The sequence below is a fragment of the Alligator mississippiensis genome, chromosome 8, assembly GCF_030867095.1.
Source record: "Alligator mississippiensis isolate rAllMis1 chromosome 8, rAllMis1, whole genome shotgun sequence".
NCBI classification, from domain to species: Eukaryota; Metazoa; Chordata; order Crocodylia; family Alligatoridae; genus Alligator; species Alligator mississippiensis.
The window spans coordinates 40,106,254-40,248,983 of NC_081831.1; the positions used below are offsets into that span (position 1 = coordinate 40,106,254).

The following is a 142,730-nucleotide window of genomic DNA, read 5'->3' on the forward strand; positions in this document are numbered from 1 at the left end:
ATTGCATATGATCACTTAGGAAACATAACATTTACATCTCAGCATTAAGAATTCACTTTTCACAAATGCATAGTTAAGCCTCACACACTACAAATTTAAAATTTGCTTAACCCCACCCTCTACCTTTACATTCACAGGGGACTAATTCACACCCACTCAAACCCCTACACTCCCCACCCCTCCTCCTAAGTAAAAAGGTTTAACCCCTCTATATACTCACAGGGCCAATTTGCACCCATTCAAACCTCCCTCTCTAAGAAGCACACACACACAAAGTTTCAAAAGTTTATTTCAGAAAATGTACTTCTTACTATAGGATAAAGACATGGAGACATACGTTTGTTCTGTTTTTCTATTTTAGAAGGAGTTCTGTTTGAAAACAAAGTCACAGACAGTATATTATTCTAAAAAGACCAAGGGTTTAAACTTATAAAATGATAAAGCTTGTTTATTCAGAGAGCCGCCTTAGCCTACTGTTCTGCTGTTCCCTCCTGCAATCCCTGGGCCAATGTAACAATTTATACATAACACTCTTAAAAGGTATCCACCGATCTTCCCCCTTTATATGTAACATATCCACATATAATAGTTAATGCACATTTCAACGGGTCTCTATGGAGCTTTGTACACGCCACAAAATTGGCCTTTAAAGTGCCTTAAATGCCCTTTTGCACTGCTTAAATGGTGTTACTGTTCACACTGTCGGTGGTGCATTATACGTTAATGGTGCTGCTATTTACACTGTTGGTGGGTATTGCACGTTAAATGACTTTTGGACATGGCAAAATAAAACACCTCCAAGTGTTTTAGTTTGCTATGTTACAGCCATGGAGGGAAGCACCAGGCCCCATGCAGCTCAGGGGCTGTGCAAGCAGCCCATGCAGGGATCTCCACTGAAGAAAAAAAAAAAAAAGCAGCAGGCCTGCCTGCCTGAGTTGTGCAGGGGTCCAGTGCTTCCCCCTGCATCTGCAGTGGGGGGGCGGCAGTGGCTGGTGCTTCCCTCCATGGCTGCGGTGACCCCCCCTGGGACCACCCAGGCCAGGTGCCTTCGGGAGGGTTATGTCTGGGGGGCACCACGGCAGAGAGAAGCACCAGCCTCCTTGCAGCTCAGGGACCGCTCGGCCCGCCACAGTATCTGAATCTGACCATTTTTTTCAAGCAGTTCTCTTCGGCTTCCGCTTGCCTGCTTCATAGTGAGGTTCTCCTTTCTGTATTGTTTGTGTGTTGCCTTAGGTGTCTGCAGTCTTGCAATCCTGTCTAGTTCAGCTTGTTCTGTTTTTTCCTCCAGCTTCTGCAGCCTGGCATTTGTTATCTTAGCTGCTTGTTACATTCTAACTGCCTTTTCCAAATTAAGCTCAGGATCCTTTAACAGTCTTTTCCTGAGGCTTGTATCTCTTATACCTAATAATATTTGGTCTCTGATTATGGACTCTTTTAAGCCTTCAAAGTTGCATGTCTGGCTCATCAGTCTGAGGTCTCTGATAAACTCCTCTATTGTCTCACATTCTTTCTGTTGCCTCGTGGAAATTATACCATTCAAAGGTTTCATTTTGTTTGGATAGACAATATTCCTCAATTTTTTTATAACTGTGTCATATGTTTTCTGTTCTACTTCTGATAGTTGTAGGCTATTATAAAGAGACAGAGCTTCTGGGCCTGCTATATTTAAAAAAAGATAGCTACCTTGTGTGGATCTTCCTTCTCTGTAGTTCCACTGGCCGTCGTATATATGGTGAAACTCTGCTTACATTTCTTCCAGTTTTCTGCTGCATTGCTGTACAGCTTTAACTCCTCTGGAATTCTGAGATACTCTATTTTTCTGTCTTTCTTTCCACCCCACTCCTGGTATCATATGTTTTTCTCAAAAGACCAAGGACTTAAAGTTATAAAATGATAAAGCTTGTGTGATGGTGGGATGCCTCTCTGTATCCTTTTATAATCTCCCAAAGAACTATAAGTACCTTGACTTTCCCGCCTGCCACCTCTTGGATGTTCTTATAATATGTTCTAATTTATGATGTCACTTGTTGGGAGGGTTGTTATATATATTTGTTGTTTTATTTTTATTTGTTTTGTGTGTCTCTATTAGGAGTCCCAGTATTATAGAGGAAAACTTCTCACGTCTTCTCAACTATCCACACACACTTGCCAATATGTACATATATATTCACAGCTGGATGCAGATTAACACTTGTCTTTATTTTTATCCTTTATAACACTATACAAACTTTCTTTATCTTTAAACAGAAGTGGTCCATTTATCCTTCTTCTTTTTTTTTTTTTTACCTTATCAGTTACATCAACTTTGTAATTCTATCTATATACTGTTCTTACGTAACTGTTATCAGTTCGGTCATGCTGAACTTGGTATTAGGAAACGAAGTCCCTTTATCTCTGGCTCGTCCGTTTATTTCTTTTTGGGGCAGAATTTTCTCTTCAAACCACGTCGTATGCTTTCTCTTTATCTCTATTACTATAAGTATGTACCTTTTATCTTGCACGTGCCTGGAGCCTTGAATCCTCGTGGCCAACACTCAGATGCCCTCTCCAAGCCCGTGGGAGTGGGTCAATTCACTCTCTTTCTTTTTTTTTTTGGTTTACTTTTCAGCGCAACTGCCAGCTGCGTCTCGTGGTGTGCCTCTTCGGGGATCCTCCATTTCTCCTCTGAGCTCCGTCTAGAGAAATCCTGAGGTAAGCCTCTTATCTTCTGGGGATCTTTTTCCCCCTTTTTCTCTTTTGGCCACTCTCTCTTTTTTTTTCTTCTGAGACTCCTGTCTTCTCTTTCTTTTTTTCTCCCGGAGCCTCTATCCTTACATGGTAACAGTCCGGAAGCGGCGTTCCCGCCTCTTTTCGCCGGGTCGCTGTTTACTCTTTCGCAGCTTGTTTATTCAGGAAGCCGTGGTAGCCTTCCGATTTGCTGTTCCCTCCTGCAATCCCCCGGGCCAATGTAACAACTGGTACGTAACACTCTTAAAGGTTTCCACACAGGCAGTGTTATAACTTAATGTGCTTATATCAACACAGCCACAAATAACCCCTCCATTTTTAAATCAATTTTTACCTTGCTGTGGTAAAATATTGCATGACTTTCCCACTGGATAAGCCCCCTGTAATAAAAATCAAATAATACAGGAAGCCTGTGCGAATAGGGAACTATTCAATTCACACTTGGATTCAGCTGATTCAGATGCCAGTGATTCAATTAAGAGATTCAAATTGCTTTTCTGATTTGATTCGGCTGAACTGGCTTCAGAAGATTCGGAGCCGATTCGGAGAGATTATCGAGTATTATAGAGTATAATGGGGAATCAATAAAATATCTATAACTTTGTTGTTTTTTGGCTGATTTGGACGAAACTTGTAGGGATGGTAGGCTCTGTGGAGAGCATGAAGCCTGCCAGGCTTCAAGGTGATAGGTACAGGGGTTTCTGGGAAACTGCACCTCAAAATCCTGAAAGCAAAACTCATGTCACGTGTGTGTGTTAAGCCACAGCAGGGTGAAAACAGCAGGGATGGTACCCCCTGCTGAGGCCACAGAGCCTGCCAAGTTTCAAGGAGATAGGTGCAAGGGTTTCTGGGAAACTGCACCTCAAATTGGTGACAAAAAAAACTCGTGACATAGGTGACACTGTGTGTGTTAAGGCACAGGGGGGTGAAAACTGCACTGATGCAGCTACGAAGCCTGCCAGTTGTTAAGAAGATAGATGCAGGGGGGGTCCTGGGGCCCTGCACCTCTGGCTGCTAACAGGCAAAACTCGTGACATGGGTGCTTGTGCAACTGTGTCTGTCTTGGGCACAGGGGAGTGAAAAACCTACTGCAGGCCTGCTAGGCCCTGCTGTGGCCACAAAGCCTGCCGCCTGTCAAGGGGATAGGTGCAGGGGGAGTTTGGGTTCTGGGGCCCTGCACCTCTGGCTGCAGGTAGGCAAAACTTGTGACATGGGTGGGTGACACTGTGTGTGTGTTTAGGTGTGCCCTTCCTGGCACTGGGGCCTCTGCACAACATGGCAGTGTGCCCCAGTGAGGTCTCCTCCTCCCCTACACCCTCGGTCCGGTCCACTACTGTAAACGGCAGCAGGTAAAAATAATGTCGGTGGCTCAGCACCAATAGCACCAGTAGCATCTAAGGTAGCCAAACTGAACTGTCACAGAGCCTTTCTTTATATAAAGGAATTGACAGCAAGAAGTAAAGATGTTGCATTACTCATGGTGTGTGATGGCTTACCTTATGTTTTTACGTTTATATGTTTATTATGAAAAAAAATGGAATAGTTAGAGAAATATATCTTAGGAAGCTTTTGGGTTGAAAACCCCTTTGTCAGGCTGAGGAAGTACCTGCAGTTGGTGTGTCTCCTGGTCCTGGATGGAAGGAATAGTAAAGAAGCCAGAGGCTGGCTTGGCATACAGTGCAGGCAAGAAAGCCAGTCAGTGAAAATGGAAATGGAGGCATCAGGGGCTGAGGGACAGGCTGGGGTAGGAGGTGGGGGAGAAAGGGGGATGTAGCAGTGCAGGTAAAAGTGCAGGGGTACTTGGGGACTCAGATGTCCGGCAGGTCGCAATGTGCCAGAACTCCACTGTGTATATTGAGTCCATGAGTTTGTGTAGCTACTACCTAGGAGGCTGATGAAGTGCAGTTCATAGGCCCAGCTCTGAAAAGCGATTTGTACATTCAAACAAGCGCCTAACGTCATCACCAGAACTGAAGTCAACTTCCTACAGCTCAAAACACAAAACCTGCCAACTATCTCCAGTAGCCCCACAAACTGCACACCAGAATCTATCAAAGACAACAAAACCCAACTACCTGTGGGGGCACATTCCTCACCAAAAAGACACTCTGCCTCCAGTCTCTCAGGCCTGATTCTGAAAGAGAAGAAATTACAAACCACTTTTCACAGCCGGGCCTATGAACTGCACTTCATCAGCCTCCTAGGTACAGAAACTCATGGACTCAATATAGATTAGACAGTGGATTTCTGACACACTGCAACCTGCAGGACATCTGATTCCCCAGGTACCTCTGCACTTTTACCTGTGCTGCTACATCTCCCTCACCCCCTGACACCTCCATTTCCATTTTCATTGACTGGCTTTCTTGCCTGCATTGTGCGCTAGTCTAGCCTCTGGCTCTTTACTATTCCTTCCATCCAGGACCAGGAGACACATCAACAGTAGGTACTTCCTCAGCCTGACAAAGGGTTTTTTAGTGGAAAAGCTGGCATCCCAGGCAGCTAAGCTTAGTTCATCGGAAGCCTCACAACTGCACTGCAACCAGCAAGCCTCAGGCCTGTCAAAGACATGACAAGTCTGGGTTTTCCATGTGTGCATGCATTAACTGGAGGTTATGGTGTGTCCTACCCACCTTTCACCAGGGGATCATTGGTCCTGGCTTTTACAGGGCTGCTGCACTGCCAGCAGTCCCACCAGGCCTCCCTACCCTGGCAGGGTGCAGTTTTAGTGGTCATGCCCAGGACCTGGAGCCTCCTCCTTCTCCATAGCCCCAGCAAGTTCATCCTCGCAGGGGAGTGAGCTCAGCAGGGACATGTTCTTCCCCTGCTGGCTGGTGATGCAGTGAATGTCCCCTCCAGCTGAGAGCATGCCATTAACTGTTTTTTAAAAAAGTGAAAAAAGGAAATTGGTGCAGATGGGGTGAGGAGGGTGGCACTCAGTCTGTCTTCAGGTGAGCTTGGGGAACCCCAGCAGTGGGAGGTTCACCTTCAAGAACACCAGCTGCTCCACCAAACCAGGATCCAAGCAGGTGCGGTGGGGTATCACAACATCCCCAGCAATGCTGAACACCCTGTCGCTTGGAATACTGGTTGGTGGACAGGACACGTGTTGTCAGGCAACCGTGACCAGATCCTGCCACATCTGTCTGTGGCTTGCTCAGTAGGACAAGGGGTCGCAGTCCAGTGGCTCCACATCCTCGGTGAGATAGGTAGCCACCAAAATCTCAGCACTACCTGCCTGAGGCTAGGTTCTGGTGCATTTGGACCCTGGCATTGAAGCCATGCCCTTGGCCCACATTGGCAGTGGCTGGTGTAGAGGACACTGGCTAGTGCTGGTGGCGGTGCTGATGCTGGGAGTGCTGACACGGGAAACTGGATCCCCCTCTTCCATATCACCTTGCCTCTGCCCTTTGGTCTCCCTGACTTTGTTGACCAGCACCTATGTCCAGTGCTTGAGGGTTTTGATGCTGCCAGTGCACGTGCTCCCCTTCACCCTCAGGTCGCACATGCCCGCCAGCATGCGGACTGTATTGGACCACAAGGGATCCAGCCATCTCCTGATGCCCTCCTTCAACCGCCTCACCAGTGCCTGTATGTCTGGTGACAGCGGCCTGCCCCAGCCAGGAACATTGATCCCCTGGAAGCTCTCCATTTGGTTCTCAAGTTCCCTCACTATGAGGATCACCTGACTGAGGAGGGCATTGCCAGCACTAAGGGTCTTGGTGGCCTTGAGGAAGGGCTTGAGGACCACCAAGATCTGGGAGATGGTACCCCACTCAGCTCTGTTCAGGGGGCCACTGATCCTGATCTCCCCAAGCAAGGCCATCTCATGGACGGCATTCTGTTGCTCCATCAACCTTTCGAGCATCAGGTATATGGAGTTCCACTGAGTCTCCACATCCTGCATGATTTTGTGCTGCAGGATGCTCAGCTCTGCCTGTTTCTCCCACAGCATCTTGCCTGCCCATGCGGTTCATGGCCACCATGATCTCCCTTGCTGTGTGGGACTCATCCAGCACCTTGGGTTGGAGGAGAGTCCACCAATGGCCTGAGTGATTGCACCAGTGCCCTGTGAGGGAGAGGTTGGTGTGATCACCATCCTGGCTGCTCCAGATGTCCAAGGTGAAGTGCAAGGTTACCTGCGGCCCTGCCTTGCGCAGCTCCTCCCTCAAGTACTCCCTGCATGCCTCATACAGGGAGGGCACCACCGTCCTGCTAAAGGTGGTACATCCAGGCATTTGGTAAGATGGGGCCACAAGCACCATGAGCCTCCTGAACCCTCGCCACTCAACTAGGGAGAAGGGCTGGCTATCCAGAGCAAACATCTTCCCAATGCTCTGGGTGATCTCACTCACCTTGGGAATGTGCCCCCCTCTGTCTGTAGCTTTCCCCCACTGCTCCAGGGTAGCCTGCCTCCTCTTTGGGGGGACAGGGGCTTTGGAGAGAGCAGGAGACTTCCCTTTGGGCATGCTTACACTGGTGCCAGGCTGAGCAGGAAGGGCAAGGGGGTGCTGCCTCCTGAGATGCAGGAGCATCACCATGGTGGTGAAGTGTTTCACCACCTTGCCCTGGCTGATCTGCCTTTGGCAGTGCTGGCAGATAGCAAACCTGGGATAATCTGCCACCTCAAAATCCTCCCACACTACACTACTCTCCCACTTCTGGGTTGAGGGTGGGGATGCTACTTTATCCCCTCCTCATCAGGCTGAAGCACAACAGCAGGAGGAGCTGTCTCAGCTGTGCCACTTGCCTGAGCCTCCACAACCTCAACCTACTTGGAGGTGCTGCTTTCCGAAGAAGGAGACCTGGGTCTAGGGGAACTTTGAGGGGTATGGAGCACAAACTCTGATTCCCGCTTGGTCCCCAGAATTGCTTGAGCCAGGGCGCTCAGGTCCCCTGGTTCCAGCAGTGGAAAGCTCATGCTGGGAGATGATATTGGGGTAGAGGAGACAGTGATTCTGCTGCTGGTGCCTATTTCTGGAGTTAGGGGAGGTGGTGCAGGTGCAGGGACCTCAGGTACCACACCCACCTCTTTGTTTCCCCTGCCAGCAGAAGCCTTATGGCTGCTTGGGAAGAGGATGCATCTATGTTTGGGTGGGGAGGGACTTGCAGCTCTAGGTCTCTCCCTATTCCCTTTAGCCCCTCTCCCTCCCCTGCCAGAAGACCTGGCACCTGCCTTTCCATCACGCTTCATATTAATGTTTCCTGTGCTGGAAAAGGTGTGTGTGTATTGTGTTCTTCTTTGATCTGGTCTTGTTCTAAATCCGAATGTGTGGTGGGCTGTCAGTGGCAAGTTCTTCTGTTTGTAAGTGCTGTGTGATTTGTTGAGTGGTCTGATTGATTATTGATTATTAATACCTATCAATATATATGTGGTGCATTTGTGTTACTGTTCTGTTCTTTGGCTGTCAGTGACAAGTTCTTCTGTTCGTGAGTGCTGTGTGATTTGTTGACTGTGGTCTGATTGATTATTGATCATTAATACCTATATATATATTTATTAATATAGGTATTAATATATATATATGGTGTGTTGTGTTCTTCTTTGATCTGCTCTGAATCTGAATATGTGGCTGGCTGACTAGTTCTTTTGTTCTTGTGTGTTGTCTCTAGTCTGTATGTAAACTATTAAAGCTAACTATAACTAATAATATTAATAACTAATTTAATAACTATACAATCTCTTCTGTGAATATGTGATTTTCCTTCTTCTATGTGTGTGTGAGTGTGTGTGTGCAATGTGTGTTTTCCTAACACAGTGATGGATCACACTGCCAGGGAAAACACTGAGCTTTCTTTTTAAAAGTATTGCAAACAAAAAAAAAAAAAGAGAGAACAAATATAAATTGAAAGAAGTGAATTGGATAAGTATTAAGTGAAGAGATTCTAAGCTGAGCTAAGCTAAGCTATACCCTATGCAATCCTTTCTAAGAACAAAAAGGAGCAGGCAACTGACTGACTAGGAAGCAAGCCAGGCAGTCCATTACCTTTCTGATGCTGTTGCTCACTGAGAACCAGCTCACAAAAGGCACAGCAAGCCTGCAGACAGAGGCTTTTATGCTGCTTCTATGTCCCTCCCCCAGACACTGTGATGGGAAGGGCAGTCAGAGACAAATCACACTCTCTGGGCAGCTAGAGATGTCAGTCCTTCCCCCTCTGTTCCCCCTCCCCGCTGTGCTCTCCGTCCTTCTTCTAAGTTTTTGTTTCCCCATAAAGACTGCCCTCCGAATTGCTGAATCTTTTCTGAATCGATTTGGAAAGTTTTGAGCTTCTAGTGATTCAATTTGGATTCGGAGATTTGGCCTCCAAATCAGGCCAAATCTTCTCTGAATCGAATTGTGAACCGAAGCTTCGCACAGCCCTATAATATAGTAAGTAAAATAGTATATATGTGTATATGTATGTGACGGGGGCCGTCTTGTGGCTGGCCTAATCATTGGCCTGCCCACCTTTCTAGGGCAGTCTGCCCACCTGCCTCACCTGTCACGCCTTTGATGTACTTAATAGTAGTTGTTTATAAGGTGGGAGGACGCCCATTTACTGCCTTATGCCAAGGGCACGATACATGGCTCTGTACCATCCCCACACTGTGTCCCATGCCTTGCAAATGGCATCACTATATGGTTCTAGCTCCACACTGGGCCCTGTTACATTCCAGTCTGATAAGGTGGACCCCGATCTGGATCCCTCCTAGTCAGATAGCCTAACCCCACCATCATGCAAGGCTGCAAACTCCCTAGACCCCTTTCCCTCTTGGCAGTGGCTGTCTCTGGGACCTTTGGCCACACAGGCCCTGGCTCTGGCTGTCCTTTGCGGTGGGCACTCTGGCCTTTTGACCATTCTGGTCCTGGCCCCAGCATTGACCAGTTGATGGTTTCCTGGCTAGGTTCCTGAGCAGCTAGCCCACTCCCTCTCATAAAGGTCTGCCTTCTCAGGCCCCTTCAAACACAGCTCACTCGATCTCTAGACTGGCTTATGCACAGTCCTTAAGGCTTGTCCATGTGAACCCTACTCTATGCAGCTTTCTCAGTTGAACCTACTGCTTTTTCACATGCCCTCTTACTGAGCCAACTACTCCACCCCCTCACTGGGGCTCTTGGCCGTACGCCCTTGGGTCTCAAGGCTGATGACATGCCTGGACCCCTCACCTGTCCCCTCTACAGGGTAACCCACCAGGTCATGGGGGCTGAGGCTATATAGTGCTACATGTTCGTCTTTCACTAGGGAGGCACTGGTATGGCATTTCCTGGGGACCACCACACCACAGGCAGCCCCACCATACCATCCAGCCTTAGCAGGGTGTAGTTTTAGGTCATTCCCCAGGACCAGAAAACTCCTCCATCCCCATAGTTCCTACCCTTAACCTCCAGGTATTCTGGGAGCAGCAGCTCTGGCTGGGTGATGTTGTCTGTCTGGCTCCCTGCAGCAACTACCTGCTCAGCTCTGAGGGCCTGGGTTTATACTGAGGCTGCCCAGCCCCATCCTGTAATCCAGGAACCCTCTTGTGGTCATGTGACTGCCTCATTAAGCCACATCTTAATGAGGCTGCTCCACAGCCTGTTCAAGTCTTTTAAAGTGGCAAGCACCAAATGTGCCCTGCCACAACTTATAAAGTAAAGATATATACCAAGCTCTGTTTTAAAATAAAGCCACAACTAAAAAAGTGTTTTGGTAAAGTTAATCTCTTTATCTCCAAATATGCAGATGCCAGCTGTTCAAAGCTCTGACTACTTCTGTAAGCTGCATCTGATCTAGACTAATTTTTTTTGCTGGTTTATCTTATTTTTACAATATATTTACAGGCTGGTTCACTACCCTATGACAGTCCAACCCAAAAAAATAGCACACAAACCCAGTGGGTGCATCTACACATGCACATTTAATGTGTAGTAACTGAAATTACTGCATACTACCTGCGCTTGTCTACACGTACACAACCGTACTGTGCAGTAAATATGGTGACTTATGCTGACTTGAGTGTAGATTTGATACCTGTATCAAATTTATGCCCAAATAGTTACTGCACAGTAATGCACATGTACATGTCTTACTGTGCAGTAACACTGTGTGTATGGACTGACTTGGGACTAATACACAGTGTTAATGCACTTTAATGTCTGCAGGTGTAGACACTGGCCTATTCCTGCTTACTGCGCAGTAAATTTAAGCCACCGTAGATACGCCCAGGGAAAAAATATTTTTAAATCAGTCTTTATTTCCATCAAAAACCTTTACAATATTTACTGGGTTTGGGTTTTTTTTTTTACTAACCCCTCCTTCTCCTAAGGGCTTTTATAATTTCTAGTGACAACTAAGTCTCATTGGCTTTATCTTTACAACATGCCCCATATGAATGTGCTTAGAGATCCAAGGATGTATTTGGTAGCCATGTTGGTCTGAGACAAAAGGAAATGCAAAACTCTACAACTCTTGGTTCAGAGAGGATACCTTTTGTTAGACCAACTAAGAAATTACAAATAAATTACCTTTCTTTGAAAGCTTTTGGTCACACGCGCTCTTCCTCAGGCTCAGGGAAAGTTAAAGAGGTAAAAGTCCCCATAGGTAGAAAATAAATATCATATTACACAGAGGAAGCTGGAGGCGGAAATTTGTTGGGCCTCTGAAACCCCCACTGATTGGTCGAGGGCAGTGGGGTGGGTTGTTAAAGGGGTCAGAACCCCTGCTACCTGGTAGGCCATGTCTGTGCCATGGGGTCTAGAGCAGTGGTTCTCAACATTTTTTGTACCAGGATCAATTTGTAAACATCGATAGCCAGTCATGACCCAGTAAACAGTTTAACGTTAACAGCAATATCAACATGTGGCCCTCCATTACTCCCAAGTGACATTCATCATGATGAATAAGGCATTGTGCAAATTGCTGGTGCCCCTTGCTCCTGACTCGCAGTTGCTTATCCCTACCAATGCCACCCACAGCCCTACCTGTGTCTCAGCCCGCAGCCTCCTGCCCCCCCAACCCTGCTGGTGTCCCTCACTCCCAACCCACAGCCCCCTAGCCCTGCTGGTGCCCCTCACTCCTGGCCCACTGCCCCCAGGCCCCACCCCTCCCATTGTGTGGGCAGGGGGTGAGTGTGTGGCATGGGGAGGGCACATGCACCACCAGATTTGTGCACCTACAGCAGGCACAGGGCTGCAGCATGGCAGGACCAGCATGGGCAGGAGTTGTCTGCACAGCCTAGTGGGTGGGAGCTGGTGTAGGAGGCTGGAGTGTGGCAGAAAGACTCACTGCTGCCAGGACCCCCACAACAGCTATCCCGCTAGCAGCGCAAGGAGTAATGGATGGGGGTGGGGGGGTGTGCCACAGTGCCCTCACCTCCTCCCACTGTTAGCCACTTCTGTCAAGCTGTGACTCTACCCTGCTGCCATGGCCTGGTTGCTGCTGTTGCTCCCCTCAGGCCACCCATGCTGCCTGCAACCTCCCCTCCCCTCCCCTGAGCCATGGCCTTAAGGGAAAGGCGGTGACAGCTGGACCATGGCGGCAGGGTAAAGCCATGGCCTCAGGGGAGTGGCAGGAGGAGGTGAAGGCAATGCAGCTGACCCCCTTCCCCTCCCCTCCCCTCCACTCCCCTCCATCTGTTACTCCTCATGCTGCTGGCGGCATGTCTAGCATGGGCATCCTGGCAGCAGCAATGAGTCTCACTGCTGGAATCCACCCTCCCATGTCAACTTTTGCCTGCTGGCTGTGGAGGAAGCTCCTGCCTATGCTGGTCTGGCCAGGTTGCAGCCCTGTGCCTGCTGTGGGCACACAAATCTGGGGGGCATGTTCTGCCCCATGACTCCCCAACATGTTGTCTGTGTCCCCCCTCCCCCTGTCTATGCTCCCCCCACCACATAGACTTACCTGTGGGGAGCTGCTCTCCAAGCTGCCTGGCTGCCATGTGCATGTGTGTGCATGCACATGCAAGTGGCACCCCCTTTCTGATTGCCCTCCTTCCACTCCCCCCAGCCCCAAACAGCCCTTCACAGGCTGGAACTGTGCCAGCCTGCAAAGGGAAACCTGTAGTTTCTCACATTTTTTGCCTTTAAAGGAGAAAATCCATGATTTTCTGCATCTTTCTGTGATCGTTTGCGACCCTTTCATACATTCTTGCAACCCACTCTTGGGTCATGACCCATAGGTTGAGAAACACTGGTTTAGGGCAGTGCCATCCAGTATGAGGGGGTGGGCTTTGGGCCCTGATGGGCGATCCTTCTGATGTCATGGGCCACGTGATGGGGGGGGGGGGGGGGGTGTCACAGCTGTGCATACTATTTCTTTGCTGCCTTCACTGGCGTTATTGCTGATTCTGGCAAAAACTTTCACCAAACAAAAGCCAGAAAAAGCCCCGATCCATGTGTGGATGGGGGGTTGTTTGGGGCAGTGGCACATCCTTGGGTTTTTGACTTGTAGTTTCCTTTGCTTCAGTGACCTGGTTCCATAACTGAGCTTAATTACCATAGCAGGGACCTGGCTGAGACTGACACTTACCGGGGCAATGACCCACAGGCGGTGAATACCTGGTTGTCCCCAAGGAAAAGTGGTGAGTCCATGGGCCAATAGTACAGTCCACCATGTCGCCGCTCCCTGGGTGGGAGAGGCAGCCAAGGGGCAGCACACTCCCCATGGGCCCATCCCCCAGGCTGGAGTGAGAGCCAGAAGCTGGGCTCCACAGGAGCCCAGCCTGAGAAGAGGGCAAGAAGCTGACACTGCTAGTATCACCTAGGGCCCAGAAGCCCTGATGAAGTCCTCTGGGGCTCTCAACACCTGGCAGTGACCACAAGACATGGCCACAGGGGGGTAAGCAGGGATCCGGGTTTCATAGTTTCATAGTATTTTTAGGGGTTGGAAGGGACCTTACAGATCATCAGGTCCAGCCCCCCTGCACTTGGGCAGGAAAGACTTCTGGGGTCAGATGATGACCCCAGCAAGATGGGCATCAAGCCGCTTTTTGAAGATCGCCAGGGTGGGTGACTGTACCACCTCTGGGGGAAATCTGTTCCAAACCCACGGTACTCGACTTGTAAAGAAGTTTTTTCATATGCCTAGTCTGAAGCTGTGAAGAAATCTCCTCTCTCTCTCTCTCTGCCTGTCACTTGGGTCAGCCCAGGTGACCCCTATCTCCCTCTTTGCTTTCTTCTTGGTTCAGGCTGATGAATCAGGTGACCTGGCCAGATAAAATTCCTAAGGGGAGTGGGGAGCACTCTTCCGTCCGGCGGGCATTTTGAAAGCTGCAAGCAAATGCCCCAGAATTCTGCCTGGTGATTTTCTCTAAGTGAAAACCTGGAAACTAGCCATGAGTTAAGAATTATGTCTAGGCCGGTCGCGTCTTAAAAGGTTCGTTATATCAAGGCTGTATAAGACTCTAGTTGCTTATGTTTCATAGATTTCATAGATTTCATAGACATTTGGGCTGGAAGGGACCCTGGAGGATCATCAAGTCCAGCCCCCTGCCCCAGGGGCAGGAAGTCAGCAGGGATCATAGGATCCCAGCAAGATAAGCATCCAAATGTGTCTTGAAGGTGTTCAAAGTGGGTGCTTGAACCGCCTCTGGCAGGAGGCTATTACAAACCTTGGGGGCTCGGACAGTGAAGAAGTTCTTTCTTATGTCCAGCCTGAATCGGTCACAGTGGAGTTTGTGACCGTTCGATCTTGTCATCCCTTGGGGCGCTCTGGTGAACAGATATTCCCCCAGATCCTGATGAGCACCCCTGATAAACTTATAGGTGGCCACCAGATCACCCCTGAGCCTGCGCTTTTCCAGGCTGAATAGCTCCATGGCTCTCAGCCTTTCATCATAAGGTCTGTTTTCCTGACCTCTGATCATGCGTGTGGCTCTCCTCTGCACCCTCTCAAGCTTCTCCACATCCTTTTTTAATTGTGCAGCCCAAAACTGGACGCAGTACTCCAGCTGCCGCCTCACCAAGGCTGAGTACAGTGGGAAAGTGACGTCCCAGGATTAGCATGAGAAGCATCTATGGATGCAAGGCAGTGTTTTGCTTGCTTTACTAGCTGCAGCATCACACTGAAGGCTCATGTTCATCTTGTGGTCAACCATGACCCCCAAGTCCCTTTCATCTGTAGTGCTAACCAGTGTAGCACTACCAAGCCTATAAGCATGCTGCAGGTTTTTTCTTCCAGGGTGGAGAACCTTGTATTTTTTGGTGCTGAACACCATCAGGTTCTCGTCTGCCTATTTCATGAGTCTGTCCAGATCCACTTGGATCACCCTCCTATCCTCAGGTGTGGATGCTTTACCCCAGAGTTTGGTGTCATCAGCAAACTTGGCCAGTTCACTTCTGACACCAATGTCCACATCATTGATGAAGATGTTAACTAGTATAGGCCCTAGGACAGAGCCTTGTGGGACCCCACTGGTCACAGCACACCAAGATGATTGGCTCCCGTCGACCACCGCCCTCTGGGTCCTACCACGGAACCAGTTCCCCAGCCAGCGGATCGTGGTGACGTCAAGGCCACAGTTAGCCAGTTTAGCCAAGAGGTGATCATGGGAACCCAGATCAAAGGCTTTTTTAAAGTCGAGGTATACAACGTCGATCTCTTCCCCCTTGTCCAGGTGATAAATCACCTAGTCATAAAAGGAAATGAGATTGGTTAAGCAAGACCTACCCACAACAAACCCATGCTGGGTATCCCTCAGGATATTGCCTTCAGCTAGTCTGTTAAGGATGGCCTCCTTGATAATCTTTTCCAAGACCTACCCCAGGATAGAGGTCAGGCTGATGGGCCTGTAGTTTGCTGGATCTACTTTCCTCCCTTTCTTGAAGATGGGCATGACATTGGCCCTCTTCCAATCATCGGGCACTTCACCAGAGCGCCAAGAACTCTCAAAGATCCATGCCAGGGGCTATGCTATGATACTCACCAGCTCCCTGAATACCCTTTGGTGTAACCCATCAGGGTCGGCTGACTTGAAGGTATCCAGCCTGTCAAGGTGTTCCTTCACAAGGTCAGCTTCAATGGAGGGCAAGGAATTTCCCTCACCTGGGTCTCCCTGACCCATAGTGGGCAAGGCCGTCCCATGGAACTGGTGAAAAACTGACGCAAAGTACCCATTTAGCAAGTTCGCTTTTTCCTGGGTGTCAGTTGTTAGTTGCCCCATCTGGTTTAGCAGGGGTCCAACGTTGCCCTTGCATTTCCTCCGGCTCCCCACATATCTAAAAAAGGACTTTTTATTTTCCTTGATATTTGTAGCTAGCCAGAGTTCCATCACAGCCTTGGCTTTCCTGATTTGCTCTCTGCAAGTCCAGACCAGAGCAGAATATTCCTCCTTGGTGGTGGTTCCAGTCCTCCATCCTTTGTAGGTCTTCCTTTTAAGATGCAGGAGGTCCTCCAGTTCCCTGGAGAGCCAAGGGGGCTGCTGTGCCCTTTTTCTGCCTTTCCTCCGAGATGGGATGGACTTCGCTTGCGCATCCAGGATTGCTCCCTTGAGGAGCAACCGCTCATCCTGAACTCCCCTCTCCATTGAGTTGTGGCCTTTTAGGGCCTCTCTGACAAGCCTCCTTAGCTTGTCAAAGTCAGCTTTCCTGAAGTCAAGGACTTCTGTATTACTGATTGACTTGCCAGCTTTACAGCAGATGGTGAAGGTGATCAGTTCACGATCACTGTCACCCAGCTTCCCTTCAATCGTTAGGTTGCTGATTAGGTCATCCCCAGTTGCCAGTATGAGGTCAAACAGCGCCTTACCTCTTGTTGGCCCATAGACTTCCTGCGTCAGATGGAGGTTGTCCACACATGAGAGAAAGCTTTGTGACCGCTCAGATTTGGCTGAGTGCTCCTCCCACAAATGTCTGGGTAGTTAAAGTCTCCCATGACAACCATACACTGGGATCATGCGGCCTCAGTCAATTCCCTGGTGAACTCCTGGTCAAGGTGTTGACTCTGAGTAGGGAGTCTGTAGTAGACTCCCACCATAGTATCCCCTGTGCCGTGTTCCCCATGGATTTTAACCCGGAGGGTCTCAAGTTGTCCACTGTGGGTGCCGATGTCGGCTTGCAGGGATGCATAGCTTTCCTTGACATAGAGAGCTACGCCCCTGCCCCTTTTGTCCACTCGATCCCTCCTGTACAGGGTATAGCCGTCTATACCCGTGGTCCAGTCATGGGTGAAGTCCCACCAGGTATCTGTTATCCCAATGACATCATAGTTATTTGCATTTAGCAGGAGAACAAGTTCCTCCTGTTTATTCCCCAGGCTTCTGGCATTTGTGTATAGACATGCAAATGTCCCCTTAGGGGCCCTTGCCTTGCCTACATTTTGTTCCAGGGCTGGGGCTCGGGTGGGATCCCTATGTATCTTGACCCGCTGGCTTTGCAAGGACCGCTTAATGGGTCAGTAGTGGTCCATCCCCCAGCGGGCTTAGTTTAAAGCCTGGTGGAGCAGGTCAGTCTAGCTGAGAAGAGCCTCCTCCCCAACTGAGAGAGGTGGAGGCCGTCCCTTCCCAACAGCTCGCTGCCTCTCTCTCCAAAGAGTGGACTGTGGTCATGGAAGCCAAAGCCTTCCCAATGACACCAGCACCGCAGTCTTTGGTTGACTACCTGGATCCTCCTCTCCCTCCTCAGCCCATAGCCCGAGACTGGGAGGATTGAAGAAAACACCACCTGTGCCCCCAGACCCTTTAGCCCTGCACCCAAATCCACGTAGCACCTTATGACCTGGCTGGGAGCACTCCAAGCCGTGTCATTGGTGCCCACATGGATGAGGAGCATGGGATCCAGTCTGTGGGCTGAAGGAACTTTGGGATCTTCTCCTCAATGTCTCGGATGCGGGCCCCCGGGAAGCAGCAAACTTCCTGGGTTAAGGGGTCGGGGTGGCAGATTACCCCCTCAGTCCCCCTCAGGATGGAGTTTCCCATGAGAAACACTTTGCGTTTGGTCTTGGGGAGAGTTGGGGCGGTAGCTACAGTGTCCTCTGTGTTGCCTGCGGGAGCTGGCAACTCAGCAGGTTCTGCTGGGGCTGCAAGAGGTTCATACCTGTTGCAAAGCTTCAGCGGGGCAGGGGCCTTGGTGCGGCGGGCCCTGGGGCCCTTGACCACCTTGGTCCAACCCTGTGCCTGAACAGAAGGGGAGGTCCCTGGGTCCTCCCTTGTCCTGGAGGGAGACCGTGGTCTACCCTCCGCCTCCTGGAGGAGAAGAGCCTGGCAGTAGGAGTCTATCTCCTGCTCGCAGTCCCTGATGGTGCACAGTCTCTGGACTGTGGCCTGGAGCTCCTCCAGCTGGCACGCCAGAGACCCTAGTAGGGAGCAGATCCCACAAGGGGAGGTGGCCATGCTCCCAGGCCCCAGAGCCTGAAAAAGGGACAGGCAGCCCCTGCAGCTGAGCCAGGGGCTCTGTCTGCATGAAGCCTGGAACCATGGGCTCCATGTGGGTAGCGGTCTCTGAGGTGCCAGAGGGGGGTGCCTCAGACCCCGAGGGGACCGGAGGGGTGTGGCGCGTACCCATCCATGTCATGATGCTGGTGGACTGGCTACGGTTGAGACTGTCTACTCTGCGGGGCTCAGGCAGGGCCTCAGGCCCTCCTGCTTGCCCTCATGCACAAACTCCCATGCTAACTCACGCGCCCGGCCCAGGAGTGTCTCCAAAGGACAGTGTGAGTTCGTGCCTGGTGCGCTATTGCTAATGAACACACAGGGGTGGAGGATCCAACTTAATCTTTATTGTTTCAAGTCTGTGCAGAGAGGGGTGCTTGGCAATCGTTTGCAAAGCAAGCACACCCGGTTTCCACCTTTGGGTACCTTTTATACATATGTTTGCAAGTGTATCGCTCAGTGATTGGTTACAAGCCACTGACATAAGACGTTCTCTACTGAGCATGTCTCTATACCTATGTTTTAGCCATGTATTTCATTTACATACATATATATTTCATTAACATACTTTTGCTCTGCCCAGGGGTGTGATTTTTAGCATTATAATGAGACCTTTTTCTGAACTTCTTGCTATCTTACAGGTGTCAGGGAGACATTATCCTGCTGGTGTTAGGGAGGCATTCCATGAATCGTCCGCATCCCACACACTGTGCTCTGCAAGCATCTCTTAACACACACATACCACACCCCTCCCAGCATCTGCAAGTTGCCTTAAGTATTCGGTCAGATATAGTTTGCAAAAGCTAGATATACCATAAAAAAAGATTACATAAAAAGATTACATCAAATCCCCCCTTCGAGGCTATGACCCTATGAAATGGGACCATAGTCCTCGATCATTCCTTTCAGCGTCAAGAACCGTTTTGCGTCTTCTCGGTTCTTCTGGATTGGATCCATGACCGAAGGTTTCATGAACATCACTCGGTTGACAGGGGTAGGTATCAACTTCTTGAGTGAGTCACAGCATATAGGTACACACTGCACCCCACAACAAATCATTAAGAAAATACGTATACCTGCTACAATTAAAAGGAACATCTGCTTCAACCATGAAAAATTAGGAAGCCAAGAAGTAAGCCACAAAAAATCAAACACATCATCTTGTTTGATATGTGACAGAATGTCCTGTAACTTTTGTACCTTTGACTCTATTAGCTTAGAATTATCTGTCAAATTGAAGCAACACATCCCATTGAACTCTTCGCACCCATGGTTATGTCTCAGTAACAGGTAGTCTATGGCTGCCCTATTCTGCAATGTAGCCCCCCGCAATTCTTTCATCTCGGTGCTGAGGGCAGCTAAGGCCTGTGAGGTCGTGTTCAGGCTCTTCGCTAAGGCGCAGGCCACTTTACTTATCTGACCATGGTTGCCTACCGCCAGGGCTGGTAAACCTACTATAGAAACTGCCAAAGACACTGCCTCAGCCTTACTGAGGAGGTTTATATTACTATCACAGGACTCATCTAGCTGACTAGAACTTCTTCGGTGGCGCCTGTCAGAGGCCTTAGACACCTTTGGTAACCAGACAGTTAACCTGCCAATAGTACAGGGTCCCCCCCATGGCATTAGCTGGGATGTACGAATAAGCGGTTTTCCCACAAAGGAGAAACCATCCTAAGGGTAGTATGACATTACCATTACCATAAGACACGTTGGTTTTGTCTGAGCAATTGAAAGCCCCTTCCTCTTGGGTTAGGTTTTCACATGCTTTGGTGCAATTTACAAATTGAGCACAACTGGTGTTACTAGGTGAGGCCATGGTCAGCAAATCTATCAAAAAGGTACTAACGTTTCTTTTCTGAGTAATAGGTCCCCACACATAGGCCGTATTCCAGAGATTAAGCCCGGAAAGGTCGAAGTTTTTTAGCCAAGTCTGACTTTTGAGCGTTTCTAATGGAGTGGGCACCCCTATGAGGCATGAGGTAAACACATCTTGAACTGACGTTCCACCAGCCAAACAGAAATGAGTTGTGTTCACCACTTCTTTTGCCAAGTAAATCCACACATTTTGGTTTTTCTCAAACTTTCGATGTAACAATCCCTCCGACCCTAGAAACACTAGACTTAGGTAAAGAACTACTTTCCACATGGCTGACGTTTAAACAAGAATCTAAGTCCTTCCACAGGTTCCGCTGTCCAACGATGTACGTTTGTGTCGGCTTCCAGTGCGACACTCTCAGCAACTGCTCCCTCAGAAGGAACTTCCGGTGCAGCCTTTACCCTGGTATAGTGGATCCACGGCTTTACCCCCTGGACCTTTACCGCTGCATGAGTGGTGAGGATCACGGGATACGGTCCCTTCCACTTGGGTTGAAGAGGCTCGTCCTTCCACGTTCGGACCAAAACTTCATCTCCAATTTGGAACTTGTAGACTGGAATATCTAAAGGCAGTGGAAGTCGCTCTTGGACGTACCTGTGGAGAGAAGACAACACAGCAGACAAAGAATACAAATAGTCTTTTACCCAACTTTCCCCTTTAACATGCATCTGGCTCCCATGCGTCACCACCGGATTCTTAGGATATGGCTTACCATACATTAATTCAAATGGACTAACTCCCAATTTAGCTCTAGGGGCTATGCGCACTCTAAGCAAGGCAAGAGGCAGAGCTTCGGGCCATTTCAGCTGAGTCTCTTGGCAGAGTTTAGCCAGCTGTCTTTTTACAGTCTGATTCATTCGTTCCACCTGTCCACTTGACTGTGGTCTCCATGCAGTGTGGAGGTCCCATTGTATCCCTAGAGCCCGTGAAACTGCCTGGGTCACTTCTGACACAAAGTGTGGCCCTCGGTCCGAGGCTAATCCCTCTGGGATTCCGAATCGTGGAATCATTTTTTTAGCATCACTCAGACCGCTTTTTTTGCTTTGTTTGTTCGGCACGGGAAGGCCTCGGTCCATCCAGTCAAGGTGTCCACGAGCACTAACAGGTATTTGTAGTGTCCCTTCCTGGGAACTTCAGAGAAATCTATCTGCCAACACTCTCCTGCTAATAGTCCTTGTCTTCCTGCTCCTGGCGAAGGTTTGGGGAAAATCTTAGGATTGTTGGCACAACAGACGGCATCTATTGCACTATTTGTTCTGCTGTTTTAAAACTTACGGTCAGCAGGTGGCACTCTTTCTTTGTTTTTGCTGTAATTAACAGCACTCAAGCATAATAAAAAACTGATGGGACACTTTTTTCCTCCCAATTTGCATTCCATGGGTGGCACAAAAGATCGATGCATCTGCTGGCCGGTGGCTCCAATTATGGGGATCTTGGTTTTGTTTTGTTTTTTGATAAGGGTCCTTTAAAATTAGTCACTACTGAATGAGTGGCTCCACTGTCCACTAAAAAAATCAATGAGTTCTCCCCCCACTTCCATTCTAACCAGGGGCTCATCAGGGGAGACGGGTATCACTTTGATGTTTGCCCCCGGTCCCCGTCACTCTTGGTCAGAATCCTCTAGCACCATTACTCTCTCTTCTCCATCACGTTTCTTCTCCCCCCTTTGGGGGCACTCATTCTTCCAATGCCCTTCCTGCTTGCACATAGCGCACTGATTAGGTCCCAGCCTGGGACCCTGGCTGTAGCCTCCCGGAGCATAGCTCACGCCTCCTCTACGCCCTCTACTCCCCTGCCCCATCCTCTACTCCTCTGATCTACAATTGCTGCTGCCAACAACGATGCTTGTAACGATGCCTGTGCCTTCATTCTCATCTTTTTTTTCCTCCTTAACCTGATCTCGGTTGGAGTATACCTTATAAGCAATCTCAATCATTTGGCTGATGCTCATTCCAGATGCTCCTTCAGCCTTCTGTAGTTTTTTCCTAATATCTGGGGCTGACTGTCCTATAAACAGTGTGTTAAACATCTTGGCATTTTCCTGCAGCTCCGGATCTAAATCCGTCCACTGTCTGGCTGCCTCGCACAACCTCCCATAAAAACTGGACGGATCCTCCCTCCGGACCCTGCCGCACTTCGTACAATTTAGACAAGTTTTTCTGCTTGGGGATAGCCTCCCGGAGAGCAGCCAGCACAAACTCCTGATACAGTTCTAACTCCTTCCGGCCCTCTCGGGTGTTGGGATCCCAGTCTTGATTTTTCTTAGGGCAAAGTTCATCTACAACAGCGGCTGGGTGATGCTGCTGTGCTATCGTGCGTGCTTTTTTTAAGACCAACCTCTTTTCTTCTGGAGTCAGAAGAGCGGCCAGTAAGGCCTGAATATCTATCCAGTTTGGTTGGTGGGTGAGGAAAATAGTAGAGAACAACTGGGCCATTGCCTCCAGATTCTGGCGATATTGGCCCACGGACTGTTTCCAATTTATCAAGTTTGACGTGCTGAATGGCACATGGACAAAAACTGGTCTACCCTTAGGACCCACCGCTTGTTGCAAAGGGGCCTGAACTACTGGTTGGGCCCCTGATCGTAAGCAACTCGCCACAGGGCTAAACGCCCCATCTCCTACAGTCCCTTCTACCGCCAGATTGCTACCGCCTGCATCCGCCGGACCCGGGGACGGCACCCCAGGGCTGTCGGGAGGTGGGGGACGACGGACTGGACGAGCCAGCCGGGAGTCCCTGACGAGCTGTTACAGGTGCAGTGGAAGTCCCCTGTGGTGACGCAGGGCTCACAGGATAAGACGGGGGAGCCGTGGGAGCAATTAGCAACTGCACGTCTCCCTCCTCCAGCTCCTCCAGACATACTGTGGTGACCCCCTGTAAAGCCATTACCCCGCTTCCCCTAAATATCCCACACGACTTCTGTGTAGCCCCATCCCCATACAAAGTCATATATGTCTCTACATAAAGCATCTCATCCCACTTCCCTTGGCGCCTACAAAAGAACTGTAACTGCAAGATTGTGTTATAATCCAAAGACCCATTCTCCAGCCAGGCTGCAGCATCCGCAAGTTGGTACTGTGGCCAACATGTATTGCAATACCGAATCATCTGTTGTTTTGTCATAGGGTCGCTTCCAAACTTTGGCCAATTTTTCAAAATGCATCCTAAGGGACTGCAGGGTGGAATCTTGGACTGGTTACTTCCCATTATCCAACTACCGGACGGCGATCGCCGTTCAGCCTCAGAACCAAACTGATTAAAGGGAGTTCACGGGACTGCCACCCGATCTCACTCTCCTAGGGCGTCTACGCGGTCGGAACTTTTAAAGCCGCCTCTTTTACCCAACCTATCCGTAAATCAAAAGAGACACTCACCAGTCTGTTGAGACCTCCCTCGTCCTGTCAGATTAAGTTGTTCCTCCGAGCGTTGCGCCGTTGTACCCCTCCACGGCTCCGTCAAACAACCAGGAGACGGTCAGACCTCCGACGAAAAAGGCCGGTGGCGCCTGGCCCTTGCGCCGTTTGCAGCTGTTGCCGGAGCCGAGGAGGTGGACCGGGCAAGGCGGTCAATAGGGTCCCATCTGGGTCGCCAAATTGTTGTCTCCAAAGGACAGTGTGAGTTTGTGCTCAGTGCGCTATTGCCAATGAACACACAGGGGTGGAGGATCCAACTTAATCTTTATTGTATCAAGTCTGCGCAGAGAGGGGTGCTTGGCAATCGTTTGCAAAGCAAGCACACCCGGTTTCCACCTTTGGGTACCTTTTATACATATGTTTGCAAGTGTATCGCTCAGTGATTGGTTACAAGCCACTGACATAAGACGTTCTCTACTGAGCATGTCTCTATACCTATGTTTTAGCCATGTATTTCATTTACATACATATATGTTTCATTAACATACTTCTGCTCTGCCCAGGGTTGTGATTTTTAGCATTATAATGAGACCTTTTTCTGAACTTCTTGCTATCTTACAGGTGTCAGGGAGACATTATCCTGCTGGTGTTAGGGAGGCATTCCATGAATCCTCCGCATCCCACACGCTGTGCTCTGCAAACATCTCTTAACACACACATACCACACCCCTCCCAGCATCTGCAAGTTGCCTTAAGTATTCGGTCAGATATAGTTTGCAAAAGCTAGATATACCATAAAAAAAATTACATAAAAAGATTACATCAGGAGTGCGCCTGTTTGCACGGCCTGTTCGCGAGGCTCCAGTTGTGTGGCTCCCTGGGGCGCTGGGCAAAGTAGGAGCTGGCGGGGGCATGACCCTCCTCGGCCCACTTAGCCCGCTCCCAGCTGTCTAGGTCTCTCCCTCCACGGGCCCCTGCTTATCTGCCGGCTGGCTGGGGCTCGTTAGGGGTCCTGGGATTGCTGCTGGGGTCCCTGGGCTCATGAGGGCACAGCGGGCTTACACCCGCGCATCTCGCACCAGAGTCAGGACTCTAGTGAGACTTATGTCGTTGCCGGGCCCTTTTTAAACTGCACGCATGTGCAGAAGGGCCAGCCAGTGCCTCAGCGCTTTTGGAGGCTAAGGGGGGTCCCTCCCCTCCACCGAGGGAAGGAACAGGTGGGCGACTTCCCACTAACCTGGTATGCATGCCCGCAGGGGGGTCGTGTGGCTCCCTGAGGGGCTGGGCCAAGTAGGAGCTGGGAGGGCGTGACCCTCCTCAGCCCACTTAGCCCACTCCCAGCTGTCTAGATCCCTCCCTCCATGGGCTGCTGCTTACCTGCCGGCTGGCCAGGGCTCGTTAGGGGTCCTGGGGTTGCTGCTGGGGTCCCTGGGCTCATGAGGGCACAGCGGGCTTACACCCACGCATCTCGCACCAGAGCTGGGATTCTAGTGAGGCTTATGCCATTGCCAGGCCCTTTTTAAACTGTATGCATGCACAGAAGGGCCGGCCGGTGCCTTGGTGCTTTTGGGGGGGTGGGGGGGGTCCCTCCCCCTCCCCTCCACCGAGGGAAGGAACAGGTGGGTGACTTCCCCCTAACCTGGCATGGGTGCTGCAGGGGGGTTGCATGGCTCTCTGGGGGGCTGGGCCAAGTAGGAGCTGGGGTGGGGGGTGTAACCCTCCTTGGCCCACTTAGCCCGCTCAAAGTGTTTCCTCAAAGTGTATTCTGACTTCCTCATTCTACACACCCCCTTCTTCCCCTGATCAATAAAGGTGTTGGGTTACAGCTTGCATTGCTGTGTTACATAGGAGGGGGGAAGTGAGGCTTTCTGCTTCCACCTTGGCCAGAGGAGTCTGTCTTTTCATTTTCTCTCAGTTCTACCTGATGCTATCTTGGGATGCTTCAGGCTGAAAGAAGCACTCAGAAATATTACTGTGGGCAAAGCACCCCCAAGGTTCTCAGGGCCTGTGTGCCCTGGGCTGCACAGAATCCTGCCAGAGACCAGTGCCTAGGTGGTGGCAGTGTTACTCCAAGCTTGTGGGTGTTCTCCAGGAAGTGGGACAATCAGCTGTAGGCTCCCCAAGGGAGAGTTCTGAAGCGAGGTTTTTGGGCCTGGCACAGTTGGGTGGGTGGCTCTGTGTAGTAGCACCCACTACTGTGCACACCACAGAAGTGATCTTCATTCAGCTTGTGCCCATTATTTCTAGACCTCCCCTGGCGTGCCTTGGTGAATAGTTGTTCCCCCAGGCCCTGATGTACTCCCTTGATATACTTATAGGTTGCCACCCAGTCTCCTCTGAGTCTTCTCTTCTCCAGGCTGAACAGTCACAAGTCCTTCAGGCTTTCCTCATATGACCTGATCTCTAGGCCTCTTATCATGTGCATGGCCCTCCTTTGGACTCTCTTGAGCTTCTCCACATACTTCCTGAACTGTGGTGCCCAGAACTGGATGTAGTACTCTAGCTGTGGTCTCACCAAGGCTGAGTAGTGGGAGGATGACATCTTTAGCCTTGCTTGAGATGCCTCAGTAGATGCATGCCAGTGTTTGATTAGCTCTGCCAGCTATGACATCACATTGGTAGCTCGTTCATTTTGTTACCTATCATGACACCCAGATCTTGTTCAGTTGTGGTGTTGACTAGTGTAGCACTGCTGAACCTTTAAGTGTGTTGTGGATTATTTCTCCCCAGATGGAGCACTTTGCATTTCTCTGTATTAAACGACATCAGGTTGAAGTCTGCCCACCTCGCAAGCCTGTCCAGGTCAGCGAGGAGCGTGACCACACTCTCCCAGTTTGGTATTGCCAGTGAATGTTGCCAGTTCACATTCGCAGTTTGCTCAGGCCAACCTGGAACTTGCTACATAAGGCAGCACTGGCCTCAGAATGGGGGGAACATTGGCATAGGTACTGGCCCATGCCATGTCCCTCCACCAGAGCCAAAGATTTGCGATTGAAGACCAGGTCAACACTGGCTTTCCCTGCAGAACCCCGACCATCACGCAGCCACTGGAGGTCAGGTACCTTTAGGAGCCTCATGGGGGTTCATAATACCTGTGGCCTTAGGCTACACCAAGGGTTTGTCCTGAGACAGGCCAACCCACATGGATTGGGCTTATAACAAGGGGCAAACCCTGAAGACTTCCGACCACCTGGAGAAAGGCAACCAAGGTATGCTGTTGGGCCAAGGCGAGGCCTGAAGCAGACATGGGCACCATTAAGTTGTATTAGTTTATTTGTTTTTTTACATGGGCTGGATGCCATTGACCACAGACATTTACCAAAATCCCCAGGTTCAGCCAATTTATGCTGATCCCATGTTGCTTAGTTCCCTTCCTTCACAAACCTTTCTGCCTAGCATACAAAGCCAGACACCTAGGAAGACCAGGTGTCTACTCTGATCACCAACAGAACACCTGAGTGGAAAGGAGGTGGAACTCTACAGAAGACTCTCGGACATTATGACCCACACCAATCTCAATGAATCCTATACGACCAGCTACCACCTCCTGATATCCTTTATAGTTACACCAAATCTTGGTGAAAATATATGAAAATAGGGGAATAAGACGCCTGTTGAATGTGGACCCACTTCAGTGTGGCTGCTTGGCTTGGGGCCCTCTACAATGACTTATTCCACATTTCTTCAGTTAGTGGTGGGGCAGGGAATTCTGAAGCCAACATGGCAGCCTGGGGACTGATAGGTTGTGCCACAGCTTGACAGACTGTGCCTGTACCATGTGGTCTAGAGTGGGCCTTGAAGCATAAGGGGTGGGTTTGGGGCCTGAATGGGTGGCCCTTCTGCTGCCATGGACCATGTGATGGTGGTTTCATGAACCATGGGACGGGGGCAGAGAATTTTGGGACTAACATGGCAGTCTTGATGTAGGGAGAGTTTCTGATCTCATATGCCATGTGACCAGGGGTAGGAGGCAGGGTTTCTGATGTCACACATCAAGTGATCAGGGCAGGGATGGGGCTTCTGATGTCATGCATCATGTGACCAAGGGTAGGGGCAGAGTTTCTGATGTCACATGGCATGTGACCAGGGACAGGGTTTCTGATGTCATGTGTTAGGCTGTGTGGAGTTGGGGTTTCTGACATCACACACCATATAAGAGGAACAGGAGCAGGTATTCTGAGGTCACACACCCACATAAGGGAGCAGAGGTGGGACTTCCATTCCAAGATAGCAGGGGGCAGGAGACCTGCCAAACTGGTGCTCCTTTACACAACTCCTTGTGACTCTTGACTGAGCCTACCCTACCCAGCAGGTCTGAAACTGCACCCAACTGTTTGGTAGATATTAAAGACCTTCTGCACAGCCTGAGGACCAAGCTCTGTAACACTGACTGCAGATAGAAATGCCTCTTGGACTGCCCAGGCTGCGTGAATGTCACCTAGTCCCAAAGGAGCGATGCATTTACAGTGAGAAGCAGCCACCAGCCTCTGTCTCCTGACAAGACCAAGGCAGGTGCATCTGGGCTGAAAGCAGGTACCTCTGCAGGCTCTGAGGACTCCAGGTGACATGCTGCAGAAATCTTCTTCAAGGAGGATGGAAGGGAAGGGCTGCATGCACAGCTGTGAGTGAACTCGTTTGTGCTGCTGAACCTCATGCCATAGAGCAGGTGGGACAAACAAACTCCTCATTCTGTGACCGTAACTATCAGCTCCACTGTGCAGATCTATGCAGGTAGTGACACTAGTAGGTTTGAGATACTTGGAAAGTTTTCATGCTGTTTCTTACAAGGTCTGTATAGCTTTAGCGTTCATGCATGCTGGCTGAACTACTGGGCAGCTTGCTTTGATGATGACAAGGAGCTGTGGCTTACACCCATGCTCAGGGTTTAGATGCAGAGCAATTGGCTCACACATCAGCAGGGAGGAGGCGTCATCTGCTGATGGGAAGAATTCACCACCACTCCCCATCTCAGTCAACTCTGTGACGTGTGAGGTTTACAGGCATTGTCTATGGTATGGGAAAGGTTGTCTCAGTAACACTCATACCAGACCTGAACGAGAGGCAGACAGTAGCTGCGGGCACTGGAAAGATGGTGTGGGGAGGCTTTGGCTTGTCTTGGCAGATGGAAGGCCATTGTAACGGAAGTGACGGAAGTAATCCAGACCATGATTCAGCCCAACGATTACTACGCCATGGTCCTAGTCCATGCGGGTACTAATGATGCGGCCAGGAGAACCCCCGATCACCTGATGACAGACTACAGTGCTCTGGGCGGCGTGCGGAGGGAGTTCGGTGCACAGGTGGTATTCTCTTCCATCCTACCAGTGAGCGGACGCGGAAGACGGCATGAGAACTGCATTAGGGAGACCAACTGGCAGCTTCGGCAATGGTGTCTCGAGGCAGGCTTCGGCTTCCTGGACAATGACCTGCACATCATGACAAGGGACATGCTCAGTTGGGATGGGCTTCACCTGTCCCCCAAAGGTAAGCGTGTTTTCTTCTAGGTTGGCGGATCTCCTCTGGCGGGCTTTAAACTAGGCTCGTTGGGGGGAGGGGAAGATAAAGGCGGGGGAAGCCGTGGACCACCAAACCATGTGGCACCCACAAGGACAGCCCAGCCTGAAGAAGAACACTGGGAACCTGCAAGTCATGGGGCGGCCAGCAGTACAGCACAGGTAAGCAATAAGCAGGTAAGAAATAAGGGGCCCCTTGGGATTTGGAGCTGGGGGGCAGCAAAGGCACCAGTCACAGGGCTCAAGTGCCTCTATACTAATGCTAGGAGCATGGGGAACAAGCAGGATGAACTAGCGCTCCTGCTTGCAGAAAACACCTATGACTTAGTAGGGCTAACAGAAACCTGGTGGGATTCATCCCACGACTGGGCAGTACACATTGAGGGTTATAGGCTGTACAGAAAGGACAGGGTGGGGAAGAAAGGGGGAGGGGTTGTGCTCTATGTCAATGAGCAATATACATCAACCCTCATCAAGATGGAATCGAAGGATGAGGAAGTAGAAGGATTGTGGGTTAGGTTACAAGGGGGGCAAGGAGAAAGGGATTTGGTGGTAGGGGTCTCCTACAGACCCCCACACCAAGGGGAAGAACTAGATTCGGAGCTCCTGAGGCAGCTCTTGGAGACCATAAAAGCTAAGGAGGCGGTAGTCATGGGGGACCTAAACTACTCAGACATCTGCTGGGAGACGCAGACAGCAAAGTCCCACCGTTCACGCAGGTTTCTAACCTGTGTACAGGACCTCCACCTGACACAGGAGGTACACGGTCCCACTAGGGGGATGCCTTACTGGATCTGGTACTGGCAACGGGGGATGATATGATAGGGGACCTACCGATCGGTGGCCATCTGGGGGACAGTGATCACCTAATAATAGAATTCTTCATAAGACGCTGAGTGGGTAAGGTAACTAGTAGGGTGAAAGTGCTAGACTTTAGGAAAGCTGATTTCAATGAACTCAGGTGATTAGTCAAGGACACACTGCAGAGTAGGACTTTTGAAATGATGGGAGCCCAAGAAGGGTGGCTGTGCCTTAAGGAAATGATCCTTCGGGCAAAAAGGGAGACGATCCCGATGTGAGGAAAAAGAGGGAAAGGGGCCAGGAGGCTTCCTTGGTTGACCAGAGAAACCCAGGGCAGCCTATGGGCCAAAAGGGAGGCACATAAAAAGTGGAAACAGGGAGAGATCACCAAAGAGGAGTATACCTCCTCTGCTCGTGCTTGTAGGGAGGCAGTTAGACGGGCCAAAGCTACCATGGAGCTGAGGATGGCATCCCAAGTAAAGGATAACAAGAAATTGTTTTTTAGATATATAGGGAGTAAAAGGAAGGCCCAGGGAGGAATAGGACCCCTGCTAAATGGGCAGAAGCAATTGGTGACGGACAGGGGGGACAAGGTTGAACTCCTCATTGAGTTCTTTGCCTCAGTGTTCCTGAGAGAGGGGCAAGACAAGGCTCTCACTGGGATTGTAGAGAGGCAGCAGCAAGGCACCAGACTACCATGCGTAGACCCTGAGATGGTAGAGAGTCACTTGGAGGAACTGGATGCCTTTAAGTCGGCAGGCTCCATCCGAGGGTGCTGAAGGCACTGGCCGACATCATTGCAGAGCCATTGAAAATGGCTAAAACTGATTTGAGATAAACCTGGTTGATTGTAGTATCAGACTTAACTGATTTGGCTCAAACTGGTTTATGCCAGTTCCAGACCCCTTGCTGGTTTAAGATAAACCAGACAAACCCAGCATCACGGGATGCTCTCTGGGCTGGGCAGGACTCTGTTCTACAGCAGGGCTAGTCTCTCCCCTCTGCTCCCTGGCTGGAGCTCAGGCAGAGACTAGCTGGTACAGAAATTGTTAAACAGGGATTATTCCCCCCACCACTCTGCCTTACACAGGATATGCTTGGCAATCTGGTGGTTGCACCAGAGAAAAAGGCAGACCTTTTTAACAATTTCTTTGCCTGCATGGACCTGGACTCCCCCACTGAGATTCGGGACGGACTCAGGAGTGACTTTGCCAGGCCTAGGGTCAGGGAGGACCGAGTTAGGGAACTTCTGGAGGAGCTGGACATGTTCAAATCAGCAGGTCCAGATGCTCCTCACCCTAGGGTTCTGAGGGAATTGGCAGAGGTTAGAAGGGGCCCCTGGCACGGCTTTACGAGCACTCATGGTGTTCTGGCTAGGTGCCAGAAGACTGGAAGAAGGCCAATGTGGTCCCCATCTTCAACAAAGGGAGGAGGGAGGACCTGGGCAACTATAGGCTCGTTAGTCTTACTTCCATCCTGGGGAAGCTCTTTGAGAAGATTATCCAGGAGCACAGATCGGAAGTACCAGCAGGGGGGATGATGCTCAGGGGCAACCACCATGGGTTCATTAGGGGCAGGTCCTGTCAGACCAACCTGATATCCTTCTATGATCAGGTCACAAAATCATTGGATACAGGTGTCACGATGGATGTAGTCTTTCTGGACTTCAGGAAGGCCTTTGACACGGTCTCCCACCCCATTCTCATTAAAAAGCTAGGCGACTGTGTGTGGCCTTGATACCTACATAGTCAGATGGGTCGCAAACTGGCTGAGGAGCCACACCCAGAAAGTGGTGGTGGACGGGTCATACTCAACCTGGAGGGATGTGGGCAGTGGAGTCCCACAGGGCTCAGTCCTCGGGCCTGCACTGTTCAATTTCTTTTAGTGACTTGGAAGAGGGGGTGGAAAGCACCCTGTTCCAATTCACAGACAACACCAAGATTTGGGGCGAGGTGGGCATGCTAGAAGGGAGGGACAGGATACAGCTGGAGTTGGACAGGTTACAGGGGTGGGCAAATGAGAATAGGATGGGATTCAATACTGACAAGTGCAGGGTACTGCACTTGGGCAGTAAGAACCAGCAGCATACCTATAGGCTGGGGAACTCCCTTCTCGAAAGCACAGTGTCAAAAAGAGATCTTGGAGTCACTATTGATTTAAAAAAATAACACGGGCCGCCAAGGTGAGAACGCGATCAGTAAGGCCAACTACACCTTGTCATAGATCCACAGATGCATCATGAGCAGGGCCAAGGAGGTGATCGTCCCCCTCTCTGCAACACTGGTCAGGCCACAGTTGGAGTACTGCATCAGTTCTGGGCACCGCACTTTGGAAGGGATGTGGCCAGCATCGAGAGGGTCCAGAGGAGGGCCACTCACATGATCCGGGGACAGCAGGGCAGATCCGATGAGGAGAGGCTACAGGACCTGAACCTGTTCAGCTTTCACAAGAGAAGGCTGAGAGGGGACCTGGTGGCTGTCTATAAACTCACCAGGGGAGACCAGTGGGGAATGGGAGAGACCCTGTTCACCCGAGCACCTCCCAGAGTAACAAGGAATAACGGCCATAAGTTGCTTGAGAGTAGGTTCAGGCTGGACTGAAGGCACTACTCCACAGTCAGGGCAGCTAGGACCTGGAACCAACTTCCAAGGGAAGTGGTTCTGGCTCCTACCTTGGAGGTCTTTAAGAGGAGGCTTGACAATTACCTAGCTGGGGTCGTATGAGCCCAGTATTCTCTCCTGCCCAGGGCAGGGGGTCAGACTTGAAGCTCTACTTAGGTCCCTTCTGACCTTACATCTATGAATCTATGAAATACATTCCTTGAGGACCTGCTCCATTTTTCTAGGGACAGAGATAAGGCTGACTGGTCTGCAGTTCCCTGGATCCTCCTTCCCTTTCTTAACTATGGACACTATATTTGCCCTTTTCCAATCGTCTGGGATCTCCTGATTGCCATGAGTTTTCAAAGATGATGGCCAGTGGCTCTGCAATCACATCAGCCAACTCTTTCAATATCCTTAAGTATATTGCATCCAGTCCCATGGACACATTCAGCTTTTCTAAATAGTCCCTAACCTGTTCTTTCACCAGTTGGATGCTTACTTTCTAAACCTGTGCTGCCAAGTGCAGTAGTCTTGGAGCTGACCTTGCTTGTGCAGACGGTGGTGAAAAAGGCATCGAGTACTTCAGCCTTTTCCACATCATCTGTCACTAGGTTGCCTTCCCCATTTAGTAAGGGACCCACACTTTCCTGGATCTTCCTCTTGCTGCTGACATACTTGTAGAAACCCTTCTTGTTACCCTTCACATTCCTTGCCAGCTGCAACCAATTGTACTTTGGTCTTCCTGATTTCATCCCTGCGTGGCCAACCAATAATCTTATACCCCTCCCTAGTCATTTGCCCAAGTTTTCACTTCTTGTAACTTCCTTTTTTGTGCTTTAGCTCACTGAAGAGTTCCCCATTAAGCCAAGCTGGTCTTCTGCTAATCTTGCTAATCTTCCTGTGCCTTGGGATGGTTCATTCCTGTGCCCTTAGTAAGGTTGCTATAAAATACAACCAGCTCTCCTAGACTCTTTCCCCCCTCAAACTGGCCTCCCGAGGGATCCTTCCCATCAGTTCCTAGAATAAGTCCAAGTCTGCTTTTCTGAAGTCCAGTGCACTTACTCTGCTGCTCTCCTTCCTTCCTTTCCTCAGGATTTTGAACTCAAGTCATCTTGTGGCTGCTTCTGCCCATGTTGCCATCCACTTCTACATCCCCCACAAAGTCTTCCCTACTTGTTAGCAGCAGACCAAGAAGACTGTGGCCTCCACTTGGCCTCTCTCACGCTTGCACTAGGAAGTTGTCCCTAACACTCTCTAAAAACTTCCTGGATTGCCTGTGCACCACTGTATTGCCCAGGGTGATTGAAGTCCCCCATGAGAAGGTGTCAGGGTGACTGAAGCCCTACCATGAGAACCATGGCCTGTGATTGGGAAACTTCTGCTAGCTGCTTGATGAAAGCCTCATCCACCTGGTCTGGTGGTGTATAGCAAACACCCACCAAGACATGATCTTCGTTGCCACCTTCTCTGACCTTAACCCAGAGACTTTCAACAGGCCTATCTCCAGTTTCATACTGGAACTCTGAGCCATAGACATTTGCTCATCAACTCCTTTTTCTTTAGGCTTTCATTAGTGTTGCCCCTCCTTGTTTTGCCCTTATAATGTCCCCTCAACCCTTAACGTTCAGCTTCTTCCATCCTTATCCTCTTCTCCCCCTCATGTACTCCTATCCCTGCTGCATCCAGTCTCAGTCTCTCACTCTATCTGGCTAGAGCTGGTCCCTTGCTGCTGACATTAACCATTTCCAGATGTTCCCACCTATTCCAATGAGGAGCAATCACCTAAAATGCACTATTTGCTACTGGTTTAGGATATAATTCTAATCTTCCCCGCCACTCAAAATGCCTTTTTATCCAAATCCAAGCTAACAGTAAAGCTCTTCCCAATGCAACAGACTGCAATTCTAGCTACAAATGGACTGACCTCTCCTCATACACCAACAACATTTGTAACAGTCAAATCAAAAGGGTTTCACTGGATGACCGTACACACAGAATCCCAGGCAGCAGCTCCAGAGGTCCATATACTACTTCACTGAGATAGCAAACCAAGACACTGCTGTCACCAGATTATTTGTTGTTAACAAACTGTGCACATCTCTTGGAAGAAGGCACTTAACTGAGAAGAACCTGGCTTTATTTACTGGTGCAAACATTAGAGTTCTAGATGATTGAAAATATTCACAAAGCACTTGGAATCCAAAGCAAGTGCTTGGAGGTGAGGAGAGCTCACACAGTTGGCACAACTTCCCTCTGTTATGCCAATGCCTTGCAGCTGGAGGGTCTTGGTCCTGGGGCTCAATCTTCATGGATATTGAAGAGCTTTGCTACTTCATTAAGGTCAGGATGCTCCTCACCGTCTTTAATAATCTGAAGAAGATAACAGGGGCTTTCAGTAATTAACAAGTTTTAAACACACCCCTAGCTCCAAGTTTGAACATGCTGTTCTAGTTAGCATCAGGTCTCCCAAATCACCCCTTACAGGTCCTGTACTAGAGACATCAAAACATTAGTCCATCTAAACTGGTTGGACAGAGCATGAAAATTCACCTGGCAGTTATCAAGCAAGTCAGAATGTCTCACTTAGGGAAAACACCGAATTATCACCCACTCTCTACCTATAAATATATTGCCTACCAACTTCCAAGCAGGTTTAAAGAAAAAAAAGAGATGATAGGTAAAGGAATAGTAGGCTAAGTTCCTGTACTTAGCCACAATTTCTTTCTGCCAGGATCAATTTATTCTGTGTTGATTAGCATGATTCTGCCAACATCTACCACAGACATTAAACACAATGAAATCAAATGCCCCCAGTCACTGCTGTCAATAAGCTAAAATTATACTGACCTTGCGAGCAATTGGCATCCTGTTGAAGATGTTCCATAACACAATTCCTACCACCACTTTATCCCTGAGGTAGAAAATAACCCCTTTGCCATAGTCTTCTCCTTGCTTTGGAACTTGAGGGATTGAGAGAGAACCAGGAGAGATGGTGATTTCAGAGGCTTCTGCTTCTGTTTCACTTTCAGAACGAATGCCAGTCCCTAGCACAAACACACACACAACACTTACATAGAAAATCAATACAAGACCGTAGCTTGCTTCTGCAAAACAGTCTACAACACAGCTTCTAGACTGCCTAACCCAGCCTGGCGCAGAAATTCACAATGCAAAATACAATCGGAGCATGACAAGAGGGATGTGCCCTTGCCCATCCCTTCTCTCCTCCCAGAAGTTTCAGCCCATTCACAAAAGCTCACTTGTTGCTTTGTATCACACACAAGCAGTGCCCAGCCAACCTGGTAGAAGCAGCCAACTACAGCTTATGTTAAAACACCTTTACAGTGAAGTGTCTGCAGCAGGAAACCTAACAGAATCATAAAGTCCTATCTAAGCTCCTTTTGCAGCTCACTCCCCTGTAAAGACATCAAAGTAAGAAGGAAATGATGGTATCTGACCATGAAAGCAATTTAGCCCCTATGATAAGCAGAACTACAACATTTGATCTGTGAGCATCAAGACAGCATCCCTCAAGTTATACAGAAAGCTTCCATGCAATTCTACTCAGCAGACCTCTATCTTAAGCCTTCAGCAATGCTACTCCCCCTACCTGACTGCTCTGTTGCAGACTTTGGTGTGTCTTTTGCAGTCGCTTTAGCAAACACTCCAACCGTAGGCAAACTGCTGTCAACAAGGCCAATAGCTTCATATCCAACATCAGGGCCCAGATCACTCCTAGGAACAAAAACAATCATACATCAGTTTGAGGATAGAACGGGGAGGAAAGGCGGAGGTGTGGTGCTCTACGTCAAAGAGTAATACACATCCTCAACAAACAGCACTGGGTCAGAGGAGAGGCAGACTGAAGTGCTCTGGGTTAGTATACATGGGAGTCACAGGGAAAGGGACTTAACGGTGGGTGTCTACTACAGACCACCCAACCAGGGGGCAGACCTGGACTGGGAACTCTCAGGTCAGCTCGTGGAAGCAGTTAAGTCAAGGGAAGTGGTGACCTAAATTACCCGGACATCTGCTGGGAGGAGCAGTCAGCCAGGTCTGACCATCCATGTAGGTTCCTAGCCGAGATACAGGACCTCCACCTAACCCAATAGATGCACAGTCCCACCAGGTGAAATGCCTTGTTGGACCTGGTCCTGGCCACAGGCAACGACCTGGTAAGGGGACTGCGGGTTATTGACCACCTGGGCGACAGCGATCACTGCCTACTGGAATTCACCATCCAGTGCAGGGTGTCAAAGGCCTGCAACAAGGCAGTAGCCCTTGACTTCAGGAGGGCCGATTTCAGTGAGTTAAGGAGGTTAGTTGGGAAGGCACTGAGGTCCCGAAGATTAGGGGAGTTGGGAGTCCAAGACGAGTGGTTGTTCCTTAAGGAGACGATCCTTAAGGAGACGATCCTCTGAGATCAAAGGGTGACAGTCTCAAAGCAAATCAAAGCAGGCAAGAGTGATCAAAAGCCCCCATGGCTCACCAAAGGCATTCAGGAACATCTGAAAGTTAAAAAGGAGGTGTACACCCAGTGGAAGGGAGGGGCCATCACTCAGGAGGATTATACCTCCATTGCTCAAGACTGTAGGGGGGCTGTTAGGAAGGCTAAGGCAGAGACAGAACTAGGACTAGTGACCAGGATCAAAGATAACAAGAAGTCCTATTTTAAATACATAGGGAGTAAAAGAAGGCACCAGGTAATGTGGGGTCCCTGCAGGACACGCGTGGCAATCTGGTGGTTGCACCAGATGATACAGCTGACCTCTTTAACAAATTCTTTGCCTCCATTTTTCTGAGCAGGGACTGGGACATCCCTGGGATTCTGGACAGACTCACGAGAGGCATCACCAGGCCTAGGGTCAGAGAGGACCTAGTTAGGGAACTTCTGGCGGGGCTGGACTTGTTTAAATCAGCAGGTCCAGATGACTCCACCCCAGGGTGCTGAGGGAATTGGCAGAGGTCATTGTGGGACCCCTGGCACGGCTTTATGAGCACTCATGGTGCTCTGGCCAGATGCCAGAGGACTGGAAAAGGACCAATGTGGTCCCCATTTTCAAAAAAGGGAGGAAGGAGGACCCAGGAAACTAAAGGCCCGTTAGTCTTACCTCGGTCCTGGGGATTCTCTTTGAAAAAATTATCCAGGAGCACATCTGCGAGGGACCAGCAGGGGAGATTATGCTTAGGGGCAACCAACATGAGTTTTTTAAAGGCAGGTCCTGTCAGACCAACCTGGTTGCCTTCTACGACCAGGTCACAAAACCCTTAGACACAGGTGTTGCGGTGGACGTAGTCTTTCTGGGCTTTAGGAAGGCCTTCAATACTGTCTCTCACCCCATCCTCATTAAAAAATTAGGCGACTATGGCGTTGATGCCTACACAGTCAGATGGGTCACAAATTGCCCAGAGGGCTGCACCCAGAGGGTGGTAGTGCACAGGTCATTTTCAACCTGGAGGGATGTGGGCAGTGGGGTCCCCCAGGGCTTGGTCCTTGGGCCCACACTGTTCAACATCTTCAGCAACTTGGATGAGGGGGTGAAAAGCACCCTGTTCAAATTTGCAGATGACATTAAGATGTGGGGAGAGGTGGGCACACTAGAGGAGAGGGACAGGCTGCAATTAGATCTGGACAGGTTACAGGGGTGGGTGGATGACAACAGAATGGGTTTCAATACTGACAAGTGCAAGGTGCTGCACCTGGGGAGGAAGAACCAGCAGCATACCTACAGGCTGGGGAACTCCCTTCTTGTCAGCACAGAGGCAGAAAAGGATCTTGGAGTCATTATTGCTTCCAAGATGAATGTGGGCCGCCAACGTGAGGATGCGGTCAGGAAGGCTAACCGCATGTTGTCATGCATCCACAGATGCATCACGAGCAGGTCCAAGGTAGTGATCCTCCCCCTCTATGTGACATTGGTCAGGCTGCAGTTGGAGTACTGCGTCCAGTTCTGGGCGCCGCACTTCAGAAGAGATGTGGACAGCATTGAGAGGGTCCAGAGGAGGGCCACTTGCATGGTCAGGAAGCAGCAGGGCAGGCCCTACAAAGAGAGGCTAAGGGACCTGAACCTGTTCAGCCTCCACAAGAGAAGGCTAAGAGGGGATCTGGTGTCCATCTATAAACTTACTAGGGGGGACCTGTGGGGAACAGAACAGTCCCTGTTACCCCAAGCACTACTAGGAGTAACTAGGAATAACAGCCACAAGTTGATTGAGAGTAGGTTCAGGCTAGACATCAGGAAGCACTACTTTACAGTCAGGGCAGCTAGGATCTGGAACCAACTTCTAAGGGAAGTGGTGCTCACTCCTACCCTGGGGGTCTTCAAAAGGAGGCTAGATAATCACCTAGCCAGGGTCATTTGACCCCAGCATTCTTTCCTGCCCATGGCAAGGGGTCAGACTTGCTGATCTAGTCAGGTCCCTTCCCACTCTATCAACCATGAAACTATGAATCCTGAAAGGGGATTAATAGTCCTCCTCTCCTCAAGAACTGCTCCCTGCCCCTTCCATGATCAGCTCTGTAGTATACTGGGTTACTTAGTAGAGGGAACACAAGGAATGCCAAGCCAGCACAGTGGGAGCTCTGGCTGGAGTGCTGAGCACACTGCATTTTCTTCCGCAGAGATATACACAGAAATATAAACCCAGGCAATGGTGAGGTAGAAGTCCCCTAGCAAAGTTGCATCGTAAGTCACAGACCAGTCTTATAATGAATCATATGCACTGGCACTTCTAGCCATCACCTGTACACACACATGCCCAGCTACACATGGTCTATGCAGCAACTGTCACATCTTGGCATGTTCATTATACCCACTCTGCACTGAAGCTTTTTAAAGCTACCACATTCCCTGCAAGATTATATAATTTTTTTTAGAGCAATAGTCTATTAAGCCCATGAAGAATGTTGAAGGCAATCAAGTAATGCCTGCAGAGACTCTGAATTGGGGAAGCATTGTAAAGCCAGGGGTGCTTGGGCTGAAGTACACACAATATACAACTTTGGAAAACACTGTTAAGGTTTCAAAGACAAGCAGCCTACTTGAGAGGCAGACAGGCTTTGGAAATGGTTTGGAAAATTGTGGTTAAACAGTTAATACTTGAGTCTGTCTCATTAGAGATTCAGCAGAGCACAGAAAAATTGTGCGTAGCTTGTAAAGTTTAGGAGCTACTGCCTCCTGCTTGCCTCAAATATCTGGGGTATGAGGCTTTGCTCAATGAGGGTGGTAAAGTGCACAGAACTAACATCAGGTAACAAAGAGGTGAGATTTCAACTCATGGTCCTCTGGGCTCCTTCCAGACTAGTGCTTCTTCCCAATAGCCAAAAGTGAAAAAGCAGCACGAGTCATCCCATCCATGCCCTCTGTATGACACTTCTGGTTTGCATGGTGGTTTAACAATGATGCAAGGACTCAGCCAGACAAGGGAGCATGTGCAATGCAGAGGGTCACTCAGATAAATTAAGGACAACTCTTGAGTAAATACCATCAGCTGTTTTCTAAGGGTTATAATCTGGATTTTCACAAGAACAATAAAAAGAACTTCTCAGACATTATTTTAAACTCCTAACAATTTCAGCTTTTTCTTCCAAACTTCATATGCTGGAGTCCTTTACAACAGTTTTTTCAAAAGATAACACTGCCAAAATTGCCTATGTCCCTTATGTACTGGACAACTGGGGAACGCTGGGATTCACAGGGCAGAGAACTGTCACAACCCAAAGTTGTGATTTTTGTTTTGTGTGCGCTTTGGCACTGCTAAATTATTTTCCCGCCAAATTTGTAGCTTTCTTTGCAGTGCGCATTTCTTTTTGCATCTGAGAAATGCTCATTGTAAAGAGTTCCCACCATTTGTATTAGAATTCGAGCCACATTATTGGCTAGTTCTAAATTATGCACACGTGGCGGCTAGTGATTGGCTTGATAGCCGTATAAAAAGCTTGAGTGGTTTCCGCCCAAGTTGGAGGACTCCACGAACACCAGGAGGAGAGATCTTCACGCTGTGTGAAGATCTCTAAGCGCTGCGGAGCCTATCGGACCCAGCGCATTTCGAGCAGGCAACAGAGGTCTGATCAGCCTCTAGCCTCTCCCTGTCGCCAATTGATTCCTTGACGTATCCCTTCCCCTGCGCGCAAAAGAGACGGACCCACGGAGCTTCAACAACTCCGTGGGAGAGAACCGAGCTTGTCGTAGTCCTCAAACGAGGATTTAATCGGAGCTGTGCCTGGAAAACTGTCCAGCCTACACCGCAACCATCTTCGGTGTAAGTAAACAATCTTGAATCAACCACTAAGCGTCCGTGACTAATTCTAGCTCGCCACCGGTTTTCTCCAACCCCGCGTGCCCAGGCTGCTGGCCACAGCCCGCATGCGCAAAAGGGCCCCGGATCGCTCCCGACCCGCACAAGAACAACATTTAAATCAAACAAGATCAGGGCAGAGAAGAGTAGTAAATATCAAACCTAAGAGAGCCCAGCAGTCTCTAAACCAGTGGTTCTCAACCTTTTTTTAGATTAGAAGCCCTTATTAACTTTTTTGGAATTCAGCAGTACCCTATTTAAAGACAAATATGTTTCTTACACTGCTTACCACCTTGCAGCTCACAACACCCTAAAAGGATCTTTGGGTGGTAGGGTGGGTAGGACACTCCTGAGAGCACTGGGGCGGGGGTCTGGTACTGCCTGGGGCTGCTTGGCAGGGCACACTGGGGAGCTTGAGGATGGGTCATTAGACCCCTGGAGGCAGCTGCCCCTGGAGGAGGTAGAAGGGGTTGACAGAGGCTACTGGTAGAGGCTGGTGACAGGTGAGGGCGCAGGGGCAGGACCCTTCCATATCCCTCTTTTTTTGTCATCAGCCCCACCTCTAACTGAGGAGGTGAGTGTGGCCCCTCACCAGCTCTTGGAGCTTGGGAAGAGAGGGGGAACAGCCTTGTACTGACCCACAGCAGATTGCACAAACCATGGGGCAAGGCAGTGGCCACAGGGTTGCTGGGGGATGGCTGTGCTTTTCTGCTCAGCGTGTTTCTCTGCTCCTCTTGTATTCCCTGAACCAGTGGGAGGGGCCATGGGGAGTGCTGGTACTGCACTGGAGCACCGGCAGGATGCCCAGCATGTAGAAGAGCCAGTGCTTACTTCCTCTCACAGGGGCTGCCACAACAGCAACCCTCCGAATAAGTTTGCAGCACCCTGGCTGAGAAAAACTGCTCTAAACACAACACTGGGACTTTGGTACAGTGCCTGGAATGAGGACGAAAATCTATATAAACATTATAAAACTGTTCTGTTATGGTCAGCAGTTAAGATCCACTTCCCACAACCTGTGGTAACTGTTAATGTCAATTCCAGATTCTCGGCCAATAAGAAGCAAAGAAAGGTTTACTGCAAGAGAATCAAACAAACCTACCAGAACATTGACTGATGCCAATATGGCTTAGCAGCTCCCGTCATGTTCTCTCCGGCTAATCTTCCACTCACAACAGCATGATCATGATGCTCCACACGCCTTCTGCCTAGCTTGATATCGTAGAAGCAGGCAGCATCCCCTGCCTTAGGGAGATATGCACAGTGAGAACTGGACAGGAAACAAGTAATGGAGCTATTGCCCAAATACAAATAGGAAAATAATTTGCAAAAAAAGACCCAGGTTTGATAGTCTCTGCAATTTCTGCATTTCTACCCATCTTGGAAAACTACAATAGCTTTTGCATGCCTCGTGGGAGCAATGATTAATACAATCATTGATTAGTACATATACTGTTAAAACACTGACAAATGTATATGCCTCTAGAGCCATGACTGATACTTGAACTGCTTGTATAAGCTTATGTTGGAATATGCATACACAAATTATGTTATAGAGATGTTTCAGCAAGGCTAACGGAGAAGACTGATTGATAAGACCAGTACCAGGTGGTCCAAGACACCAAAGTAAAGATAAAATGTACAAGGGTCCAATACACCCTAGTAAAAACATTTTATTATTTGCTAAGAATATGGTACAGGATACATAGGATATAAGCAGAAGTGCATATAAAAAGAGGGGCTGGGAACCCTTAATACCTTGTACTAAGCTTACAGGTTGCCCCTGCAAGCTGTGTTTATACCTTAGGAGAGTCCTGACTCCTTGACAAAGGGACTCTCATGCAACACTGCAGGATTTCTCTTTGTTGGGATGTGCCAACTCCTCTTGTGCGACACTACTGTTTGTAAGTTAGGACTGTGGGCAAACTTCTATAGCAAGAAGTGCCAGAGTGCACGCATTAATGATGAACTACCTCTGCCTGCTGGTGGGATCCTGCTGCTCACTTTACACCTTCTCTCCCTTCATTCAAACTGGGTTTAAAATCCCACTACTGCTGCACATGTTTATGTTGCAATAAACACATCACACAGAAAGCCTTCTCAACTTGCACACACTTACCACCCAGATATTAGAGCGTGCCTGCAGCTCTGCATTCACCCTGAACCCTCCAAAATCAGAGTCTACCTCCAGGCCAGCAGACTTTGCTAATTCCACATTGGGCTCCAGGCCCACTGCTGCCACAATATGATCGGTCTCTACCTGATTGAGACAGAATTAACTCTGGTTATGTCAATTCCCAGTGCACAGTTCCACATGTCAGGTTCACTACCTGCTTCTCCTGTTTACCTTTCTTCCATCCTTCAGTTTAATCAACAGCCGGTTGGCACAGACAGAGATGGACTTCACCACAGCATTGGACACAACATTAACACCCTCTGGAAAGGAAAAACAGGATGCACGTGACTAGACTGCCAACAAGGTATGCAGAAATGTCAGTGAAAGTCAGAGTCAGTGCTGCAGATCTCCTGACAGCAGAAGAGAGAACTGCGAATGGCTCAAGGACTAAAAGAGACTGGATTCTTTGTTGCATGGGTCCAGAGCAAAGCATCAACGGAAAGGAAGGCACCTGACAAAAGCTTGTTTTAACACTTGTGAACTACAGAGACAAGCACTTGTATAAGGAGGCTCAAGTTACATGGACAAAATCCTCCAGGGATTGCAATCTTGACTCTTCCAGTGCCCAAGCACTAGAAAATATCTAGACTACGTACTGCTCTCTCTCAGCTGGGTCTACAGGTCCTGCCCAAGTACAGGCCCAGTGTAACAGAAGTAGACCAGCCCTGCCACTCACTGACCCCTGAAGCAAGGTCTCAGCCCCAAGGACCCATCAGTTCTGTTCTGTCTCCATAGTTGTGGAGTGACTTCTCCCACACCCACAGCCTTACTCTCCACAGAATAAGAACTTATTCTGCAACTGATGAAGCCAAAGGGAAAAAACAAAACCACACAACACCATAGCTGCTTTACCTGCTAATAACTGCAAGGATTGGACTGACACAGGGCTGGTCACTGGTTTAGGTCCTGCCATAAATGTCGACACAGCCTCAGGGCCACTTCAACAGCAGGTATGGTCCTGCGCTTAGGCACCCTGGCCAAGGCCCCTGCAGAAGTAACTGGAAGAATGGGTGCCTCAGAAGCCACAACATTGGCCTTGTGCTACATGAAGATCTTTTGACTCAAGGTTATCACCAAGCAGCCAAGCCAGCTTTATGGCTGCTTTGTGCCATCTAAGCAGCCCAGAAGATTTAGCTCAAAACATGTCCTGCTCTGCTCAAGGACTGCCTAGTAGGAGACCTATGCTTGTTCTGCATGCAAATTTTTTTCATTTTCAAGGTCCCCTCTGGAGTAAGGGGACACTCCCCTAAGAAGTGCCAGGGAGTGAAGGAAGTACCGAGTTGTGTCTAACTACTGTCAATACCACAGATTACTTGTATGCCAATTGGATCTGGCCCATAGTGACAGAGCTCGGCTCACTCTTGCCTGCCTTCCTAATAATTTTCTCCAGAGCCCTCCCTGCTTCTTTCTAGCCCCCAAGGTGAGTGCTGCTTACCACCACCACCAAATTCACCCTTTCCCACTGCCACTAGGGATGGGAATCAACAAGCTTTATTTCGTCCTCACATCTTATGTAGACATCCATACTACCTTCACCAAGTAATAGGGAACACAACCAAAGGGATGAGCAGATAAAGAATGTGTCATATGGATGTATAAATAAAAAGAGAGGGAAAAACCCAATGAAGTGAAACCCAAGAAGTAACAGCTTTTCTCAGGATCAAATCTCCAGTTACATACCCATTTTTCTTCTGGTCTAGAGCTATGATCAGGTGCAAGTGAAAAGAATCTCAGCATGTTGGTGAAGTCAGAGATCCTAGGGAATGCCTGCATAACAGGTGGATCCCTTGAGACTGCCAAAAATCATTGGCAGAGACACCATTTCCCAGAGGAAGTTTTCTAGCTGAGACTACTGACAAACAGGTAGAACACTGGAGTCCCTGGGGAGATGCTAGGAAACGGGTACTAATACAGTGCAGGCTTCTGCAGCTTTCATATGCTTTGCTAGAATATGGAAGCTGGTGTAGATGACTGAGTCCCATGGCTTTACCTCTTTTGACTTTGTTTGTAGTCCAGTTACTCAGATACTCAGGGAGGACCTTGCCCATGTTGCCATTTTCTGGAAACATTTGAATCACCTCTGACCCTGTAGTTTGTGCTGCAAAAGGTAAGAAAAGAACAAGTTATTTATACTGCATGGATAATGAGAACGGCAAAGCTTTAGGACCGGGGTAGGCAACATGTTTTGGCTGGAGTGCTGAAAAAACCACAATGTCTACCATAGAAAGTACCAGAGTGCCGGCATGCCAGAAAAACAAAATGAGGGTGGGGTGTACAAGGCAGGATGCACTGCATATTAGTGCATTTAATAACCATAAATGTTGCCTTTGTTGGTCTGTATTCCCTTTTTGTTAAGCATGTTGCAATGAGAGAGAGAGAGAAAAAAGGAGACAAGAAAAAGAGGAGAGAGAGAAAGAGAAAGAAAAAGGAAAAGAAGAGCAGAGAGAAAGCCAGGCGCGCACGCGCGTGCGCACACACACACACACACACACACAACCACGTGCACAAACACAGAGAACCAGAACACACCCATAACAGACACATGCCCACAAACATCCGCAACCAGACACGTGTACGCACACAGACACACAGAACCAGACAGAGGCAGACAAACACACAGAACCAGATGCTGGGCTCAAAGCGGGAGCAGGCGGGCTTAGCTGCTGCCAGCCATGAAGCCCAGACTGCTCCCGGCAGGTGGTTGGGCGGCTCCAAGCCCTCCTGCAAGCAGACAGGGCTCCGTGGTTGGCAGCAGCTACCCAGAGCCTGGGCCAGTTGCAGCCAGGAGGCTGCAAACATCTGCTCCAAGCTCCGGCATCAGCTCTATACCGGCGGATGCGCGCATGCCTTGGAGTGGACGGTGAGGATAGGGCCTGAGGCAGCACATTCCTCCTGCTATCCGCTCTGAGGTCCACGTGCAGTCACTACCAGCATGGAGCTGATGCCGGGGCTGTGAAGCCCGGCACAGGTGTTTGTAGCCTGCTTGCTGCCTGCTGCAGCTGCCCAGACCCCAGACTGGCTACGAATGGCTGTGCTAGGCTCCAGAGCCCAGTCATCAGCTCTGTGTCAGCAGCAGGGGGAGAGTTCAGGGTTGTGCTGCCTCAGGGCCCCCACCCCTCCATGTGCTCCGAGGCACATGTTCACCCGCTGGTATGGAGCTAACGCTGGAGCCCGGAGTAGATGTTTGCAGCCTCCTGGGCTGCAACCGGCCCAGGCTCTGGGTAGCTGCTGCCAACCACGGAGCCCGGTCTGCTTCCAGCAGGGCTTGTAGCCATCCAGTCACCTGCTGGGAGCATCCCGGGCTTCGTGGCTGGCAGCAGCTGCCTAGAGCCCAGGCTGGTGGTGGTGTGCTGAGCAAAATGGCCTTGTGTGCTGTGCTCGGCACACGTGCTGGGGGTTGCTGACCCCTGCTTTAGGATATGCATAATTATAGCTGACCCTGCTCAAAGAATTCAGTCCTTTCTTATTTCAATTTCCTGAATGCAAACCTGTCAAGTCCTAAGTGCTGACTTACAGGGTTTGCTGTACAGGTAATTATCAACACAACCATCTTTGTTTTCAGGACAGAGACTCATATAAATTCGGAATTCCACACAAGTATGAGCACCTTGCAGCATCATATGCTGGACTTGCACAGAGACCTAATCTTGTAACTAAAATGTCAGCAGTCTGTATTTAATCATGCAGGTGGTTAAAAGGACAACTCTATCCAAATCAGAACAAGCCTTGTCCTGTAGAGACCCACAGAAGTCAGCTGAGGAAATATTAGAAAGCATGCATACATAATTGATAATGGCAATCTAACCAGTAGACAGTTCTTAGGTTCACAAGCCTTTACGAAAATTACTGTACACTGGCTTCATTAATAAGGTAAGCTTCGTCCTTTTCAGTGGGGCGAATGTCTACTATACTCTAGCCAATCTACTTTGCATAGACAAGGCAGTCACTTGGCATAAACAAGACAGTTTACATAAACTAGGAAATACCCCAGCTCACTACAGGGTTTTTCACTTTTTGCTAATTAGTGAAAAGGAAGCATGTGTGGCAGGTGTTCCCGAACAGTGGTAGTATAGCATGAACTGAATTAATGTAGCTAATGTTAACAGAGTGTAATAATAGTAAAATATAATCATGTTAGTCTTGTCCTGTAAGCAACTTGAAAACTCCATTTTGTATCCTTCTGCTTGACATAAGTGAATGAACTCTGCATAGCCTTTATGTACGAGTGTGTGTAAAAGGGTGAATGGTGAGAGAATGGCAGAGACAGGAGAAGAAGATTTAACTGCTTATGTAAGCAACAAGTCGCCAAATGTAAGTTACCAGCCAGTAACTAGCTAACAAATGGCTGAAGAATCCCTTTCAAGCTCAAGGGCACAAAGGAGATAACAGAAGAAGAAATTCTACCAGATGGGCAACAAGAACACTCCAAGGCTAAGGCACGCTGAAGAAAAAAGAACCGCAAAAACAGAAACTGGGTATGAAAACCCCCAAAGCACTGAAACAAAGGATGTCAATCCCTATAAAAGAACATTCTGAAAATGCCAAGTTGGGTGCGTCTCTTTCTCTACTGCTGTTTCATCACAGCACAGATACATCTGTTCACCCTGCTCCAGCTGTTATCTTCAAATCTGCTATCTTCAAATCAACATCTAGGTTAGGCCCTTCAAATCATCATCAGCCCAGGGTAGGCCACCCTGGGCTGATACTGAGCAACTATTGCTGGTAATTATATATGGTGTATGTGTGGATGAAATGGTGGTTTTGTGTATTTGTATGCCTGTGTGTAATGATCTGTATGATGATTTGTGTGTGTTTGTATGAGTGGTGTGCCAGAACCTCTATGTCTAAACACATGTAATCAATAAACGTGGCACCTTGCCTTATTCCCCTTTATAAAGTCTCGGTCGTGATTTGAGCAATTGGCAATTTGTGTAACAGTACGCATACCCCTGAGGGTATGCAAAACATCTCTTGGGGGGGTAATGCAGGAGAAATTGTGTAATGGCAGACTAATGTATGCTGGTAGGGGTACAGAAGCAGCAGGTAAATCTGGAAGGGGGTGTGCAATAAGAAAAAGTTTGGGAGCCTCCCATGTGTGGCAATGGAGAGCTCCAAAGCTCTATGCACCCAGCCAAGAAAGAGCTCAGCTGATACACTGAACCGCTGCAGGAAAACACATTCCACTAACAAATGCTACAGGTCTGCAGGGACTCCTGACCCTCTCGGCTTCACTGAGGGAAGAGAAGCTTGGGAGAAGGGATGGGGTACATAATACATAGTCTCAGCTTCTTTAAACTTTGGACTCTCAGTGTCTTCTTAATATATTCACATTTGCCTAGTCATGTCAGCCAGTGGGCTGGTGTGGTGTACTCACCCCTTCTTCCCAAAGAACAGGCCAGCTCACTTCCCAGAAAGCCACCACCAATAATGGTGATGGACTTGACTTCCCTTGAAATCTTTTCTAGAGCTCTGAAGTCCTCAATCTGTAAAAAGATTCATTTCCATTTCAGATACCTGTATGGTCAGCAACAATAGTAGAAAGCATTATTCTCCAGTTGTTCTCTCTACAGTGATTTGAAAACAACTCCCCTCACCACACACACGTTTAAAAGGGAAAGTTAGTCCCTCTCTTCCTTTACATGAAATAGTCATTGGATTAACAGGAATCTACTGTTTGAATTTCCCTTTGTTTACTTTCAGCACTAAGTTACCAACTTCATCTGTAGTCTAGCTTTCCACCCTTGCACTGGTGATCCAGGGCATGACTAGATTCTTGCATCTTTCCCAACCATCCTCTCATCAAAATTCCTGTTAGGCAAGAAGTTAGGAAACTCGTCTAATGATACTCCAAACAGCCTTGCACACAACTCTAATGAAGGTATCAGCAACCTTTTAGGAGTGGCAGGTTGAAATAATGCAGCTTGGTCCAGTGGGGGTCCATCACTTGTGACTCATTCACCACCACACTGCTGGGGCCTCCAATTATCCGTTGTCAAATTGTCAGTGACTCGCTTGCAACCTGCTACTGAATGCCCTGGCTATGAACTGTCTCCAATGTCTCAGTTCTGGAGGTTGGATGAAATTGCTTGGTAAGCTGAATCCAGCCCACAGGCAGTAGGCCGCTGATCCCTTCCCTCATGCGATCAAGATTTAGGTCATCCATCTCTCCTTACCACAAATGAGCGTATCATCTCTGTCAGGCCTCCAGGAGGAGTCAAACACTGAATGCTACAAAGCAGGAGACCAGGACACAACACTGTTTCTTACTACTAGATCAGTTACTGAACTAGAACAGAAGCCCAACTTCCTACATTTATCTAAAACTAGTTTTTCCAAAAATCAATATAAACTCTGGAGGAAAAGAAAATGCAAAGCACCTAAACAAGGAAGAATGGGAGACCATCATGTTCACCCTTTCACTCACAGCCAACCCAGCAAAAAGAACAAGGAAAGGAGTGGCCATGAAAACATGGTGATTAGTTGTATATTGTTAATTTTCCACCAAACTAGAACACAAATAATGTTCCAGCTTTGGAGGATAGGTACAATGTTGCTACATAGGATCAGGCCAACTGTCTAACATCTTGTCTTGAATACTGACCAGTACCAGCTGTTGGAAAGGGAAGTTCTTTTTTATCCCAGTTAGTTAGAGTATGTCTACATTAAAGGTATTTTGTTCCCATTTTTCACTAACAGTGCCACCACATGGTTAAGTTACATTGTAGGCAAAAAATCAGGCACTTTTACCCACCCTTTTATTACACCTGGAGGTTTTAGTTCATGTGTCTATCATATCGTTTTTCTTAATGCCTTCTATATTATACTAGACAGTCCAAATCTAACTCTGCTTGCAGAAGTCTCTCCATGGCTGTGATCATCTCCACTGCCTTTCTCTCGACCTTTTCCTTCTCTGCCACGTCCAACAAGCTGGGGTGGGACAGTATTCACTGTATGGGGAATAGGGGTGTCTGTCAGTTTAGAGAATTACATCACAACAGTTCTAGTTTTTATGGGGTGTCAAACTACAGTCAATGTCTGCTCTGTAAAACTGAAGCATTAACGATTCTTGTAAACTGCTGCTAATGGTTGGGAAAGAACTAAACTTGGGAGGAGAAATGGACTCCGCAAGCAGTCAATCATGCCTTCATCCCCCTGCTTTAACTCTCCATTATCTCTGCACTTCACGTTTAGTTACTATTGAAAGAAATTTCTGAGAGTCTGCAGCTATTGACAACAAGTAATTTATCCTAAAAATCAAACACACAGAAACAAAAACTTCCTAGGTTCCTCAGTGTAAGTTATCTACAACAGAAATGACAAATACTTGAGAAGCAGGAAAAATTATCCTACAGGAGCTCTGGGCTGCCATAACCAGACTGTTTCCAGGGCTGAGCTCATTTGTGTACTCTATGCTGCACTGCAGTTTGCAGCATCAATACAGCCCGTCTTATGGTCTGTAAACTGAAACCAATGCAATTCATCACCCACTTCAAAACGTGCTGTAAAGCTTACTTTCTTAGCACTTGCAAAGTGCTTGGGATATGCAGGAAGCCCTTAAAAAAAAAAAAAAAGGGGAAGGTGTAGTTACTTTCTATTAAAACTCCACATCCTGAGGCGGCTTTTGTTTACAGAAAGATCCTGCAGTGCTTTCTAATGCCTTAGGGGTTTGGGTTGTAGCCGTGTTGGTCTAAGGACATAGGCAGACAAGGTTCCTTGGGTGAATTTGATATCTTTTATTAGACCAACCCAAATGGTTGGAGAACAGTTATTAAGCAAGCTTTCGGGTTCAAATGCCTCAAATGTCTCTTCTAATAGGTTGTTGGCTTGCCCAAGGAAAGGAATGGGGAAAGCAAGGCTGGCATGAGTAACTGCTGTGTTATTGGAGGAGGTCAGTTCCTGCCAGACAAGAGCTGTTAGGAATCTCAGACACTGAAATGGCACACTCAAGGTAACAAACACCAAGGTGACAAACTTCTATGAGAACACATAAGGGAAAATGACCTTTTAGATTACCTTCCGGAATAGCGTCACCCTTTTCTGCACATCTTTTCCTGCCCTCTCGATTGCAAGAAGATTCCTTGGGGAACCACCTGAGAACAGAAAAGTCAGAGGCTGGTAACATAACCCATAAGCCAGAGTACTAGTTCTTTGGCCAACTCAGCACCTGTTCAGAATTCAGACCTGGGCTCCCTCCACTACAGAACTCCACCTCTTCTACTCCAGAGTTGCACATCACCAGCAGGTACCTCAACTGGGAAGGTGAACAGCTACTCAGATACAGTCAGTTATAAGTATCTAGGGTAGGGATGGGGAATGTCTGGCCTGTGGGCCAGATGCGGTTGGCTGGGGACTTCATTTCCCAGCCGCCACTGCCCACATGGCTTGTGCTGGTCTCCATGGAGACCCCAGCCTCAGCCACATAGGCAGCATGTGGGGCAGAACAGTGCAGGGGGCTGCTCTGGAGCTGCTGGGATCTTGCAGCAGGGACAGCTTACTCTGGAGCCAGGGCAGAGCCGCAATCCGTAGCCTGCACGCTCCAGGACAGGGCATGCACGCAGGGGATCCTGGCTCTGCCCCGGCTCCTTGTAGCAGTGACAGGCCCAGAGGTTCCCCATCCCTGATCTAGAGTCTGCTCAGATCAAATCAATATTGTCAAATGGGGAAAGGACAATTGCAGACATACTATAGAACAAATAAGAACATAACTGCAGTGTCAAACGTCTGGCTCAGAGGACAAATCCAATAAGGTTTGTGTCTTTGAGAAACCTGCAGGATGTTAACAATGTAAAAATCCTAAACTTTAAGACAGTGGTGGCCAATATTTTTGCCACAAGTTAGCCCTACACCCTCTACATGTGCTACTTTGATCCCCTTCCCTTGCCTGATCTGCTGCTGTACTTCCTGCCCCTTCCCCAATCTGCCACATGCCCCACACAGACTGTCTGTCTGTGCCACTTGTGGCACCCATGTAAGTAGACTGGTCACCTCTGCTTTAAGAGTTCCTGAATGTCTGTCACTCGTGTCTGTGAAGAAACTTTTCTAATGTAACCCAAGCGTAACTGATAGAGGGATGCCTGTCCAAGTCTTCAGAGCAAGAAGCAGTGACTGGCAGGCAAACTCCTCTGACATTAATCTTTTTGGGCTGCTAACTGTCCAACTCAGCACCAATTTCCACTGCCAGTCACACTACCAGTTAAAATGTGAATGGAAGTTGAAGTCAGTAGTTGTTTCACAAAGGAAACTGATGGGAGAGGAAAAAAAAGGGAAGAGAATGAAAGAAGAAAGAAATGCAGCTAATTTCCCTTCATGGGTAACAAATAAGGTAACAAGATATTCAATAAACAACAAACAAGTTAAAAATACCTAAAAATACCAAAATTATCCATGTTCTTTGTGCAAACATCTCAGTGACAGCAGTTGGTGTCCAGCTATGGACTGCAGGCATCATGGTTTAGCATTACACCTTGAACTACTGAACAGAGTTAAAAATGGAAATCAGCCAATCCAGCTACAAATGTGGTAGCAGACTAAGAACCACAAGCTACAGCAGCACTCTGACCCAGAGAGGAGCTCAATTGCTTTTCTTGCCCCTAAAACAGGCAGGACCTGGAGAGCTACAGCCAGGCTGACAGGGTTCAATTTAGACTTAAAATGAGAACATTTTGCCAGTTCATCTCCCTAGGGATTTTTCTACTTAGTTTGCTAAGCATGTCTCCCATCTCTGCTACTCCATGGCAGAGCCAGGGATGAACAACATCCCAGAGATTTTCATGTAACAGACCCAGACAGAACTCCCATCCAGCACCCTTTTGCCTATGAAAACATCCTTCTCAAGGCTGCAGTCAAGTCCCCTTCAGCAGAAGAGCTCTGGTGTTGCTCTTCCAGAGAATGAAGAACCTACTTGTCAGGTGTGATGCAGTGCTGGAGCTCAAGAATCAATGCAGCACAGAGAGAGACACTAGGAAAACATACCTGTGGCAATTAAACATTTATCATAGGATATCTGGGTGCCATCATCAAGTTTCACTGTGTTGCCTCTGACATCCATGTGAACCACCTGCAAGACGCAATGAACATGAACACTGAATTTTGCTTATTATTTAGGCAGCCTCATTAGTTAGCATAGACTTTCCAAGTAGAGAAGCCATCTTAAAGGATACCTTCAAGGAAGGACTAAGTCTTGCTGTAGAATCTCCTCTTTGGAAGAAAAAGAAGGGGCTCAGAATTAACAAAAGGCCTTAACTTGGTAGCTGGTGTAGAACCAAACTGATCCTTTCCAGTCTTTAAACCTCAGAGAATGCAGGTCAGGAACCTGTTTTAAATCTACAGCAGGGAAACTGCAGGCCAGGTTCAGCCCCATGGGGTAGGAGGGAAAAGGTCCTATATCCTAGGAAGAAGCCAGGCTCGTTATTTACAGGAGCTGCAAGATGTGTAAAAGGAAAACAACAGGGGGAAGCTAGGACAGCAGTACTCCCATGTCAAGCCTGGACAAAGAAAAATATTCCCACCACTTGATCAGGGAAAGCCATAGGTGGCAGCCTTAATAAAGAACTTCAGGAAGAGCAATTTCCCTCCATTTACTTCCACATTTTGTCAAAAAATTACAACTGTTATTTCAAGCACATTAAGAAAACCTATTAAATTTCTGGTGAGGTCTAATTTCACCTTGAATTGATGCACTTGGATAAACCAACCAGGCAAGTAAGCAAGCTGGTGCATCTCAGATGAACAGGGAAACTTGAAAGCAAGGTGTAGAACAATGTCCCTAAAACTTGCAAGAGAAGCATATCACAAGCCTTGCTGCAAACTCTTCTATACTTCCCTGCTGCCAGCTATGTGCTTGCTAAAAATCACAATCCTATGCGTTGAATATACTGCTGCATATATATTGAATTCCCTCCCTGAATATACTTCTCAGCTTCCATCTTGCCATATCATTCACATTCCTCCTCCATCTCTAGCCCCTCCATAGTCTTGCCCCATACCCACAACTCCATTTTCACTCCTCCCTATGTTCCTGTACTTCTTACCTACTCCTTTGGACTTCTTTCCCCACTTTTAACCTTCATTCACATTGTCCCTATGGTTTCAGGCAGCTTCTCCTTTTTTGACCATGAAGGGCTCTATCAAACTCTCTTCTCCAATTCCTTCTGCTTTCTCTTCCAACCATCCTAACACAGTTACTGCTTTTACCTAATCTGGTCTCAGGCTGTAGGCTCTGCTGATTTTACTGTGTAAAAAACTGCAAACATTTATGATGCTTTAATAATGATTAATACTGTATACCAACCTTCTTGCCAGTGAGGATGGCTACTCCACCATTCTCTATATAAGGCAAATCACGAGCAGGGACGTAGAAAGAAGGAGGCTGGAAATATATACTGTAAAGAAAGAAATGCTTCACTGTATAAAGTATTTCCATTTTCCAAGCATTATCAATTACTGAATGACTTGGATGGCACCCAGCCACTAAAATTCATAACAGTAGTTTACAAAAGAAAAAAAGACAGCCTCTGACAAGCTGATAACATTTTCACTGCAATTCCAGGAAAGTCTTGTGGTTTTTTTTTTTCTTACCAATCATTAGTAAACTAGTGTCCATATCCTGTTCAAACCAAGATTTCTACTAAAGCAATGTGTTGCGGTAGCAGGCACCATATAGGTTAAGTCAAAATTCTCTAGGGTTTCATAGTTGGTAGGGTCAGAAGGGACCTGAGCAGATCATCAAGTCCGACCCCCTGCCCTGGGCAGGAATGAGTGCTGGGATCAAATGACCCCAGCTAGGTGTCTATCTAGCCTCCTTTTGAAGACCCCCAGGGTAGGAGTGAGCACCACTTCCCTTAGAAGTTGGTTCCAGATCCTAGCCGCCCTGACTGTGAAGTAGTGCCTCCTGATATCTAGCCTGATATACTCTGTCAACTTACGGCTGTTATTCCTTGTTACTCAGGGGAACAGGGACTCTCCCATTGCCTGCTCGTCCCCCTTGGCCAGTTTATAGACAGCCACCAGATCCCCTCTCAACCTTCTCTTGTGGAGGCTGAACAGGTTTAGGTCCCGTAGCCTCCCCACATAGGGCCTGCCTTGTTGCCCCCTGATCACGTGAGTGGCTCTCCTCTGGACCCTCTCCATGTTGTCCACATCCCGCCTGAAGTGCGGTGCTCAGAACTGGAGGCAGTACTCCAAATGCGGCCTAATCAATATCATATAGAGGGGAAGGATCACTTCCTTGGAACTGCTCGTGATGCATCTGTGGATGCATGACAAGGTACGGTTAGCCTTCCTGACCGTGTCCTCACATTGGCAGCCCACGTCCATCTTGGAATCAATAATGACTCCAAGATCCTTTTCTGCCTCTGTGCTGACGAGAAGGGAGTTCCCCAGCCTGTAGGTATGCTGCTGGTTCTTCCTCCCCAGGTGCAGTACTTTGCACTTGTCAGTATTGAAACCCATCCTGTTTTCACCCGCTCACCCCTGTAACCTGTCCAGATCTAATTGCAGCCTGTCCCTCTCCTCTAATGTGCCCACCTCTCCCCACATCTTAGTGTCAACTGCAAATTTGAACAGGGTGCTTTTCACCCCCTTGTCCAAGTCACTGATGAAGAGGTTGAACAGTGCGGGCCCAAGGACCGAGCCCTGGGAAACCCCACTGCCCACATCCCTTTAGGCCGAAAATGACGTGTCCACCATCACTCTCTGGGTGTGGCCGTCCAACCAATTAGCGACCCATCTGGCTGTTCAGCTATGAATCATGGGTTTACATCATGATCTGTATCACAAGCTCTTTTCTGGAGATTACATGGGATTTGGACTAACGGTTGTATATTTTCACTAAAGACACAGTAAGACAGTGCGCAAGTAGCCTCATGCAAGAGGCTACTTCACTATACTAAATCACCAGCTTTGCAATCTCTGTTTTTCAAGCCAGTATTTCAGGGCAGGCATCTAGCTGCTCACATAGTGTAAGAGTGTCTTCTACAGCTGTTACCTTCACTGCAAAGCTATTTCCCAGAATGCAACAGTCCACCTCCATTTAAGCAGTCTAATTTCAATGCCAGTGGATGTACGTAATTTCCATGGGTTGTCCTTCCATGATGAAGGCAACAGCCTAATCTGCTGTGCTGCATACCCAATAAGTGCAGTAGTCCACAGACACCTAGGCATGTTGTCAGTGATTCCCAAGAAAGCTGCTTGATCATCGTGGGTGATGTTAAGTAATTAACTCGATTCCTATTTGCACACAGATAATACATACCTTCTCTCTTTGCCATTCCACTGCTTGAATTGAAGAGTTTCTGTGACATTTGGATCTTCTGAAAACCATAATTCTTTGGAAAGAGGGGGACGCATATAGGGTAGCTCAGGATCTTCAGACACAATCAGCACCTTTAGGATGGGAAACCATTAACAAGCTCAAGTGCATGAATGCGTGCCTAGCATCAGAATAAAAGCATGCTGACTTTGAAGCATGTCTGTCTCAGACATGTACTGTTTTTGCAGACATGCACATCCCTTACCCTTGCCCCAGGATCACGAGCCCGAATGGATCGAGCAGCAGCAAAAGCAGCAGTGCCTCCACCAATTAGCAAAAAAGGAGTATGAGACGGAACCTCAGGATGAGTACTTTCTGGAGCTGCAAGCAATAGAACAGATAACCTATTGTGAATATCCAACACAAGTTCCCCAGAAACAACACTGCCTGCCCCTGAACAGCAGAGAGAACCAATGTACACTTGAAGCAATCATGAGTTACTTCTGCCTTTCAGACGCAGATGACTCCCTCTGGCAGGCTACCTTCCCTTAGGGTCTGCAATACTCAACCAGGGTGCTGAGGCAGCTTGGGGTGCCCAGAGACCTTTGAAGGTTAACTGCCAAGTACATGGATATAAGCATATAGGCACAGGCTCAGGCTCGTCCCTGCCTAGCAGTGTCCCCCCCTGCCCCGGGAGGTAAGCACTATAATAAAGAAATTAGTTTTTTAAATGGGGGCAGTTCCATTCACAAAAGTTATGGAGGGGTGCCTTGAGTCTGAAAAAGCTGAAAACCACTGCCTTTTTATTCACTAGAAGACTAATCTTTCCCATAACTATGGGGAACCTACAACAACAATGGGTGTGGATGCACAGTGCATCAGAGAAGTAACTACAGGAAAATTAAGTTTCACTTCTCCAGACCTAGGTCTCTCTACATGGATCAGGTCTCAGCTGCTGAGTTAATGACCAAATCAAGATTGTTACCGTTTCCACTCTAGGTAGGCTACAGAGCCAACTCGAGGTGATCCTTCCCTTCTATGCGGCACTGGTCAGGCCACAGTTGGAGTACTGCGTCCAGTTCTGGGCACCACACTTCAAAAGGGATGTGGCTAGCACTGAGAAGGTCCAGAGGAGGACCACTCGAATTGTCAGGGGGCAGCAGGCCAGGCCCTACGAAGATAGACTAATGGGCCTGAATCTATTCAGCCTCCACAAGAGAAGACAGAGGGGATCTGGTGGTCATCTATAAACTCACCGGGGGGACCAGCGGAAAATAGGTGAGGCTCTGTGTTCCCCAGGGCACCACCTGGGATAACAAGGAATAATGGCCACAAACTGATTGAGAGCAGGTGCAGGCTTGATATCAGGAAGCATTACTTTACAGTTAGGGCTGCCAGGCTCTGGAATGGGCTCCCAAGGGAGGTGGTGCTCTCCCCTACCTTGGGAGTCTTCAAGAGGAGGTTGGATAGATATATGGCTGGGGTATTATGATCCCAGCACTCGTTCCTGCCCAGGGCAAGGGGTTGAACTTGATGATCAGTTCAGGTCCCTTCCAACCCTAGAAACTATGAAACTAAGGCAGCACAGAACTCCTGACAAAAAGAGCCCAGTAAGTAAGATTCCATTGCCAACCTTGTGTTCATTCATATTTGTGCTCAACTGGCACCCCCCCCCCCAATGTTTAAAAGGAAGAATGTGTTTAAATAATTCATACAGCTGGGTGCAATACCTGCAACCATCCATAAAATTTATTTCTGGCATTCAACAGGCAACTACGAAAGCTACACGCAGGTCTGAGAATCTGCACATAATACAAGATGGTAATTTATTCCCACCAAAGAAAGCACTAGTTTCAATACCCAGTCTTTTAGTTCCACAGACAAAAGTAGATGTTAAACGATGAGCAGGTGAAGTACTGCAATATCTTTATAAGTCACACAGCTAACAGATTTCGCAAACATGAGAAAGAAGAGTTTTCCTGATCACCAAATGGCCCTGGTAAACTTCTACTACTACAAACGGAGACAGCAGAAATTTTTGGAAAACACAAAATTGCAAGCATCTCTTTCAGTTAAAACCCTATCTATATCTTAATACTATCACCAAAGTCACAATTAAGGCCGGAATTAAATCTTAATCCAGCCATTTAGTGAACAGCATACAAGGAATATAAAATAAAAGATTCAACAGGGAAAAATCTTTTCCTCGTAGTCCTAGGTGACCAGCTTAAAAGTCACCACACCATTCTTCTCTCACACACACACACTAACTAACTATAGTAAATTAAAATTACCAGGGCAAGCACTTCTACTCACTCATGGGGTCTCACTCACCTGCTGGACTCTGGGAGGCAGCACCCCCTTCTGAAAGAGAGAACATACTATTTTACTTGAGCAAGGCGCAATATAACAAGACTACATTTAGGATCCTAGTTCAGTGTTAACCTCTGACAATGTTAGAATCAGCAGTCTGCCTTCATTGAAGGGGACAGAGACTCTGATGATTCATTAGGCTGCTGCTTCAACATTTAACTTATAGCTTAAGTTATAGCACCCCACTCCCTGCGCTCTGGGATTAGGTATGCTTTCTTAGCAAGTATGTTACTGGTCTCAATAGTAAGGTAACTGGGTGAAATCCTTTTGTGCATTACACAGGAAATGTGATTAGATTCGATAATTGTCACTTATCACAAAAAAAAAAAATTAATTCTCCTCTAGAATAGGTGTTTTAATATTTTCCTTCTGGTAGCTTTTGGGCCCAGTAGAAATCCATGGACCACATTCTGAAAAGTGATACTCTAATGATGATGCAGGGGTACCCTCTTGTCTAGAATCTAAGCTGCAATTTCAGCAGCAGTTTGAGACTCACTTCCCAGCATAAAAGTTAAATGAGGAAATGCAAGCGAGTTAAAAGTGGCTCTTACACCAAAAGGCGCTGCTGAAAAAAACCCACACTTGACCCTGCAGGTGATGGAACGAAAGTCTACAAATCCGAGAACTCTGAATTATGATTAATGGATTTAATGAAGAGTCCAGCAAAGGGTGACAAAAATGGTGATGGGGCTGGGAGACATGACTTATGAGGAAAGACTGGGGGAACTGGGCTTATTTAGTCTAGAGAAGAGGAGACTTAATAGCAGTCTTCAACTACCTGAAGGGGGGTTTGAAGGAGGATGGAGCTAGGCTATTCTCAGTGGTAGCAGATGACAGAACAAAAAGCAATGGTCTCAAGTTGCAGCAAGGGAATTTAAGGTTAGATATCAGGAAAAATTTTCTCACTAGGAGGGTAGTAAAACACTGGAAAAGGTTACCCAGAGAGGTGGTGGGAACTCCATCCTTGGGGGTTTTCAAAACCTGGCTAGACAAAGTCTTGGCTGGGATGATCTAGTTGGGGCTGGTCCTGCTTTGAGCAAGGGGTTGGACTAGATGACCTCTTGAGGTCCCTTCCAACCCTAACTTCCTAGGATTCTATGATTTTTTTTCAACAGATCTATCAAACAAACACCCGTGAAGATGAATTATGCAACTTTCTTGCTCCTTCCTCTTACTCTTTTACAAATAGACATTTAGACAGCTAGTACCACCTTGCATTCTTGAATGAACAAGGTTCAATGCATCAAACGGCTCGCATCAATAGGTTTATTATTAATTTATGATTTTGAGTGTTTTGGCCAGTCTAGTTTTTTTAGGTGTCTCAAGTAGACAGTTTAAAGAAAACCCTTCCTCTGAATAGTCTTAAAACGTGAGTGCAGTTGAGAGGTACAGTAGTTTGCTACCCACCAGAACGGAGCTTTTCTTCTTGTTCAGAATGCATAGCTATTTTTGCAATCCGGTCATTGTACCGCTCCTTGCTTTCTTTCAGTGTCTTGTACACCTGGAGAGAGACAGAGATGCCACACTTGATCTGAGCCTTCAAGAGGCCAAGAAGCGATATGTCACAGCATCAATACAGTATTCTTCTTCAACTCCTGACATGCTGCTCACTCAAAAGAAGAAAAAAAAAGACCCTATTTTCCTTCAAATGAAACAAAAATGTAGTCTGCTGTTAAAAGAGGATGTGCATACATGCATGGAGATAAAGCTACAGAAGGGATATACTCTCAGATCTGACCCCTCCACCACTCTATTCATGCAGTGAAGCATCTCAGCTATGTGACTGTTTTCTATGATTAGCTTTTCTGCAGCTGTGAATTGGGCTGGATAGCTGTTTGAAGATGGTCTTGTTGTCACAAGGGCACCATGGATAACACAAACAGCTTCTAGGCTCTTTACACAGTATGCCATGACAAGATAAATGGTTGGGACTGCAAGCAAATTATTCTGAAGGAGGGGTGAGAAGCAACTAGATGGAATGTATGTAATGCTGCAGCAAGGGTCAAAAGAATAAAAGAAAAAATAGCTAAGAATTCCAAAACAACCGGGGGGGGGGAGGGAAGGGGGCACACAACACAATACAGATGGGAAGGGGAGGGGATGGGGACAACTAGAAATGGTTCTAAAGCCAAAGGCAAACTTGCCAGTCTCACTTATTTCTATTATGGAGAAGATCCTAGAATGCAGACTTGGGCAAAGTTGCAGGGAAGGAGTTTTATGATTTTCACATGTAAACAGGCGTAAAAGTTTTAATCATGCCATGATATCTTCCCCCACCCTGTACCATATCAAAATAATTTAGCTGCAACATCTTACATAAGCTCCTGTCCCAGTGACTGCTCCTCCTACAATTAAGTAGTACACTAGGCTGGTGCCAGCTTTCCTGGAAACACCTGGAGACGTTAGTGATCTAGAAGGTGGTCTTAGATGAGGACACCGCAAAACTGTAGGTGAAGACAGGCAATGAAAAAAAAGAGGGGAAGAGTACTGAGTATTAATGAGTCTACTTAATGACATAATGCTTGGGGAAAGCAGGGTATGTTTTCAGTTACCTCGTTTCCCCCCCACCCCCCAAAAAAAACCAAACAACCAACCAAACCACAAACAAACCAAACAAGACAAAACATTGTTACAGGAAGACAAACATGTTTTAACCATTTCAGGACTTGCAGGTTATGGAGGCCTCTTCTCATTCTGATAAAAATATTTTTTCAAAAAAGATTTTACAGCTAACCAAAAGGCTCAGCTCTGATGTGATGTCTGCTTTCCTGTGTGTGACTGGTTAAGGAGTCAGGTCTGTATAATCCTCTCACAGATTCACAGACATTTAGGACTGGAAGGGACCTCATGAGATCATCAGATCCAGGCCCCCTGCTCTGGGCAGGAAAGACTGCTGGGGTCAAATAACCCTAGCAAGGTGTGCATCCAGTGCATCCAGACACCCTCAAGGCAAACATTATGTAGCGTGGCATTGACACCACAAATTGGGAAAAACTAGCCCCAGACAGGGCTATATGGAGACACCTTGCAAGAGAAGGCACATCTTACTTGGAGGAAAATCATCTTGCCGCAGAGGCAGAAAAGTGACAAACAGAAGGAAAGGAAACAAGACCAAGAAATCAGTGGTCCAACCCTTCCTTTAACCACCACCTGTAGTGTTTGCCAGAGTCAAACTGGGAAAAGAAAGAAATCAGAATTCAGTTCACATGCAATGCTGCTCTCTCTCGAGTGGAATTCTGCTTACTAATTTTTCCAGCAGGAAAGGAGAGTTGGCAGACAAGCACCTTACCCCCTCATGTTGCACAGCACATCAAATGCAGCTTGGCCAATTGTTCACTTAAGTCTTGCTGGTTATGGGGCTTTTGCTCCAATAATTTCAGCAAGGAATTCCTTGCTAATTATCTACATGTGCAGTGGACTACACCATTTATAGGTGGTGGTGGGGGAAGAGGTGAAGTGGGCCCAGGCCCAACGGGAGGGGGGGCCTCCTCCCTCCCTTGGGCACACTCCTCCCCCATGTTGGCCCCGAGCCCACTCCTCCCGTCCGCATCTGCCCCCCCCCACCGAGTTGGCCAGGGCTTGCTCCTCCCCTCTCCACCGCTGTGGCAAGGAGGGGGAGAATGGGCCTGGACCCCAAACAGCAGGAGGGAAGGGAGGAGCAGGCCCGGATGGGGGTGTGGCAGAGGGATCCACCCCCACCCACTTCCCCTCCCATCTTAAAGTAAATTCAATTAGTGAATTTGTAATTATTGTCTGAATAAACTATACTTTTAAATTTAATAAATATATCAAACACGATAATTTTATGAGGAAACCAAGTTATACATAATACATTTTATGTTCTTAAAGTAGCAAAGTGAATTTAGATCTATTAAGGGTGCTAAGAAAATTATTGCATATATTTCAATTTTCTCCCAAATTCCCATTTTTTTCTGAAAAAAACCTTGTGTTTTTTCTGGTTAATTAGTTTCTTGATATATTCCAAACTTAGCAGTAATTCATTGAAATTGGAACTTTCTGATAACTGATAATGAGCAGTTTGATTAGCAGGATTTTCCTGCCAATTACTGCTTGGGACTCTCTCTCTATTTACACAACTACAAGAATGTTTTGAAGATGCTGAGCTAAAGGGTATAAGAAAAGGAATGAAACAACAGTGCATGCTTCAAAAATGAAAGCTCCTTCTGACAAGAACTGCTGCTGCGCCCAGCTAGCTGTCTTCTAGGTGAGAAGATCCATATCTGGAGAAGATGCCAAGAAAACAGACCACCTCGCCTCTCTTTTGCCTGCTTGGGGAGAAATTATCACCTTATAGGTAAATACTGGACTTTACTTTGGTTTGGGCTCATTTAACTTTGAATACTTACAGTAAATAAAGTCTTTTTGTCCTTTATTGAATTAGATGTTGTGTCAATCCTTTAATACCCCATTTTCAGAATCCCATTTTATTACTTAACTGTTGTCCATGACATTAGTTTTTAACAAGTGGACTGTGTAAGGCAAGATCAATAGGCAGATATAGAAAGAGAGGCTGGCAGACTCTCTAGAACAGGTGTGCCAAACTCATTCAGCTCCAGGAACCAACTGACATCCCTAAGTTGGTCTGAAGGCTAGGCTAAGACTGACCCACTGCAGAATGCTCATGGCGACTGGTCCAGCTAACATGCTGCTTGTGCCAGCCCCCAGGGGCATGTGCTGCCTATGGCATGCAGGCAGGACCTGGTGCTGCAGACAGTACAGGATCAATCCAGGTAAGAGCAACATGCAAGGCTGGCTGGCAGGGCACCATATGCAGAGCAACAAGTGCTACACACCACATGCAGCACACACCAGCTGCATGACTCTCTGTGCACGTGACACATTGGCTGGACCTGGTGCTCCATGCAGAACAGGAAGTCCAGGGCGCAAACTACAGTGTACACAGGGCTAGTCCAGCAACCCGTCATAAATCTCCACGGGTCATACGTTTGACACCCCTTCCCTAGAAAATTCCTAGTGCCAGGCAGCAGCATGCTGACATACTACACTGCTCTGCACTTGCTACCACCTGGATAAGGAGCAGAACAGCCCTAGTGCAACACTATAAGACAGCTAAATAACTCTGGCAAGGTGCAGACAGTTTCATGAAACCTTGTGTAAAGCAAACTTTTCCAGCGCAAGGGAAACTGATTGCCAATAAATGTTCTGATGTGCCTTACACAGTCATTCCTAGATGCTGCATATTATGCTGGGCTCACTCAAATGGAATACCAATTTCATAAACAATACTGATCAGAGCAGAGAGGGATTATTACTGTGACTAAGAGGCTGCAGGCCCTCATTTTGGTGGTCTAAAGAGAGAAATTCCCATGCAAGATATCAGCAGGAACTTCCTTTGAATGGAAGGTCAGTCTTCAAGCACAATCACTGTCTCCCTGACAGAAGAATTCTTCTAAGTAACGATGTTTGACTACTGGTGTGTGACAGTGACAGGGTCAGAAGGGGGAAAGACCAACTTTATGTAGGAAATCAAATCTCAGCTTCAGAGAGAAAGAGTTGGACTCCACTGACTGTACTGGACAAAACTTGTGGTACAAGACCCCGTACCTGCAGGTTCTCCTTCCTTTTTTCTACAATAGGATGTTTCAAAACAATTTGGGGCCTATATGCTGATGTAGGTGTTCCAGCAAAAAGAAAAGTCATTTTGCTTACCCAACATGGTTTGAGTTACACCAGCACTAGCACTGTTTTGATCCAAAACACATTTCCACTTGCTAGTTACTATGGCTCTCCACTGGTGTTTAAACTAGCACACCCTACTGGTGAAGGCAAGGTCTCCAGCTAAGAAGAGACATGCATGTCCACTTGAACTTGTGCTTTGCATTATTTTACTTTACTGTATGTGTATTTTAGCCTTCAGTTGAAGTGATTGGACTTTCTTTGCAGAACATACTGTTTCCACTAAATGTAAGGAACTGTTTGCTCTATACATCTGAATATTCAGATGGCGGGTAGGTCCAACTGACTTCAAACTGAAGGACTGATGCCTATACTAGTAGGTTCAAGTTAAAGTCAAAATTTGCTGAAGGGACACTGATTTTACATGTCCACTTTGGGGAAGACTCCACACTCAAGTTTAATTTACAGTTCTGCCTGGGATAGCATATTTAAGAAATGGACAGGCATTTATTTCTACTGCTGCACTGGGGGTCTTTAAGAGGAGGTTAGACAAACACCTCGCTGGGGTCATTTGACCCCAGTACTTTTTCCTGCCATGGTAGGGGGTCAGACTTGATGATCTGCTCAGGTCCCTTCCGACCCTACCAACTATGAAACTATATTTCTGGGAAATGTGCAGCAGTACAAATCTTCCCTAGAGAAGAAGCATACAGACATTCCAGTCTGCAGATGCCTCTTCTCTCTTACTCCCCCATGCCTTCTCCGGAATGAGGCCACCAGTCTGGGGAAGGAATGAGCAGCAGCTGCTGCTTCACTCCAAGTCCCCAGGAAGAACGGAGCAATGAAGAAAGGTTCCCTATGACTTCCCCAGACTACTGTCACCCCAAGTCTAGCAACGATTCGGGGGGGGCACAATGTCAGTTAATGTTCTCCTATAATTGAGAAAGTAGTTTCTTGCAGAAGAAACATGCCCCAAGTAGGGGTGCACTGATACAGACTTTTGCAGCCAATACCAATAGTCAATTTTTAAGGAGGCATATTGACTGATACCTCCGATACTAGCCCAGCAGCATGGACCGCTGCCTCCAGCTGCTAAGTCTGGTGTGGGAGGAGAGGGGAGGGAAGGTGTATGGGCAGGGCAGATCAAGGCCCCCGTGGGGAGGAAGGAGAGGGGCTGGAGCTAGGGCAAGCGCTGCCCAGCTGGGGCGGGGCAGGAGTGGGACAGAGCCATGGCTGGTGGGGGGGGAAGCGGGGCTGCGTTTGGAAGGACTACAGGTGGGGGCTGCAGCCACAAAGTCAACATAGCCCCCCTCCCAGCACTACAGCTGCCTAGTCCAGAGCAGCCCCGTCCTGCCAGGAGGAGCTTGGCACAGCCCCAGCTTGCCCCATGCAGATCCAGGGGTACATGCCCCCCAGATAAGTGGCAGTAGCAGCGGGACGAGCAGGTGAGCGCCGAACAAGGCTCTTGGCCGAGCTGTGTGAGCTGCCCCCACCGCCTTGCCTGGATGAGCTGCAGCTTTGTCCTGCACCTGTTTCGCCCTGGCTGGGCAGCGCTTACCCAATGACCAGCTTCAACCCCCGTCCTCCCTCCCCATGGGTGCCTTGATCTGCCTCTCACATCCCTTCCCCCCCCACCCACACTTACCAGCTGGAAGCAGCTCTCCATGCTGTCTGTGCTGCGCTCCTTGCTGTCTGTGCTGAGCTGTGGCTTTGCACATACACGGGCCATTTATCAGCCAAATTATTGGCCTGTTATGGCTGATTTCCGATATATTAAATTTTCTTTATATCAGTGTCAATCCAATATCGAACCAATGTATCAGTGCACCTCTAATACTAATACCTGTAGGCTGGCAATCTCTAGCAGGAGTGTTTCAATCCAGGAAGAGAACACACCAAGTGCAGCTGCTTCCTCAGCCTGACAAAGGGTTTTTAAACCTGAAAGCTTGCTAAGAAATTTTTTTCCAACTATTTAGGTTGGTTTAATAAAAGATATCAGTTTCACCCAAAGAACCTTGTCTGTCTATGTCTTTAGACCAACATGACTACAACCTAAAACCCCTGTAGCAGGAGTGTGGCATTTCTTCCACTAGAAATATAATGCTTGTCCAAGACCTTACTCCTGCTCTCAGAATTTTTTCTTGCATGTTTTGGTGCTCCTGCTGCCCCTCCCAATAACTGCACAATTTTAACTCAGCAATTCTCAGCCCAAACACAAATATAATGGGTTCACAACTAAGACCCCTAAAAATCAATGGCTCTCTTCAGAAAATACGGGCCTAAGCAACTGAAGAGGACTAACTGTACACCACACATGAATGCAGACATTCCTGAGGAAAGGACATTAAAATGACAAGAGTGTTTGGGGAGGGTGAGTTCAGGTTTTGTGAAATAAACACATAACTATTATGTCACACAACTAAATTTTCAGTATTAGATACAAAAACCTGCATTCACTGCCCCACCATGCAATTAAGGTCACAAAACATCAGGAAATCCAAAGTCTACTGCCACGTTACACATCCTGTACACTTTTGAAATCTGCACCTCAACCAATGAATCTTTCACAACAGAGGAAAAAAATACATATCTATATGCACAACACAGCTGAGTTAAACATTTTAACATATAATGGAACGCAGCAATTATGTAGTGTCAATAGTTCAGTTACATATTTTGATCCTTTCAAATTTACAGAGCTTGTTATATCTTTCAGCTAGAGAGTCTAGGTTGCCAAAGTTTGCTATCTGTGCAGACGACGTAAGTAGTGCCTGTGAGCTGCTTGAACTCACCTGTACATTCCTTTGAATAGTTGTGAATGTAGGTACAATGCATTTCTCCTAATGTCTCCTTTTGGAAACTGAATTTTCTTTAGTCAATACTGAACAGGAAATAATTTTCAAGCTATCAGTTTTATTCCAGCAAAGCCAACTTGGTGCATGTAGCATAAGAAAGATGAAAGAAAGCAAGAAACCTGTAGAATTTCTTAACACAAGACAAAATTATTTTTGAGATCAACTAAACCTTTTGCTCAACTTTTAGGGAGAAATTAATAATGTACAAATTCAGAACAGAAGTAGAATTTTCAAAAAATCTGGGAGCATGAAAGAAGGGATGATACTAAAAACTAGCAAATTGCCGGTCAAGAATGACAGGGCCTCCCCGCCGCTGCCGCCCCCCCGGGTCCAGGTCTGGCCCATCCTCACCCTGCCACTCTGGATTGGCCCTGCTCCCCGCTCCCCCCCACCACTCCGGGTCTAGTCCTGCTCCACCCCCTGCCAGGGGTGGATTAAGGTGTACTGGCGCCCTGGGCAAACACAAAACTGGAGGTCTCTTGGCCTCACGGGAGCTGGGCTACAGAGAGGTGGAGGAAGGGTCCCTTCCCCTCCTGGTGCTGGCAGGGGAGGCTGGGTGGACCCTGCTGGGCTAGGGGTGAGTGGGTACATGCCTGCCTCCTCTCCTTGCTACCTACCCCCCTCCTCTGCTATGGCCAAACATACACACACACAGGCACACACACAGATGGGCACGCACACACTCTCACTCACTCTCCATGCGGACACAGACACAAACATATTCTCCCTGCCACGAACACAGATGCATGCACTCACACACGCATGCGCACAGACATGCAGACAGGCGTGCACTCTACTCACTCACTCTTTGCACACTGACACACAAATACTCTCCCTCCTGCCATGAACACAGACACATGCATGCACACATGCAAATGGGTATGCGCTCCACTCACTCAGTCTTTGCACAAGGAGACACAAACACTCTCCCTGCCATGAACACAGACACATGCACGCACACACGCAGATGCACGCATACAGACACACACACGAACACAGACACGCACTCTACTCTCATTCTCTGCACATGGGCACAGAGACAAACACACTCTCCCTCATGCCATGAACACAAACACACGCACACAGACACATGCATGCATGCACGCACACACACACATGCTATACTCACTCTCTGCACATGGGCACGGAGATAAACACAATCTCCCTCCTGCCATGAACACAGACACATGCACGCACACACACGCATGCAGACACAGACAGACGTGCACTCTACTCACTCTGCATATGAACACACAGACACAAACACACTTTCCCTGCTATGAACACAGATGCATGCATGCACGCAAACACACGCATGCAAGCACAGATGCACACACGCAGTTACGCACTCTACTCATTCTCTGCACATGCACACAGAGACAAACACGCTCTACCTGCCATGAACACAGACACACACACACGTGCATACACACAGATGCACAGATGCATGCACACGCAGGCACACACACATGCATTTATACGCACACAGACACATGCATGCACAAAGATGCACACATCCAGCCATATACCTTCCCCTCACAGAACCTCCCCCCTTCCCCACCACCAGCAGCCCTCCATTGAAAGCACAGCACTGATGCTTCAGATTCCTTCTATTTTACTAAATGTTTACATTTTGAAATTTTCTGGTGCTTGACTAGGGTTGTAAAGAAGTGAATTAGCTGATGATAGCATCCCAAAAAAAAGCATGTCAGCTAGCCCAATATTTCACACGTGTTCAAAGACAATATTTTTTAAAATGAAGACAAGATACAAAAGGAACACAGTATTTCTGATGGTCAAGGCCTGCTCTTAGTACAGTGATTCATATTCTCCTCCCCCAAGCAAGAAGCTTGCAATGCAAGAACAGGGGGACATCCTAAAATGCCAATCAAAACTGACGCTAGAACCAACTTATCATACACCAAAGCTATTCTTGTACGCACTGCCACAGGTATTGAAAATAAGATTTTTTTCAAGAAGAAAGGACTCAGCATTTCTATTGACAATAACAATTTTCAGAAAAAAGTTTTGGAATGGATATAAAACTTCCCACTTCAGTGATGAATGTTTATCAGGGCTGAGGATGGGAAAGTCACAGGCCAATTACCTGCATCTGGCCCTGAAAGACTTCTTGCCGGTTACTCTTTGAGACCTGGTACTGAACTAGACAGATCCTGCATCTGACCTAGTTGAGCAAGTCTTACTCAGGAGCATCCTTAACCAGGTCTGCATGCACCAATGATGCAAGAAGCTTGAGAAGCATCCAAAGGAGACCAGTTCTACCTTGGGAGGTAATTCAAAGTCACAATCTCTCATCACAGCCAAGATCATTCATTTTAACAGCATTTGCACTATGGTTTCCATCACTAACAGTTTGTCTGTATTTTTTGCAGTGTCACGTAACCTTGCTCAGCAGAGACGTAATCAATATGATGTTTCCAACACTGGCCACAGATCATCTACCCTACGACTCCCAATGCTGAAGCCATGAGTGAAGCCAAACAAATATTAGCAAGGCTTAATATTTATTCCCCCAAAAAGTCTTAGCAAAGATGTTAATCCAGCTAGCACCAAAAAACTATACGCTCTATAGAAATTCCAGCCTTTAAATAGAGCTGCACCGATACATTGGTCCATATCATACTAGCACTGATAAAAGGAAAATTGACATCATCAGCAATCAGCTTTTTTGGCTGATATAACCGATAATGTCGCTGATAAGTGCTGCATGCACTTATCAGCATGTGACCAGCCCAGCAGCTTGGACAGCAGAGTCTGGCTGGTAAATCTGTTGGGGGGGGAAAAGGGGCAGGGGGAGGGTGGGGGCAGGGGCAGATCAAATCCCATGCAGTGAGGGAAGGAGTGGGGCTGGTGTAGATGCTGCCCAGCCAGGGTGGAGCGGGGCACCAGATGGAGCCATGAGCGGCTCATCCGGGAGGCACAAGGGGTGGGGCAGCTCCTGCTGCTGCTTGCACCCCCAGAAGAGGCATAGGGGGTGTGTGACCCCCAAATCCATGCATGGGGCTCAAGCAGGCTACCACTGCGTGCTGGGGCTGTGGGCGGTGCTGAGCTCTTCCCGGAGAGGGGGCTGGGCTGGGGCTGTGCTTGGGGCAGGTGGCAGCAGTGCTGGGAGGGGGGCTACAGCAAATGCTGGAGTGCTTGTAGCCCATCCCATAGCCCCCCTCCCACCCCAGTGCCCCACTACCTGCCCCAGCCCATCCCCCCCTGCCAGGAAGAGCCTGGTACAGGCCCCAGCCCACAGTGGCCCACCCTTGTCCTGCGCACATGCTGCCTATGGCTCCCCCAGGGGTGTGCGTAGCGGCAAGATCCTGCCCCCACCCCCTAGATGAGCTGTGAGGCTCCATCCCACACCCTGCCCCAGCTGGGCAGCACCTGCCCCAGGCCCACACCCTCCCTCACCGCAGGGGCCTCAATCTACACCCCGCACACCCTTTCCACCACCCTACAACAGACTTACCAGCCAGACATTGCTCTCCAACCTGCCAGGCTGCATATCGGCAACTGGATTGGTATTGACCGATATGGCTCGTTAATAATCGGCCAAAACCCCTTTACCTTTAAACAGACCAAACATCTGAAAAACTAACACGAAGCAGATCTAGTCAGTTCCCTGCTACTTATCTTGTCATAGGCTGTTGTCACTTGCTGCAAATAAATGTCTGGCTATACAAACAAGTTATCACAAGGTAAGCAAGGGCACCTATCTGTGGAATGCCAGCTACTCCACAGTAAATGTAAGGTTGCTTACCCCTCAATGGCAGCATGGGGGGGAGGGAGGGAAGTGTTGGCAGACAGAGTTACTGTGAAATAGCAAACCTGCTGTGAATTTACACCCTATCTTACCTTGTGATAGCTTATTTATTTAGCCATACCCTTATAGATAAAAAAAAAAAACTGATGAGAAAGGGAGCCTGGCAATCACTTGCTCCTTTATTAATTATATGACCACACTACATAAAATGTACCTTGTCCATTTATATGGTACCCAAGTACCTTACACTGTAATGTATTTCTTCTCAATCCCTATGCACCACCACCTCTACTGATTCTTCTCTGTAAATAAGGATAATTTCTAATGGTATATGGCAATGTATGTTCCCAGAAGTAAATTCTAATATAATAAAGGGCTTATTCCATTTGTCTGTCTGTCCATAATGTGTTTGGAGCACTCTGACTGGTTAGAGAAACAACCAGAGTGCTCCAAAAGCATTAGGGACAGGAGCGGGGGGGGGGGGGGGGGGGGGTGGGCAGGGAAGGGGGAAGAGGAGGAGCAAGGCCAGCAGTGCTTGCCACCCTGGCCCTGCTCCCTGGAGGCGGCAGAGCGCCGCTATGACAGCAGGAATGGGAGGGATGCAGCAGGAGGCCGGGTGCTGGTGGACGGGACGGCAGGGCAAGACACCTCCCCCTCCACACACTCCTGGGAGGAGGTGGCGGCATGGGGGCGGAGTTAGGGTTTGCAAGCTCCTCCATCATTCTTGACAGGTAATTTGCTAGTATTGCATAAAGTCTAATTATTTTTATACAGTTCTGTTTGCATATACAAGCAAAAATAAAAGCTTTATTTAAAGGGACACCTATGTTTTGGCTTTGAGATTCATGAAAGGTATGAAAGCCAATGCCCCACTGCAGCAGTCAGCAACCTTTCCAGACCACAAACCAGGGTGGCTTTGATTTAAATCACATAGATGTAATAAGGATTTAAATATCAATTTAAATCATGGTCAGGAAGCCTCAATTTAATCATTCTTGTTGTTTGATATCCTTTATTCATTTAACTTCTTGAAACGTTGCACTTTTAGAGAAAAGTAAGAGCTTGACTGTATACACAAATTTGCAGACAGACAATAGGGCTGATGGATAGGTAATTAGGTCTGTTCTCTCTCATCTCCATATGCTGCTGTAAACAAGGATTAGAGACACACTGATCCATCGGTCCCATATCAGACTGGCGCTGAAATAATGAAAACTGGCAGTATTGGCAATCGGCTCCTTTGGCTGATGTTGCAGATAATGTCGCCAATAAATGCCCCATGCATGTGCTCAGCCACAGCGCAGCAGTGTGGAGAGCAGTGTCTGGCTTGTAAGTCTGTTGTAGCCCTGCTCCCAGCATCGCCCCAGTGTAGCCCAGCTATTTCAAATATGAAGGACAAATGGAACAAGGTGTGAAGCCCTCTTCTAGCCCTCATGTAAGATCCTATATTAAATAAGGATCTTATATGAGAAGATATACATTAGAAGGCAAATACAAGCTTTATATTTTGCCTTGCAGTAAAATTTTTAAGGCATGCCCAATCTGAACGCCCAGTGTTGAAGAGGTCAGAGGGACCTCCTGCAGCAGAGGACTAATAAGTCATGGAAAGGAAATTTGCATACAAGGACTTCAAGCTATAATAGCTCAAGACTACCTCCTCAAATGCTCCCACTGAGACATCAGACAGCAGCCAGACAGCACCACAGCTCTAACCAGCCACTTAGTGGTGACAGGGAGGAGATCGCTCCCTACAGACGTTCTATTGCAAAGTTGGATGTGGGTAAAAGGTGGCGCAGCTCGCCCCTCACATCTTCTTCCACTGATCTTTCAGGGGTTTTGTTTCTCTTGTGGACTCAAAACTTCCATGACGCCTCCCACCATGTCAGTCATGAGGGCATTCCGGGAGCGCCGTCCTACTCGTCCCATCCTCAGGGCCCCTCGGTTATGGGGCAGTGGCCCCAGGCCCAGCAGGAACAAGCCTGGCAACAGCCGGAGGGACGCCCCTGAGCGAGCAACAGCCGAGTTCCGGGGACAACCACAGACACGCAGGAACGGGCGCAGGGGGTGGCTCCAACTAGTGACGACGGGGGGCAGGGACGTGTCCGGGAAGCCCGCGGCCGCCGCCCAGCGGGACTGCTCGGAACGGCGCAGGAGTGAAGGGAAGGGGAAGGGGAAGGGGAAGGGGACGGACCCCCACCCCGGCCTTGCCCCCCCCTCGCTTTCCCGCCCCCAGACCCCGCTGACCTGCGGGCGTGGAGCGGGAAGCGAGTGTCCGGCCCAGCGCCCCCCCCGCGGCGGCGGCCCCGCGGCACTGGAACATGTTGACCAGCTCCCCGCGTGGCCCGCCCGGCGCGCACCGACCGCCACAAAGACCCGCCCACGGTGCGTTCGCCGCCACACGTGACCCCAGCCCCGATTGGCTGCTCCCGACGCGCATGCGTCTCGCGGTCGTCACGTAAAACACTCTATGCCTCTTCCGGAAGTCTCTCTAGAGTTGCCGGGCTGCTCTGGCCTCCAAGCTCTATGGTGGGGCCTGCGCGCTCCGGACCATGCTGCTGCTGCCGCCGCGCCGCCTCTTCCTTCGCCCGCTGCGGCGATCGCCAGGGGCCGCTCCTCGGCGGGGCAGCGCCGGCCCCGGCCCCGGCCCCGGCCCCGGCCGCGAGCGCCCCCGGCTCGTCTCCACCCCGATCTTCTACGTGAACGGGCCGCCGCACATCGGGCACCTCTACTCGGCGCTGCTGGCCGACGCGCTGCACCGGCACCGCAGCCTGCGCCGCCCGGGCAGCAGCCGCCTCAGCACTGGTCAGGCCGGCGCGGGGCTGGGGCGGGATGGACGGGGCCGGGCCGGGCCGGGTCGGGTCGCTTACGGCCGCCTCTGCTGTCGGTTGCAGGCACGGACGAGCACGGGCTGAAGGTCCAGCAGGCGGCGGCGGAGGCCGGGGAGGCGCCCTCCGCACTGTGCGCCCGTGTGTCGGGGCAGTTCCGCGCGGCGCTGGCGCAGGCCGCCGTCTCCTTCAGCGACTTCATCCGCACGAGCGAGCCGCGCCACAGCCGCGCAGTCCTGCACTTCTGGGAGGCGCTGCGGGCTGGCGGGTGGCTCTACAAGGGACACTACGAAGGCTGGTACTGCACCGCCAGCGAGTGCTTCGTCCCCGAGGCGCAGGTCGCCCAAAGCCCCGACGCACAGGGCTGTGCCCACAAGGTCTCCAAGGAGAGCGGCCACCAGGTAGCTTGCAGCATAATCTGGTTGTTTTCACTGTGGGCTGTTACCTTGGCTTCTTATTGTCCCTGGGCTGATCTCAGCTCCTAGGGCAGGGGTAGGCAGCGTTTTTTGGCCAGAGTGCTGAAGAGGGCAGCTGCAGCGGGCAGGCTGTAAACAGCTGTGCCGGGCTCCACAGCTCTGGCATCAGCTCCGTGCTGGCAATGGCTGCACACGCACCTCGGGGCAGGCAGCAGGCAGTGCAGTCCACCCTGAGGTGGGCATTTGGAGGCAGGGGTGCCCCATGCATGTACATGTGCATGCACATCTGGCTGGCATACAGCCAGGCAGGGTGGTGGGAGCAGCCCTGGCAGCTGGAGATAGGTAAGTCTATGGGGAGTAGGGGTTGGAGGGCCAGGCCTTGGGGACTGTTTGGGGGGCTGTGTGTGGGGTTTGTGTGTACAGTATGTGGGGCACAGGTGGGGGGCAAGGGATGGGGGGCAGGCATCTGCCAGTGCTGGGGGTAGATGTCCAGGTGCCAGGGCTGCAGAGGGGCAGGTGGGTCTGAGGTAGCACTTACAGTAATGTGTACTGGCGCCCTGGGCAAACAAAATTGGAGGCTACAGAGGGGTGAGGAAGGGGTGCCTTCCTCTCTTTGTGCTGGCAGGGGAGGCTGGGTGGACCCTGTTGGGCTGGGGGTCATGGGGTACATGTCTGCCTCTTCTCCCTGCTACCTCCCCCTCCCCTGCAATGGGCAAACATGCATTCGTGCACACACACATACAGGCATGCACACAGACGGGCGTGCGCTCTACTCTCTTACTCTCTGCACATGAACACACAGACACAAGCATATTCTTCCCTCCATGAACACAGACACATGCACTCGCACGTATGTGCAGACACATGCATGTGCACAGACACACTCACACAGACGGGCATGCACTGTACTCACTCACTGTCTGCGCATGGATACACAGAAACAAACATACTTTCCCTGCCATGAACGCAGACATGCACACACAGACGTGCATGTGCACAGACCCACACATGCAGACGGGTGCACACTCTACTCACTGTTTGCACATGGACAGAGACATACTCTCTCTGCCATGAACACAGAATGCACGCACACACAGACGTGCATTCACACACAGACACACACACACATGCAGAAACGCATAGACAGGCATGCATGCTACTCACTCACACTCTGCACATGGACACAGAGACAAACACACTTTCCCTCCTGCCATGAACACAGACACCTGCACGCACAGACACAGATGGGTGTGTAGTCTATTCACTCAGTCTCTGCACATGGAGACACTAACACATTCTCCTTGCCATGAACACAGACACATGCACAGAGTCACACACAGATCCATCACATACAGACACACACATGTAGATGGGTGCTCACTCTACTAACTCTCTGCACGTGGATACACAGAGACAAACGCACTCTCCCTCCTGCCATGAACATGCACACATGCACACATACGCGTAGGGCCATCCCAAGGGGGTTGTGAATCAGGGCAACCACCCCGGGCCTCACGCTTTAGGGGACCATACGGAGCCGGGTGGAACAGCTTTGGTGACTCCGTGCTGCCACCAGCTTCTCATCTGGTCACTTGGCACTGCCCTCCCCCTGCCACCGAATCTGTTGCTGGCTTCCTTGCGTCCTGGGGTGGGGCCCCTACAGGCTGATATGCCTTGGGCCCTGCACCCTGCTTGGGTTGCCTCTGCACACATGCATGTATGCACGCACAGATGCACGCAGACACATGCACACACAGACACAGACAGGCATGCACTCTACTCACTTACTCTGCACATGGACACTGACACGAATACACTTTCCCTGCCGTGAACACGCATGCATGCAGACACATGCACGCGGACGGGTACGCATTCTACTCCTCTGCATATGACACACAGAGACAAATGCATTGTACCTGTCATGAACACAGATGCACGCACACAGACACAGATGCACACAGCTGTATGCAGACGCACAGTGATGCGCGCACATACACGCACACAGACATACACACACACACTCAGGTTCTCACACACATGCAAGTACACAGAGATGCACACGTATGCGCGCACACGCACACCCAGCCACATACCTTCCACCCCCAGCCACCTGCAGCTCCATCTCACTCACCACTGCCCCTGCTATACTGACCAGCAGGGAGTTGTTGCCACACTGTGTCCCTGTGGCCCCGCATGGGGCCAAGCCGGCTCAGGATGGGAGCGCCACACCACACCTCTCCTGTGGGTGGCAGTGCTAGGAGGACCAGCTACAGGGGGTAACTTGGATTTTGGGGGAATATGCCCCACCCTAGCACCGCTGCCTGCCTTGCTGCACAGCACAGCATGGCACTCCTGGCCTGCCCCCCTCCCCGCATGGTACAGCGCTACGCTGCACTGCACTCCTGGCTGGCCGGCCTCAGCCCGGCCCCAGCATGCCCACCCCACCGCTCTGCTCTGGCCCCCCCCCACCTGTTTCCCTGCTCCCCTCTTTCCCTCCCTCCCTGCTGGCTGTTCTTGGGGGTGTCAGGGCCAGGCAGCAGGGGGCACCTCCACCATGGTCCTTCCCTTCCCCCTCAGGCAGGGAGGTGATGGGGAAACCCTGCTGCTTGGATGGCTGGGGTATGTTCCCCACTGTGAAACTTCGCCTGCCGTGGCGCAAGCTTGAGCCCACAGAGCCTGGGTGGGCAGCCAATTGCCGCCTGCCCTCTTGGTGGTGCATGTGTAATTGGCCCAGAGCATTAGAGACAGATGCACTGACAGACAGACTAAGCCTTTTATAATATTAGAATTGGCCGTATTGGAAATTGGCCTGAAGTGGCTGATAATTTGGCTGAAAAATGCTCATGAGTGCATACAGCTGCAGCACGCAGGCAGCAAGGAGCACAGCCCAGCGTTGTGGAAGGGAGGTGGGGGAAGCTGTCTGTTGTGGTGGAAGGGAGTGGGAAGGGAAGGAGTGCAGGGGTGTAGATCAATGCCCCCTGTGGTGAGGGAGGAGTGGGGCAGGGGCTGGGGTAGGCATTGCTCAGCTGGGGTGAGGCAGGCCTGGGACAGAGCCACGGCTCGTCTTGGGGGCATGGGGAGAATGGTGGGGGTGGCTCCCACTGCTGCGTACTGCTTGTCCGGTAGGGTACAGCGGTGGGGGGGGGAGAGGCGTGTGCCCCCGGATCTGCGCGGGGCAGGGCAGGGCGAGATGCAGCTGGGGACAGGGGCCGCGTTGCGCTACACTCAGGGCAGGCGGTGATAGTGTGTGTGTGGGGGGGGGGGGGGTGCTACAGCAAAATTTGGGATGGCTGCAGCATTTCCCCCCCCCCCAATAGTCCCCTCCCAGCACTGCTGCTGCCTGCCCAGAGCGCAGCACAGCCCTAGCCCGCAGCTGCAGCCTTCCCATCCCACCCAGATCCAGGGGCACGTGTCTGTCCGTCCCCCCCCGTACCCTTCTGAACGAGCAGTGTGCAGCGGTGGGAGCCGCCCCCCAAGCAAGCGGTGGCTCTGTCCTGCACCTGCCCCGCCCCAGCTGGGCAGTGCCTACCTCATCCCCATTCCCTCCCTCACCGCAGGGGGTGTTGACCTGCTCCCCGTGCCCCTCCCCCTTCCTTCCCCTTTCACCACAACAGACTTACCAGCTGGACTCAGCTGTATCGGAAATTGGATCGGTATTGGCCAATATGCCTCCTTAAAAATCAGCTATTGGTATCATCCTCCAAAGTGTCTTTCGTTGCACCCCTAATTTCCTATTTTTTTAACAGTTGCTAGGGTGTCCCGTGTAACAAAAATGTAAAGGCCCTTTTCCTCTCCATTTTCTGGCTATTCAAAGCCTATGTTTTTAGAATTATACTCTTGTGCTGTAGGAAGGCACAAGGTGCTCAGGGCCTTGAGTGCCTACAACTGTATTTTCACATTTAACAAAAGTGTGCATGAGTTGTAGGACCAGTAGTGGAGGATGTTGGTTGTAATTCTTTTATATATGGAATTCTTAGGTACACTGGACCAAAGAAGAGAATTATATGTTCAAGCTATCTGAATTCAGACAACCATTGCAGAAATGGCTCCATGGTGACAAGAATGCAATTTCCCCTGAGCCTTTCTACCACAGTGTGCTGCAGTGGCTGGAAGATGACTTGCTAGACCTCTCTGTTTCCCGTGACAGGAGTCGATTACAGTGGGGTATTCCGGTCCCAGATGATTCAACACAAACCATTTATGTGTGGTTAGATGCCTTGGTAAACTACCTGACTGTATTGGGTTATCCTGACGCACATAATGCCTGGTGGCCTGCTGTGCACCACATTGTGGGCAAGGACATTCTCAAGTTCCATGCCATCTACTGGCCAGCATTACTGATGGCAGTGGGACTGGACCCACCAGAACGGATATATGTGCACTCCCACTGGACAGTCCATGGGCAGAAGATGTCCAAAAGCCTAGGTAATGTGGTGGACCCACTGGCCTGCTTCAGGCAGTATACAATAGATGGTTTTAGGTACTTCCTGCTAAGGCAAGGTGTCCCTGAGCGAGACTGTGACTATTATGACAAAAAGGTTATTAAGATTGTGAATTCAGAGCTGGCAGATGCCCTTGGGGGGCTTCTGAATCGCTGTACAGCTCCCAGCATAAACCCCAGTGGGATTTACCCACCTTTTTCAGAGTCATATTTTCCAAGGAGCTCTGACCAAGTTGGGGCAGAAGCCTTGGGTAGAGCTTTGAGGGAGGACTATGAGCTGGTGACATCAGTAACACTCCTGCCTCTCAAAGTGACAAACTATTTTGAGAACTTTCAAATATACAAGGCTTTGGAATCCATCACTGCATGTGTGAGGCAAACCAATGGCTTCTTCCAGAGACACACGCCTTGGAAACTGTGCCAAAAGAACCCTGCTGAGAAGTGCTGGCTCAACACTATCCTCCACGTCACTCTTGAATGTCTTCGGGTTTATGGAACTCTCTTGCAGCCAGTGATCCCAGCCACTGCAGACAAGTTACTGTCCAGGCTGGCTATTGCTCCTGAGGAAAGGTCTCTTAGAGATCTGACCTTTCTGCCTCGCTATCATGGGAAGCCATGTCCCTTTGAAGGAAGAGGACTTGGACCTGACACTGGCGTTTTATTTCAGAAGTTAGAAAAGCTGAGGTGTCAGGTGGAAACCAAGAGATCTCAGACCTCAAAAAATAGCAGCTGTGAATAAAACGTTCAGGAAGCACTTTCTTGAAATGCTTTCTTTTCCACTAATATTTTAAAATGTTTCCAGGGGCTTGTGCCAAGAGGTTGGGATGTTTATGTAGTCTCCTTCTTAGAGAATTAACTAGTATGGCCTTGCTGAAGTGGGAAGATGGCAACAGAAAGCTGGAAGTATAAGTTGGGCCAGGTGTCTTCCTGAGGTTATCAGCAGATCTTTCCCTGATGATGTCATCAGAAAACACCCAGGGCAACTTTTTGATTCAGGCAGCAACAGGTAGAAAACGAATTGAAGTTGCTGTTGAGAGCAAATTAAGATGCTTGTGGCTGACTCGTGTTAGGTTATGGGATCAGGACAGTTCAAGTTGGTAAGGCCATTCACAGGTGAGACGAATGATGTCATTCTGGTCCTCAGTTTTGTAATTTTCCATACGACACCCCTTAGGTATAATGGATAGAGTACAGTATGCACATTTTGAGGATGAGTGCATCATCCAAAATGCCATGAGCACCGGCCCTTTAAAAGGTTTCTGTTAGGGTGGGGCTCAATGGATGGATGGATCAACGTATGTGTGGCTGGTGTTCTGTATGAAGGTAAGGGTACACTTGTGAGAGAGACTGTATAGGAATGCCTGAAGGCCTGTAAGGACTGCCTCCCCATTCAGTAAGAGCCTCACACTTTCCTTGATCCTTCTTTTGCTACCAACGTTCTATAGAAACCCTTCTTGTTATCCTTTACATCCCTTGCTAGCTGCAACTTCAATTGCACTTTGGCCTTCCTGACTTCATCCCTGCATGCCCGAGCAATGTTCTTGTATTCTTCCCTAGCTATTTCTTCATGTTTCCACCTCTTACAAGCTGCCTTTTTGTGATTTCGTTTGCTGAAGAGTTCCCTGCTAAGCCAAGCTGGTTTTGTGTGCCATACTTGCTAGTTTTCCTGTGCATTGGGATGGTTTGTTCCTGCACTCTCAGTAAGGCTTCCTTAAAGTAGAGACAGATCTCCTGGACTTCTTCTCCCCTTCAGTCTGATTTCCCATGGGATCCTGCCCATGAGTTCCCTGAGCGAGTCAAAGTCTGCTTTTCTGAAGTCCAGGGTCCTTCCTCTGCTGCTCTCCGTCCTTCTTTTCCTCAGGATCCTGAACTCTATCATCTCATCACTGTTGCCCAAGTTGCCATCCACTACTACATTCCCCAGCAATTCTTTCCTGTTTATGAGCAGCAGGTCAAGATAGGCATGGCCCTTAGTTGGCCGCTCCAGCACTTGTACCAGGAAGTTGTCCCCAGCACTCTCCAAAAACTTCCTGGATTGCCTGCACACTGCTGTATTTCCCTCCCAGCAGATGTCAGGGTAATTGAAGTCCCCCATGAGAACCAGGGCCTATGATAGGGAATCTTTCACTACCTGTTTGAAGAAAGCCTCATCCACCACTTCCTACTAGTCTGGTGGTCAATCCCTACCATGACATTGCCTTTATTGCTCTCCCCTCTAACCTTAACCTAGAGATTCTCAACAGGCCTATCTCCAGTTTCATACTGGAGCTCTGAGCAATCATATGGTTCATATAACATGCAACTCCTCCTCTTCTCCCCTGCCTGTCCTCAAAAGGTTTGTACCCATCCATGACAGTGCTCCTGTCATGCGAGCTATCCCAACAAGTCACTGTTATTCTAATCACATCATCGTGCTGTGACTGTGCAAGGACTTCCAATTCTTCCTGCTTGTTTCCCAGCTCTGCATTTGTGTAGTCACCTGAGGTAACTAGTTGATTGCCCTGATTTCTCAGGAAGGGGAGGTGCTCTCATACTGCTGTCTTCTCCTGCTTGCTCTTCTTCCAGGTCTCCTGCTTCCCCACTTACCCCAGGGCTTTGATTTCTATTTCCCAGCAAACCTAGTTTAAAGCCCTCCTCACTAGGTTAGCGAACCTGTCTGAAGACACTCTTCCCTCTTTGTCAGATGGATCTCATCTTTTCCCAATGTAACAGGGAACCCTAGCTCTGTTACTGGGAAGCAGAGGGGAAGCTAACTGCCTCCATTAACTTTTCTTAGTAAGTCCAGGGGCTTACTATTTATGTTATAGTTTGACCCGGTGGTTTGTAGCTGAGGCTGTAGGGCAGGTGGAGACCTCATTAGTGCATACAGGGGTGCAACTACAAGGGGCCAGAGAGCCTGGTGCCACAAGGGGCACAGCCATACAGGGCCAGGGGCCTAGAGTAGATTGATTGAAGCTAGTGCCTCAAAGCTGGACTCAGCTACATAAAAGGGGCAGAAACTGTATTAGCTGAGACCCCAAAGGGAGCAGAAGATGCAGACAACACCTGCGAGGCATGGGATACAATAAGGGGAGGTCAGAGTCATGCAAATAGCCCTTAAGGCAGGAGCTCATCACCTCCCAGTGTTTGAGAGCCAAGAATGGATCTGAGAAGCTTCCCTTTTAAGAACCCAAAGTAAGAACACGTTGTGGCAGGTGAGTAAAGGGGAGTCTGTTCCCAGAAGCAAATACAAATGAAAAAAGGGACTTTGGGGTGCCTCTGGGCACTTTCAAATGCCCCTGGGGATGGCACCCTGTTACACCCAGCAATCCTTGGAATGACATCCCATGGTCAAAGAAGCCAAATCCCTGCTGGTGACACCACCTGTGCAGCCAGGTGTTGATCTGCAGGATGTACCTGCTCCTGCCTGGGCCCTTTCCCTTGGCCAGAAGGATTGATGAGAACACAACCTGAGCCCTAGACCCCCTCACCCTTGCACCCAGAGCCCTGTTGTCGCTTTTGATATGCTCAGGGTCTCTGCTGGCAGTATCATTGGTGCCCACATGGATAAGCAGCATAGGGTAGTAGTCAGAGGGCTGGATGAGCCTTGGTAATCTTTCTGTGACATCTTGGATCCAGGCTCCGGGCAAGCAGCAGATCTCCCAAGACAATAAGACAGGCTGGCAGATGGCTCCCTCCATCCTCCACAGAAGAGAGTCTTCAACAACCACCACCACCCGTCATTTCTCCTTGGTGGCAGTCATCTTGATCCTACCCACTTTGGTGAGGCCTGGGCTGTCTTGCTCCACCAATGGAACATGCTCCTCCCTCTCTGCTGCTAGAGCTGCATATCTGTTCTCCAGATGAATGACTGCAGGTGGAGGTGAAGATCTCTGCTTGCTGCCACAAATCATGAGGTTCCAGCTTCCACTCTCTTGGGAGTCCGAGTCCTCCCTCTTCTCAAGTGCTGTATCTGGTATTTCTTGCTCCACAGTCCCAAAAATCTCCTCAAACAGAATTGATGAATGTCTCGTGGCAGAGGGTGCTTTGGACTCTTGCCTGTTAGCTAAGAGACACCACACATAGGCGCACACACAGACAGGCAGGCAGGCACACACATGCAGGCATGCAGGCACACAGATACAGACATGCAGATGTACACATAGGCATGCAGGCACACGCAGACACAGGCGCACACACAGAAAGGCAGACACAGGCATGTAGACGCACACAAATGCAGGCATGCAGACGTACACACACACACACACATGCAGACACGCAGGCCTGCCCACATACACACATAGACAGGCACAGAGACATTAAGACACAGGCAGGTGCACACACACTGGCACACGCAGGCATACACACACACACAGGTATACACACAGACACGCAGGCATGATGACACACAGGCATGCAGTGACACAAGCATGCAGGAACACAAACATATGCAGGCATGCACACCCCCCCAGACATGCAGGAGCGCGTGCACACACACACACACACACACACACACACACACATGCAAGTGCTCACAGAGACAGGAACAGACATGCAGGTGCACACAGACTTGCAGGTGCGCACACACATGTACACACACAGATGTACGGGCACATACAGATACAGGCGGGCACATACAGATACAGGCAGACACAAGCAGACATGCAGGCACACATGCAGAGACAGGCACACAGACACAGGCACACAGGTACACACGCACAGACATGAAGGCATACACACAAAGGCACACAGACAGACATGCAGACACACACAGATGCAGGCAAACACAGATGCAGACACAGGTAGGCACACACAGGCACATGCACACGAACACAGGCACACACACAGATATGCAAGCACGCAGACACATGCAGGCACAGAGGCACGCATTGATACGCAGGCACACAAACTCGCAGGCACATTCATAGGCACACAAGCACGCAGGCAGGTGCATGCACACAGACAGGTGTACGCAAACATACGCATACATACACAGGCATGTACACACATGCATACACGCACTTGCAAACAGGCACATGCATACACGTGTGTGCACGCACACGTAGGTGCATGAAGACACATGCAGGCATGTGGACATGCACACATGCAGGCAAGCACACATGCACACAGGTGCGTACACACACATGTAGGCACACACACAACCAGGTGTGCGCGCACAGACATGCAGGTACACATGCGCGCAGATGCACACAAATATGCACAGGCGCGCACAACCATGCAGGCACAGGCAAGCAGGCACACGCAGGCATGTGCGCACCTACATAGGCACACACGAACACATGTGGTGCACACACACACACACACACAGGTGCATACACACACAGGTGAGCACACACATGCACACACATACAGACTGGCATGTGCACATGCACGCAGGCATGCACACATGCAGGCGCATGAGAACACAGGCATGCACACACATTTAGGCACGTGAGGCATGCACACAGATGCGCGCACACAAGCACACAGGTGCGTGTTTACATATGCAGGTGCACATGGACACATGCAGGCATATGCCCACACAGACATGCAAGCATGCAAAAACATGCAGGCATGCACACGTGTGCATACACGCAAACAGATGCAGGCACGCATACGCAGGTGCACGCCAACACATGCACACATAGGCAGGCGCACAGATGCAGGTAGGCGTATGTGTGCACAATACAGGCGCATGCACACAGACATGCAGGTGTGCACACATACACAGACACATGTAGTCGTGTACTCTGCAGCAGGCATGTGCGCATGCACACAAATACAGATACGCGCATACATGCACACAAAGGCGTGTGCGCACACAAACGTAGGCATGTGTGAACACATGCACCTGCAGATGCGTGCAAACACTCAAGTGCGCACACGCACAGACATGAAGGTGCAGGCCCACAGACATGAAGATGCGTACACACACGTGCATATATGCAGGGGCAAACGTGCACATGCACAGACACGCAGGTGCGCACCCACACAGACGTGCACACGCAGGCACATGCGCACACGCACACAAGCAGGCATGAGCACACACACTCAGACACATGCAGGCATTTGCGCACACATGCAGGTGCATGCACACAGGCGTGTGCACACATGCAGGTGTGTGTGAATGTGCTCATGCTGGTGCATGCAAATATGCAAGTGCGCACGCTCACACACAGGCATTAGCCCACACATGCAGGTGCATGCACACACACAGTCTCTCACACGCAAGCAGTTATGTGCATACACACACGCATACACGTGCGTGCACACACACACGGGCCCAGACTTGCAGACAGGCACGTGCGGGCACACGATGCACATGTATGCGTGCACACGAACACAGGCACACACACACACAGATATGCAGGCATGTACATACACATGCAGGGATGCACAAGCACATGGAGGCATGCACATACATGCACACATGCAGGTGCGCGCACATATACACACATGCAGGCATGTACACATGCACACAGAGGCGTGTGCACACAAACATGCAGGCGTGTGTGAACACGTGCATATACAGGTGCATGTGAACATGCAAGTGCGCACTTGCACACATGCACAGGCATGCATGCACACAGGTGCACACGTGTACATGTATAGTTGCGTGCACAGAAACGTGCACACAGACGTGCACACAGACACAGGCAGGAGCACAGACATGCAGGCAGTCACATGCATGCACACAATGCACAGGTGTGCATGCACATGCGCACAGGTGTGCATGCACAGACATGCAGGCATGCACACACACACGTAGCAACGCACAAACACACAGGCGCACATATACATGCGCACACCCAGGCAGGCGCACACATGCACTCACACATACAGGTGCACGCATAAACATGCAGGCAGGTGTGCGCACACATGCAGGCGTGCAAGCACATGCATGCACACAGGTGCTCGTGCACACAGGAGTGCATGCACATGCAGGCCGGCACATGAGAACACACATACATGCAGGTAGGCATGCTCACACAAACATGCACACGTGCACACCGGCAGGCAGACATGCATGCGCACGCAGGTATGTACACAGATGCATGAGGACATGCACGCACAGTGACAGACATGCATGCAGAAACATGCAGGCAGGCACACACACATGCGCACACGTATGCATACACAGGTGTGCACGCAGATGCCTCTGTGCATGCAGGTACATGTGCACACTGTGGCAGGTTCGCACGCACGCATACATGCAGGCGCACACGTGCACAGGCAGGTGTACACAAGAGGCACGTGTGCATGTATGCAGGCATGTGCGTGCACATGGGCATGCATGGGCACACCTGTGCACGCAGGCACGTGCACACATGCAAACAGGCACGCTCATGTGCATGCAGGCTCGCACACACAGGCAGGCAGGCAGGTGTGCATGGAGACAGGCAGGTGCACGCGTATAGACAGGCACGTGCATGCACAAGCATGTACGTGCACGCCCACACGCTCATGCACACACGTGTGCATGCAATCACATGCATGCACAGAGGCAAGCACGGACATGGTAGGGTGAGCAGACATGTTGGCACCCAGGTGTGCACGGACACACATGCAGAGATGCACACACCCAGAGACACGTACATACACCTGCAGACGCCCCCCCCCACGCACGCACCAGGAGAGGTGTGCTCATGCACCCGCAGACAAGTGTGCACCCGCACACACAGAGCCTGCCACCGCGTGCAAATCATCCCTCCCTCCCTCGCCCCCAGCCAGGCAGCGCATGTTTGGCTCACAGAGGGGCATGTCTGCGTCTGTGCCCTTAGGGTGCCCCCTCTTGTCTCACCCACCATGCCTAGATGTTGTGTAAATAAATAGGGACACTGTCCCTGGACCTTTGCTGGGCCTCAGTCCCACTGGTCTCTGGCTCCTGGCTGGGCCTGTGATCAGCTGTGCCTGTCTGGGCACCCAAAGCCTTATGGGCTTAATTGCATGGCTCCAAAACCTTCCCTTTACCACATTCCATGCCTTGTGGGTGTTACAGGTATCTCTCTGTTGAGGCTTCAGCCTCTTTGGCCTCTGTCCTTTTAATCTAGCTAGGCCTTCTAGCCTAGGCCCACTGAACTGGAACTGGCTTTGAGGCACTGGCTTCACTTGTTCCTTCCAGTCACTGGGCCCCTGTCTGCTGGGCTCCTGGCCCCTCTGTGGCAGCGCCCTCACTGGTGCCAGGCTCTCTGGCTCCTCTGTGGTGGTGCCCTCAGTGGGCACTAATGAGGCTTCCTTCTCCCCTTATAGCCTCATCCCAGTCCACTAGGGGAAATGGTAACATAACATAAGCTCCTGGGGTATAACATAAACAAACCAATAGAAGCAGTCCTCTGCCCCTTTAAGAGGGCAAACCTTTCATTCTAGTGCCAGCTGGCTCCTTGTGAGCTTCTTGGGCCTAGGTCTTCCTGAGCAGCAAAGCAGTCTGACCAGTGCCCCTGCATGCTTCACCTATACAGTAACTCTGCAGTGAGCAGGGCTAGCTTAGCTTGCTAGCTCTAGCCACAGGTTTATAGGTACCCAGGGCCCTGCCCACATCCGGTCAGGTGAGTGCCTGGGCCCGCTGCTAATTGCTTCATTAGCCTGTTGCCCTGGCAATCTGCAGCTGTGGTGCCCTGCCTGTTCTGCAGTGCTTTCTGGCTAAGCTGCTTCTCTTAAAGTTACAGTAGCATACAAATAAAAAAGATTGTCTGGGACAGGTAGTCAGACAAGCTGCAAAATTCACCTGGCTGCAAGCTGAGTGGGTGAGCTGTGCTTAATTAAGAACTCTGCAAGAAAAGGGTGGCAAAAAGTTTGCTGAGGGTGCAATATCTTTGTTACCCTGTGGGGGTGGTAAAGTTACAGGGCCGAAGGGTACGGGTCATTAGGAGTTGGCATGTACGAGTGTGAAGGGTAAGTACTGAGGAGACTTTTGAGGCCGGTGTTATTAACCATTAAGCTTCCTTTATTATGTACAATGTATTAGCTAATTTACTACTCCTTAGATCACTTGTACAACTGCTTAGCTTTCATAAACAATACGAAACACAACATACACAAACACACAAAACACAAAAATATGAGAGAAATTGCTGCTCCTGTTTCTGTTGATAATAATACTACAGAAAAGGGATTACAAATACAGTTTCAGGTTACAATTACTTTACTGATTTCAGGATTATTAGTATTACTCATATTTCATACTTACCACACCAATAGGTGTAGCATACTTGGTTATTCTATTCTGTTACCGAGTCAGACGAGACATTGCTGGCTTGGTGTTCTGCGGCTTTCAGACAAGACGACTTGTTCACTTAGAGTGAGATATTTGTCTCGGGGACTCTGTGTCATATTGAATGTAATAGTTTGAATGCTTATAATAGTTGCCCATTAGCCAGTTTAGGAAGAAGACAAGGTTCATCTTATCTAGGTCATTGTTTTGGCCTATGTGCGGAAGGTCCTGACTTTGTTCAAAGTCTTAACTCTTGAATTTTATCTTTAGAGGCCTTTAATAAGGTTAACCTAAAAATGACCCTTAAGCAAGCATCCCACATTCCGAGAAATCAAACCCTAGGAGCCTTTGAAAAGGTTGGAAAGAAAGGAAATTCCCCAAAGTAATTAAATGGTGAACTAAAGAAACTGAACCCAGCAGAAATCTGTTGAGTAAGATCCGAGCCCAAATTTGGGAGTAGTGACAGGTTTGGGTAGGAGGGGCCCAAGATGGCAACTCACTCAATAAAAACTGTAACCTACTGTCCCAATTTGGAGGTAACCTCACTTGCAGAACAACGAAGGAAGAATGGCAAGTGTAGGCCGGATCAGACTGATCACTGTCTCTAGTGGGTTATGGAATAGAGAAAATCCCACCCAATTTACTGATTCGTTTTGATGCACTGGCTGGGGGGGTAGTTAGTTGATTGCACGATTTCACAATGATTACACACTTAATTCATACAACACAATTTTATTTTAAAATTCTTTGCTACGCATATAACACTGCTTAGCTTTAAGAAACACCACAAACATTAAGAACACAATAATTACATATATCAGAAACAATGCTCCGAATGCACTTCCTTCCCAAACAATGCTATAAGAATTAGTATTACAAAAACAACTACAATTACAACTAAAAGTTAAATTTGAATCAATACTATTATTTTTCATAATATACTTACAATCCTAGAATTCTGAGAAGCCAAACACCTAAATATGGTTTCATTCCTCAGTAGTACAATTTAATGGGTTGGCCTCAGTAGTACGGTTCAATGGGCTCGCCTCAGCAATACGATTCAATGGGCTGGCCTCAATACTGATAGGACTAAGTCCCCTCCTTTCAGTCCCTTTCGGGTGCTCTGCAGCTTCAGCGTGAACTAAGAGATTCGTGTTTACGGAGAGGGTGGTTCAGGTGATCAGTCTGATCCGGCCTATACTTGCGATTCTTCCTTCATTGTTCTGCAAGTACAGTCACCTCCAAATTGGGAGAGTAGGTTACAGTTTTTATTGAGAGCTGCCGTCTTGGGCCACTCTTACTCAAACCTGTCATTACCCCCAAATTTGGGCTCGGATCTTACTCAACAGATTCTTTTGCTTAGTAATTAGTTTCTTTTGTTGATCATTTTAATTACTTTTGGAGACCTTCCATACCACTGCAAGTGACCTTTTCTTACCAATCTGGTCAAAAGGCTCTAGGGTTTGATCTCTCTGAACTCAGGATATTTGCTTAAGGATCAATTTTCAGGTTCTCTTTGTTAAAAACTTCTAAAGATAAAATTTAAAAGTTAAAACTTTAAGCAAAGTCTGGATCTTTCACACGTAGTCCAAAACAATGACCTAGATAAGGAGATAAATCTTATCTTCTTCCTGAAACTGGCTAATGGACAACCATTACAAACATTCAAACTATTTCATTCAATATAACAATCACCTGAACCACCCTCTCCGTGAACACGAATCTCTTAGTTCACTCTGAAGCTGCAGAGCACCCAAAAGGGACTGAAGGAAGGGGACTTAGTCCTATCAGTATTGAGGCCAGCCCATTGAACTGTACTGCTGAGGCCAGCCCATTGAACCGTACTACTGAGGCCAACCCATTAAATTGTACTACTGAGGAATGAAAGCATATCTAGGTGTTTGGCTTCTCAGAATTCTAGGATTGTAAGGATATCATGAAAATAATAGTATTGATTCAAATTTAACTTTTAGTTGTAATTGTAATTGTTTTAAGGAAGTGCATTTGGAGCATTGTTTCTGATATATGTAGTTATAGTGTTCTTAATGTTTGTGGTATTTCTTAAAGCTAAGCAGTGTTATATGTGTAGCAAAGAATTTTAAAATAAAATTGTGTTGTATGAATTAAGTGTGCAATCATTGTGAAATCGTGCAAGTAGCTAAAAATTTCCCCAGCCAGTTCATCAAACGAATCAGTAAGTTGTGTGGGATCTTCTCTATTCCATAACCCGCTAGAGACACTGCACAGTTGATCAGGCTGCAATGTGAACTACTTGCAATTCTTCTTTCGATGCTCTGTAAGTGAGTTCTCCTCCGAATTGGGATTGCTTATGCTCGGTTTATAGGAGTGAGTTGGCGTCATGGCCCCCTCCTACTCCTCCTCGCCATAAGTCCCATATTCAGGTGCGGATGCAGCATCTAGCGCCCCATATTTGGGTGCGGACGCAGCATCTAGCACATGCCCGTTTCACTCCACTGACCCAATTTTGAGCAATTTTTCCTGGTCCAAGCTGGTTTTGGGACCTTCCAATTGCGCTAAAGTAACCCTATATGCTCACACCTGATTGGTCTGTTAAATTTCATTCTGTTATCTTAAGTTTCATTTTACTATGAATCACTTACACTTACTTTGTTATGTCTCGTTTCTATATATTTATATTCAGGCCCTTTCAACAATGGCGAATAGGCAACACACTATTGTGTGTGTAAATAGCCTACTCATTACTATGGCAATCTTTACCAGACAGGAAGGTATGCCTGCACAGTGCTGGTAGGCTTGCTGGAGTTGGGAGGAATTGCAGGGTCAGAGACCTGCAGAAGGAAGCTCCTGCCTGGGGGTGGATGTGCTGGGACGGGGAGACAGCCTCAAGAGGGAGTGGGCTGAGAGAACACAAAACAGCATGGGTGTGTGATGGGATACCTAATCACTAGTGTTTGCAGGAAGTGTATTTCCAGAAGGAAACAAAAGGGAGTCTATTGCCTACAGCAGCTGTTTAGAGCTCATTTCCTTTTATTACCAGGAAGGATTAAATGAGTCCATTTTCCATGGAGCAACAGAAGCCTTGCCTCCACCATCTAGTGGTGGATCATAGTTATAGCTATGTTGCTATTTATTGTTATGGGAAGTGGACAGTGACCAGAAGGAAATCACTTGGGTTATGGGGTGGGGAAACTGTTTTAAAGGGTTATAACGTGGTGGGTTCAGTTATTTAGGTAGTTTAACACAAGTTAGACCACCCAGCGCACTGGAATTATCCACCTGATGTTGTATTTGTAAATTTATTTTAAATTGTTATTAAAGAAATATAATAACAATTGTCATTTATTATTTCCTGCATATAAAGTAGTTGCGTATAACAAAGAATGTGTTCATTGTATTCATAGCAGATTCCTGGGTGGTGAGGGTGAGGGACACACCTCTCCACAGGACCCCTCAGTCAGTAGTCTGCCTGAGGGGCTCCCAGGGCTACGGGCACCCTGAGGACCCAAAATCCGGCATATCACCTGGCTATGGTACGCTGGCATGAGTTACGCTAGAATCCAGGTGCACCCCCCAGCACCCTTCACTGTGATTTGAGGCATCTGAACACGCACCTCAGTCATCCAGCAGCTGCTCTCTCCCAGCAGCTGAAGAACTTCTTCCTCGCATCCAAGTATTTGGTGTAGAGCTTCGTAAGCCACGGGAGGAGTAGACAGGCTCAGCTCCTGAGCAGCAGACGGGTAATCCTGTCTTCCAATGCTATGATGAAACTGACATAAGCAAAGCATTCTCCATGTCCTCACCAGGCTGGTGTTTCAGAAGAACCTGGTGCTGTGGACCTTTCCATGTGACCACCATCATATGGATGGACGATTCCTGGGGGCCCATGACTGTGATAGGGAAGGCAGGAGTTTCCCCCCAGCGTGGTCTGGGCCCCGATACTTACGCCAGGAACAGAGACGGGCAGCTGCTGGGGGGAGACCCGGACGCCGACGCCAACACAAAAGCAGGCTCAGCAGTTTCGCAGCTTGAGCCTGTGGATCAGCAAGAGCTGGGGGTGCGGCTCCCGAGCAGCGCGGGCTGCTCAAAAGGCAGCCGGGCCTCGCTGAGCCGCCGCCGCAGGGCTTGGAGCAGGGCGCCAGCTGGGAGATGCCGGCTGTGGAGCTGGAGGCTGCAGCCCCAGCCGCCACAAGAAGGAGCCAGGCGCCTGCCGGAGGACCCAGGCGGGTGAGGCAGAGGGCAGCCTCGGGGGCAATGGGGCCAGCGGGAGCTCCGCTGCAAGGCAGCAGCCTCAAGGGACGCCGCCGGGAAGATGCGGGGCTCTGATCGGGAGCTCAGACGCCGGGGCTGGGGACGCGCCTCAGGCTCGGAGGCATCCGCAGACGGGCTTACAGCAGGCAGAGCCTGGGGAGCCACGAGCCCCCGCGGGGAGTAGACGGCACCGGCTGGAGGGACCAGAGCGACCAGACCGCGGGTCAGCGGGGCCGGGCGGGCCCGGGCCGGTGACGTCAGAAGAGCCGGACACAGGGCAGCTGCCCGGACACACGGCTGCTGGCAGAAAAGGGACAGCCGTGGCTTCCCAAGGCACTGAGGGCCCAGGGAGAGGGACTCTCGGGACCCCAGCGCAGAAGCCGGCCGTTTTCAGGTGAGTGCTTCAGTTTCAGTTCGACCCCGGGCGGGGCAGGTTTAGTTTCTCAGGCGAGGGGAAGCCGACCCCAGAAACGAGGAAAGGATTGACGGCCAGGAAGACCTGACCCTATCGAGGTGGGCAGTGTGGGAAGACCTGTGGGGAGCAGCATCTACCCAGGCCGAGGATGCGTTAAGGGTAAAGGGGAGGTTTGGAGCCCCACAAAGACGCCCACAGGGTGGAGACCCCTCTGGGTCCCCCGACAGGGAACTGCCTCCCCAACAACACCACCGAAGAAGTGGCAGCCGAGACAGGGGCGGCACCCAGACCATCTAGGGGGCACCAAAATAGTTTTCCCCTGATGTCGCTGGGGGGCAGGGTGCCAACGAAGAGGGCCCCAAAGCCGTACAACACCTACCAGCAACAATGACATCCTGCAGTATGATGGAAAAGTAGCCCTTGTGGTTGATATGTCCCAATCCATAGTGTGCTTGGCATAGGATAGGAATATATGGCTGACACTGATAGTATCAATAAAGTTGAAAAAGCTGATCCAGGCATATCCAGCTATGATCCCCCATAGGGTGGACTGTTTGGCACACCTCCAGGAGGGCTGATCCAGCAGTGGACTTCCTACACCAAAATGGTTGGTGACAGACCTGTCAGGGGTTATCAGGGGTTGCCAGCTTCCACATGACAATTGCAACCTGCTTCTCCAGTCACTGGCACACTCATATTCATGACTTTCCTCTGGAGCATGGGGCCAGCTTTTTACTGGCAGTAGGCTGCTATGCAGGGACTGTGCATCAATGTTGGTTAGATTAGTAACTCACTCCTAACACATTGCCCCTCTTTTGCTTCTCAGCAACCTTCTGCCTCTGCTGTGCCAGTCCCAAGACTCCCATCAGCTTTCCCAACTGCTCATAATACTTAGTATTTGGCATGACAAGTTGGGAACCTTTCAGAGACTTTTTTTGCTGAGGTTCGTTCCCCTTCCCAGTTAAATCCTGGGAGATGTTTCCTGATTTTTAGATTTTATTTTCCTTGTCCTTCAGCCTTCCTGTTCTCCTATTTCCACCCTTTCACAAACACTGTGCAGTCTCAGGGCACATGACCGAGTGCTCAAGAAATCATTGGGTTGGCTAAAAAAAATAATTAAAGTGGGTTCTGTTTCTTTGCCTTATAGTGTTTGTGTGTCCAGCTTTGTGTTTAAAAGCTTTTCTCTACAATGAAGAGGGGATTATTAATGGGGGTTTTTTAAGTAAAAAGTTTCTTCCATGATGACATGAGTCCAGAACCTGAGAATTAAGAAAAAGAAAATCAAATATAATAAGCCTTGCAATAAAGCTGTGAATGTAACTGTCACAGGGATGGGTCCCAGAGGCAAAAGCCTTGTGAATCCTGCCCTACTCTGGCTCTCTGTGTATTCTCCCTCTGTTTCTTCCTGCCATGCCTTGCTGGAAATATTGTTTAGAAAAAAGGAAGGCTGCCTCAGGATCCTAGAGTGAGTCTTAGTCAGCCTTCACACTCACAGGTTTCTCTCTGACCTACTGATCCCAATTGGTTCTCACATCATGTGAGCCTTCCTGGCTCATATATGCTTCCCTCTCCCCACTCCCTCCCCAGGTACCTGTTGCCTTATGGCCTATTCACAGCCTCTGATGCTCCCTTACAGCTGTGTTATGAATCGGTGACCTTGGTGGGTACTTAGCCCCAGTCTAATGTGATGCCACCTCAGGCCTCTTATCCTTGTAAGGGCCTCAGCCTTCATGGCCTCCACCCCTTTCTTCTTGCTGGTCCCCTTTTTGCCTAGGCCCACTGGGCTGGACCTGACTTGGGGTCTCAGCCTTTAGCCCACTAGGCCTGCTGGCCCTGGCTCCACCCATTCCGAGCTCTGGTCTTGCTCCTCTTGGGCTGTGGGCCCCCAGCCCTGGTCCCTGCCCTACTTAGGGCCAGAAGCCTCTTGTCCTATGTTTCCACCCCTTTTGAGTGTTGGGCCTCTGGCCCTGTCTAGACTCTGGCCCTCTTAGCCACTGCCTGTTCATGCTAGGTCCCACTTCTGATACAGCTTCAAAATCACGTTCCTCACAGGCACTCTGGCACCGCTGACCCACCCCAGCAGACCTCATCCTTTGAGAGCTTCTCTGGCACTGCTAAAACTTCCTAACCACCCCTTTGCTAGTCCTGCCCAAGCTGCCACTATAACTAAAACACAAATGACCAGCAACTGCTTAACATAAACCTCCCCTTCTGGGTAAACCAAACCTCAGCAAAAGAGACAGTGCTTTTTACAAGAAGAAAAAACTCCCCTCCCTCAGAGTAAGCAACCAAACACCAAAGCAACTCCACCCCTGGGTTCTCACTGCTTCCTATTCCTGCAGCATTCTCACTCTGGCCCGAGGTACTGACTCAGCTACAGCCAGCTAGTTGCAGGGTTCCTCCTCCTGTGGCAAACTCTCTACCTGGCTCAGGTACTGAGTCCTCTGGCTATGTTGAAAACCTTAAATGTGTAGCAGCAAAATCAAACCCTTCTCAACCCAGGACATGGCTTCTTGTAAGCCTTCAGTCCCTTACACACAATGCATGTTGCCATCAAATCCCAACTAGTTGCTCCAGCTACAGCCACCCCAATGCACAGCTCCTTCCCTAGCCACCTCCAGAACTAGTTTCCCAGCCATACATAGCTCAAGCCCTGAGCTTGTAGGTCTCCCAGGCACAGCCCCTTTCTGGTCAGGTGATAGCCCTGGTTGAACTATATGTGTCCCTTAATTAGGCTTGCCGGTAGCTTTCTGTGACTGCCTAGTTGTTGTAGCAGTGTTTTGCTTACTTGCAGGGTTCTTCCCTAGCTCTATTATAGCATAGTGTTAGCTCTGCAACATGCTTAGGGCTTTCAGTCCCACCACCCTCCCCTGGTTCTCTGTGCATTCCTTCTCTTAAAGTAACAAGTGCCATAGGCATCACTTTGCTCCGGCTCACTCTGGAATCACTCTGCTTTATACCTTTATACTTTTGATGTAGGTCTTCCTTAGGTTTGTAGATCTCTCTTTTTTTAATACCCCATACATTTTTTGGTCCAGATTTTTTTCTGTTGTCATTCTCCAATTTACTTCCATTCTATTAGCATTAGGGCTGTGCGAAGCTTTGGTCCCTGATTTGGTTCGGTGGCGATTTGGCCCGATTTGGTGGCCGAATCTCCAAGTCCAAATCAAATCAGAGGACCCTTTAATCTCTCTGAATCAAATTGGAACCCTCTGAATTGATTCATAGAGATTCGGAAAGATTGGGCGATTCAGACATAGACACGGTTTTAAATGGTTTTTCTACATACCTCTAGGTAGCAGGCGGCTCATGAATGCTGCAATGCTTGGGTGCATGGAGTGTCCCACAAAAGCATGGGGGACTCCCTGCGCAAGTTGACCAGAAGCACTTCCGGTCCACTTCCAGGTCCACTGGAGAGCGCACTGGGGGCTCCCCCAAGTCGTTCCCCCCCCCGGCTCAGCAACCAGCGCCTCCTGGGTCTGGGGGGGCATGCAGGGTCCTTCCGCAGCTGATTGCTGAGCTGAAGGGTGCGGAGGGGCGGGAAGGGGAGGCTGCGCGCTCCCCAGCGGACACCTAAGTACTTCTGGGTTCACCACTGAGCACGTGGGGGTGGTCCCCCCATGCTCATGGGACACTCCATCCACCCCACAATCTCACCCCTTCATGAGCCGCACTGGTACCTCGAAGTATGTAGAAAAAACATTTAAAGCTGTGTCTATGTCCAAATCGCTGATTCTCCAAATCAGCATTGAATCTCCAGATTCGGATTTGGCCAATTTTGAATCAGGGACAGTGATCCAAATCAACAAATCAAATCACTGTCCCTGATTCATGCTGAATCTGAATCAAATAGGGGCTGCTTCGCACATCCCTAGCTAGCATCTTTCCAGAAGTGTGAGGTTCCCACAACTAAAGCCAATGTGGCATATAGTTGTCTCATCAAAGCAAGAGGGCAATTGATACCTCTGTATAGACAGCACACAGGTTCAGATGGTGGGCTCTGTGTAATAGCCTGCACCCCATTCCAGTTCTCATCTGGGTTTGTTGTATAATTCGATCCTCTTATTACCACTGCTTAAGTGAATCCTCAGGCTCAAAACCCAGATCTTCAGCTGGGATCCACTGACTGCAATGGGAGTTAGATGCCTAAATGCTGGCCCAAAGCTCACTGGAACCAAATTCTGCATCAGGCTTCTCTGGGTTGCTAATACATCTGTTACCCAAGAACTTGGATAGTCTCCATGGGAGGGGCTGGAAGCTGCAAATTCTCTTGGCATCACTGTGAACAAAGATGTTCCTAAGCATTTTCTTCCAACACCATCTGCTCTGACTCATCAGTATTTATGTGGCAATTTTGCAGCAGAGTGCCTTTACTCTACCCAGCATGTTATGTGTACAAGGTCCTGTCCACATGAAAAGAATAATTCTGTTGATTCATCAGCCATGTTACTGATAACTGTTTCCTTGACTACCAAGAGCAGTGTTAGATCTGCTTCCAAAGCCTTGGGGCTGAGAAAGTAGGGCTACGCACAATTTGGTTAGTAGTTTGCAGACAAACATCACTGCTTGTATTGCTACAGACTTATGCTGTTTGCAGTATCTGCTCAGCTCCATACGAGCACCAGTGCAGAAAGCTTCCCTCCGCTAGCTAAACTTCCAAAAGCACTTAGGGAGACTGAAGGCAGCAGACATGACATTAGCCCAGGGTTCCGGCTCATGGGCCAGATTGGACCTATAATGGTATCTATTTTCCAGCAGCCCCTGCCTGTGTTGTTGCATCCAGTTTCCATGGAGACCCTAGAGCAGTGGCACCATGACAGCGCAGGACCAGGGTTTCCATGGAGACTGGCCTTAGCAGAGCTGGCAAGTTGTATGGCTGTGCAGGGAGCTGCTCCGGGGCTGGGATCTTGCAGCGGTGACAGTGTGGTCTGGAGCTGGGGCAGAGCTGCAATCCACTACCTGCATGCCCCAGATCTGGGAGAGGGAAACATGGTGCCTAGGGTGTGCGGACAGCAGATCACAGCTTTGCCCCAGCTCCGGACCACGCTGTCACCGCTGCGAGATGCTAGTCCCAGGGAGCAGCTCCCTGCCCAGCCACACACCCTGCCAGCACTGCTGGGGCCGGGCTCCATGGAAACCCTGGCCCTATGCTGTCATGGTGCCCCAGTGGCTGGAGTCTCCATGGAAACCGACTACAGCAACCCAAGCAGGGGCTGCTAGGAAATGGAGTCCAGCAGCCAACTGGGTCTGCCATTTTGTCCTTCTATGTTAGCCACATCTTTTCCTTGTATATTGTTGGCTATAGAAACTGGTGTATTTTAACCAAGCTAGTCTGATTGGCCACCTAGACTTGGTAAAACTTTGACTTTTTTCTTCTTTTTTTGAATGGTTGGAGAGCAATGGCAGCACTGCATGGTGAACCCTCTGTCAGAAGGGCAAAACCAGGACTGAGACACCTCAGCCAAGACACCACATAGGCTTTGCCATGTGCCCATGCAGAATCCTGCTCAAGATGCATGTGGTCCTGTCTGTACATAAATCGATCATAAAGTTTCTTCAACCTTTGACCTTCATGTAACGCAGTGTGCTAGGGATCTCTCTGTATTACACACTTCTCACAAATCAGCCCCGCTGGTCTTCTCCTGCCACTACCTTTCATCTAAGCTGATAGACCTGGACATGGAATAGCAAGCCATGCTCCAAGAGCTGCTGGCTGGTATGCATTCAGGGCTAGATTCTATTCTTAGATGCCTAAGAGTTATTCTATTCCATTCTACCCTGCTTTAGTCACTGAACAACAGTTAACGCAAATGTGCTCTCCTCTTTCTCACTGCTTTTTTATGAGTCAGACTTAAGGATCAGATGACAGCGTGTTACCAAAGTAGATGCATTAATGGAGACTGAAACAAAGTGGAATAGAATCACAGTGAGGTACCTGAGTCCATGTAGCTGCTCAGTAGGTGGAATAGTGTATAGAGCAGTGGTGTTCAATCTTTCAGCTGGATCGAGCATGTGGTCAGCACACAGAGTCAGTCTGCAGGTGCAATCCAGCATGGACCCCACATGCTGGATTTGGCTGCAGAGCATGTTGGTGTACCAGCACAATATAGCACACAGAGCCATGTCATGTGGCCTATGGGACTCCCCATGGGTCCAGAAACTTGGTGGCAGGGAAGTGATGGTAGCGATAATTGCCGTGGCTCTGGAAGTAGAGCAAAGTTTATTTGTGGTCTCCCTACTCTCTCCCCAAGGTGGCACCTAAAGCTACTGCTCAGGATGTTCCCCTTAGTTTACACTAGTGGGGCATTGGCTCAAGGCTAACTGGATGCTGTGCTGCTGTGACTGATGCTCCATAGTATAGCTCTGGGTGAGTCATAGAGAATTATACAGAAGTAGGGCTGGAAGGGACCTCCAGAGGTCATCTAGTCCAGCATTTCTCAACCCGTGGGCTGCGACCCAAAAGTGGGTCACGGGAATATATGAAAGGGTCATGAACAAACTTTAAAAATGAATTCTCCTTTAAAGGAGAAAAACTTGGGAAACTTGTGGCTTTTCCATTGCAGGCTGTTGGAGTTCCAGCCTGCAAGGGGCTGCTTGGAGCTCCCCCATGCCCCTCCCCCTTTCCCTATACATGGGGGCGAGGGACGGGGGGCAATGGGTTGGGAGTGAGGGGCAATGGGTTGGGACTGGCTATTGATGTTTACAAATGGGTCCTTGAACAAAAAAGGTTGAGAAGCACTGATCTAGTTCAACTCCTAGCCAGAAGCAGGATCATCCCTATCCAAACCATCCTGCACAATCTATAATCTAAACTCTACAGAAGACTACTGTCAACCCTGACACAACACAGACCTGCCACAGGTCAAGCAAGGGAGCCAGAGCAGCCAACATCCTGCTTCTATGAAATGCTGTCAATATATGCTCAAGAGATCCCAGGTACAGGAGGCTGGGTAGACAGTGGCACCATGTTAGCTGTGCAAAAGACTGCACCATCTCTGCTCTTGCTGCATAGCATTCTAAGAAAAGGCAGAAGATCAGCTCCAGCTGGACCCCACCATTTCCTTTTGGAGTGTGCAACATTCTTCAGCCTGACAGCTCCTCTGTATGGAAGCAAGCCTTCAGAGTGGCAAGAGAGCTGCAAGGATTTCCATGCTTGCTTGGTAGTGCCTGCTTCCTCCCTTCACAGCTGGGGCAGAAGGAGGTCTTGCCTTGGAGGAGTAGAGGTGCATGACCTCTGGACTGGACATGAATGGTGTGTGCCCCTGGCAGGCATGACTGCTGGCAGTGGAAGTCTAGGAGCGGGGAGCAGGGAGCCCATGCAGATGCTGCCAGCACTGTCAGTGGTGGGGGTGGGGTGTGGGGAGGTGGCGAGCGCTGACCAGGGATCGGTGACCACCCACAGGTGCTGCTGGCAGTGTCGGTGGCGGTCAGGGGCAATCATGTACTGCCCACAGACACAACTGGTGGTGTTGGTGGCGGGGTAGTGAGCTTTTTGCAGGGGGTGCACCACCACTTGCAGGGGGTGCACATGCACCTGTGTGCACCCCCTCTGTGTTGCCCCTGGCACTGGACATTCTTGTGGTTCTTTAGGGAAGTCCCAGGGAATTACCGCTGTGGCCAAAGGGCCTCCTTCCCTCCCAGCAGTATCTTTGGTGTAGCCATGCTTGTGCAAAAGTCAGGGAAGCTGGAAGCGGGTCTCCCCACTGATCAGGGCCACCGAGGGGGCATTGACCTTAGAGCACAACCTGGCCTGGGCAGCTACGGGGTTAGCAGATGCCCAGCAAGGCCAGCCCAGCCTCCTGCTCTCCTGCCTCCAGCCCGCAGCCAGCTCGGCCCAGCCCGGGGCAGCAACCTTCTACTATTCAATATCTTCATCAACGATGTAGACACTGGTATCAGAAATGCACTGGCTAAGTTTGCCGATGACACCAAACTGTGGGGTAAAGCGTCCACACCTGAGGACAGGAGGGTGATCCAGGCTGACCTTGACAGGCTTCAGAAATGGGTGGACGAGAACCTGATGGTGTTTAACACCGAAAAATGCAAGGATCTCCACCTTGGGAGGAAAAACCTGCAGCATCCTTATAGATTTGGCAGTGCTATGCTGGCTAGCACTACGGATGAAAGGGCCTTGGGGATCATCATTGACCACAAGATGAACATGAGCCTTCAATGTGATGCTGCAACTAGTAAAGCGAGCAAAACACTGGCTTGCATCCATAGATGCTTCTCAAGCAAATCCCAGGACGTAATTCTCCCCTTGTACTCGGCCTTGGTGAGGCCGCAGCTGGAGTACTGCATCCAGTTTTGGGCTCCACAATTCAAAAAGGATGTGGAGAAGTTTGAGAGAGTCCAGAGAAGAGCCACACGCATGATCAGAGGTCAGGAAAACAGACTTTACAACGACAGGCTGAGAGCTATGGGGCTCTTTAGCCTGGAAAAGCGCAGGCCCAGGGGTGAGCTGGTGGCTACCTACAAGTTTATCGGGGTGCTCACCAGGATCTGGGGGAACGTCTGTTCACCAGAGCGCCCCAAGGGATGACAAGGTCGAACGGTCACAAACTCCTTCAGAACTGTTTCAGGCTGGACATAAGGAAGAACTTCTTTACTGCCCGAGCCCCCAAGGTTTGTAATAGCCTGCTGCCCGAGGCGGTTCAAGCACCTACTGTGAACACCTTCAAGACACATTTGGATGCTTATCTTGCTGGGATCCTATGATCCCTGCTGACTTCCTGCCCCTGTGGCAGGCGGCTGGACTCGATGATCCTCCGGGCTCCCTTCCAGCCCAAATGTCTATGAATCTTCTCTCTTCTCCCAGGTTTCCGATGTCCAACCCGAATAACCTCGTCGGTGCCCCCTGAGGACCCGGACGCCTGCTCCCGCCCCACAGCCCGAGAGCTCGCTCGGAGGCCTTCGTCGCGCGGTGCCGGGCCCCGGCCCCGCAGCCCGGCTCCATCACGCGGCGCGGCGCGGCGCGGCGCGAGCCCCAGCACAGGCTCCCCCGCGGCTGCCGCGCCCTCCCCTCCGCGGCCCCAGAGCCCGGCACCGGCGGCGCTGCGGGGAGGGGCCCCAGGGGCGGAGCCGCCCAGCAGCCGCCACCTGCGTTTCCGCCCGGGGGAGGGGCCGCGCCGGCCGCAGCCGCATAAACCACCTGACCGGCGCGGCGGGCCCTGTGGCAGCTGCAGCGGTTCGGCGCTTTGTGTGTACCACGGCCCCCGCCCCTTCCCCGCCGCCTCGGCCCGGCCGGCCTCGAGCCCTTTGTGTGCGGCCGCCGATGAGGCAGTGAGCGGCGAGATGGCGCAGCCCGCGCCCGGCGGCGGTGCGGGGCAGCCGGGCGGCCTCGCCGCCCTGGCCCTGGACGCCTCCCTGGACCAGTACGTGCAGATCCGCATCTTCAAGATCATCGTGATCGGCGACTCCAACGTGGGCAAGACTTGCCTGACCTTCCGCTTCTGCGGCGGCACCTTCCCCGACAAGACCGAAGCCACCATCGGCGTGGACTTCCGCGAGAAGACTGTGGAGATCGAGGGCGAGAAGATCAAGGTGAGCGGCGCGGGGCGGCCGGGCTGGGAAGGACGCGGCGGGCAGCCGGGGGCGGGGCAGCCACGGCCGAGGGCGTCGAGGATGGAGGCTGGGGGCGGCCCCAGGGCATCCCCGCGGGTGCGGGGCAGATCCGCAGAGGCTCTGGAAGGTTTGGAAGGGTGGGGGTGGAGAGCTCTGCGGGCAGTCAGGGTCTCTTGGCCTGGGCCCTGGGGGCCGAGGGCATCCCCACAGCAGCACGGGGCAGTGGTGGGCTAGTGGAGTAGCACCAGGGCAGGCATGGGGTGCTGGGAAGCGCTGAGGCTTGGAGGGGCAAAGTACTGTGGCTTTGAGAGGGTCTGGATGAAGCAGCATTGGGGACCAGAAGGGGTGAGGGCTGTTGGGATGGGAAAGGAGGGAAGTATGGGGGCATGGGAAGGATCATGGAGATGAAGGCCCCAGAGAATGATAGGGTGATGTGGTGCAAGGGCTCTGTTGGAGAAGGGAGTGAGAGAGGCCAACTGTGCTTTTGGAAGAGTGCAAGGCTTTGGGGGCAAGACTGGTACAGCAGGTATGCAGACATTTGCATAGTACAGTGGGAAGCTATGTGGGCATGGGGGTGGTGGGCAGATACAAGGACTGTGGGAATGGCAGGCCACTGAGGGCATTGGGCCATGGTTTATGAGAGTATTGTGGGGAGTGACTGCCATGAGCAGGGACTCTGGGGGTGTGAGGTGGTTCAAGATCTTTGTGGAGGAGGGGGTTGATTTGACAAAAATGTTCTTGAAAGATAAACTGTGCCCAGATTGAGCAATCAGTGCCAGGCAGCTGCCTGGAGGCAGGGAAGATCTGTTTCAGGTCCAGAACCCAGGGCACCTGTTGCTCTGCCCTTGCAAGTGGTGGGGCTGAGGCTTTACACAGCTGTAACCTAAGCCCAGTAAGATGGATGCAGAGCAGTGGCTTGTGACTTTTGACTTCTTGCTATGACTGTCAACAGTGGTAAGTGATCCAGTGCAGGGTTGGTTGCAAATATATGTACATGTGACTGGCAACCCGTGGAATGCTCCTGCTTTTGCCAGTTTATAATGACTAGATTAATTTGACAGTGTAGCTTGTGGTCTTGTGCTGCTTCTTTGCAGCTGTTCAGAAATCTGCAACAAAAACTTTCTTAATCCAGGTGGTGGAAAACTTCAGTATGGTCAGTTGTTTCCTTTTGCTGTCAGTGCTAGAACTTCTTGGTACGAGGTGATGACGTACAATATGGCAACTGCAGATGTTCCCAGATCGAAGAGCTGAAGACCCCCAGAGGCAAAAGATCCAATTACTGTTTTTTGAGCCTTTAGGTTCCACTTGCATGATCTTACGTTCTTTTCCACACCCAGAAGGCCTAGATTCTTTTTTTTTTTTCCCCCCCCATGAGAAAATGAGATTCCCTGTAACTTGTGAGAGTCAGAGTGGGGCTTCAAGAAAACTATCATGCATGTATTGTGGGACTCATGTTAAAATGGCAGCCTTGTTGCCGACATTGCAAACCCTGAGGCTCTGCCCAAATTCCATGGGTCTTCTGCCAGATTGTACCAAAATGACTGAAGGTTTTCCTGTCTTCCTGCTTCCCTTGGTACTAAGTCAATGATTAGCCAATGCAAACATCAGGATTGGATTGTTGGTGTCAGGCCCTCTTGCCTGGCATCCAGATTAACCAGCATAGTGTATGGATGGGCCCCAAGTCACGTTAGCATTTTGCAGGATCTCAGATTCACTTGTCTTTTGTTTAGAAAAACAGGGGAGGGGGAGTAGCAAGAGTTCTCTGCTCATGTTTTCAAGGAATCTTTGTAATGTGACCAGAGTGCAATAGATGCAGGGATGCTTGCTTGACTCTGTAGAGGGAACCTGATGTGGCAGTTGGGAGTGGACTCCCCTTGCCCCTGTTCTCTTTAGTATTCACTGTAAAGACTAGCATTGATTTGACAGTAGGCCACTGCATTTGCACCCCCCACCCCAAGTTGGCACCTGGGGCAGTTGCTCCATTCATCCTGCCCTAGCTATGCCATTGCTAGGTACTGTTGCACTTGAAGCTGGGTCCTTGCCTTGTTGGTGCATGGGATAGATGGGAGACTAGAGCCCAGTACTTCCAGCCTGGTCCCAAAGCCATCTGGATCATGCTGCTCTCAACACAACCCTGTGGTTATGCCCATGGCTAAAAAGCTGGATGCTGGGCTTAGTCCTTTTGCAGCAAGTTGCCTGTAGATGCTCTAGGAGACCCTGGTCAATGAGGTAGGAGTAACTGTATAATCAATCTACAGAGCTGTTGCACTCTGACTTTCTACCAGCTCTTTTGCTCTGAATTTTGCCAGTGTGTGAGACTTAATGCAGTTTCAGGGTAGCATTACCCTTGCTGTGTGATGGACAGTGGCCCTGTCAGTGTGGGAAGCATCAAAGCTTCACGTTGCTGTACCAGACTGGGCTAAAGTCGAAGTTGAGCCTTGCTCAAACAAAGGTTTTAAAGAGAACTGGCAGGCAAAAACATCCTGTGACCAATTTTGAGGCTATTTAAAATCTCTTCTTATCCTCATGCAGAACAAAAATGACCTTTGGACATATCCTGGGAAACAAATTAATGCCCCTCCTCCCTGAAGAATAGCCAGTAACCCTATGGTTGGGGCACTTGCCTGGGATGTGAGAAACCTGGGTTCTGGTTGACTGGTCTCTTCTGTTGACTCTGAGGAGGGACTTGAACATGTGAGTGTCCTAACTTGTAGGCTAGGTTTGGCTTTGGTCATGTTCCTCGCTCTCTTGTTTTGACTACAAATATAGTCCCTGTCTGTCTCCCTCTCTGCTGCCCCCCCTCCCCCCCCCCCCCCCCGACTTATCAACATGGCCCCATGCTCCCCGTCTGCTGATGCAGCTGGAACCCACGTGGTGCATGAGTAGGGCACGGGCAGGAAGTGAGTGAAATAGCTGGGGGTGTGGTGGGGCTGGGGTGGACTGCTCTGACCTACTGAGGGCTCCCCCTGGGTCCTACTACCCTATGTTCCTTAAGCTTTGACAGGCAGCCAGGAGCAAATACCTAAAAAAAAAAAAAAAAAAAAAAAAAAAAAAAAAAAAAAAAAAAGTCACTTAATATTTATTTTGCCTGCCCCTGAGGTATTATCTGCAGGGGTCAGGAAGGAGTTTTAATATTGCTTTCTGGGGTCTTAATGCACCATTGAACAACTAACTAGTTGCACCATAAGGGGCTTCTTGTTTTTTGCCTCTCATTAAATGGGATGCTGGAATAGATGGACCCAGTGGCCTGATCTGATGTGGAAATGCATCCAAAGTTCCAGCTGGTCTGTGCCCATCAATGCTGTGGTAAAAATAGTAGCAGAAGGTATTGGGGAAAGGAGACGTTCTAGCTTAGTATTTTCCAAGAGCTGCAGGAAGGATTCACACCAGAGGCATTTGAATCCCAGACAAGCACTTTATCTGGACCAAGTCATTAAGCTGGGGGCTGAGATGTTTCCAGCCAAGCACATGAGGACTGGGTTAAGTCAAATGCCACCCAGGGAAAGACTTTTATTTAAATACTAGTGGAAGTACCCATTCTTCACCCAGGTTATTTTTCCTCTCTCTGTTTTTTCATTACTTTGTCACTCTTGTACCTGCATGCATCTTAGACAATTTTCTGCGAGATGTTCCACCTTTTCAACATTAGTTTCTCTAGCTCTTGAGGCAGTAGTTCTTATGCAATTACTAGCAAGATGCTGCACTGTTTCCTCATTAGTTTCTGCAGTTCTTGAGACAGTATTTCTTGCATGAGTAGCAGCAAGACAGTCTGCTCTTTCTTTACTTTTGGCTGGTCTTGAAGCAGCATTCCTTCTACAGTTATGCGCAAGATGTAGTACCTTCCCTTCATAACTTTCTTGCAGTCTTATATTTCACGTCCTTTTTGCAGCTGAAGTGTCACTAGGAGTTGAAGTCCTTTGCCTTGGCATTTTCTGCATTATCCTTTATGTAGAGCAAATTGATTAACGGGGGGGGGGGGGGGGGCGGAGGAGGAAAAGAAACCATGAACCAGTGGCCAGATGGCTAGGGTTGTCAAAGGATGGAAGCGGGCCCCCCCGCTCCCTCTGGGCCAGGGCCAGCATAGCCACTGGTAACCCCCCATCCCCTTCCTGCTCCCCTCCCTGTCGGCTGTTGTTGGGAGGAGGGAGAGGGCCCTGGCTCCAATAAGCAGACCTGGAGGGGCAAGGTCAGCACCACTGGCCTTGCCTCCCTGCTCCGTCCCCTCCATTATGGCGGTGCTTTGGTCCCTGCCGTCCCCCTCTGCCTCCAAAGAACAGCAGTGGGTGGCGAGGCCAGCTCCCCTCCCCTTTGGCCCTTCAGTCCCCACTGTCATGGCAGCACTCCACTGTCTGTTGCTGTCTGTGTAGAGCATTCTGATTGGCTGCTGAGACAGCCAATAAGAGTGCGAATAAAGTGTTACAGACAAAGGCTTTTATAATTTTAGATGTATAGATGATAGAGGCAGTTGGATCTGCTGAGATGAACAAGGCTCCACATGAGTAGTTATACTTCACTATTGTTGAAATAAGGTTAATCTATTAAGAATGACAAACTAGAAATAAACACTGGTGCTTCTGACCCCAGCTTCTCTCTCTCTCTCTCTCTCTCTCTCTGAGGAACTGATTCCCTCCAATGTCCCAAGCCATAATTAAGGGGGGGGGGGGGGTGTATATAGACAGAAGAGTGGGAACAAACCATTCTCCTGCCCCTCCCATTTTTGCTACTTCATGAACACCATACTTTGTGTTCTAGGTGCAGGTCTGGGACACAGCTGGTCAGGAGCGGTTCCGGAAGAGCATGGTTGAGCACTACTATCGCAATGTGCATGCTGTTGTCTTTGTCTATGATGTGACTAAAATGACTTCCTTCACCAACCTCAAGACATGGATTGAAGAGTGCAATGGGCATGCTGTGCCCCCTCTCGTCCCCAAGGTGCTTGTTGGGAACAAATGTGACTTAAGAGAACAAATTCAGGTGCCGTCCAATGTGGCCCTGAAATTTGCTGATGCCCACAACATGCTTTTGTTTGAAACCTCAGCCAAGGACCCTAAAGAGAGTCAAAATGTGGAGTCAATTTTCATGTGCCTGGCTTGCCGATTGAAGGCTCAAAAGTCCCTGCTTTATCGAGATATGGAGAGGCAACAGGGAAGGGTGCAGAAACTGGAGCTCAGACAAGATAACAGCAAAAATTCTTGTCCTTGCTGAACAAAGGCCGTAAATTCTAGATGGATATTATGGGAGGAAGGGTTTTGTGCCTGTGTAAAACTAATATTTGCTTGTTTCAACATAAATATTAACAATAAAATTTGTAACAATGACTCCTGTTTTGGGACTTGTTTGCCCATAAGTTGGGAATTCAAAGAAACTACATGCTTGTAGAAGTGGGTTCTGGCCTGGGATTAGGACTATCAGTATAGTGTCAGCCAGCTGCTCCTCTGACCATGTAAGACATAAATTTTACATAGTTCAAAGGGTGCATTCCTGTCATGTCATGGGATTCGGTCTCTGAGAGCTGTAGTAGAGGCAGCCACCCTGCTATCCTAAAATGGGCCCTTCTGCCTCAGCTGAGGGCTCCCTTTTCTCCTGGATGAGTTAATTTTGTGTTCAGTGCCCAGAGAGGAGATATCTGCTGTAGTTCTTTCTAATCAACATTCCCTCTGTATTTTGAAACTGTAGGATTCCTCTTCACTTCCTGTCCTACATTGTTCTGTACCATTGCTGATAAACAGCTGCCACATTCCAAGCTAGAGGTGGTTACCCTGCAATGGTAGAGTGAGATATTCTTGTCTCTAAAGATAGTGGGGAACTTGTGAGACCTGAAGAGTTACATTTTTATAAAGTTAACTAAAAACTTCCTCCTCTACTTTCCTACAAAAGGACAACTGTTTTGGGCTAACAGAAGCCTAAGTCCCCAAGCCCTGTTTTGCCCAGCCAACTTTAGGATCAGTCTGAAAAAAATAAACAAATCTTTTGAGGAGTACAGCTAATGCTGTTAAAAACAGTTGGAAGAGTACTTGGGGGAATTCAAGCAACAAGCACACCAAGCAATCTGCGTAATCTCAATCTAAGGCTGCCAGTATGAGACATGAACTAGGTTTATGCCACTTCTTCTATGGGTCCTCAGCTGGTATGGTTCATAATACTGAAATGCAGCTCATCCAGCAAGGTTAGATCATTCGTTATTTTTAGCAAGGTAGCTGAGGAATAAAATGCTGGCCTTAAAATCTGGCTGTTTTGTGAGTCTGACATCACTGCTGCTGATGTCAGTTATATTTGTTATCTAAGCACATCAGCCTATGTGTCACCATCATCCTCTTCTACAGTCCTGCTCAGCGTATATGTGAAGCTCACAGCTAGTGTGGAGATTTTTTTTTTTTTAAAGCAACCCAAATCCTTTTAGAATGATGGGGGAAGTAGGTATCCCAGTCCTAATCCACTACAGAACGTTGGGAGATAACATCTCAAAGCAGCCCATTATGTGCTTATAGTGCTGTTCTGTAGAAAAGCAGCTGCATGGTGGGCATTACCTGGCTGCACAACATGATCATATCTTGCTATGAATTGATTCCTTGCCCTAAAGAGGGTTATAGTCAGAGCTGAGGCAGCTGTGTGCAGGCTGCTCTGATCATCATTTCTCAGCAGGATTCAGAAGGCAGGGGAGAAGGGGGAGGAAAAGAAGTAAAAGAGGGGAGCATCTGTCTGATTAACCCATCAGGGGAAACTCCTAGCAGAGGAGCTGCTAGTGAAAACTAGCTGGGAATTAGGGGCTGAGATGCTGTTGCTGACGGGCTGACCGTTGGGTTCTACTGGGCTTTCTAGGACATCGTTGCCACAGTCTGGGCTGAATCGGAGGGAAGTGGCGAGCTCCTGCCATGCCGGAGGCCTGTGCTGATCCTTCTGTCAAAGAAGGGGGATCCCCCTTCTCTGAGGAACTGGTGTCCTGTGTCCCTCTTCTGCATGGACTACAAGGTGGCAGCAAAGACCATCTCGCTGCTCCTGTGGTCCGTGCTGACAGACATGATCCATCCCGACCAGATATACATGGTACCCGGATGTTCCATCTTCGACAACCTGTACCTGGTTTGGGATCTCCTGGAGCTAGCGTGCCTGGAGGGCCTGTCCTTTGCTCTCCTATCCCTGGACCAGGAGAAAGCATTTGACAGAGTGGATCACAGGTACCTCACAGGCACGCTGCAGGCCTTGGGCTTCAGGCCCCGCTTTGTGCAGGCTCTCCAGGTGCTGTACACCTCTGGAGAGTGTCTGGTCAAGCTCAACTAGACCCTGAAGGAGCCCATCCCATTCAGGAGAGGGGTGCATCAAGGCTGTCCCCTGTCAGGCTAGCTGTACACCTTAGCCCTGGAGCCCTTCCTCTTTCTCCTGCGGAAGCAGGTGCTGGGGTTGATGCTTTGGGAACCAGCTGGTCCTGTGTCAGCGCATGCTGGTGATGAGTCCTGGACCATGAGTACAAGTGACCTGGCACAGGTGGAGGCCTGCTAGGTATTGTACTCAACGGCCTCTACTGCCCAGGTCAACTGGGTCAAGAGCTTTGGCCTGATGGTGGGTGATGGGTGGCAGGTGGACTCACTCCCACCTGAGCTCCGCAGGATTGGCTGGAGCACAGGCTTGCTACTCTATTTGAGGGTCTACCTGTCCCCCACAGACCCCTCCCTGCCGGAGAACTGGCACCAGCTGGAGACAAGGGTGGTGGAGCAGCTCTGGGAATGGGCAAGGCACCTGAGATGTCTCTCCTTGTGTGGGAGAGTGCTGGTGCTGAACCAGCTGGTCCTGTCAATGCTCTGGCACTGCTTACACACCCTGCCTGTGCCTGCTGAGGTCCTGGTGGGACTCCAGAGATGGGTGCTTGAGTTCTTCTGGCTGGGACGGAACTGGGTCACTGCAGAGGTCCTGGCCAGGGCCTGGAGTTCCATCTTCAGGCCTGGCAGTGATTGCTGTACAGTGTTGGTAGCCATGTGGCATGGGGCCACCTGGGGCGTGCTTTTCTCTGCCACTTCCAGGGGCTCTGTTAAGACTGGCAGCTCCTCAGTGAGCAGGGCTTCTCCCTGCAGAACCTGCGAGGACTACCAGATTTCTACCATGACCTCCAGGCCTGGAGGCTGGTCTCCGCCTCCAGGTCCCCCGCAAGTCACCTAGGGTGCCAACCTGCTTGTTGGGGCTTCCAGAGGAGGGGCTCAGCTGGAGGTGCCAACAGCAGAGGTGCCCTAGTTGTGACGGAGGTTGATCCTGGTTGGTGTCACCCATATTGGAGACCTCCTGGACTAAAATAGGTGGGAGTGGGTGGACCCTGCTGTGCTGGCCCAGGGCATGGATCTACCCACAACATGTACAACCTGCCATCTGGTCCAGGTGAAATCTGCCCTACCTCCTGATACCCTTGCCTTTGTCAATCAGGTCCCAAGTGGCTCCCCACTCCACCACCTGAGCTGGAGGACACCAAATTGGTCCGCTTTTCCACTGTCCACCTCTATACTCTTGGGCACCACACTGTCCATCATGCTGCCCTCACACCAAGTGGTGGGACCTGCTCGGCGAGGGCGTGGCTGGGGTGTCTGTACTCCACCCTCATCCCACGAGCCACCGAGGACCCCAGCTGGCAGCTCCTCCATGGAGCTGTTGCCACAGGCGTGTATGTAGTGAGCTTCACAGACACCCATCTCCTGCCTCTTCTGCAGGCAGAGGGAGACCCTGGTGCACATGACCCTTGAATGCGCAAGGCTGCAGCCCCTCCACCTCCAGAACCTCCTCTTGAGGTTCTGGTTAAATTTCACCCCCCACCTTTTTGTTTTTGGTCACTCCATCTGTGGCCTCACCAAGTCCTGGGATCTCCTGGGCAACCTCCTCCTGACCCTGGCCAAGTGGGCCCTGTTTTTGACCAGGAAGGAAGCTCTGGCTGGCAAGGTGCCTGGAGATTGCAGGGCTGCTTTTCTGTCACTTGTCTGTGCATGTTTCCAGGCAGAGCACCAGTGGGCAGCGTCCAGCGGCTCCTTGGATGCCTTTGAAGACCAGTGAGCGTGGCCTGGGGGGCTCTGCTCAGTGTTCTCCTCCGGAGAACTTTTCACATTTTAAACCTATGACCCCCCCACGTCACTCCTACCCTTTTCTTCCTTGGTTGTCCCACCAAAAAAAAAAAAAAAAAATCAGTTGCATCTTTCAAACTTAGCCCCCACTACTGTGTGGGGCCAATTAGTTAACTAGATGGGCCCTAAGGCCCATGATCTCTGGAAGATACAAATAGACGGGAGCATCTGAGACCCAGCCAGTTGGTATCTGGGGACACTAGCCCCTTGTGCCACCTGGACTGATGAAGCAGCCCTAACCTAGAGTGGCCCCTGCACTCTCTCTACCCACTGCAGCAGTCAGGCAATGGGGACTGAGACCTGCTGCCACTTGTGACAGCATTCTGCCCCATGGCTGCATGCCTGCCAGACCAAGAGGGGGACTGCATGGCCACCTGGTCTGTGGTATGGGCACCGCAGCAGAGCCTCCTGCGCTTCTGGGCCAGCTGCCAGTGGGCTGTCTGAGCAGTGCCACCTGCAGGCCAACTGTGATCATGTCTTCTGGTGTTCCTGCTCTATCACCTGGGCAGCTATCACCCAGATGTACTCCTTGCAGTGGCCCACTTTGAACTGTCAAAGCATGCACTCCTGGCTCCAAATGACCAGGTCACCCACCTCGTCTGCCCTCCAGCTGTGTCCCTGGTGCTGACCCTGGGCAGGCTCCTCTGCCTGGGTCTCGCCACTTGTCTTACCTGCAGAAATCCTGTTCCCAGTTTAAAAATGGCAAATTCTCTGATTAAACCCCCCCAAATTCTCTCATTAAAATACCCAAATTCTGTGTTCTTCACAACTGAAATGAAATGCTAATATGTATAGAGAGATTAGTTGAGCAATATTTTATTGATATATTTACAATTATAAAGCAATTTGGAAGCCTACCAGTGCCGCTATCATTATAATTGAAATTCTAAATATCTATAAACTTTGGCATTTGCTTTTGGGTTTTTTTAATGTAGAAAAATCAGAGCTGCCTCTGCCCCCTGCATTCACCAAGATGTGGGGCACTGAGCAGCACTGATATGCCAGTGCCCTGACCCTGCCCTTGCCCCTCGCTCTTAATCCACAGCCCCCTACCCCACAGTCCCATCACTTCCTTGATCTGCAGTCCCTGCTTGCCCCCACTAGCTTCCCCATGCCATTCCTGGGAATCCCTCAACTGGGGCTCGGGGACTGGGCTAGTCAAGGCCCTTCCCTTCCAGGCTGGCCTCCCCCTGCACAGGGTGATCTAGGAGGGCAGGGGGGTGCTAAGCCTAGCTCTGGTGGCCTCTCCTACCCAGAGTGCTCCCTCACCCCTGACCCCCATATATATCTCTCTCATATACACCCATGCTGCCACCTCCACCCCTTCCCCCACAGCCCATCACACCTCCTAAGTAGTTACTGGGGCCACATGTCCTATCACTGGTGTGGGCACGAGGCAAGGCTGCAGTGTGGTAGTTGCCCCTGCAGCCATGGCTCCTGCCAGTGGATTCTGTCCCATCCTCTGTGGCCGGCTGGGTGTACAGGGTGTGAGATTTGTTGGGGGGGGGGGGGGGAAGGGGTTGTGGATGGATATGGGGCTTGTGTAGGAGTTTGGGGTATGTGGGTGAGGAGTTTGTGGGGAGACTTTGTGGGGGTGGGAGGCACTGCTTGGGAGGGGTGAGTCCCCTGCCCACTTACTGCAGGGTGCACAGTCCCAACCTGCAGCAGCCATCGGGCACTCAGGCCCAGCCCAGTGCTGTGCACCTTTGGGCAGCACCAGGCTGCTCTGGCTGTCACCTGGGGTCCTGGCACTGCATGCAGGGGCCGTACATTGTGCTGGGCTGGGCCGGGCCCTGCCTCCAAGTACCCCGTGCCCTGTCAGGCTGGGTTGGCTCCATGGAGACGGGACCTGGCCCAGCCCCTGTATGCAGTGCTGGGACCCCAGGTGAAAGACAGAGTGGCTTGATGCTGCCCGAAGGCACGTGCAGCACAGGCAGCGCTGGGTCTGAAGGGGCCAGGGCTGTGCTGCACCCGAGGGCTCTGCTAGCAGCAGGCCCTGAGCACTCAATGGCTGTGTGCCCTGTGGGAACAGGCCCACATAGTTACCTCCCCCACCACCAATCTCCCCACACCTTCCCCATCCCACCCCACATCACTACTTACCTAGGATGGCATCTGGGTCATACTGCAGCCTTGCCCTGCTCCTATTTGCCCCACCATGCTGAAGGGAAGGGGGCAGCCATAGAGACACTCTGGCTAGATGTCAGAGCCTGCTCCTGTTCCCCCCCCCCCTTTTTTTTTTTTTTTTTTTTGATCCCTGGATTCCAGGAATCACATTTAGGGCCTGTGCTGAAAAGATGCAGTATGGGGAACATTTTTTGATCCCAGCATTCCTCTCGCAGCATCTCACACTGCCTTGAGGCGCCTCAACAGGCACGTATGTGCTCACCTGGACATGACCCTAGACAGCAGTGGGCAATTATTTCAGGCAGTTTTGGTTTACTGAGTTTTGGCAAGCCATCAAGGGCCACATGACAGGTAGCCGGGGCAGATAAATATTAATTTTCTACATTTTTTTAGGGTCCCCGCGGGCCGGATAGAATGGTCTGGCGGGCTGCATTTTGCCCACCCCTGCCTCAGAGTCTTGTATGAAGCACTGGCTCGGGGTCTGAGAAACAGACTATGGCTTGTCAGTCTCCTCCCAAGAGGCAAGCACGGGCTCAGAAGCACAGCTTCAACCCGCCCTTCCCCTCCCGCTCGCCCCGTGTCTTTGAGGCCGTGGCGTGTGGCGCTGTCAGCGCAAAACCGAGCCCCTCACGACTCTTCCGCTGCTTCTGCCCTCGGGGCCTGGCGCCCCGCCTCGGCCCGGCCGGCCGGCGCCGGGCGCTGCGCTCCAGCGCGGCGGCTTCTCTCCGCCCGGCGCAGATGCTGCCCGGTCCGGCGCGGCGGGAACGGCCCCGCCTCGGCAGTCTCTAACCCCGGCCGCCTGGGCCGCGGCTCAGCCCCGCTGCGGGGTGGCCAGGGCGTGTTTTGCAGCCATCGTCTGGCCACAGCGGCGCCAGCGCCCGAGACGCGAGACCGTCCCGCGGGGCCGCCCGCGCTGCGCGAGAGCTCGGGCCAGGCAGCCCTCGCGGGAGGGAGCCCAAGGCGTGAGCAGTGCAGCGCATGTGCACGCACGTCGGCGCAGACGCAGTGACCAGCAGCAATCGACATGAAGTAAGTAATGGCTGCGGCGGCGGCGCTGGGGTGGTTGCCGGGCGGGGTAGCGGTAGGGGCCGGGGCCGGGGCCGGGCGCCGCAGGGTTCCGTGGTGAGGGCGGGCGCGGCGGGATGCGGGGCCCTGACATGGAGCCGCTCACCCTGCCGCAGCGCCCTGACCAAGGTGAAGCTGATCAACGAGCTGAACGAGCGGGAGGCGGCGCTGGGCGTGCGCGAGGCGGTGTCGTGGCATGCGGAATACAAGGACAGCGCCTGGGTCTTCGTCGGTACGAACGTGCGTGATGCGAGCGGGGGGCCGGGCCGGGCCGGGCGGCCGAGGGCTGCTTCCGGGAAGAGGGGACTGCCCGAGGTTCCCAGTGCCTGCGGGCCGCTCCCGGTGTCCATCCCCCTCGGGCTCCACCTGGCGCTGTTGCTCACCTGCGGCCTCCGCCCTTCAGAGGGGAGCAGTCTCCTGGCTTCTGCACAGCAGAGTCGACCTCAGTGCACCAGGCTCTGGGTATACAAGTCCCTTAAGCAGCTACAGCCCCAGCACCCTAACTAGCTTGTCTGTCTCCCCAATCGTAATTCATCCAGTCCTCATATTTCCTCCCTCACCAGTGTCCCCTCCCGCTGTTCTTTTCCATTTCTTTTCAGTATAAACTTTTTCTGCCAACCCATTCCTAGCATCTGACAAAGCAGGTGGTTGCCTGTGAAAATTTGTGCCTCTCTGAACCAATTAGCACAGGGAGCAGAAAGCGGAGCAGCTATTTGCCTCTGTGTTGCCTTTCCCCTCCCTGATCTATCTGTTGCCACGTACACAAGGTTCCCATGCTATTGTTTCTGGGGTGTAGATTGTAGCTGTGTTATTCTAAGGACATGGGCAGACAGAGCTGTTCCTAGTGGTGTGTGAGGCCCAGAGCATATCAGCCTGGGCGGGTGGGGGGCTGGTGAGCAGCTGGAGGCGGTGGCAGCAGAGCCAGGGGTGCTCAGCTGCATGGCGGCCGCGGAGGGGCCTGTGCGGCACTGACTCCAGGGCCCCCCAAAGCGTGGGCTCTGGGGCGGTCACCCTGATTTGACCCCGCCCCTAAGGACGACGCTGTTGGCAGACAAGGTTCTTTGGGTAAAGGTAAATCCAATATCTTTTATTACACCAACTCACATAGCTGGAAAAATTCTTCTTAGCAAGCTTTCCGGCACAAACCCCTTCACCAGGCTGAGGAAGCATCTGCAGATGGTTTGTGCTCTTCCTGGATGGAGTGGTAAAGCAGCCAGAGGTCAGTATTTATCTCAGAAAACCAGTGAGTTAAAATATAAATTGAGTTGGTCAGCAGGTGAGACAAATGGGGCGGAGGGGAAGGGGGAATGAATTCCGAACCTATACAGAAAATTCTCAAACAATTGCAACCCATACTAGAAGGAGACCTAATTCTCAAAAAGATCTCATAACCACCCATCCTATCCTTTAAACAAGCACCAAACCTTGCCATCCTCATCACCAGAAGCAAGCTTCCTATGACCCTGTTGCCTTGTGGGGTCAGGCCAACTCTCAGGATCTCAATATTGCGCTGTTAGACAGGAGGGTGTGACACAATTGCACATGTACAAACACACAAATCAATTAGGTGTGTACATACACGCACACTACCAGCTCAGGCACATACACATCCAAACCAGCCTAGGCACATGCATACCTATCACCAAGTACATATACTATACACCCCAAAAGTTAGACACAGATCACTAATTTGTATATCATGCACACAATGACATATATACACACACACACACTCGCCAGTTCATACACATACAACCCACCTACACATACAGGTAAGTTCCTAATTTGGATGGTACAGTGTATATGTGTGTGCTTGGGGTACCTGGGATACTTGGGGGAAGGTTCAGGTGAGAGAGAGAGAGAGAATTAAAGTGTAGGGAGTGAAAGTTGCCAGAACCAGGATTATAACCAGTGGACTATAGAGAAGCTGGCTGAGGAACTGAGGCTTGGGTTTACTTAAGGTAGACTGGGGCTGGAAACTGAGGCAGACACCTGAGATATTGTGGGGGGGGGGAGATAAGTGGTGGCAAGGAGGAGACAGCCAGGAAAGAAACTGAGGCAGAAACCTGGTTGCTCAGGGGAAAAGGAAAAGACAGTGGAGATAAGACAGTGGCAAAGAAACAGGGGGTTTGGAGGCAGAGAGGAGCTCAGGACAGGTGTTGGAGGTGGCAGTGAGCCAGAAGCAGGAGAGGGAGAAATGAGAGAAGTTAGAGGGGTGAGGAGCAGAGATTGGAGCAGGGCCAAACCACAGTAAAGCAAAACCCAACTCAGGGGTCCAAATAACAGGTTTATTAAACAGACAACACACTACACAGCCCCATGAAGTTATTGGTTCACACACAAGAAACTCAGTGGAAGGTTTGGAGTCCAGGTGGGGAAGAAAAGCAGGGTCCAAGTCCTTGGTTGAAGAGAGGGTGGGCATGATAGCTACCTATCCAGGCTGGAAAGGGGTCTTTGTCCAGTAGGTGTTGTCCAGAGGGGGGTTGCCGGCAGGGTGAGTGGCATGGTGCTGGTTCAAATGGAGAGGGCGTCCCAAGGAGTCAGTCTTCACTGCCCCTTTTTATGGGGCAGACTACTTCTGATCTCCTGTGGGAGGGCCTGTCCAGGCAATGCCAGTCCTGTTCCAGAGGGCTCCAGGTGTTCTTACTGAGCATGTGCAGCCTGGCACAATGGTGGGTTGCCTCATCTTTTGTTTCTTGAATGCTGAGGGTGGTTCCAAGGGCTGGGTCCTTGGTCCAGGTATTGGTGTTGATGGTTCAGTCATTCAGGGGGAGCTATTTTTAGACCCACTGCCATTGTTTCTCAAGCACCCTCATTCATCCCCATTCATTCAGGAACCAAGTTACATAGGTGGGGTAGGTGTATGTCATGGGTTACACTACTGGGCCTGGGGACAGGATGGAGACTTGACAAACAAAATGGAAACTTGACATGACATATGCTAACTTACATATGTAGGCCTAAATCATATAGTACCAGTAAAACAGTAATATAGAACAGTAAAAATCAATATAAACATAATAATTATACAATATAAAGAAGTAGAAAAAACAAAACAAATAGAAGTTGCTTCCAAAATAAAATGCTGAAGCTTATCCTATGTCTTAGCTTGCTTATCTATAGGGAATAGAGAGGAAAAGAAAAAGTCAGAAATGGTTGGGGAAGGGGAGGGAATGCATTTTAAAAGGAAAAAAAAAGAAAAACGGGGGTTTTTGCTACAACCCAAAACACATCAAATGGATCCAGACCATGCTGGGGCAAGAAATGTAAAACCTGCCAGCACCTCTCCACCACCCCCTCAATAACTACACACCATAACAGAATCATCAACATTCCTGGATCTTACACCTGCACTTCCAGAAATGTAATATATTTCATCCAGTGTACCAAATGCCCTGATGGAAAATATGTAGGAGAAACCAAACAACAACCCTGCACCAGATTGAACACGCACCGTAAATCTATCAAAGACAAGAATACTTAGTTACCTGTGGGGGCACATTTCTTGCAAGAAAACCACTCTCTCTCCAGTCTCTCAGTTCTAATCCTCAAAGGGAATTTACAAAATACCTTTCACAGATGAGCCTATGAACTCCACTTCATCAATCTACTTCATGCAAAAATTCATGGACTAAATACTGGATTTATGACACATTATAACTTGCCTAACATCTGACTCCCCGGGTAAACCCTCCACTTTTTACCAGCTTTTTCATTCCCTCCTGTCTCTCATCCTTTGACTACAGCTACATTCCTTCCCCCCACCCCCTGTCTCACCTAGTGACCATCTCAATTTACATTTTAACTTGCTGGCTTTCTTGCATGAGTACTGGCTTCTGGCTGCTTTACCACTCCATCCAGGAAGAGCACAGACCTTCTGCAGATGCTTCCACAGCACAGACCTTCTGCAGATGCTTCCTCAGCCTGACAAAAGGTGTTTGTGCCCGAAAGCTTGCTAAGAAGAATTTTTCCAACTATTTGAGTTGGTCTAATAAAAGATATCAGATTTACCCAAAGAACCTTGTGTCCCATGCTACTGTGGCATTCATGCCATGGATTGGTCACCCCTTGTCTAACATCTCTATGCTTCCTTCTTTGCAGGAGGCCTCCCCTATGAGCTGACAGAAGGTGACATTATCTGTGTGTTCTCGCAGTAAGTGGAATTCCAGTTTTCTTTCTCAGAAAATTGATTAGGATTGTAGTTCTGTCTCCCTGATTTACAACCTGAGATTGTATAGGTTTCATAGACATTAGGGCAGGAAGGGACCTCAGAAGATCATTGAGTCCAGCCCCCTGCCCTGGGGGGCAGGAAGTCAGCTGGGGTCATAGGATCCCAGCAAGATAAACATCCAATTTTCTCTTGAAGGCGTTCAAAGAAAGTGCTTGAACCACCTCTGGTGGCAGGCTATTCCAGACCTTGGGGGCTCGGACAGTAAAGAAATTCTTCCTTATGTCCAGCCTGAAATGGTCTTGCAGGAGTTTATAACCGTTCAACCTTGTCGTCTCTTGGGGTGTTCTGGTGAACAAAAGTTCCCCCAGATCCTGGTGGACACCCTTAACAAACTTACAGGTAGCCACCAGATCGCCTCTGAGCCTGTGCTTTTCCAGGCTGAAGAGTCCCATAGCTCTCAGCCTGTCATAAGGTCTGTTTTCCTGACCTCTGATCATGTGCATGGCTCTCCTCTGGACTCTCTCAAGCTTCTCCACATCCTTTTTGAATTGTGGAGCCCAAAACTGGATGCAGTACTCCAGCTGTGGCCTCACCAAGGCCGAGTACAAGGGGAGAATGACGTCCTGGGATTTGCTTGAGAAGCATCTATGGATACAATCCAGCATTACTAGCTGCAGCATAACACTGAAGGCTCATGTTCATCTTGTGGTCAACCATGACCCCCAAGTCCCTTTCATCTGTAGTGCTAGCCAGCGTAGCACTGCTGAACCTATAAGGATGCTGCAGGTTTTTCCTCCCAAGGTGGAGAACCTTGCATTTTTTGGTGTTAAACACCATCAGGTTCTCCTCCGCCCATTTCCTGAGCCTGTCCAGGTCAGCCTGGATCACCCTCCTGTCCTCAGGTGTGGATGCTTTACCCCAAAGTTTGGTATCATCAGTGAACTTGGCCAGTCCGCTTCTGACTCCAATGTTTGAATCATTAATGAAGATGTTGAATAATATATGTCCAAGGACAGAGCCTTGAGGGACCCCCATGGTCCCTTAGGGCTTCACCAACAAGCCTTCTGAGCTTCTCAAAGTCAGCTTTCCTGAAGTCAAGGACTTTTGTATTGCTGACTGACTTTCCAGCTTTACAGTGGATGGTGAAGGTGATCAGCTCCTGGTCACTGTCACCCAGCTTCCCTTCAATCATTAGGTCGCTAATTAGGTCATCCCCAGTTGCCAGTACCAGGTCGAGCAGTGCTTTACGTCTCATTGGCTCATAGACTTGTCAGATAGAGGTCATTCACAGAAGAGTGGAAGCTTTGTGACCGCTTGGATTTGGCCGAGCACTCTTCCCATGAGATATCTGGGTAGTTGAAGTCTCTCATGGCAACCATGGACCTGGAGCATGCGGCCTCAGTCAGTTCCCTGGTGAACTCTTGGTCAAGCTCTTGACTTTGGGTGGGAGGTCTGTAGTAGACTCCCACCATTGTGTCCCCTGTGCTGTGTTCCCCACAGATTTTAACCCAGAGGGTCTCTAGTCGTCCACCCTGGTTGCCAATATTGGCTTTCTTTCTCTCTCCTTAACATAGCTACACCCCCGCCCCTTTTGTCCCCTCAATCTCTCCTGTACTGGGTATAGCCATCTATACCTGTGGGCCAGTCATGGGTAGAGTCCCACCAGGTCTCCGTTAGCCCTATGACATCGTAATTATTTATGTTAAGCAGGAGGACAAGTTCCTCCTGTTTATTCCCCAACCTCCTGGCATTCGTGTACAGGCAGGCAAGTGTCCCCTTGGGGGCTCTAGCCTTGCCTGCAGATTGTTCCAGGGCTGGGGCAGGGGTGGGTTCCCTTAAGTGCCTTGGCCTGCTGACTTTGCAAAGGGTGCTCAGCGGGCCAGCAGTGACAGTAGTCCCCCCGTAACAGGCTGGCATTCTACCTTGGTGCTGCAAGACATGGTGGACTTCACGTACTCCAACAATACAGGATAAATCAAGACATGGTGGGCTTCACCTACTCCAACAATACAGGATAAATCTTTAATATTGATTCTTTTCCTTCTCTGTTGAGGTTTCCCAATTAAATCTTCCATGGAATTGTCATTTTTCTCATCTTTGTCGTTTATACATATGCTTGGGGGGGAGCACTTTATGCTTTAGTTTGAGTGGCTCCAATTAAAGTGCCCAGAGTGTCATGTGTATCAGCGTCTCTGCACTGAAAAATGGCAGCAGGGACACTGATTCACGTGATGCTAGAGCCTGGTAATTACCACACTGCAGCAGACTCACTTAATTGCTAATTACAGTGTGTTGGAGTACCCTCGCTGCATGTGTATAGGTGCCCTTCGGTTCTAAGGCTATACACCCATGACTCTCAATTCTCTTTCTAGGTATGGGGAAATTGTGAACATTAATTTGGTGCGAGATAAGAAGACTGGAAAATCAAAAGGTTTCTGTTTTGTTTGCTATGAAGATCAGAGAAGTACCATTCTTGCAGTTGACAACTTTAATGGGATCAAGGTTGGTGTGTCAAAAAAAAGAGGACCTGCCTTTAAATAAAACTTTGCCTGTGCCTAAATTGACCACTGTTATCAGGCAGTTGTTTGATCTAAGGTTATGGCTTCCAGAGCTCCAGTTCATTTTCCCTCCATCTTTGTGGATGTTCAGGTAAAGAGATGCATAGCTTCCTCAGTGGCAAATTACAGCAGCATGTAATTTGACTTAAATGCAGTGCATCTGCATCACCTCCCTCCTGCTCATAGAGTGGAGAGCTCAAGCATTGGTTTACAGGGGTCTAGTCAGCTATCTTTTCATACGTGTGAGCAATTCACCCTCTGTGCAGAGAGTTGTCCTTCTCCCTAGGATGTCACCTGAGGCAATTGCAAGAGAGGGTTGCAAGCTTGGGGATCTCTCTGCAGCCACTATTTGGATGGGGCTACCAACAATGTCAGGATTTACCTGGCTCTCCCCTCAGATACAAGCAGATTTCTATGAAAGCATTTGTAAACATTTTGCAGATTAGGAGTCTTGGGCTGCTTAAGTTGGTTTTAGGAGTGCCTTCCTACCTATCCACCAGACAGCTGTGTGGTCATTACTCTGTGAAAGTAGAAGAGTCTTGAGCCTAGATTGGAAAGTATGGTCAAAGGCTGCGTAAGTTGGGGGATTTTCTCCACTTTGCTAACAATTTCTCTGTTCCTTTATATCTAGATAAAAGGAAGGACAATTCGGGTAGACCATGTTGCTAACTATCGCCCTCCGAAGGATAATGATGATATTGACAATGTCACAAAAGCCCTCCGGGAAAGAGGCTGTGGAGCTAAAACTCCTCCACCGACTTCATCTGACTCCTCAGAAGATGAGGTGCCTGTGCAAAGGCATAAAGGTAATGTATGTTCCTATGGGGACCCTAATCTTAAAAGGAGCGCTAGCAGGTGCTTCTCAGTTCAAAAGCTGAAAGAAGAAAGACAAGCAGATGTCCCTGTGATGTGCTGTAAAAAAGAACTGTAGTCTTAATCAATACTGTGGCTGCACTCCCCGCACCTTTTCAGACTGGACCATGCTGTGGGAGCCTCTGGGACCATTTTTTTAAAGTCCCCAAAGCACGTAAGAATCTCCCTTCTCTTCTCCTCCAGGCTTGGAGGCATGTTCCCTCTTCTCCCCTCCCTGCTACTGCTGATTTCCTTGGTGTCTGGCAGGTAGGGAAGCTTCTCTTGCTCACCAGTCAAACTGCCTGTAAGCTGGGCTCAGTTGGGACAACTGCTTCTGGGGGGACCAGGCAGATCGTGGAACCCACCCATTGCCACTGTTGCTGTCCTCTAACTGAGCCCAGCTCCTGTGCAGCGCTTCTGAAGCAGGTAGGAACAGCTCTGAAACTTCCCCTGCTTCCCATACAGGAGGGAAAGCAGCATCAGTGAGTTGGAGAAGGTGGGGTGGAGGGGATGCTCTGAGCATGGAGGAGGAGGTTGGCATTTTCACCTGCTTTAGGGAATTAGAGTCCCTGGCAGCTTCAAGGTGCAGTCTGTCTACATGGTGATGGGAGGGGGAGGCTGGGAGCAGAGATGCAGCCACCCCTGCAGCACAGGTTGTACCCCTCCTCTTTTAAATCCTGGATCCACTCCTGGTCTTAATGTCTAAATTGCCCCTTGCCATCTTGTGCAGGGTGTCCAGTAACCTTCATCCTGTTATTTGTGAATCTTCCTCACGCTTCTGTGCCCGAGAAGCTGCAATAGCTGCATTGTATGCTCTCCTTTCCTAGGAAGACCATCCTATGCACATAGCTTCTTGGCTGGCAGGCTGCAGACCTACTCTTGAGAGGTGTGGTGTTACCATGGGGGTAGGGGGAAGGGTTTTTTGTTTTTAAGTTTATTGGGTCATGTGTCTAGGTACAAGCAAGGGATGTCAAACATCCTGTGAGATTTTTAAGTCAAGACTAGATGTTGATAAGAGAGAGAGGATGTAGCTTAGCTGGTTTACCCCCACCAAATTATGTTTTCTGGCCTATGGTTTTATGCTACGCAGCAGGTAAGACTAGGTGGTCATAATGGTTTGTTCTGGCCTCGAAATCTGTGGGCCAGCAACTTAGGGAGAGAGCTCACAGGGAATGTGAAAAGGAGTGTGGTTTTGTGAAAAAGGAGTGATATCTGGTCACTTGGCACATTGAATTGGTGTCTTAGTGTGGGTTGGTCACTTCATTTTAGTTAGTTTATACTAGGGCTTTTCCTGAGCAGCAGCAGTTTAAAGGTTTATTTTCCCCCCTTCTTTTCTCAGTTGAGCATAATTAGAGGTGAGGCAGCCCCAAACTGTAAACCCTGACTTTCAGCAAATGCTGCCATTTAGTGAGAACCAGGTAAGAGGAGAATTTGGTGTGGTGCCTCAGTTCGGGAACTTCCTGCTACACCAGGAAGTGCCTGCTGTCTCACCTAGACTGCATCCTGGACAGTTTTCACACTTCTTGGACACTCTTATGTTCCCAGGAGGACTTACTCTTTCCAGTCATGTCAACTGTGTGACATCCTTCCAGAAATAAGGTGCTTGTTTTATTTGGAGGCATGCTGTATGTAAGAAAAATACAGTGAACTTACAGCAGAAGGGTGATCTGGATGATGAGAAAGTGATCCAGTAAAGAACTGCACCAAGAATTGAAAGGATTGTGCAAGTCAGCAATATATACACCTTAGGGAATTGTGCAATTATACACCCATACAATTTTGTGCATAAATGGCATGCCCATGAATAATTGCATACTTTTGCATAATTTAACTGTGGCAGTCTCTGTCCCTCCACCTTCATGGCTGCACGACTGGACAGCTGGGTAAGTGGAGTGGGGTGCTACTACCTGCAGTGGATGGGTGGGTGGATGTGGGGTTTGTGGGTGGGTATGGGCTGCACTCCATTGGGCCAGGCTGGCCAGCCAGCTCCGTGCCTTCACGTGGGGCTTCCAGCATGAAGCTGCTTGTGGAGGCATGGAGCCCACCCAGCTTGAAGATGTGTAGCTCTAGGTCCACACACCATCAGGTTGGGTCAGCTGGCTCTGCCTCAACATGGGGCTTCCAGCACTACAGCAGGAAGCAGCACGTGCAGGCACTGAGCCTGCCTAGCCTGATGATCCGTGGCTCCCACTTGCAGTGCTACGAGCCCCGTGTGCTGGCATGGAACCAGCCTGGTCTGGTCCAAAGGTGTGCACCAGTGAGCCATGCCAACTCCGTGCCAGCACATGCAGACCCTGGGACTCGGGCAGAGGTGCGTGCTGCCCAGGGCTCTGCCTACTACAGACAGCCATGAGCACTCCCAAGAGCCTGCTGCTGCTGAGCTGGCGGCAGTGGGTGCTATGCACCATATGGGGGGGGGGGCTCTATACCCCTTCACAATCCCCCCACAGACCTTACACCCCCAGATTCCACATACTCCCATACCCAGGCCCAACCACAAACCCCACACACACATCCACACCTTCACGAATCCCTACAAACCCCACACACACACCCATACTTCTTCACAAACCTTCCCACACCCCCCATATCCATCCACAAGCCCCACATACTCACACCTCCACAGATCATCTTACAAACCCCACACACATACCTACACCCCCCCACACCCACCCTACAACTATACAAAGTACCTGTACATATTTCTAAAGAATGCAAAACAGCCAATCGGTGCTGCAAGCATGGGGAAGCAGCGCAAAGGAGCGGACAGAGGGTGGGGGATCCGAGGCCAGCAGTGCTGGCTTCGGCTCTCCCACCTTGCTCCCTGCAAGAGGCAGAACAGTGGCAGCATGGGGTGTTAGGTGGCGGCATCCCATCCCAGCCCCCCTGTCATTCTTGACATACAATTGGCTAGTATTTAAGTAAAATAAAATGCTTCAACTCAAATTTGAAGTCAAGCCTGTGACATGGTGTATACTGGATATCTTTAAATCTAGGTATTCTTTTTCGGTATCACTATCTTTTTCAGATGACACTAGAATAGTAGTTTTAATTGGCTCATCTGAATGTCCATTTTAATTGTTTAGAGGCAGTTTCACTAGGGGTGCACCAATAGAGATTTTTCGGGCCAATACCGATGGCTGATTTTTAACGAGCCATATCGACTGATACTGATCTGATTGCTGATATGCGGCCCGGCAGCATGGAGAGCAACGAAGGGCTCATAAGTCTGTTGTGGGAAAAGGCAGGGGGGAAGGGGCATGGGGTGGCAGAGCAAGGCCCCCACAGTGAGGGAAGGAGTAGGGTTGGCAGTGATGCTAGGGGAAGGGCAGGCACTGCACAGCCAGGACAGGGTGCGGGGTGGGGTGTTGGACGAAGCTATGGTACGTCCAGGGGGTGGCTCCTGCTGTTGCATACACCCCAGAAGGGCATGGGGGAGTGTCCCCCTAGGATCTGCATGGGGCGAGGGTGGGCTGCAGGCTGGGGTCCGGGGCCGGTGCCAGTGCCAGGCTGTTCCTGGCAGAGAGTTTGGACCGGGGCTGTACTTGGGGTGGACGGTGGCACGATAGGGGGCATGGCTATAGTGAATTTTGGAGTAGCTGTAGTCCCCCTGCGCCCCCTCTTTCAGCACCGCTGTCACCTACCCTGAGCGCAGCCCTGGCCCAACCACCCACCAGGAAGAGCCCAGTGCTGCCTCCAGGCCCAGCCCACAGCAGCAGCCCGTCCTCATCCTGCGCACAGATCTGGGGGGCACATGCTCCCCATGGCTGCCCCGGGGTGCGTGTAGGGGCAGGAGCCGCTCCCCACTCCCCATGCCCCCTCCAGACAAGCTGCTCATGGCTCTGTCTCGCGCCCTACCCTGGCTGTGTAGTGTCTGCCCCTGTCCCAGCGCCAGCCCCGCGCTCTTCCTCATTGCAGGGGCCTCAATCAGCCCCACCATGCCCCTTCCCTCCCCCATCTACTCTGCCCCCACAACAGACTTATGAGCCCTTTGCTGCTTTCCAAGCTGCTGGGCTGTGCTCCTTGCTGCCTGCATGCTGCGCTGTGTCTAGGTGCATGCAATGGGACAATTATCAGCGACATTATCAGCCAAAATAGCTGATTGCCGATAATGTCAATTTTCATAGATTCATAGAATGTAAGGCCGGAAGGGACCTTGAAAGATCATTGGGTCCAGCCCCCCTGCACCAAGCAGGAAAGATAACTGGAGGACAGGTGACCCCAGCAAGGTGACTGTCTAGTTTCCTCTTGAAGATTTCCAGGGTAGGTGATTGCACCACCTCTGGATGGAGCTTATTCCACAGTCTGGACACCCTGACTGAAGCTTTTCCTAATTTTGAACCTGAATTGGTCTTCCAGGAGTTTGTGGCCATTACTCCTAGTTTTCCCCTCAGGTGCCCTGGTGAGCAGTTGCTCACCAAGTCCTTGATGTACTTCCCTAGCGTAGCAGTAAGCTGCTACCAGGTCCCCTCTCAGCCTTGTTTTCCTCAGGCCCCATTATAGAAAGGATGAAGGCAAATTGGAGAGCGTCCAGCAGAGGGCAGCAAAAATGGTGAGAGGGCTGGGGGATGACTTAATGAGGAAAGACTGAGGGAACTGGGCTTATTTAGTTTAGAGAAGAGAAGACAGGGAGGATTTAATAGCAGCCTGCAACTACCTGAAGTGGGGTTTGAAAGAGGATGGAGCAATAAACTATTCTCAGTGGCGGCAGATGACAAAACAAGGAACAGCGGTCTCAGGTTACAGCAAGGTAAGTTTAGGTTAGATATTAGAAAGAATTTTCTCACTAGGAGGGTAGTAAAACACTGTAACATGTTACCCAGGGAGGTGGTGGAAGGTCCATCCTTGAAGGTTTTCCAAACCTAGCTAGACAAAGCTTTGACTGGGATGATCTAGTTGGGACTAGTCCTGCTTTGAGCAGGGGGTTGGGCTATATGACCTCCAGAGGTCCCTTCCAACCCTAACTTTATGATTTTAAAAGACAAAGGAAGTTTGCAGGTTATTTCAATACCTATTTAAAGGCATATAGGAAATCAAAATTGGCCTCATAGGTACCGATATATCGACATTTATTAATCTCATTAATCATGGGCTGCCATTTTTAAAGATGGTGATCAAATGTCAATATTAGGAAAGTGACCCCCCAGGCTAAATTTCTTCCTTCACACCTCAGTTATGAATTTAAAAAAATAAAATGGATCCCTCCCCAAAACACATGGGTTTGTTTTATATATATATATATATATATAATATATATGAACGACAGGACTAGGAGCAGAGTGCAGTGTTAATTCTCTCTCTACTACTGTTGACATGGTTGCAGCAACAAAAGGGTTAACAGTACAGCATTTGCCTGGAGGGCCAGTGAGCTGGTTGAGGGTGAGTAAGCTGCTGCATCTAGTCAGCTTTTAGCCCTGACTCTGGAAAAAATGTCTTGTTTTCCATGTTCTGCCTTCCTAAACAAGGTATGTATCCTATGATATACAAGACAAAGGACAGTAGAGGAAGGGGAAGCATAGCGGTGGACACGACAGGATTAAGAACAAGTAAATTTTTCGTGAATATGACAATAAAAAAGCTGAATAAATGAGTGTAGTGTTGACATCTCAGCTTCCCCATCTGCCAGCCAGTGACCTTGGGGAAGTTTATAGATTGCAATATATATGCTAGTTTATAATTCATCTTGAAACCTAGCCCTCCTTTTGAATTATTTTTTTGCTTCTGGTTTAAACACATGCTGATAGAATGTAACTTCATATTTCTTTTGAAAATAGTATGTTAAGGAAGCAGTATAGTAACACCTCTAGCCACCTGCTTGGTTATAGCTGGTGGTAATGAGCCAAGTCAAAATGTGCTGATATGGTCTAGGCATTAGGGGTGCAGGCAGTATGATCACAGAAGAAGGAGCAAGAACTGCCTGGTTGGAGCAGGAATGGTGTTAGGGTGCTTGAAAGGGCAGGAGGGGAAAAGCTAACTTAGCTGGAAGTCAGGGTGGCATGAGTGGGCAGGAGCTTCCTTGGGCAGGAGGTTAGAAGGTTCTGGTGGGGGGAGGAGGAGGAAGAGGTATGTGAAGTGTGATGGGTGTGGGTGGTGTGCGGAAGTACTTGCTGTTCACAAGAATCACTTTCATTTCAGATAAAGAGAAACGCAAAAGAGAACGGAAGAAGGAAAGAAAGGGCATGCCAGCCCCAAAGAGGATCCTGCCTGCCAAAGAGCCACTTCCTAAAGTCCGGATTAAAAAGGAGAAGGAAGATCCTGCCTATAACCATTATGACAACTCCTGTCAGCAGGCCTGCAATGAGCCTGAACAGAAACACGCCACTAGGACACGCTGTGAAGAGGAGCACGAGCACAAGCAGAGACATGCGAGAGCCACAGACAGAGAAGGGGATAAGAGCCATGAAGAACAGAGGAGTCTAAGCAGGAAGGAGGAGTGGGCGAGAGAGAAGAACAGGAAGGTGGAAAGCCCTGGCAGTAGACAAGAGGAACATCCTGAGGGCTCTAGATCTAGAGACCAATGGGAGAGTAGCACCAGAGATCGACACTCCTGGCACAGAGAGTTGTCTAGCTCGAGGGACTCCAGCCACTACTGATCTGCCTGGCCTGCAGCATAAAACTGAGAAGTGCTTCAAATTGACAGTGCTCATGCCGTAATAGCAATGCGATCACCTAGCAATGGAAAATGGGAGGTTTAATGGTGGGCCTACCCCCAAGCCTACACAGCTAAGCATCTCTTGCTCAGTTCCATAGGTGTATGTTCCCATTAAGATGTAGTTGCATGGTTCCCCATTTTCAGTCAGCTTCAGAACTCTGTTCCTTGTTCCTTTCTCCATGGTCTAGAAAGCCAGGACCTTACCACCTCCTGTTGCCTTAGTTGGAGGTCGGGGCTGGGCTCTGGGGTGCACTCACTTGTCACAGTCTAGCTGTCATTAATACCACATGGCATTTAGTGAAGATTCTTGGGTGTGTGAGTCTTCTCCAGCCACTGCACTGTATTGTAAAGGTGATCAGCAGAGACTGTTGGCATATGTAGTTTCGGAAGGAGCCCATGTCACCATCTAATTGATTTCCTAAGTTGAAACAAGTGGCTGTGGCATGTGTCTCTTCTCTGATCCTTACAACTTGAATTGCTCTGACACCAGGAGCAATTGCAGTGGGTTTACTCTAGTGGAGCAACCCAAGAGGTGTAGTGTCAAATTGGGATGGCTCATTTCTTTAAATATCACTTAATACTTTTTTTCCCTCCAGATCCATGGTGGCATCACCAGTACTAGTGACAAACAGAGGTTCCCTTTCCTTGCAATTGGCAACAAGACTCATTCTTTTACATCGTATTTTAGGAGTAATAAAGCAGCTTTAACTAAATGACTAGCTTGGGTCATTCATTCCTTGGCACTGTCAGATTGGGGCTGCTTGGCAATTTTTGAATACTGTGTTTTTCTGTAGGTTTGTGTAACTATATGACTTTAAAGAGGCAGTTTGGTAGGTTGTAGGCAAGAAAGGGGTATGACAGTTTCAGGTAGGCATCAAGTTACCAACACTTGAGCTGTTTGCAAGAGCTGTCAGGAAATTCTCTCTCCAACCCTTTACAGAGCTTGCCAGGTCAGTTTGTTATGGGGTTGTGGGTAGGACCCAAGCTTAGGAAGTCAAGCAAAAAAAAAACTTTGGTTAGATTTGAAAGACAGCTTCTCAAGGCTCAGGGGGAAGGGAGGTTGAGTTAAAGGATATAAAATGAAGTCTCCACCCCAAGAAGTGGTTAAGATAGGCTGCCTAGGATTCTAGGTTTGTATACCTTTTACTGTCTTACAGTCCTTTTTTTCTTCCTTTCCTTCACTGTTCTGTATTAAGATTAAATCTTCTTCACTGTTAAGATTAAATAATTCCTTGGTATAAGGTGGCTGTGTATTCACTACTGGTCATAACTTCACAAAGGGAGGAACGTGTAGGCGGTGGAAAGCTGGGGTTAACGGAACTTAGCCCTTGCAAACTACTGCATCCAGTTCTGGGTGCTGCACTTCAGGAGGGATGTGGCCAGCATCAAGAAGGTTCAGAGGAGGGCTACTCGCATGATCAGGGGACAGCAGGAAAGACCCTACGAGGAGAGGCTACTGGACCTGAACCTGTTCAGCCTTCACAAGAGAAGGCTAAGAGGGGACCTGATGGCCGTCTGTAAACTTACCAAGGGGGACTAGTGGGGAATGGGAGAGACCCTGTTCCCCCGAGCACTATTGGGAGTAACAAGAAATAATGGCCACAAGTTGATTAAGAGTTCAGGCTAGACATCAGGAGGCACTACTTCACAGTCAGGATGGCCAGGATCTGGAAACAGTTTCCAAGGGAACTGGTGCTGGCTCCTACCTTAGGGGTCTTTAAAAGGAGGCTTGATAATTACCTAGCTGGGGTCATAGATTCATAGATGTTAGGGTTGGAAGGGACCTCAATAGATCATCGAGTCCGACCCCCTGCATAGGCAGGAAAGAGTGCTGGGTCTAGATGACCCCAGCTAGATGCATATCCAACCCCCTCTTGAAGACCCCCAGGGTAGGGGAGAGCACCACCTCCCTTGGGAGCCCATTCCAGACCTTGGCCACTCTAACTGTGAAGAAGTTCTTCCTAATGTCCAGTCTAAATCTGCTCTGCTAGCTTGTGGCCATTATTTCTTGTGACCCCCGGGGGCGCCTTGGTGAACAAAACCTCTCCAATTCCCTTCTGTGCCCCTGTGATGAACTTACAGGCAGCCACAAGGTCACTTCTCAACCTTCTCTTGCGGAGGCTGAAAAGGTCCAGGTTCTCTAGTCTCTCCTCATAGGGCTTGGTCTGCAGGCCTTTAACCATACGAGTGGCCCTTCTCTGGACCCTCTCCAGGTTATCCGCATCCCTCTTGAAGTGCGGTGCCCAGAATTGCATGCAGTACTCCAACTGTTGCCTGACCAGCGCCCGATAGAGGGGAAGTATCACCTCTTTGGATCTATTCGTCATGCATCTGCTGATGCACGATAAAGTGCCATTAGCTTTTCTGATGGCTTCATCACACTGCTGACTCATGTTCATCTTGGAGTCCGCTAGGACTCCAAGATCCCTTTCCACTTCCGTGCCACCCAGCAGGTCATTCCCTAGGCAGTAGGTGTGCTGGACATTTTTCCTCCCTAGGTGCAGCACTTTGCATTTCTCCTTGTTGAACTGCATTCTGTTGTTTTCTGCCCACTTGTCCAACCTGTCCAGGTCTGCTTGCAGCTGTTCCCTGCCCTTCGGCGTGTCCACTTCTCCCCACGGCTTTGTGTCATCCGCAAACTTGGACAGAGTACACTTCACTCCCTCGTCCAAGTCACTGATGAAGACATTAAAGAGTATCGGTCCAAGGACCGAGCACTGCAGGACCCCACTGCCCACACCCTTCCAGGTCAAAACCGACCCATCCACCACGACTCTCTGGGTGCGACCCTCTAGCCAATTTGCCACCCACCAGACTGTGTAGTCATCCAAGTCACAGCCTCTTAACTTGTTCATCAGTATGGGGTGGGATACCATATCGAAGGCCTTCCTGAAGTCTAAGTATACGACATCCACCCCTACTCCTGTATCCATGCGTTTTGTAACCTGGTCATAAAAAGAGACTAGATTAGTCAGGCATGATCTGCCTGCTACAAACCCGTGCTGGTTTCCCCTCAGCATAATTTGTCCTGCCGGGCTCTCGCAAATGTGAGCCTTGATAATTTTTTCAAAGACTTTGCCTAGGATGGAGGTGAGACTGACTGGCCTATAGTTGCCCAGGTTCTCCTTCCTCCCCTTCTTGAAAATGGGGACCACATTGGCCCTTTTCCAGTCCTCTGGGACTTGGCCCGTGTGCCACGAGTGTTCAAATATTCCCGCCAGTGGCTGTGCAACGACGTCAGCCAGTGCCTTCAGCACCCTCGGATGGAGCTCATCCGGGCCTGCCGACTTAAAGGCATCCAGTTCCTCCAAGTGACTCTGCACCATCTCAGGGTCTACGCATGGTAGTCTGGTGCCTTTCTGCTGCCTCTCTACAACCCCAGTGAGAGGCCTGTCTTGCCCCTCTCTTAGGAACACTGAGGCAAAGAACTCGTTGAGTTCAGCCTTGTCCCCCCTGTCCGTCACCAATTGCTTCTGCCCATTTAGTAGGGGTCCTATTCCTTCCTGGGCCTTCTTTTTACTCCCTATATATCTAAAAAACAATTTCTTGTTATCCTTTACTTGGGATGCCATCCTCAGCTCCATGGTAGCTTTGGCCCTTCTAACTGCCTCCCTACAAGCGCGAGCAGAGGAGAGGGTCATATGAGTCCAGTATTTATTTCTGCCCAGGGCAGGGGGTCAGACTTGATGATCTGCTCAGGTCCCTTCCGACCCTACATCTGAACCTATGAACTAATTGTGTGGTGTCTGGCGACAGCAGCAGCACCATGACGTAACTGTCCTACAGAGCCTAGCACTGCTTGACACCACCTCCATGCTCTGCTACCACAGCACTGTGCCCAATGCCCTTGCTGCGCGCTCCCCTGCTGCCGGCGTGCACCGGCCCTGCAACAGCCATCAGCCCTCCCAACAAATAACATTTTCTCCTGCCACTACCGGTCATTATTCTGAACCCAGACAGACCTGCTGGGTAAGCAAAGTGGTGCTGTAGCCTTTAACCTTGCATAACTGCCAGATTCTGCTTCCAGGAGAGGTAAAGACTCAAAGGTGAAGACCTGGAGGCTCCAAGCTTGAGGCAGAAGCCAGATCTAAGCTGCTTCCTGCCCCAGGCTGAGGTAGCTTGTTTGGCAGAGGAGGGTCTCTCAGCCAGGGGAGCAAAGGGGAAATTGTGGGGTGGTGTAGGGGAATGGGGGACAGTGGGGGGGAGGGAAGCAAGGGGAACACTGTACAGTCTGCCTCTCCCCACCACTTGCAGCTGCCTTCCCCCACTTACCTTTGGCTGTGGCTCCCCCAGCCCCAACCCAACCCTGCTCAATTGGGTGCTGCCTCTGTTTCTCTGTGGTCGGGGGTCAGATGCTGCTGCCTGCCCTGGAGGAACAGATCTGCAGCAGAAGATAAGGGTGAGGGGGGGCACAAATAGTAAGGGGACAGGCATGGGGGGGGCAAGGGGCAGGGATCTGGCCCCTTGCCCCCTGCCACTGCTTTTCCTGCCACAGCAATGGGGGGGCATACATTTAAGATGACCTTCCACTAATTACAATTTTCCACATATGGAATCTAACAGTTTTTCCATGTATAGACTCTAATGTGGGGGTGGGGGGGGTGTCATAAATTTGAAGTAATCTTGGATGTGAGGAAATATGGTAATAATGTAACTATGGAAACAATCCAAAATCCCTGGAGTCACTTGGGACCAATGGATCACCAACAATGAGATCCTTGAAAGGACCAGCCTACTGTCTATGTAGACTATGCTGGACACGCAGTCTTCACTGGCTGGGACACGTGGAATTCATGCCTCAAGATCACCTGCTGAAGCGTGTGCTGTATGGCCAACTCAATTGCCTGCTATGCAGAGGAAGGCCAAAGCTTTGATACAACGACAAGGTCAAGCAAGATCTCAAAAAGTTCAGCATTCCCACTGGCAACTGGGAGAACCTTGCCCACAATCACTCAGCCTGGAGAAGCTGGGTCAAGGCTCGTGCATTCACCATGGAGAGCCATCAGAGAGCCCAGGCCGAGGCCTACAGGTGAGCCAGGAATCAGTGTGCTTCAACCTCCATCTGATAGGTGGACCTGTAGCCCCTGTGGGCTACAGGTCCCATACTACTGCCAAGCACCACTGACTGAATTCATCACATCTCTCATCTGTCAAGGTGTTGGATGACCATAGTAACTATGGAAACATACATTTTGCATAATGATTTTAGTAGGAATGGATATGAGGGAGAGCTTATGGCCAATGAAAATTTTCTGGTGTTTTATTGTTAAAACTAAACCTTTCGTGATTTAACCCCACAATGTACCATTAAATCCAACAGAATAGAGGAGATACTCCAAGTACCAAGTGTGGGTGAGGTCTGAAAAGTATGGAAGTTGGCCTGTAGTTCTTGGCACTGGGTGTATGACACAGATACCTTGTTCTGGGTGGACCTAAACCCTTAGACTAACCAGAAACTCCATTCAATAATCAGCAAATTTTATTGATACACAGTGATAGCAGATAAGTATAATGCAGACAAAGCTAATAAAATAACTGACCCCAGTTCTATATCTACCAGTCCTAGAGCTGTCAGAGGGAAGGTATGTCTTGCCAGTATGTGAGCTTAACTTTGAAGTTCCTTCTTGAATGTCAGATGTCACCAGCCTAGAGGTTAAAAGCCAAGGCTCTCCCCTACCAGTGGAGTGGGTGAGATGGGTTGGTGGCGTGCTCTTTGTCCATGGTAGCCTCAGGGACCTTTTGCTGCTCTGAAATCCCTCTTGTGTTCTTTCTGTCTTCTGATGACTCTTCATTTGTGGGCATCATTGATTGGTTTCCCAGTGGTCATCATATTGTCCACGTTCTGTCCTGTCAGCATATTCTTTTGTTCCAACAAACCCATCACATGCACACATCTTTATTTGGTTATTTACTGGTCTCCTAATTTAGTCTGTCTGCCAAAGCTGGAACTCCCAAGGGCTCTGCAGTTGGGCACTGTGATCTGCTGCCAATGCTGTAGAGTCCCTTATCTCTGGGTACACTGTTCATGTTCTGGAATAGTGTGGTACATGTCTTCAGTTTCCCAGCCTGTGTGTCTCCTGGCTTCAGACACAGTGAGCCTTGAAGGAACCTTTGTCATAAACAGGCTTTTAGAAATCAATTAACCTTTGGTGTTCCCTTGGACCATTGTTCTAATGCAATATCTACTTTACCTACAAGCCAGTTCCTAGAAGCAAACCTCTAAATATAATTTTCTAGCCATCAGTATTGTTTTCAAAGTCCTGGGGATGTGGAATGGCACAAGAAAAGCTTGTCCTTACAGTTGGGGGAGTGACTGGGGATTTGTCTTGTGGGTTTTGACTAGTTGCTGGACATGGCTTGGGTGTGTGCCATAAATGAGCATAGGAAAAGCATTCTTCACAGAGGTGTAACAAGAAGGTTCTGCAGCCTGGATGGCACTTCTGTTTTTGTGCCCTAAGTTAGCATTTGGGTCATGTACTCTGGTTGCTCACCTGCAGTTATGCTGCTGATTATCCAGTAAGTTGGTCTCTTTCTCCCTTTTATCCAAAATCTTGTCCTGAAAGTCCTCTTCTGTAGCTCTGTTTCCTTAACTGCTTCCTCTTTCTCATCCTGGAATATGAAATTCTTTCCTCCATCCCTATTTTTGACACTACTGATCTTATGACTGCATTCCTGCTCCAGGTTTGTCAGGTATTCACAATTGCTACATGATGCTGTGTCCATTTCTACAGATTACACTAATAGTGAAGGACATTAGAGCAATGGTTTTCAAATTTCCTAAAGTCATGGAACCATCTCGTATCACCTGTGCCATAGAACCCCTACCCCTGGCTCCACAGCCTGTGTGAGCTGACAGAGCCAGGTTACTCAGCTTGGCAATGACAGAGTTTCATCTCCCAGCCTGTTCTGCCATTATCCCCCATCTCTTTGCAGAACCCTTTGTGGAATCAGAAAAAATATATGCCTTAAACTTTGATTATTTTAGTTATAAGATGACATAACCGCTTTGTGTAGAATTGCTGGCTCGGTACAGTAGAACAGATAAGGGCAAGTGTTTGTTCTTTGTAACTCTTCTGCAAATGCTTCGCTCACCGCGGCCTTGAAGGTAGAAAAAAAAAAAAGTATGTACAAAGTAGATTTCCAGGTGCAAGAAGGAGGTTTGTGAACTAACCCTACCTCCCCCATAATTCCCATCCTGATAACAGCAAAGAAATAATGAAGTAATATTATAGCCGCTTTTCATGCTAATTTCACTATATGATCACGTGAGTTGTAAGCGACTGTTAAAAAGTATATAAGCCTCCTGATTTTGCTCTTGGGGGGGGACCCCTTCCAAGTGCTTGGGAAATCCATGTCACTTTGGAACTCCCCCTACAGCTGTAGTTTCTTTTGAATAAAAGCTTCTGCTGACCTGACCCAAAAGTACTCTGTGTGTGTTTCCACAACACCTTGATGACATCACTAGGGGCCTACCAAATTCACAATTTTTGCAGAAACCATGAATTTTATAGGTCACTCATGAAAAACCTGGTCCTGGCAAAAAAGCTGGAAAATGGCTAGGAAGTGGGGGCAGGAAGGTGGGGAAGGGAGTTGCAAATAGAGGTGGGATACCCTGGCATTCTGAAGTTGGGAGGGGAGGGAGGAAGAAGATTTTTTTGCTGCAGAGGCAGTGCCCCCCCCCAATGATTCTGGCTGAGGTGGCCTGGAAGTCCTGCCTCTCTCCAAGATTGACAGAGCCACCTGTCAATCTCCAGGGAGGGGTGGGATTTTTGAGGGCCCTCAGCCAATCAGAAGTGTGTGTGGGCGGGGGTGGGGAGGAGGCACTGCCATGACAATGGTGACTGGAGCCATGCTCCGACCATTAAATTGGGGGCAGCCCTCACAAATTAGGTAGGTCCCTATCTCCTACAGAACCCCAGGGTTCCATGGAACAGCCTGAACTCAAACCACTGGTCTAAAGCAATGATTGGTAACTTTATTAGGCTGTGGGATGGAATGATCCTGCTTTGGTCAGAGGGGGAGGATGGGGACTAGGACCAAGACAAAATTTGCTGGGACATGGTCAGTAACCAGGAGAAGGGCGAGAAGACTATATGAAATGGGCCTGCAGAACTTGTGCAAATCAAGCATATGCTTGGGCCAAAGCCAGTGAAGAAAGCTCAGCTTCCTTTGTGGCCAGCAATGATTCAAAAGTTATTTGGGTGCAATGGAGAGGTATAAGGCAGAGGTGGGCAAGTGGGGTGAAGAGCCCGCAGCCCTGGACCCTGGGAGGGAATTTTCAGGAGGTCTTGGTCAGCAACCAAGAAGAAAGCCTCTGCACTTGTGGCCAGCAACAATCCTCTAATTACACGTCCATAATATGCTCATTAGCAAACAGGGCCAGCAACCCAGAGGAGGGCTAGAATAATATGAAATGGATCTACAGAACTTGTGCAACTCTTAACCATACTCAAGCTGATGCTTGGGCCAAAGCCAGTGAAGGAAGTTCAGCTTCCTTTGTGGCCAGCAATGACTCCAAAGTTACAAGGGTGCAATAGAGAGGTGTAAGGCAGAGGTGGGCAAGTGGGACGAACAGCCTACTACCTGGGCCCCAGAGTTTTTGACGAGCAATCAAGAAGAAAGCCTCCACAATTCAGAAAAGAAACACAAGCCTCAGCTTCCTTGGTAGAAGGCCCCACCTGCGCCCCGAGCCCTCTGCAGCAATGAATGAAATGAGCTTGCAGAACTTGTCCAGCTTGTGCCAATGCAGGACATGGGCGATAGGGCTGTGAGAAACACCATTGTTTTGTTTTGATGTCTGTTTCACCATTTTGAAGGGACAGTGTGTCGTTTTGTGCATCATGTGCACCAGCAGTGCACATGATGCGCATGTGTTCAGAAACTCCCCTCTGCCTGGCCTTGTGGAGAAAGGACAATACACACCTGGCATGGAGGAGACAGTGATCTGCGGTTTCACCATTCCCCTGGTTTTATTAGTGGATGCTGCCTACCCCCTAAAACCCTGGCTCATGAAGCGTTATGGAGGGAACGTCACTGACCCACAGAAGCTGTTTTTTAACTACCGTCTGAGCAGTTGTAGGATGGCCGTGGAATGTGTGTTTGGCCAACTGAAAGGACGATGAAGGGCGCTTACGTGCCGGCTTGAGATGGAGCATGAAAATATCACGGCCTTTGTAGTGGCAGCCTTTGTACTGCACAATATCTGTGAGAGCTGCAGAGTTTTCAAGGAATCGTGGGAAGAAGAAGTGCAACAGGCAGTGGCCAGGGAACAGAGACGTGTCTGGGCAGCAGCAGCAGCACAGGGACCGAGGAGATATCCTCAAGGAGAGGCTTGTCAGGCAGCCCTTATGCCTGATTGTCTGGCAGGATATATTGCCGACAACAATATCTAGGACTGCTTTGTTTTTTCTTTTGGTTATGTTAAAATAAATCCATTTAAGCTTTAAATCTGTGTCTGTCTACAGGGGCGTGCAGTGTTGCAGACAGGGGGCAGAAGGGAAGATGATCAGGGGAAGGGGGAGGAAATCTGGACTGGGCTAGGAGTTTGTTGCTTCCGGACTGTGAGTGGTTTGGGGAAGGGGGGTATTAGACACCAGCACCCACATCTGAATGAGGCCTCCCCAACATGTGGGTGAGAAGGTTAACTATTATAGCTCTTGGCAGGCTAGGCGGGTGGGGGACCAAGCCGAACAGCAACCCACATTTTCAAAAACATTCCAAAAACATTTATAAAACAATTCACAACACACCTCCAAAAGCTGTATGTGGCACTACACAAACAGATTGATAGTGTACCTGAGCAGGGAACGGGAGAGTTCCAATGGGAGCCCCGTTGGAAACTGTATGAAGATCCATGATCTTGGGAATGCTGGGAAATGTAGTCCAAAAAACCCAGAAAAAAAAAGCCAGAAGAGCTTGCTATCACCACCAACATTGACAGCAACTGCCGATCAACCGAGCGGCAACAAACACCCACCCACCCACTTGCTACTCTAAACCCTGAATATTTTATGGTATCATAGCAGTTATTATAAAGCAGCTATAGTAAATAAAAGACAAAACACATGTATTTGTAACATGGTGGGATGGGAAGGGAAAGGAACGGGAGGGGAGGATTCAAGTGGCTTGTCTTTGGGATTGGGATGGGGTTTTGGGGATTCTGTACTGACAGAGAGAGACCAGACCAACTGAGCATAGGTGGGTGCAAGTGACAAGGATTTTGGGGTGACCATGACTGTGTCCAGGGGAGACTCCCCGTGAGAGTCAGGACTGCCCAGTGAGAGTCTGGGGGGTGGGGACTGGGGAGCCCAGGTGGTTTACATGCACCTCCTGCTGTAATACTGTGGCAGGGCACTTTTGGTGAAGGGCACTTGAAGGGCAGACAGGCAGCTACAAAGTGCCTGATGGCAGCAGCCATTTTGAGAACCTAGTATATAAAGGCTGCAGTTTGCTACTGCTAGGCCAGGCAGAAACTTCGCCTGGCTGAGCTGCAGCAGGAACAACCAAGAGGTAAGGGCAAGAGCTGATGTGGATGGCTAGGAGGTTCTTGGTCCTGCGCATGACCTAAAATTGCACCCTGCTGGGAGTGGGTGGTCTAGTGGGGCTCCCAGTGGTGTGGGAGCCCCCAGGAAATGCCAGGTCAGTTACCACCCTGGTGAAAGGTGGGTTGGGGTGCCTTAATAACCCCAGCTCCCAAATCCCTGGTGGGTGAGATTGAGCAAGGGGGGCCCAGGCTCACTGTGGAGCACTGAGGCAGGGCCAAGGTTGGAGGAGAGACCTATGGTGCTGCCCAGACTCTGGTGGAGATCTGAGGCTGCATATAGGAGCCAATGTGAAGCTCCAGAGGGGTGGGGCCTTGAGCCTTGGGGAGCTATTAAGGAAGTTCCCGCGGCCAGGGATAAGGGGATTGCCCAGGGAGGGCTTGGGGACAGGGTTCAGAGCCCTGATCCCAGAGAAGGGATTGGAGCCCCGAGAGCGTGGAAGGGGTTGGAGCACAGTGTGTGGGTACAGGACTGGGTGTGTGTTGCTTTGTGTGTGTACCGAGTAAACCCAGTGTGAGGGTGCTGGGACCAGGAGGTTCGGTGGAGAGTGAGAGTCCGGAGCTTGGGTCACTGTGCTAGCTAGCTAGAGGGAACACCTGCGAGGCTTGGGTTGCAGTGTAGGGGAGGAACAGAGCCACAGATAGCGCTCTGGCATGGGGGCAGGAAAATAGGCAGTCTCCCACCTAATTAACACCATAATTATGTATCAACAAAGCATGGCAGGAAAGAGAGGTGGGCAGTTAGCCCAGAAACAGGTGGGTGGGCCAACATTTGACCTGCCCTGAGAAGGCCCACTTGTTACAAATACATTAGGAAAGACATTACAGGGGGTAAATTGGTATTTGACTCCCCCTACTGAAATCTGTGGGGAATGACACAAGGCTTAACTCACTTGAAAGCATCATTCATGTGAATATGAATGCCATGTCATGCAAACAAAAATGCACTGCACCAAAAAAAGCTGTGTTAAAATTGTCAGGTGCTCTACATTAATGCGTGTCATGTACACGTGCCTTAGGAGTTAGCACTGCTGTTGTAGAAGGGAGGGTATTTCACAAAAGTCTCCTCAACAGAAACTGCTGGAACATGCTCAAGACTGGTAATGGGCGTGTTCCTCAGATTATGTAAAGCCAGACGTAGATCTGAGCCATCCTGAAAAGTCTTCTTAAACATTGATTTGATGGTCTGAAATGTGCGTTCAGCCTTACCATTGGATTGTGGACAACCCAGACTAGAATGGGTGATGGTTTGCTTGAGCCCATGCAGGGCTTCTTAATGCTTGGGTCCCCGTTTCCAGATAATGTCGTTCCCGACAAGCGCTCTTGGCAGGGCCATCACACTGGACTCGTGCGGAATGTATTGCGCCAAGTACTGAATGGTTCCGAGGAGTTTCTGCAGGCCTTTTTTGTCTGGAGGGGGCATCCTGTTGATGGCTTTCACTTTGTCATCGTCTGGCTTGACACCATCTTTTGAGAAGATATGGCCCATATACTTAACGCTGTCGACTAAAAACCTTATTTTGTCCTTATTAAATGTTATTCCTTTCAGACGTGCTCTCCAAGACTTGTTTCAGGATAGTATCATGCTCTTCTTGTGTAGCTGCCACAATGAGCATGTAATCCATGATTATGTGGATTCCTGGAATGTCACCAAAGCACTCATGATTCTTCTGTTGGAATACTTCAGTAGCCGATTTAATACCAAAGTCAAGGTGATTGAAGTGGACCCATCGCCATGGGGTATTAAAGGTGCATAGGTCCACCAATTCCTTGTCCAATTTGACTTGTCAGTAGACATCCTCTTCATCAAGAATAGTGAACAGCTCTTTACCTGACAAGCTCTTCTGCACATCCTCTACAGTGGGAATAGAAAAGTGCTGCCTCACTACTGCCTTGTTGAGGTCTTGTGGGTCTAAACAAAGCTGTAGCAAACCATCCTTCTTTTGTGTGATCACAAAGCTATTGACCAAGGATGTGAGGCTTAGTTACCTTCATAATGACTCTCATAGCTTCCAGCGTTTTGAAGGCAGTCTTCAATTTTCCTAAGGTTGCATAGGAAATTTTTCTACACCCATGCACCACTGGTGGTACCGCTGGGTCAACATAGATGTGGAGGGTACTACATAATTGGTCTAATCCTTCAAAAACGTCTGGGTATGGTTTGAGAAGGTCCGCCTTGGTTGCAGGTATTGTCAGGGCCATTCCATGGACTCTTCCGATGAGGTCTAAGGTGGTGCATGCCACCCTACCAAGTATTGGTAGGTCACTGTTGTCTGTTATCTAAAAGTTAAATCGGATTCATTAGCACCAGATTTGCCGTGTACAGTGATTGTACCTTTTTGTTTTTATGCGTGCACTGCCAAATGCAACAAATGTAACATGAGTTAATATCTTAATACCAAAGGGAAGATCACTAAGGGAAAGCCTTTGCTACATCTACTGGAATAGTGTTTGTTTCCACTCCAGTATCTAACTTAAAATAAATTGGCAAACCAGCAATCATCACTGTGCTATACTAGGCATTCACATTATCAAAGGTCTGTGAGGGCTGCTTTGCAGACATTGCACCCATATATAGGGTATTGACTCCTTTTGCAGACTTTGGAGCCTCTCCCTTTTGATTTGCATACTTTTGCAAAGTAGTTCACTCCAGAACATTTGTAACAAGTTTCTTCAAAAGCTGGGCAGGGTCTAGGCTTGTGTGCGCTTCCACAATGTTTGCAAACTTTGCCCTTTTGCAGCTTGATGGCCCTCCTGTGGAGCAAACTTCATTGGTGGTTTGCTTTGCTTTTGCAAAGTGCTATGGCAGCGTTGCTCTTGCTCAACTGCATGCAAGCTGGCTTCTGCAGACATAGCACCTGTGAGAGCCTTTGCTCTGCAGATATCCACAGTCTGTGCTAGCGTGAGGGAGGGGTTTTCCAGAAGCCTTTCCTTGAGTTTGCAGTCAGTTACGTTGAAAACAATTTTGTCCCTCAATATAACATCCTCAGCAGATACAAATTCATAATGCTGTGCTCTACTGTTTGCTACAAAGGACCAACTTACAGGATCGATATATATCTTAATTTATTGTATGGTATGTGAAGTTACCAATAAAATAACTCAAAGTGTGTATATATGATAAGGGGTACTGGTCACGTTAGTGCACAGGCAGTCGCTCATTCAAACCATGTCATTTAAACCCATGTAGTATAGTGTATACTAGCTGCTGTAGTGATTGTGAGAGCACTGGTGTCAGTATATCTACCTATCCGAGACCCTGGAGTCTGCTGTTGATGGTCAGCTTTCTTTAAGGTGATGTCTTCTACAGAAGGGACTACAGAAGGACTACTTGTCTTTCTGTCTCCATAGGTCAGGTGCTGGATGAGAGGATGCTCCTGAGGGTCATGCTGCATTGCCTTTTATCCCTTTCTGGCAGACTTGTCAGATCCCCCAGCATCATCTTGGCTGCCCAATCTGGAGGTCCTTGTCCCACTTGGGTCTTGAGTAGTGCATGACAGCTGTCAGTCATAGGGGTCTCTGCCTGCTGGTAGGTGCAGTTTTGGGAGTCCATCCTTCCATTAATTGACTCAATGGCTGTATTGTTATGGGTTACAGAAATAGTCAATAGAGTGGGTGCTCAGTTTCAGGAATCGGTTCCTTGGCTTGATTAGCCTAAAATGGCTTGTAGAGCAGAGTTTTGTAATGGTAAATTCTTCTGGCTAGGCTGTTGTCAATTAACAGCCAGAGGTTCTTGCTCAGTCATTTAATTACCTACTGATCATCATATAGACTCACATTCACTTAAGGGACCAGCCAAATATAGCAGACTTTATCACTTTACAATTAGAATTTTAAGCATTTTTAACAGTGGTCCAGGGTGTAACTTCATTCTACAGGGAGTACATTCCTTAAGGGTTGAAAAGTATAAAAGATAAAATACAAAATGCCATGGTAAAGATGAGACGGATGAAATATAAAAGTGCACTGTGAGGTAGTGAGGGTCAAAGGCTGCTGGGGACAGTAAG

General features: G+C 49.5%; 4 protein-coding genes and 1 long non-coding RNA gene across 7 annotated transcripts; 3 read left to right on the forward strand and 2 right to left on the reverse strand.

The window, feature by feature from the left end:
• Positions 1-34,321: 34,321 nt before the first annotated feature.
• On the reverse strand, positions 34,322-72,956 carry AIFM1 (apoptosis inducing factor mitochondria associated 1). Its single transcript, XM_006259844.4, has 17 exons — positions 72,827-72,956; positions 60,614-60,741; positions 59,705-59,798; positions 58,259-58,288; positions 56,190-56,305; positions 55,928-56,058; positions 53,966-54,056; positions 52,648-52,732; positions 50,689-50,765; positions 48,050-48,158; positions 44,666-44,773; positions 42,847-42,935; positions 42,619-42,759; positions 41,602-41,744; positions 35,812-35,936; positions 35,049-35,245; positions 34,322-34,571 (listed from the first exon to the last, which is right to left on the reverse strand). The coding sequence occupies exons 1-17, from the start codon at positions 72,900-72,902 to the stop codon at positions 34,500-34,502; spliced, it is 1,812 nt and encodes a 603-aa protein (XP_006259906.2). The 5' UTR covers positions 72,903-72,956; the 3' UTR covers positions 34,322-34,499.
• A 127-nt stretch (positions 72,957-73,083) lies between these two features.
• Positions 73,084-79,018, forward strand: MARS2 (methionyl-tRNA synthetase 2, mitochondrial). Its single transcript, XM_006259847.4, has 3 exons — positions 73,084-73,384; positions 73,474-73,808; positions 77,801-79,018. Exons 1-3 carry the CDS (start codon positions 73,132-73,134, stop codon positions 79,001-79,003), a joined length of 1,791 nt encoding a protein of 596 aa, XP_006259909.3. The 5' UTR covers positions 73,084-73,131; the 3' UTR covers positions 79,004-79,018.
• An 8,148-nt stretch (positions 79,019-87,166) lies between these two features.
• LOC109283295 (uncharacterized) lies at positions 87,167-92,027 on the reverse strand. Its single transcript, XR_009463939.1, has 3 exons — positions 91,380-92,027; positions 91,048-91,192; positions 87,167-87,564 (listed from the first exon to the last, which is right to left on the reverse strand). It is a non-coding gene; the product is annotated as an uncharacterized LOC109283295 (long non-coding RNA).
• A 9,147-nt stretch (positions 92,028-101,174) lies between these two features.
• RAB33A (RAB33A, member RAS oncogene family) lies at positions 101,175-106,981 on the forward strand. 2 transcript variants are annotated; one of them, XR_002090398.2, is made up of 3 exons: positions 101,649-102,617; positions 104,196-104,357; positions 106,416-106,507. XR_002090398.2 is itself a non-coding variant. In XM_006259845.4 (2 exons), exons 1-2 carry the CDS (start codon positions 101,394-101,396, stop codon positions 106,866-106,868), a joined length of 702 nt encoding a protein of 233 aa, XP_006259907.1. In that variant the 5' UTR covers positions 101,175-101,393; the 3' UTR covers positions 106,869-106,981. The 2 variants fall into 2 exon arrangements, 1 of the variants encoding a protein (XP_006259907.1); XM_006259845.4 differs by lacking the exons at positions 101,649-102,617; positions 104,196-104,357 and adding an exon at positions 101,175-101,642 and having other exon boundaries at positions 106,416-106,981.
• Positions 106,982-113,801: 6,820 nt separating this feature from the next.
• RBMX2 (RNA binding motif protein X-linked 2) lies at positions 113,802-129,424 on the forward strand. Of its 2 annotated transcripts, none has more exons than XM_019487950.2 (6): positions 113,802-113,914; positions 114,067-114,190; positions 118,052-118,103; positions 120,494-120,623; positions 121,311-121,485; positions 127,667-129,424. In XM_019487950.2, the coding sequence occupies exons 1-6, from the start codon at positions 113,864-113,866 to the stop codon at positions 128,122-128,124; spliced, it is 990 nt and encodes a 329-aa protein (XP_019343495.1). In that variant the 5' UTR covers positions 113,802-113,863; the 3' UTR covers positions 128,125-129,424. The 2 variants fall into 2 exon arrangements, with proteins under 2 accessions (XP_019343495.1, XP_006259908.1); XM_006259846.4 differs by having other exon boundaries at positions 113,811-113,914; positions 114,067-114,182.
• Positions 129,425-142,730: the final 13,306 nt, after the last annotated feature.

Coding starts and splice junctions, on each gene's coding strand:
- AIFM1 (XM_006259844.4), bottom strand. CDS start 72,902: ATGTTCCAGTGCCGCGGGGCCGCCGCCGCGGGGGGGGCGCTGGGCCGG. Junction 48,159..50,688: donor GGGTGACGCTATTCCGGAAG/GTAATCTAAAAG, acceptor ATCTTTTTACAG/ATTGAGGACTTCAGAGCTCT. Junction 35,246..35,811: donor GTCTGCAACAGAGCAGTCAG/GTAGGGGGAGTA, acceptor TGTTTGTGCTAG/GGACTGGCATTCGTTCTGAA.
- MARS2 (XM_006259847.4), top strand. CDS start 73,132: ATGCTGCTGCTGCCGCCGCGCCGCCTCTTCCTTCGCCCGCTGCGGCGA. Junction 73,385..73,473: donor CAGCAGCCGCCTCAGCACTG/GTCAGGCCGGCG, acceptor TGTCGGTTGCAG/GCACGGACGAGCACGGGCTG. Junction 73,809..77,800: donor CCAAGGAGAGCGGCCACCAG/GTAGCTTGCAGC, acceptor TGGAATTCTTAG/GTACACTGGACCAAAGAAGA.
- RAB33A (XM_006259845.4), top strand. CDS start 101,394: ATGGCGCAGCCCGCGCCCGGCGGCGGTGCGGGGCAGCCGGGCGGCCTC. Junction 101,643..106,415: donor TCGAGGGCGAGAAGATCAAG/GTGAGCGGCGCG, acceptor TTTGTGTTCTAG/GTGCAGGTCTGGGACACAGC.
- RBMX2 (XM_019487950.2), top strand. CDS start 113,864: ATGTGCACGCACGTCGGCGCAGACGCAGTGACCAGCAGCAATCGACAT. Junction 118,104..120,493: donor ATTATCTGTGTGTTCTCGCA/GTAAGTGGAATT, acceptor TTCTCTTTCTAG/GTATGGGGAAATTGTGAACA. Junction 120,624..121,310: donor ACAACTTTAATGGGATCAAG/GTTGGTGTGTCA, acceptor CTTTATATCTAG/ATAAAAGGAAGGACAATTCG.